Here is a 144,179-nt window from a genome sequence, read left to right as displayed (position 1 = left end):
AGTGGGACATCTCCACCAGCTTGCTTCCCTACCCAAATCCCTATGCTTCCTACCCCTTACTAGCAAATTACTGTCACAATCAATCAGGGCCTCCACAACTTGTGAGTGCTTCAACAATGGGATTTTTAACAGGAGACTGGACATTCTAATACAAATCTAATAAATAATAATAATAATACGAAGCAGTGGAAGTGATGTGCCGGTGCCTGGAGGCTGTTGGGGCCTGGATGGGTGTCAACAGACTCAAACTCAACCCGGATAAGATGGAGAGGCTGTGGGTTTTGCCTCCCAAGGACAATCCCATCTGTCCGTCCATTACCCTGGGGGGGGAATCATTGACCCCCTCGGAGAGGGTCCGCAACTTGGGCATCCTCCTCGATCCACAGCTCACATTAGAGAACCATCTTTCAGCTGTGGCGAGGGGGGCGTTTGCCCAGGTTCGCCTGGTGCACCAGTTGCGGCCCTATCTGGACCGGGACTCATTGCTCACAGTCACTCATGCCCTCATCACCTCGAGGTTCGACTACTGTAATGCTCTCTACATGGGGCTACCCTTGAAAAGTGTTCAGAAACTTCAGATCGTGCAGAATGCAGCTGCGAGAGCGGTCATGGGCTTACCTAGGTATGCCCATGTTTCACCATCACTCCGCAGTCTGCATTGGCTGCCGATCAATTTCCGGTCACAATTCAAAGTGTTGGTTATGACCTTTAAAGCCCTTCATGGCACTGGACCAGGATATCTCCGAGACCGCCTTCTGCCGCACGAATACCAGCGAACGATTAGGTCCCACAGAGTGGGCCTTCTCCGGGTCCTGTCAACTAAACAATATCGGTTGGCGGGCCCCAGGGGAAGAGCCTTCTCTGTGGCGGCCCCGACTCTCTGGAACCAACTCCCCCCAGAGATTAGAACTGCCCCTACTCTCCCTGCCTTCCGTAAACTCCTTAAAACTCACCTTTGTCGTCAGGCATGGGGGAACTGAAACACCTCCCCCGGGCATGTACAATTTATGCATGGTATGTTTGTGTGTGTGTTTGTTAGAAAAATGGGGTTCTTTTTTTAAATATTTTAAAGTTATTTGGATTTGTTATGAAGTGTTGTGTCTTGTTGTGAGCCGCCCCGAGTCTGTGGAGAGGGGCGGCATACAAATCTAAATAATAAAATAAAATAAATAAAAATTTATTATTATTATTATTATTATTATTATTATTATTATTATTATTATTATTATTATTATTATTATTATTATTATTCTTCTGTTTGTCCAAAATGGTATAGGGTCTCCTGCTTAGAAAGATGGTCCCTTCCACCTCCTATTCAGTAATTCTATTTGAACTTCATAAACTTTTAGGACTCCGCCCGCAGTGAAACTTCACAGATTAATTAAGTTTCACATTTCACTTGGCTCAGTTGCTAGGAGTCCAGAACGACTCGACAGCATGTAATCAGTGAAAACATCTTGCAGATGCTTTAGGCAGAGACAGGACAAGCCTGTTTTTTGACCTCCTTGGGTGAAATGGAGGTCAGATAGGCAGCATCTGTGATTAGAAAGCTTACAAGAGAAGAGTGGCATCTGTCGGAGCTAAAAGGAACTGAAACCATAGAGTATTGCAATGCTAGAAAGAATGGGAGGAGAGTAGAAGCGCAGATGAACTTCCTCTTCCGGATCACTCATGGGAGGAAGGTGGTGTTTGGAGTGTTATTTGTGCTCTTCCAAGGATCAAATCATCAGCTGGAAGGTAAGTTAATGACAGGTTAGAGGAAAGGCTGGAAGCAAGCTGGCTTTTGGGTGCTGCCAACCAGTTAATATTAATGATGATTGCAGCGTCCTCAAAAATACAGATTAACGAAGTTGGAGGGGACCTTCTAGATCAGGGGTAGGCGAAGTTGGCTCTTCTATGACTTGTGGACTTCAACTCCCAGAATTCCTAAGCCAATCGTGCTAGCTCAGGAATTCTGGGAGTTGAAGTCCACATGCTTTTGGGTAGTATTTTTTGTATAATCATTATGGAATTCCCACAGGTGGACTTTCCATCTTCTACCTTGGTGTCCTCCGAATTTTGAGCCCCAGAATACCCTAACCACCATACAAGTAGTTCTCTAGATACAATTGTAATTGTACAATTGTGGTTGCATGTTGCAATGCTTGTTAAGTGAGATTGCCTTGCTTAACAAACAACAATGTTATTTTCTTCAGAAAATTAATATATAGTACAAACTCTAAAAAAGGGGGGGGAATTCAAAACCAAAATAAGGATAAACAAAACATTTGAAAAGAAAAAAAAAATCAAAACAAAAACAGATTTACTTATATTACTCCCCACTTTAATATTCATAAATATATTGGAGCAATATTAGTTTACTCCCCTTTTGTAGCAGTCCTCAAATTTATAAACCTCGATTTGCAACAAATTTGCTGTTCATTTGTATACGATATGTAAAGGCAATGTAATTAACAGATGAACCAACTTGGCGAAAAGGAATCCTCAATCTGAGTATTGTATTGGCAGTTCTGTGTTAGCAAAAACTTCAGAAGAAAAGGATTTAGGGGTAGTGATTTCTGACAGTCTCAAAATGGGTGAAGAGTGCAGTAAGGCGGTAGGGAAAGCAAGTAGGATGCTTGGCTGCATAGCTAGAGGTATAACAAGCAGGAAGAGGGAGATTATGATCCCGCTATTTTAAAGTGCTGGTGAGACCATATTTGGAATACTGTGTTCAGTTGTTCTGGAGACCTCATCTACAAAAAGATATTGACAAAATTGAACGGGTCCAAAGACAGGCTTCAAGAATGGTGGAAGGTCTTAAGCATAAAACGTATCAGGAAAGACTTAATGAACTCAATCTGTATAGTCTGGAGAACAGAAGGAAAAGGGGGGGGGCATGATCGAAACATTTAAATATGTTAAAGTGTTAAATAAGATCCAGGGGGGAAGTGTTTTTAATAGGAAAGTGAACACAAGAAGAAGGGGACACAATCTGAAGTTAGTTGGGGGAAAGATCAAAAGCAACATGAGAAAATATTATTTTACTGAAAGAGTAGTAGATCCTTGGAACAAACTTCCAGCAGACGTTGGAGATAAATCCACAGTAACTGAATTTAAACATGCCTGGGATAAGCATATATCCATCCTAAGATAAAATACAGAAAATAGTATAAGGGCAGACTAGATGGACCATGAGGTCTTTTTCTGCCGTCAGACTTCTATGTTTCTATGAAAATCAAAAATCAAAGCACTCTGTTAACAATCTACTATTCCATTTAATTTGTATAAAGTTTAGAATGGCTTCTTATTTACCAAAAATCACCAGAATCATTGTCTCTGATTTGTCTGGGATGATTTGTTTCTTATTAATAAAATTTCTTCTTAAAATTTGAGTTGAAAACAATAAGACAACAATTGTGTCTTTTTCTCCCAAATCATAAAACCTCTTGGTCGATCCATTTTCCAAATTATTTTCCAGTTAGATATGGAAAGTTCATGCCCCAGTCTCATTTTGCATCCCGTCTATTAACTCCAAATCTGTAGAATTCACACCCCCTTCCATTTTATTAACATAAAATGAGTCTATTTAACATAGCAAAATTATAAATGCTTATTTAATTGTAACAAAATCATAAATGCTTATTTAATCATAATAAATTATTTAATGGTTGTTTAATTGTAAAAAAAAATTAAAAATAGTGTAATTATTACAAAATAATTGAAGTTTATTTGACAGTGGTTTGCTGATGTTGTTGGGACAGTCAGTCCCATATTCCAGAGCTGTAGCTGTAGTCCCTCCACTCCCTTCCTCTTTCTTTCCCTTCCGTTCCTTTCTTCTTTCTGGACTGGATTAATTGCTCTCGGCAATATATGGCCCGGGGCATAAGATTTCTCCACGAACCACCAAACGTTTCTTACAGACCACCAGCGGTCCACAGACCACAGGTTGGTGACCTATGGACTAGATGGCCTGCAAGGTCCCTTCCAACTCTAGTAATCTAATCCAATTTTTATATCCTTCTGGGTAATCTACCAGCTACAAATAACAACAGTTATTTCCCTCCCTGTGATGTTTCCAGCAAATGAGATCCACTGCAAATGGCTTTTTTACTCTGGGTGTAATAGAGGTACACCTCTGCCAAGGAATTATGCAACAAATTTCCAAATGAAGTCAGAGACACCGAGGCAATTTTGCAATTTAATATAAATAAATACATTTAACATATTATTATTATTATTATTATTATTATTATTATTATTATTATTTGGATTTGTATGCCGCCCCTCTCCAAAGACTCGGGGCGGCTCACAACAAGTGAAAAGCAATCCAATACATAATCCAATTAATTAAAATATTGAAAAATTTAAAAAACCCCATATACTAAGATACATACACACAAGCAAACAAGATGGTCAGGAACACAGGGACATTCTGAGGTAAATTTAAATAGAATAAAGACCACATTTGGAACACTGTGTTCAGTTCTGGAGACCTCACCTACAAAAAGATATTGACAAAATTGAACGGGTCCAAAGACGGGCTACAAGAATGGTGGAAGGTCTTAAGCATAAAACGTATCAGGAAAGACTTAATGAACTCAATCTGTATAGTCTGGAGGACAGAAGGAAAAGGGGGGACATGATCGAAACATTTAAATATGTCAAAGGGTTAAATAAGGTCCAGGAGGGAAGTGTTTTTAATAGGAAAGTGAACAAGGGGACACAATCTGAAGTTAGTTGGGGGAAAGATCAAAAGCAACATGAGAAAATATTATTTTACTGAAAGAGTAGTAGATCCTTGGAACAAACTTCCAGCAGACGTGGTTGGTAAATCCATAGTAACTGAATTTAAACAAGCCTGGGATAAACATATATCCATCCTAAGATAAAATACAGAAAATAGTATAAGGACAGACGAGATGGACCATGAGGTCTTTTTCTGCCGTCAGTCTTCTATGTTTCTATGTTTCTAAAGAGCTCACAGAAAAAAAAGCGAGGAAAATAGGAAACTCCCCCTTTGCATCTACAGCAACCAATTATACCATAGATTTATTTATTTATTTATTTATTTTATTTATTACTTAGATTTGTATGCCGCCCCTCTCCGAAGACTCGGGGCGTCTCACAACATGTAAAAAAACAAATCATAAGCAATCAGACAAATTTAAAATATTTAAATATTTAAAAAACCCCATATGCTAACAGTCACACACACAGACATACCATGCATAAATTAAACGTGCCCAGGGGGAGATGTTTCAGTTCCCCCATGCCTGACGGCAAAGGTGGGTTTTAAGGAGTTTACGGAAGGCAGGAAGAGTAGGGGCAGTTCTAATCTCCGGGGGGAGTTGGTTCCAGAGAGTCGGTGCCGCCACAGAGAAGGCTCTTCCCCTGGGGCCCGCCAACCGACATTGTTTAGTTGACGGGACCCGGAGAAGGCCCACTCTGTGGGACCTAATCGGTCGCTGGGATTTGTGCGGCAGGAGGCGGTCTCGGAGATATTCTGGTCCGATGCCATGAAGGGCTTTAAAGGTCATAACCAACACTTTGAATTGTGACCGGAAATTGATCGGCAACCAATGCAGACTGCGGAGTGATGGTGAAACATGGGCATACCTAGGTAGGCCCATGACTGCTCTCGCAGCTGCATTTTGCACGATCTGAAGTTTCCGAACACTTTTCAAAGGTAGCCCCATGTAGAGAGCAGTAGTCGAACCTCGAGGTGATGAGGGCATGAGTGACTGTGAGCAATGAGTCCCGGTCCAGATAGGGCCGCAACTGGTGCACCAGGCGAACCTGGGCAAACGCCCCCCTCGCCACAGCTGAAAGATGTTGTTCTAATGTGAGCTGTGGATCGAGGAGGACGCCCAAGTTGCGGACCCTCTCTGAGGGGGTCAATAATTCCCCCCCCAGGGTGATGGACGGACAGATGGGATTGTCCTTGGGAGGCAGAACCCACAGCCACTCCGTCTTATCCGGGTTGAGCTTGAGTCTGTTGACACCCATCCAGGCCCCAACAGCCTCCAGGCACCGGCACATCACTTCCACCGCTTCGTTGACTGGGCATGGGGTGGAGATGTAAAGCTGGGTATCATCCGCATATTGATGATACCTCACCCCATGTCCTTGGATGATCTCGCCCAGCGGTTTCATGTAGATGTTGAATAGCAGGGGGGAGAGGACCGACCCCTGAGGCACCCCACAAGGGAGAAACCTAGGAGTCGACCTCTGGCCCCCCACTAACACCGACTGCGACCGGCCAGAGAGGTAGGAGGAGAACCACTGAAGGACAGTGCCTCCCACTCCCAACCCCTCCAGCCGGTGCAGAAGGATACCATGGTCGATGGTATCGAAAGCCGCTGAGAGGTCAAGGAGCACCAGGACAGAGGATAAACCCCTGTCCCGGGCCCGCCAGAGATCATCCATCAACGCGACCAAAGCGGTTTCCGTGCTGTAACCGGCCCTGAAACCCGACTGCTGGGGACCTAGATAATCGGCTTCTTCCAAGGACCGCTGGAGCTGGAGTGCCACCACCTTCTCGACAACCTTCCCCATAAAGGGAAGGTTGGAGACTGGACGATAGTTGTTAAGTACGGCTGGGTCCAGGGAGGGCCTCTTGAGGAGGGGGCGCACAAGCGCTTCTTTATAGAGTGATGGAAAAACTCCCCTCCCCAAGGAAGCGTTGGTAATCTCCTGGGCCCAGCTCCGTGTCACCTCCCTGCTGGCCGAAACCAACCAGGAGGGACACGGATCCAGTAAACAGGTGGCGGAACTCACAGCTCCGATGGCCTTGTCCACTTCATCAGGTGTCACCAGATCAAACTCTTCCCAGACAGGTGGACAAGTACGTGCCCTAGTCACCTCGACTGACTCATTGTCAGTCGACTCTGTTATACAATTGGAGTCGAGATCGGCCCGGATCCGAGCGACTTTATCAGCGAAAAACGTGTTAAAATCCTCGGCACTACTCTGTAAGGGCTCCCCAACTCCCCCCTGGTTGAGAAGGGAGCGGGTCACCCTAAACAGAGCGGCCGGGCGGGATTCCGCTGATGCAATCAAGGCGGCATGGTACGCGCATCTTGCCACCTTGAGCGCCACTTTGTAAGTCTTAATAAAAGCTCTTACAAGTGTTCGATCGGATTCAGACCTACTCTTCCTCCATCGCTTCTCTAGACGTCTCTTTTGGCGTTTCAACTCCCGGAGCTCCTCGTTGAACCATGGGGCTCTACGGGGTCTAACGCCTCGGAGAGGTCGCAAAGGCGCAATCCGGTCAAGAGCCCCCGCTGCAGCCGTGTTCCAGGCCTCCGCGAGAGACTCCGCCGAACTGTAGACGAGTGCCTCTGGAATAACCCCAAGCGCCGTCTGAAAGCCCTCTGGGTCCATCAGGCGCCTGGGGCGGAACATCTTCATTGGTTCCGCCTCCCTGCGGGGGAGGATTGGAGCCAGGAAGTCAAGCCGTAGTAGAAAATGGTCTGACCATGACAAAGGCAACACTTCTAAGCCCCTTAGTCTCAGACCATTACTCAATTGCTCGGAAAGGAATACCATGTCAGGTGCGTGCCCTCCCTCGTGAGTCGGACCCTGAACTACTTGAGTCAGGTCCACGGCTGTCATGGTGGCCATGAACTCCTGTGCCAACCCAGAGGTTTCGCCGAGTGACGGCAGATTGAAGTCCCCCAAGACAATAAGTCTGGGGAACTCTACCGCCAACCCGGCTACCTCCTCGAGTAGCACAGGCAGGGCTTTTGACACGCAGCTGGGAGGCAGGTACGTGAGAAATAAGCCCACCTGAACTCCTAAGTCCAACTTCATCAAGAGAGACTCGCAACCCGCTATTTCCGGAGCAATGAGTCTACGCAGGCAAAGGCTCTCCCTGGCTACAATAGCCACTCCTCCCCCACTCCCCTGGGGTCGCGGTTGATGCCATATCTGAAACCCGGCTGGGCAAATTTCAGAGAGGAACACCTCCCTCCGGGCCCAGCCAGGTTTCAGTAATACATGCCAGGTCGGCCTCCTCATCCAGGATCAGATCCCGGATGAGGAGAGCTTTATTAACCACCGACCTGGCATTCAACAGCAGCAACCTGAGCCCAGGGCCAGAGTTACACTCATCACCAGTACCCAAGATTGGGCTCACAGAGCCAGAACAGGGGACCGTTATTAAGCAACGGTCCCTCGTTCCCCTGGAACGGCTAACTCTGTGGCCCCCGCCATATCTGCCTCTCCCCAGCAACACAGGGATATTCCGACCCCCTGCCACCCCAGAGATCGGTGCCCCTCCCTCTCCTGTCTCCCGGGCGTCAGGTGGGCCAGACATATCATTCACACTACTATCGATACACTCATCCAAGTATGTTTATCCCAGTCATCCATTACTTAAAGCCCCAATTTCGTTAAAAATCAATTAAATTAATAATAGTATAAAAAGACAGTTAACAGCAATTTAAACACTAAAAACATTAAAATATAAATATATAAAATATACGCTAAAATTATAAATTAATATAAAATTAATATCGATGGTAGTATAAACAGATCTTTAAAAACTCTTCAATCATCAGAAGTTAGTCAGTCCAGGCATGATGTTCTTCTGGTCTTCAACGGTCTTAGGTCTTAATCTAATTTAAGAAAGTCTTGGTCTTAATTTTCTCTCTTCCTGATGTCTTTTTAAAACAGTCCACAAGGGGGCGAAGTTCTTCAATTTATCCACAGTCCGGAAGGGGTATAGTCTTTTAGTAATACTATACATAGATCACAAATTAAGGATTAAGAGAGGAGGAAAAGGGGGGGGGGGGGAAGGGGGGGGAAGAGAGTTCATGGAATAATTTCCAGTTTTTAACTCCCCTTGGCCCCCAGTAGCTCTCACCCACTGGTGCCAACGGGAGGGGGCTAAGTTGATTGCTCTTAAGTGTCCTCGTTCATCTCTTGGCGTTACGGTTGACTTCCGCCACTGGGCTCCATTTCTTCCCCGCTGACTCTCTTCCCCATATTGCCTCTGCCGTTTCCACTCCCCACAGCCCCCCATAGCTCCTCTCAACACCTCTCCGCCGGCGCTGCGAGCCTCCGACCTCTGTCCGGTCCCGCCGCCATTTTCCGCGCTGGCCAGATGTTCCTCCGATGCCGCGCTCTCTATAAGCTCTCCCTCGGCATCCTCGACACCCCCTCGGCAGTGACTCGGCGTTCCTTCGTCCTCTCCTCTCTCCTCTCTCCAGCAAAGCTGCAACTCCCAGATGCTGTATTCTCTGTGGACTCCGCCAAACGCCGAACGCCACCGAACGCCGCCGCCATCTCCGCGTCTCAGCTGGCCACCTTTCATCGCCGTGGTCTTTCTCGGCGGCCCCCCCAGCAGGCGGGAAACCTTCCCAGCCCTCAGGATCATAAAAGTAGGGGGACAAAGTGGCCAGCGGACTCTGACCCATCTCCAACCGACTTGAGCCTGGATTGACCCATTTTTCCTGATGATTCCGTTGTTTCAGAGGAGCAGCGGACCCACCATGCTCCTCACTGCTCACCCGGAACCGTGTAGGAGGTCTTAATGTTTTTTTTCATGAGGTCAGCTAAATTGTTTTTATGGTGGACAATAAATTATGTATTACATTTTCTTTCACATTACATTATTTAAGTAAACACGCTTTAAGTAAACACGCTTAATAGAATAAAATAGAATAGAATTCTTTATTGGCCAGATGTGATTGGACACACAAGGAATTTGTCTTGGTGCATATGCTCTCAGTGTACATAAAATGAAATATAGATTTGTCAAGAATCATGTGGTACAACACTTAATGATTGTCATAGGGTCAAATAAGCAATGAAGAAACAATCAATATTAATAAAAATCTTAGGATACAAGCAACAAGTTACAGTCATCCAGTTCTAAGTGGGAGGAAAAGGATGATAGGAATGATGAGAAAAAAACTAGTAGAAATAGAAGTGTCAGATTTAGTATAAAGTTTGACAGTGTTGAGGGAATTATTTCTTTAGTAAAGTGATGGAGTTCGGGGAAAAACTGTTCTTGTCTAGTTGTCTTGGTGTGCAGTGCTCTATAGCGAAGTTTTCAGGATAGGACGTTTTGAAATAATTTATGTCCAGGATGCGAGGGGTCAGTAAATATGTTCACAACCCTCTTTTTGACTTGTGCAGTATACAGGTCCTCAATGGAAGGCAGATTGGCAGCAATTATGCCCTCACCTGTTGCCATTTGTTTACATGTTGTGTTATCTCCAAATACAGGTATAGCTCCTTTCACTTCAATATCCAAATCCTTTACTAACTATTTATTTATTTATTTATTTATTTATTACTTAGATTTGTATGCCGCCCCTCTCCGAAGACTCGGGGCGGCTCACAACATGTAAAAAACAAATCATAAGCAATCAGACAATTTAAAATATTTAAATATTTTAAAAACCCCATATGCTAACAGTCACACACACAGACATACCATGCATAAATTAAACGTGCCCAGGGGAGATGTTTCAGTTCCCCCATGCCTGACGGCAAAGGTGGGTTTTAAGGAGTTTACGGAAGGCAGGAAGAGTAGGGGCAGTTCTAATCTCCGGGGGGAGTTGGTTCCAGAGAGTCGGTGCCGCCACAGAGAAGGCTCTTCCCCTGGGGCCCGCCAACCGACATTGTTTAGTTGACGGGACCCGGAGAAGGCCCACTCTGTGGGACCTAATCGGTCGCTGGGATTCGTGCGGCAGGAGACGGTCTCGGAGATATTCTGGTCCGATGCCATGAAGGGCTTTAAAGGTCATAACCAACACTTTGAATTGTGACCGGAAATTGATCGGCAACCAATGCAGACTGCGGAGTGATGGTGAAACATGGGCATACCTGGGTAGGCCCATGACTGCTCTCGCAGCTGCATTTTGCACGATCTGAAGTTTCCGAACACTTTTCAAAGGTAGCCCCATGTAGAGAGCATTACAGTAGTCGAACCTCGAGGTGATGAGGGCATGAGTGACTGTGAGCAATGAGTCCCGGTCCAGATAGGGCCGCAACTGGTGCACCAGGCGAACCTGGGCAAACGCCCCCCTCGCCACAGCTGAAAGATGTTGTTCTAATGTGAGCTGTGGATCGAGGAGGACGCCCAAGTTGCGGACCCTCTCTGAGGGGGTCAATAATTCCCCCCCCAGGGTGATGGACGGACAGATGGGATTGTCCTTGGGAGGCAGAACCCACAGCCACTCCGTCTTATCCGGGTTGAGCCTGAGTCTGTTGACACCCATCCAGGCCCCAACAGCCTCCAGGCACCGGCACATCACTTCCACCGCTTCGTTGACTGGGCATGGGGTGGAGATGTAAAGCTGGGTATCATCCGCATATTGATGATACCTCACCCCATGTCCTTGGATGATCTCGCCCAGCGGTTTCATGTAGATGTTGAATAGCAGGGGGGAGAGGACCGACCCCTGAGGCACCCCACAAGGGAGAAACCTAGGAGTCGACCTCTGGCCCCCCACTAACACCGACTGCGACCGGCCAGAGAGGTAGGAGGAGAACCACTGAAGGACAGTGCCTCCCACTCCCAACCCCTCCAGCCGGTGCAGAAGGATACCATGGTCGATGGTATCGAAAGCCGCTGAGAGGTCAAGGAGCACCAGGACAGAGGATAAACCCCTGTCCCGGGCCCGCCAGAGATCATCCATCAACGCGACCAAAGCGGTTTCCGTGCTGTAACCGGCCCTGAAACCCGACTGCTGGGGACCTAGATAATCGGCTTCTTCCAAGGACCGCTGGAGCTGGAGTGCCACCACCTTCTCGACAACCTTCCCCATAAAGGGAAGGTTGGAGACTGGACGATAGTTGTTAAGTACGGCTGGGTCCAGGGAGGGCTTCTTGAGGAGGGGGCGCACAAGCGCTTCTTTATAGAGTGATGGAAAAACTCCCCTCCCCAAGGAAGCGTTGGTAATCTCCTGGGCCCAGCTCCGTGTCACCTCCCTGCTGGCCGAAACCAACCAGGAGGGACACGGATCCAGTAAACAGGTGGCGGAACTCACAGCTCCGATGGCCTTGTCCACTTCATCAGGTGTCACCAGATCAAACTCTTCCCAGACAGGTGGACAAGTACGTGCCCCAGTCACCTCGACTGACTCATTGTCAGTCGACTCTGTTATACAATTGGAGTCGAGATCGGCCCGGATCCGAGCGACTTTATCAGCGAAAAACGTGTTAAAATCCTCGGCACTACTCTGCAAGGGCTCCCCAACTCCCCCCTGGTTGAGAAGGGAGCGGGTCACCCTAAACAGAGCAGCCGGGCGGGATTCCGCTGATGCAATCAAGGCGGCATGGTACGCGCATCTTGCCGCCTTGAGCGCCACTTTGTAAGTCTTAATAAAAGCTCTTACAAGTGTTCGATCGGATTCAGACCTACTCTTCCTCCATCGCTTCTCTAGACGTCTCTTTTGGCGTTTCAACTCCCGGAGCTCCTCGTTGAACCATGGGGCTCTACGGGGTCTAACGCCTCGGAGAGGTCGCAAAGGCGCAATCCGGTCAAGAGCCCCCGCTGCATTCTGATTGTGCTGTAGCTGTGGAAATGGCAACTTAAGTCTGTTTTCTAGATTTCCAACTAGCTAGCATGTTTACTAACATTATAACAAATCATGACATTCACTTTGTCTCTCGTACATCATCAGCCCAAATACTGTATTGTATCCAATTCACTTGATGGTTGTCAGTGCCATCCTAAATCCATGGTTCCCTTTAAATAACATGTATTATTTTAATTCCTAACCAATTTTGTTGTATAGGTTGTTATATGTAGCAGGTTAAAATGTTGACTGAATTGGTAATATTTGGCCACAGTATGTGTGAAATACTGCATAACAGACTTCGTATGACTGCCTGATACAGTTCTGGATTACAAATTTGATATTTTTGATGGTTTGAATATCTGGCATCATGGGAGTTTGCACACTTTCACTACTTTCCATATATTTTTAATAATTGTTCTATTTTCTTCCCTTGACTTAGAACATACCCTTCTTCTTGTAATTTCTTTATTTCTATTCCTAAACAATTCGACCATGAACTATTGCAGGAACTGGATATGTCTAGTCTTAACACAGAGAAGGGCTGGGGTTACATCATAGCAGTCTTTCAATATTTGAGGGGCTGGCACACAAAAAAGGGGGTGGACCTATTATCCAATGCGCCTGAGAGGAAGACTACAAAGAGAGGGAGACTTATAAAAAAAAAATCAAACTTAGAATAAAAAATATATATTTTTAGTGAGAACAATCAGTGGAAATGTCCTGCTTCTAGAAGTTGTGGGTCAATGTGGTTGAATTGGGTCTTCGAGTGTTGGAACATTCACATACAATGCATTCAGAAAGTGTTTGGGGGCCCTTCACTTTTGTCAATTATGTTATGCAGCACTTCTGTTTTCATTTTGTCATTATGGTGTCATCATGATTTTTTTCTCATTAATGAGAAGGAAACCAAATTTTAAGAACTGTAGGATCAGGTTGTAGCATAACAAAATTGACAAAATGAAGGGCATCTGAATACTTTCTGAATGCACTGTAGATGACCAGCAGCAATTGCTTCTCAAAGATCCCCACTGACATCTTTCCTCTTTACCATTTTAACACAACCTCAGTACCAGAGACCAGCAAACTCCTAGAACTTCGGCTTTTATAGACACAGTCACACTTACTGATGATAATTCATCAAGAACACTTGATTAGCAGCACTGGGCTACTACTTACCCTTTTCAAAGCTATTGAAGAAAGAGGATGCAATTTGTTTTTCACATTATTGTATTTGATGATAACCCTCTGCAGAGCCAAGACTTTTTGACTGACACAAGTCAACAGGTGAATTTCACGATTGAACGGGTAATGGAACCTGGATCCCAATAGTCAAATGTGTCATAATTAATGTAAGAGATTATTCTAACATAGTGGCATGTTTGCTTTTTCATTGTAATTTTTTCCCCACATCTTTGCAGCAAACAATAAAAGTTACATTCTCTTTGAATTCTACAGGCAAAGGTGATGCCAATAAAGCCACACTGGACAACTGAGAATAACAAGCAACATTGAAAAGCAAAGCAAATTGAGGCAGAAATAAAAAATATTATCCAATTCCTACAGAAAACCCACGCAAAAGTGATTTCAAGCTTGAAAACGTAGAGCATGCGAAACTCAAACAAATATTACAGAAAAAGATCCTAGGAGATTGTTTTCCATTTCAGAAAATAGGGAAATATCTGGAAGTCAATGAGGAGGAATAGGTCAATTGGATAGGCACATAGGGCAGATAGTTAATGTAGGCTTTGCCCTGAGAAAAAGAAAAGTGCTTAAATCGAAGCACCAGAAAGAAAAAGATCACACATATTTTTCACCTTCTTAAGAATATCGGTGGCAGAAAAGCTCCATAGATATAACTATATTGAGACAAGGAGACTTCCAATGACAAGTGATTATGCAGGGGAGAATCCACTCTGGACAACAGCCATGCTAATTATCTGAGTGTGGTAAAAGCTCAGGTCAGAATTGCTCTTTTTTGGTTCATGGAAGGACCCACACAGGAGAGAGGCCCTGCAAGTAGTCCCAATGTGGTAAATGCTTTAATGAAAATAACAACTTAGTGATATACCAGTGGACTCACACCATGGAGAAGTCGTATGACTGTCCTGATTGTGGGAAGCATTTCAATGCAATTTCTGCCCTCATGAGACACCTTAAGACTCACACAGGAGAGAAACACTTTGAATGTCCTGATTGTGGGAAAAGTTTCAGTCAGAATTCTCAGCTGATGATACACCAGAGCAGGGGTCCCCAAACTTTTTACACAGGGGGCCAGTTCACTGTCCCTCAGACTGTTGGAGGGCCGGACTATTAAAAAAACGCGTGAACAAATCCCTATGCACACTGCACATACATTATTTAAAGTAAAAAACAAAATGGGAACAAATACAATATTTAATATTTATTCTTCCTTTCTCTCTCTCTCCCTTTCTCTCTGTCCTTCTGTCTTTCTAGTTCTCTCTCTTTCTCTCTGTCCTCTCTCTCTCTTTCTTTCTCTCTCTTCTCTCTTTCTCTCACTCACTCTTTATATCTCTCCCTCTTTCTCTCTCCCTCTCTCTCTCTCCCTTTCTCTCTCTCTCCCTTTCTATCTCTCCTCTTCCTTTCTCTCTCCCTCTCTATCTTTCCCTCTTTCTCTCCCCCCTCTTTCTTTCTCTCTCTCTTCTCTTTCTCTCACTCTTTCTCTCTACCTTTCTTTCTCTTTCTCTCTCTCCCTTTCTCTGTCCCTCTTTCTTTCTCTCTGTCCCTCTCTTTCTTTTTCTCTGTCCCTCTCTTTCTTTTTCTCTGTCCCTCTCTTTCTTTCTCTCTGTCCCTCTCTATCTTTCTCTCTGTCCCTCTCTCTTTCTCTCTGTCCCTCTCTTTCTTACTCTCTGTCCCTCTTTCTTTCTCTCTGTCCCTCTCTTTCTTTCTCTCTGTCCCTCTCTTTCTTTCTCTCTGTCCCTCTCTTTCTTTCTCTCTGTCCCTCTTTCTTTCTCTCTGTCCCTCTCTTTCTTACTCTCTGTCCCTCTCTTTCTTACTCTCTGTCCCTCTTTCTTTCTCTCTGTCCCTCTCTTTCTTTCTCTCTGTCCCTCTCTTTCTTTCTCTCTGTCCCTCTCTTTCTTTCTCTCTCTTATCTCTGTGTGGGGGGGGAGGCGGCTGCTTGAAAACCCCTGACCTCCATCGCCTCCCCCCCACGGCACAAGGCGAGCACACCTCGCCGCTGACACAGGCGGCGGGGACTGCCCTGTCCCCGTCCCCCTTGCGCAAAACTACGCAGCCCCAGATCGCTCGCTTCTCCAGCCAGCAAAGCCGACTGCCCGGCTTTGCTGGCTGATGCAGGAAAGGAAAGCCTCACATTTAAAAAGCACGCCACTTTCTGGGACTGCGGCGCCGTGGTGGCCTTCAAGCGCGGCCCTTCGCGGCGCCCCCCACCCGTTCCTGCAGGAAGAGATCGGGCACTTTACCGGGAGGTGGAGGCGGCGTGGGGCCGGACGCTGGGTGCCGGGGAGGGCGAAGGCGTGGACGCGCCTCTCAGCTGCAGAGCGGAACGGGGATGGAGATCCGCGGCGGAGTCCGGCGCTGGGGCCATGCGGGACCGCTCATCCAGGCGCGCGTGGACCGGCAAGCCTGGATGAACGGTCCCGCATGGCCCCAGGCTCCCAACGCCGGACTCCGCCGCGGATCTCCATCCCCGTTCCGCTCTGCAGCTGAGAGGCGCGTCCACTCCTTCGCCCTCCCCGGCACCCAGCGTCCGGCCCCACGCCGCCTCCACCTCCCGATAAAGTGCCCGATCTCTTCCTGCAGGAACGGGTGGGGGGCGCCGCGAAGGGCCGCGCTTGAAGGCCACCACGGCGCCGTAGTCCCAGAAAGTGGCGTGCTTTTTAAATGTGAGGCTTTCCTTTCCTGCATCAGCCAGCAAAGCCGGGCAATCGGCTTTGCTGGCTGGAGAAGCGAGCGATCTGGGGCTGCGTAGTTTTGCGCAGGGGGGACAGGGGGACAGGGCAGTCCCCGCCGCCTGTGTCAGCGGCGAGGTGTGCTCGCCTTGTGCCGTGGGGGGGAGGCGATGGAGGTCAGGGGTTTTCAAGCAGCCGCCTCCCCCCCACACACAAACTTAGCCATGGTGCACTTAGCTGTGACTTTCAGTGGACAGTTTTTCACTCACCGCGGAGGAGGAGGGGAGGAGGAGGTGGAGAGGCAAGGGGGCGGGGAGGAAAGCGGCCCTACAATTGGCCAATTTCTTTCTCGCCTTTAGGGAGAGGAACTGTTGCTGCTCTGCCATAGGGCAGCAACAGTTTCTCTCCCTAAAGGCGACAAAGGAAGGGGCCAATTGCAGGCCCGCTTTCCTCCCCGCCCCCTTGCCTCTCCACCTTCTCCTCGCTGAGCAGCCGACCGCAGTGAGTTGACAGGAGATTCGGGAGCTTATTTTATCGACCAGTAAAATCTCGTGAGCTTGCCACGGGCCGGTTAAAAGACCTCGTTGGGCCGCATCCGGCCCGCGGGCCGTAGTTTGGGGACCGCTGCACCAGAGGACTCACACAGGAGAGAAAATCTTTGAATGTTCTGATTGTGGGAAGAGTTTCAGTTTCAATTCCTACCTGGTGATACATCAGAGGACTCACACAGGAGAGAAACCCTTTGAATGCCATGATTGTGGGAAAAGTTTCAGTCGCAATTTCAACCTGGTGATGCACCGGAGGACTCACACAGGAGAGAAACTCTTTAAATGTTCTGATTGTGGCAAATGTTTCAGTCAGAATTCCAACCTGGTGATACACGAGAGGACACACACAGGAGAGAAACCCTTTGAATGTCCTGTTTGTGGGGAAAGTTTCAGTCAGAATTCTACCCTGATAACACATCAGAGAACTCACACAGGAGAGAAACCCTTTGAATGTCCTGTTTGTGGGGAAAATTTCAGTCAGATTTCCAACCTGATAACACATCAGAGAACTCACACAGGAGAGAAACCCTTTGAATGTCCTGAATGTGGGAAAAGTTTTATTCAAAATTCTGACCTGGTCAGCCATCAGAGGACTCACACAGGTGAAAGGCCCTTTGAATGTCTTGATTGTGGAAAAAGTTTCAGTTACAATTCCAGCCTGGTAAGACATCAGAAGTCTCACGCAGGAAAGAAACCATTTGAATGCACTGATTGTGGAAAAGGTTTCAATTGCAATTCCAGTCTGGTAAGACATCAGAGAGCTCACACAGGAAATAAACTCTTTCAATGTTCTGATTGTGGGAAAAGTTTCCTTCACAATACCAGCCTGATAAGACATCAGAGAACACACACAGGAAAAAAACCCTTTCAGTGTTTTGATTGTGGGAAAAGGTTCATTGAGAGTTCCTACCTGGTGATACACCAGAGGACTCACACAGGAGAGAAACCCTTTGAATGCCCTGTTTGTGGGGAAAGTTTCAGTTACAATTCCAACCTGGTAAGACATCAGAGGACTCACACTGGAGAGAAACACTTCGAATGTTCTGATTGTGGAAAAAGCTTCAGTGAAAATGCCCAATTGATAAGACACCAGAGGACTCACACAGGAGAGAAACCCTTTGAATGTTATAATTGTGGGAAAAGTTTCAGTGAGAATTCCCACCTGATAAGACACCAGAGGACTCACACAGGAGAGAAACCTTTTGTATGTCCTGATTGTGGGAAAAGTTTCAGTCTCAATTCCAACCTGAAGAATCATCAGAGAATTCACAAAGGAGAGAAGCCCTTTCAGTGTTTTGATTGTGGGAAAAGTTTCAGTCACAATTCCAAACTAGTGATACATCAGAAAACTCACACAGGATAGAAACCCCTGGAATGTTCTGATTGTTGGAATGGTTTCAGTAAGAATTCTCATATTGTGAATCATCTGAGGACTCATATAGGAGAGAAACCATTTGAATGTCCTGATTATGGGAATATTTTAGTCAGAATTCCCACCTAGTGAAACACCTGAGGACTCCCCCAAGACAGAAACAATATGTGTACCCCGAGTGTGGGAAATGTTTCATTTAAAAGTTTTACCTCATGAGACACCGGACAAGTCACACAATTGAAAAATCCTTCAAATGTCCTGTCTGTGGATGATCTTCAGATATAAATTGTCCCTTATTTCGTACTAGGAAATCCACATGAGGGAAAGGTTGATGAGTTTAGAGGTGGGATGAATTTTATTTCTCATCTCTCATTAGCAATGTAGGTGAGAAATTGACTATTTTAATTCTGGCCACATTCTTCTTATCCAAACATGTCTCAGGATTAGACTTGTAGATGAATAGAAAAGGAAAATGGAAAAGGACTAACTACCTGTTTCTGGTTATCATCAGCAGTCTCTGGATATTTCATTTTTGCAGAAGTAATGGAATTCTCAAAAATGCTTTTGGGTGGTGATTTTTTGTATAATTATGGAATTCCCACAGGTGGACTTTCCATCTTCTACCTTTATGTCCTCCAGATTTTGAGCCCCAGAATACCCTAGCCACCATACAAGTAGTCCTCTAGATACAATTGTAATGGGACCTGCTAATTGTGGTTGCATGTTGCAATGGTTGTTAAGTGAGATTGCCTTGCTTAACTATCCTTCTCTCTCTGATGAAGCTGTTAAACAGCTGTTCAATTCATTAAGCAGAATAGTGAGTACCTCAGGGTTATAGGAATCTACCGTCCACTACCCCAACTTTTGGGTGCCCATAGGCCTTTCTCTTCAAAGAGTGTTCCCACAGGCATTTTCCTATTCCCACTGAATCCCTGCAATGGTTAGGTTTGACTCCCACCCCACCAGGCATCAGTTTCTTCCTTCTCCACCATTTTGAAGTTCACCGAACCTCATGTTAGTGAAGGAGGGTAAGACATACATTTGCGGGTTGCATGACTGTGTTGTGAATGTGGCGGAGTTGTGGAAGCAGCCACCATTTTGCCATGTCTGCCTCTGTGTCAAAATGGTTGTTGCTTCTAGGTCACTGTCACATGGGACTGAGACAAAGTGTTCTGTTTTGTTACCTTAACACTTTGTAGGCTGTGTAGGAATTGTGGGTGTGCTGGAAATGGTGGCTGCCTGTAGGAGATCTCTAAAAGGACAGGGCATGTATCCTTGAGCCACATGAGAAATAGACATGTACCACTTTGGCCAATATTGTACTGAAGCTGTCAAAAAACCCAATGCAGTCCTAGGGTACATCAACAGAGGCATAGAGTTAAGTTAAGAAGAAGTGAGTAGCTTTATACTGTGCTGGTGACAACACATATGGAATAGTGCGTCCAATACTGGACACCACAATAGAACTAGCCCCATGATGCTATGAATTTAGAGGCAGTTTAGAAAATAAGGACATAGTAGTCCCACCAACATGCTTGTGGTAAAGGGACTTCAGAAAATTAATATATAGTGCAAACTCCAAAAAAAGAAAAGAAATTCAAAACCAAAATAAGGATAAACAAAACATTTAAAAATTAAAAAACAAATTTACTTATATTACTCTCCACATGAATATTCAAAAATATATTGGAGCATATTTATATGTTTATATATCACATTATGTTTACATATGCACATTTATATATCTCCCCCTTGTGTAGCAGGCCAAAATTTATAAACTTCTATTTACAACCAATACGCCATTCATCTGTATACAATATGTAAAGGCAATGTAATTAACAGATGTACCAACAATAAAGTTAAAAATCAAAGCACTTTGTTAACAATATACTGTTCCATTTAATTTGTGTAAAGTTTAGAATGGCTTCTTACTTAACAAAAATCGCCAGAATCATTGTCTCTGATTTGTCTGGGATGAAATATCTTTGTTTGATTCTTATTAATAAAACTTCTTCTTAAAATTTTAGTTGAAAACTATAAGACAACAATTGTGTCTTATTCTCCCAAATCATAAAATCTCTTGGTCAATCCATTTTCCAAATTATTTTCAAGTTAGATATGGAAAGTTCATGTCTCAGTCTTCTTAAGAAAGCCCAGTTCATTTTGCATCCAGTCTGTTAACCCCAAATCTGTAGAATTCACACCCCCTTCAGGTTTTTACCAACCATCCGGCAGTTTCCAAATCATAGTGAGGGGGCTTTTAAGAAGTGGTTGGGCTCCCCATGGGAGCTTCTTTGCAAGAGCTCAGACTCACAAAGGGATTTATTTGTGTGTGCTCATAATCCCAAACTCTTCCATCAGTGTCAGAGGAAGGGGACCTCCCTGAGCAGAAATGTTTTCTCACTGTGATCTATCAGAGGAACAGCTTGCCTGCAGAGGTTATGAGCGCTCCAACACTTAAGACTTTGAAGAGGAGATTGGACTATCATTTGTCTAAAATGGTGTAGCAACTCCTGCTTGAGCTTGGATACCTCAGGGACCATCAAGGTCATACAGTACTTTAAAATACTGTGGGCCACCAAACTCATAAATTAAATTCCTGCAGAGCACTAATATGATTGTTTTTAAAGATAAATACATTTGTCAAATAATGATCAGAGAGCTTCCATTTTATTAATATGAAATGCACCTATTTAACATAACAGAATTATAAATGCTTATTTGATCACAACAGAATCTTTAAAGGTTGTTTAATTAAAAATATTAATCATAAAAAAGTATTAAGGATAGTCTAATTATTATAAAATTATGGAAACTTATTTAACAGAGGTTTGCTGATCTTGTTGGGAAAGTGTTGGTTATGACCTATAAAGCCCTACATGGCATAGGACCAGATTATCTACGAAACCGCCTTCTGCCGCAGGAATCCCAGCGCCCGGTGAGGTCCCACAGTTGGCCTTCTCAGGGTCCCATCAACCAGACAATGTCGGCTGGCGGGGCCTAGGGGGGCCCCCAGCCCTCTGGAACCAGCTCCCCCCCAGAGATTCACCCCACCCCCACCTTCCTTGCTTTCCGAAAAAGTTTGAAGACTCATCTTTGCCGCCAGGCCTGGGGTCATTATCTCTTTCACCCCCCTGACCAACAAATGTCTTTAGAATAAATTATTGATTGAGTGAATGTTAATTGAATGTTTTAATTTTTATGATGTTTTTTAAGTCTTTTAATTATTATTAATTGGATCAAATTGTTTTATTATGTGTTCTTTGTCTGTTGTGAGCTGCCCCGAGTCCACAGAGTGGGGCGGCATACAAATCCAAGAAATAAAGAAATAAAGTCCCATATTCCTGAGCTGTAGCTGTAGTCTCTCTCCTCCTTCCCTTCCCTTTTATTTCCTTTCCTCTTATTTCTTTCCTTTTCTTTCTTCTTTCTGGACTGGATTAATTGCTCTCAGTGATATCTGGCCTGGGGGCTAAGATTTCTCCACGAACCACCAAAATTTTCTTACAGACCACCAGTGGTCCACAGACCACAGATTGTTGACCTATGGCCTACAAGGTCCCTTCCAACTCTAGTAACCTAATCCAATTTTTATATCCTTCTGGGTAATCCACCAGCTACAAATAACAATAGTTATTTCCCTCCCTGTGATGTTTCCAGCAAATGAGATCCACTTCAAATGGCTTTTTTCTCTGGGTGTAATAGAGGTAGTCCTCTGCCAGGGAATTATGCAACAAATTTCCAAATGAAGTCAGAGACACTGAGGCAAAGTTGTAGTTTAATATAAATACATTTAACATATTTACAGCAAACAAGATAGTCAAGAACACAGGGACATTCTGAGGTAAAAGAGCAGATAGAAGAAAAAAAGCAGGAAAAATAGGAAACTCCCCCTTTGCATGTGAAGCAACCAATTATAGCATAGATTGCCTCATGTAGGAGGTCTTAATATTTTTTCATGAGGTCATCTAAATTATTTTCTGGTGGACAATAAATTATGTATTACATTTTCTTTCACTGCTTCTCTGACATTACATTATTTTTATTTATTATTATTATTATTATTATTATTATTATTATTATTATTATTATTATTTATTGGATTTGTATGCCGCCCCTCTCCGCAGACTCGGGGCGGCTAACAACAGTAATAAAACAGCATATAATAATCCAATACTAAAACAGTTAAAAACCCATTATTATAAAAACCAATCATACATACAGACATACCATGCATAAAATTGTAAAGGCCTAGGGGGAAAGCGTATTTTACTTCTGATTTATACTCTCCTGTTAGCATTTGTTTACATGTGTTATCTCCAAATACTGGTATAGCTCCTTTCACCTCAATATCCAAATCCTTTACTAACTGTGTCATTTTTGAACAAATTCTGATAAGGCTATGAATTGTGCTGAAGCTATGGAAATGGCAACTGAAGTCTGTTTTCTAGATTTCCAACTGGCTAGCATGTTTGCTAATATAACAAATCGTGACATTCATTTTGTCTTTTGTACATCACCAGCCCAAATATTGTATACAAAGCATTTCAATTCCAATTCACTTGATGGTTGTCAGTGCCATCCTAAATCCATGGTTCCCTTTAAATAACATGCATTATTTTAATTCCTAACCAATTTTGTTATGTAGATGTTATATGTAACAGGTTAAAATGTTGACTGAATTGGTCATCTGTCCACAGTATTATAATAATAATAATAATAATAATAATAATAATAATAATAATAATAATAATAATTTATTAGATTTGTATGCCGCCCCTCTCTGAAGACTCGGGGCGGCTCACAACAGTAATAAACAGTGTAACAATGGGACAAATCTAATAATAAAAAATATATAAAAACCCCAACAATTAAAAACCATACAGCACATACATACCAAACATGAAATATAAAAAGCCTGGGGGAGATGTCTTAGTTCCCCCATGCCTGGCGATACAGGTGGGTCTTGAGTAACTTGCGAAAGACAAGGAGGGTAGGGGCCGTTCTAATCTCTGGGGGGAGTTGGTTCCAGAGGGCCGGGGCCGCCACAGAGAAGGCTCTTCTCCTGGGGCCCGCCAAATGACTGTTTGGTTGACGGGACCCGGAGAAGGCCAACTCTCTGGGACCTTATCGGGCGCTGGGATTCGTGCAGTAGAAGGCGGTTGCGGAGGTATTCTGGTCCAATGCCATGTAGGGCTTTAAAGGTCATTACCAACACTTTGAATTGTGACCGGAAACTGATCGGCAGCCAGTGCAGACCACGGAGTGTTGTAGAAACGTGGGCAAATCTGGGAAGCCCCACGATAGCTCTCACGGCCACATTCTGCACGATCTGAAGTTTTTGAACACTTTTCAAAGGTAGCCCCATGTAGAGAGCATTGCAGTAATCGAACCTCGAGGTGATGAGGGCATGAGTGACTGTGAGTAGTGAGTCCCGGTCCAAGTAGGGCCACAACTGGTGCACCAGGCGAACCTGGGCAAACGCCCTCCTCGCCAGAGCCGAAAGATGATGTTCCAATGTTAGCTGTGGATCGAGGAGGACGCCCAAGTTGCGAACCCTCTCTGAGGGGGTCAATAATCCCCCCCCCAGGGTAATGGACGGACAGATGGAATTGTCCTTGGGAGGCAAAACCCACAGCCACTCCGTCTTGTCTGGATTGAGTTTGAGCTTGTTGACACCCATCCAGACCCCAACAGCCTCCAGGCACCGGCACATCACTTCCACTGCTTCGTTGACGACATGGGGTGGAGTATATGTGAAATACTGCATAACAGACTTCATATGACTGCCTAATACAGTTCTGGATTACAAATTTTATATTTTTGATGGTTTGAATATCTGGCATCATTCGAGTTTGCACACTTTCACTACTTCCATGTATTTTTAATAATTGTTCTATTTTCTTCTCTTGACTTAGAACATACCCTTCTTCTTCTAATTCTTTATTTCTATGCCTAAACAATTCTACCATGAACTATTGCAGGAACTGGATATGTCTAGTCTTAACACATAGGAGGACTGCGGTTACATCATTTCAATATTTGAGGAGCTGCCACACAAAAAAGAGGGTGGACCTATTGCCCAGTGCACCTGAAATGGAAGACTACAAACAGAGGGAGACTTGTCAAAAAGAAATCAAACCTAGAATCAAGTAAAAATTTATTTTTAGTGAGAAAAATCAGTAGAAATGTCCCGCCTCCAGAAGTTGTGGGTCAATGGGGTTTTTAAAGAGGAGATTGAACATCATTTATCTGGAATGCTGTAGGCTCTCCTGCTTAGAGAGTTGGCCTTTTCCAACTCTATGTCATTATGTAGGAATTCATAAACATTTAGGGCTCAGCACATAGCTTAATTTCACAAGCTAAATGTCATATTTCACTTTCACATGGATCATATTTCATATTTCACTTTCACATGAGGTATAACAAGCAGGAAGAGGGAGATTGTGATCCCGCTATATAGAGCGCTGGTGGGACCAGATTTGGAATACTGTGTTCAGTTCTGGAGACCTCACCTACAAAAAGATATTGACAAAATTGAATAGGTCCAAAGACCGGCTACAAGAATGGTGGAAGGTCTTAAGCATAAAACATATCAGGAAAGACTTCATGAACTCAATCTGTATAGTCTGGAGGACAGAAGGAAAAGGGGGGACATGATCAAAACATTTAAATATGTCAAAGGGTTAAATAAGGTTCAGGGGGAAAATGTTTTTAATAGGAAAGTGAACACAAGAACAAGGGGACACAATCTGAAGTTAGTTGGGGGAAAGATCAAAAGCAACATGAGAAAATATTATTTTACCGAAAGAGTAGTAGATCCTTGGAACAAACTTCCAGCAGACGTGGTTGGTAAATCCACAGTAACTGAATTTAAACATGCCTGGGATAAACATCCTAAGATAAAATACAAAAAATAGTACAAGGGCAGACTAGATGGATCATGAGGTCTTTTTCTGCCGTCAGTCTTCTATGTTTCTATCACTTGGAAAGGTAGATTGCTAGGACTCATAACGTGATAGCATTTAATCAGTGAAAACCTCTTACGAGCATGTTAGATAAAGGCAGAACTCCACCTATCGGGAGATGGCAGTCACATATCAGTAACTAGAAAGCCCTTAACAGGCCTATGTGGTTGAGCTTAAAGGAGTTAAAACCATTGAGTACAGCATTGCTAGAAAGAATGAGAGGAGGAGAACTTCTTCCGGATCACTCATGGGAGGAAGGTTGTATGCAGAGTAGCCTTTCTGCTCTTCCCAGGGTGAAAACAGCATCTGGAAGGTGAGTTGATTGTTGAAGAGGCTGGGAGCAACTCGGGTTGTTCGGTTTCCTCCTGATGTGGAGGCTGAAGTATGTAAGCTGCTGCTACATGTTCCTTCCCTCCCCAAGTTTTGAATTCACTGGTGCCCCGTGTTTTAACATTGGTGACTGCAATTTTTTGCTGGTGAGAATATTTAAAAAGTCTCCTTCAAGTTAAGATGAATTCCTTGCATCTAGAAGATCTGTGTGCTAAAATTAAATCACTTAATAGAATAGAATGATTGGAGAAACAAGGAATTTGTCTTTGGTATATATAAATGCTCACAGTCTACATAAGATTCACGAGGAATAAAAAGATAAACACTTGGTGATAGTCAGGGTTACTATTAAGCTATCAAATCGTACTAGGAAACAAGGAAAAAACTATAAATTGGAAGATACAAGCACATGGTTATAGTAATAAGTGGGAAGATACTATTAAGGAAGAGAATAATAATAATAGAGGCTTAGTAAATTATTTGATAGTGTTGTGGGAATTAGTTATTAAGCAGGGTAATGGCAGTCTGTAGTTTGTTGCATCTATTTTTTCTTTGCTTTTTTGAAGATGGGAACTAGATCAGTCCTCTGGCAGCTCCCTGTGCTCCAGGATTTTTGAAAGAAATCTGTGTTAGCAAAAACTTCAGAGGAGAAGGATTTAGGGGTAGTGATTTCTGAAAGTCTCAAAATGGGTGAGCAGTGTGGTCGGGCGGTAGGAAAAGCAAGTAGGATGCTTGGCTGCATAGCTAGAGGTATAACAAGCAGGAAGAGGGAGATTGTGATCTCACTACATAGACCGCTGGTGAGACCACATTTGGAGTACAGTGATCCCTCGGTTAGCGCGGGGGTTACGTTCCAAGACCTCCCGCGCTAACCGATTTCCGCGTTATACTGGATGCGGAAGTAAAAACACCATCTGCGCATGTGCGCCCTTTGTTCCATGGCCGCACATGCGCAGAAGGTGGAGCGACGCAAGTTCGGAGGCTGGCAATGCAATGGTGATTTTTCCGGGCTCCTCGCCGCTACCCACAGGGCAGCGCTGGCGGCAATGGCAATGGCAACCCTCCCTCCTTCCCTCCTCTCCCTCCCTCCTTCCCTCCTTCCTTCCTCTCACCGGCTTTCTTGGGGCAGCGCTGGCGGCAATGGCAATGGCAACCCTCCCTCTTTCCCTTCTCTCCCTCCCTCCTTCCTTCCCTCCTTCCCTTCTCTCCCTCCCTCCTTCCCTCCTTCCTTCCTCTCACCGGCTTTCTTGGGGCAGCGCTGGCGGCAATGGCAATGGCAACCCTCCCTCCTTCCCTTCTCTCCCTCCCTCCTTCCTTCCCTCCTTCCCTTCTCTCCCTCCCTCCTTCCCTCCTTCCTTCCTCTCACCGGCTTTCTTGGGGCAGCGCTGGCGGCTATGGCAATGGCAACCCTCCCTCCTTCCCTTCTCTCCCTCCCTCCTTCCTTCCCTCCTTCCCTTCTCTCCCTCCCTCCTTCCCTCCTTCCTTCCTCCCTCCCTCCTTCCTTCCTTCCCTCCTTCCCTGCTCCTTCCTTAAAAAACACTTAAATACAGTATGTAATGACAGAATAAAAAACCCCAGCCCTTACCTGCGTTTCCCTCATCTGCATCGCCTCCTTCTGTGTCTTCAAGACGGTTGTACAATTGCTGGGCCTTGGTCCTTATAGTGTTGGTATCCAAAGCAATGCTCTTTTTGCGGCAGTCTTGTACCCACAGGGACAAAGCAGCTTCCATCTTCATAAGCCGTTTGTTTCTAGGCGTCACCATTCTTTTTGCAGCCTTGTTGAATGCCATCAGAGAACTTTGCCTTATCTTTTTCTCGTCGTCCCGAATGGTTCGCACACTCGATTCGTTGATCCCATACTGCCGACCAACATCTGCATAAGAGCGTCCCCCTTTCAGCATGTCCAAAATGTCAATTTTCTCTTTAATTGTGAGTATCCTCCTGGTCTTTTTAGCGTCGCCGCCTCCACTCCGTGTGCAACGTTTAGGAGGCATCTTCCAACAAGTCTGAACAAGTTCCAACAGTTGCAAAGCTTTTTTTTTGCGTTTGCAACGATTGGTCGAGATTTTGGCCAATCAGCAATCAGTATGATGTCATCGGGCGGGAAAAACCGTGGTGTAGGAAAAAAAACGCGGACTTATTTTTTAATTAATATTTTTTGAAAAACCGCGTTGCAGCGTTTCGCGCTAATCGAGAACGCGCAAATCGAGGGATCACTGTACTGTGTTCAGTTCTGGAGACCTCACCTACAAAAAGATATTGACAAAATTGAACGGGTCCAAAGGCGGGCTACAAGAATGGTGGAAGGTCTTAGGCATAAAACGTATCAGGAAAGACTTCATGAACTCAATCTGTATAGTCTGGAGGACAAAAGGAAAAGGGGGGACATGATCGAAACATTTAAATATGTTAAAGGGTTAAATAAGGTCCAGGAGGGAAGTGTTTTTAATAGGAAAGTGAACACAAAAACAAGGGGACACGATCTGAAGTTAGTTGGGGGAAAGATCAAAAGCAACGTGAGAAAATATTATTTCATTGAAAGAGTAGTAGATCCTTGGAACAAACTTCCAGCAGACGTGGTAGATCAATCCACAGTAACTGAATTTAAACATGCCTGGGATAAACATATATCCATCCTAACATAAAATACAGAAAATAGTATAAGGGCAGACTAGATGGACCAGGAGGTCTTTTTCTGCCGTCAGTCTTCTATGTTTCTATGTTTCTAAGATATAATTCAGTGGTTCTGAGTTCTTTATCTGCCACATTTAACACATGCAAAGTGTCAGTGCTTCAAATAACAATCCCAATGAAATCAAACTCTGAGGCTTGAATTTCTTCAAAGCTAATTTTTATTAGAGATATTTTATTAGAGATTAGAGATATTGCCACATCTGTGAAAACCCGAATCTGAGAGCTTCCAAGTTTTGCACTGCAATGTGCCCATCAAGGAATGGCCCAACTCACTCATCCCCCCCCCTTTGTTAATAGCTGGAGCAATCTATTCTACATATTGTTGTGGTTAGCTCTGGCCCAGCTCCTGCCCCAAGGACTGTGGATGTGGGGGAGACACCCACATGCTGCAGGCCTGTTTTCCCCCGGTGGAATCTGCTGATGAAGGCTCCTCTGACCAAGAAGACATGAGTGACAGGGAGGAGGAGAGTGGGGCAGACAGCTCAGAAGGAGATCAATTATCTAGCTCCTCCTTGGATTCAGAACAAGAGTTAATGATACAGCCACGCATGCGGAGAGCGATGTATAGGCAACAACAACTGAGAGATTATTATCAAAGAAAATGAGGCCACCTGTGGTTGGGTGGGGCTGTGGGAATTAGTGAGGCTGCCATAAATAGCAGCCTGTGGGTTTGGCCATTGAGGAGGATTATCTGATCGTTGTGTTTCGTGACTGCTTTACTGACTTTGACCTTTTGTGTGCTGATTTTTCCCCGCTTTGAAACTAAACCAGAGCTAAGTGTGTTTCACTTTGTGAAAGAAGAAGGACTGTGAATGGCCTCACAGCTGCAAGCTAAGTATCACAGAACTGATAAGGGACTTGTACAAATTACCAGTTTGTTTGGAGACAAGTGCTCTTTGCTATACCAAAAGAGGGCTTGGTTTAAGTGAATTTTCATTATAAAGAACATTGTTTTGAATTTTCAAATGTGTGTGTGTCTGAAATTTGTACCTGTGAATTTTTGGGAGGATTCTACCAGAGAGCCTGACAGAACACTGCCCAAGACCCACACGTCCATCACACAGTCCAATCAGGTACATCCAAAATTGAAGATGCCTCACAGTAACTTCCTTGCAGTTGCAGGGCAAATTGGCTTTGATTCTATGGAAAGAATGTTATTTAGACTAAAACATATCATCTACTCCATGGAATCCTCCCTGCCATTTTCCCACAGTAGAAATTCTGGCAGGCCAGAAGGCTCAAGATGGCTTCCAGGTCTAATAACAATGATAATGATAATAATAATAAAAGGCCTATGACTCCCTGCCACACAGCTGGGTCATCAAATTCTTAGAAACTATAGGCATCAGCAAAAATATTACACCATTCACTGAAAAAGCAATGAAACAATGGAAAACTGCGTTGGCAGTAAGAAATTAGAATTATGGAATGGGTAATATTAAGACAGGGATTTTTCAAGGGGATTCACTTTCACCCCTCCTCTTCATCATCGCAATGATCCTGCTATCAGAATTTTTTTTTAAAAATATAACTTGGATACCAAATAGCCAAAGATGCCCAAAAGAATTCGCATTTATTATATATGGATTATTTGAAACTATGGAAAGTCAGAAATAGAAATTCAATCATTGACCAATACAGTCCAAATATTCAGCACAGATATCTCAATGCAGTTTGGCATGGGAAAACGTGCCACTTTATCTCTAAAAAGGGGCAAAATCACTACATGTGACGGAATTGTGCCTGCCTGATGAGTTGACCAATAATAGGTCTGGCCATTGCTTCAAACCTGACCCTCCCCAACGCAGGAGAGAGCAATGGCAGAGAAATAGGGAGGCAGCAGGGGAAGGCATTGGTGGTGGGGAGGGCACTTTGGAGGAGGCTGACTGGTGTGGGAGGGGAATGCTGGCCCGGAAAGCTTCCACCGTGTGAAGGTTGCTAGGCAACAACAACTGAGAGATTATTATCAAAGAAAATGAGGCCACCTGTGGTTGGGTGGGGCTGTGGTAATTAGCGAGGCTGCTATAAATAGCAGCCTGTGGGTTTGGCCATTGTGAAGGATTATCTGATTGTTGTGTTTCATGACTGCTTTACTGACTTTGACCTTTTGTGTGCTGATTTTCCCCCGCTTTGAAACTAAACCAGAGCAAAGTGTGTTTCACTTTGTGAAAGAAGAAGGACTGTGAATTGCCTCACAGCTGCAAGCTAAGTATCACAGAACTGATAAGTGACTTGTATAAATTACCAGTTTGCTTGGAGACGAGTGCTCTTGGCTATACCAAAAGAGGGCTTAGGTTAAGTGAATCTTCATTATAAAGAACATTGTTTTGAATTTTCAAACGTGTGTGTGTCTGAAATTTGTACCTGTGAATTTTTGGGAGGATTCTACCAGAGAGCCCGACAGAACAGTAGTCAATTAATGTAAGAAATTATTCTAGCATTGTGGCATGTTTGCTTTTTCATTGTAATGTATACTTCTTTTTTCCACATCTTCTACAACCCTTTTACGAACAATTTCATTTGAATCTTACAGACAAAGAGGATGTCAATAAGAGCACGCTGGACAACTGAGGATAACAAGCAACATTGAAAAGCAAAGCAAAATGAGAGAGAAATAAAAATATTCTCCATTTCCTTCAGAAAACCACACATTTCCTCTCCTTCCACAATATGTGAAAGACAAAGGGTGTGTGTATTAAAAAGTGGTTTTGAACTGGAAAAAGTGGAGTATGGAGGACTCAAACATACATTACACAAAAATGTTCTAGAAGATTGTTTTCCATTTCAGAAAAAGAGGGAAATATCTGGAAGTCAGTGAGGAGGAAAAGGTCAATTGGATAAGCACATAGGGCAGACAGTAAGGTAGGCCTTGCCCTGAGAGGAAGAAAATTGCTTAAATCAAAGCACCACAAACAAGGGCTCACACATATTTTTCATCTTCTTAAGAATATCAATGGCAGAACCTCCATAGATGTGCTTATATTGAGAGAAGCAGACTTCAAATGACCAGTGATTATGAAGGGGAGAATCCACTCTGGACAATAGCCATACTAATTCTGAGTGTGGTAAAATCTCAGGTCACAATTGCTCCTTTTTGGTTCTGGAAGAACCCACACAGGAGAGATGTCCTACGAGTGCTCCCATTGTGGTAAATGCTTTAGCAAAAATGGCAACTTAATGATGCATCAGAGGACTCATACAGGAGAGAAACCCTTTGAATGTCCTGATTGTGGGAAAAGTTTCAGTTATAATTCCAGCCTGGTGAGACATCAGAGGACTCATACAGGAGAGAAACCTTTTGAATGTTCTTTTTGTGGGAAAAGTTTCAGTCACAATCCCAGCCTGATAAGACATCAGAGGATTCATACAGGAGAGAAACCCTTTGAATGTCCTGATTGTGGCAAAAGTTTCAGTGAAAATTCTGACCTGGTAAGACACCAGAGGACTCACACAGGAGAAAAACCCTTTGAATGTCCTGATTGTGCGAAAAGTTTCAGTCAGAATTCCTGTCTGGTGAAGCATCAGAGGACTCACACAGGAGAAAAACCCTTTGAATGTCCTATGTGTGGAGAGAGTTTCAGTCAGAATTCCTGCCTGGTGAAGCATCAGAGAACTCACACAGGAGAAAAACCCTTTGAATGTCCTGATTGTGGGAAACGTTTCAGTCAGAATTCCAACTTGAGGAATCATCAGAGGACTCACACAGGAGAAAAACCCTTTGAATGTCCGGTTTGTGGGGAAAGTTTCACTCAGAATTCCTGCTTGGTAAATCATCAGAGGATTCACACAGGAGAAAAACCGTTTGAATGTCCTGATTGTGAGAAAGGTTTCAGTCAGAATTCCAACCTGATAAGACATCAAAGGATTCACACAGGAGAGAAACCCTTTGAGTGTCCGGTTTGTGGGAAAATTTTCAGTCTCAATTTCAACCTGAAGAATCATCAGAGAACTCACACAGGAGAGAAACCCTTTGAATGTACTGATTGTGGAAAAAGTTTCAGTTACAATTCCAGTCTGGTAAGACATCAGAGAACTCATACCTGAGGTAACCCCTTTCAGTGTTTTGATTGTGGGAAAAGTTTCAGTGAGAATTCCCACCTGGTGATACACCAGAGGACTCACACAGGAGAGAAACCATCTGTGTGCCCAAGAGCATGGGGAAAGTTCCGTTTAAAATTTCCACCTCATGAGACACCGGATAAATCACAGAGGTGAGAGATCTTTCAAATGTCCTATCTGTAGATGATCTTCAGGTATAAATCGTCCCTTATTTCATACAAGGAAATCCCCCTGAAGGAAATGTTGATGAGTTTAGAGAAGGGTTGAATTAAATTTTATTTCTCATGTTCAAGTCATTTAGCAGAACAGCACACCTAGAATTGTGCATCCAATTCTGGTCACCTCAATAGAACCCTGAGTCACCTCAGCAGAAGTCAGCTGTGCTGAGTCTCTCAGGAGTGGGCAGCATATAAATCTAAATAAATAAACCTGCCCCATGATGCTATGATTCTATGAGGAAATTTAGAAAATAGGTACATAGTAGCCCCATAAACGTGCTTGCGATAGAGGGACCTTTTTTTAAAAAAAGGTTACTTTCTTCAGAAAATTAATATACAGTACAAAATCCAATAAAAGAAAACAAAATTCAAAAGCAAAACAAGGAGAGACAAAGCATTTTAAAAGAAAAATGTGCATTAAAAAAAACACAAAACCAGATTTACTTATACTACCCACCACCCCACTTGAATATTCATAAATATATTGGAGCAAAATTAGTTTCTTCCCCTTGTGAAGAAGGCCCAAAATTTACAAACTTCTACTTCTATTTACAACAAATTCAACACTCATCATTATTCAATATGGAGAGTTAATGTAATTAACAGATGAACCAAGTTCAAATTTAAACATCAAAGCATTTTGTTAACAATCTACTATTCCATTTAATTTGTATAAAGTTTAGAATGTTTTCTAACTTACTATCACCAGAATCATTGTCTCTGATTTGTCCGTGATGAAATTTCTTTGTTTGATTCTTATTAATAAAACTTTTTTTGAAAATTTAAGTTGAGAGTGATAAGAGAACAACTGTGTCTTATTCTCCCAAATCACAAAACCTCTTGATCGATCCATTTTCCAAATTGTTTTCCAGTTAGATATGGCAAGTCCATACCCCAGTTTTCTTAAGAAAGCCCAGTTCATCTCACATTGAGTCTGTTAACTCCAAATCATAGTTCCCTCTAAGCTGAGCAGTGAGCAATGGCTCACTTAAAAATCATCATCAACTCAGAGTTTTTCAAACCTGCCCAGAAGCCGAGAGGGAAAGAGTGAGAGGGAAAGAGTGCCGCCCAGTCCCGAAGGGACTGCCGCTCAGACATTATACTTTTCCGCCCACCTCCCAAAAAAATTAGAGGGAACACTGCTCCAAATCTGTAGAATCTACATCCCCTTCAGACTTTTCCCAGCCATCTGGGTAGGAAAAGCAAGTAGGATGCTTGGCTGCATAGCTAGAGGTATAACAAGCAGGAAGAGGGAGATTGTGATCCCCTTATATAGAGCACTGGTGAGACCACATTTGGAGTACTGTGTTCAGTTCTGGAGACCTCAACTACAAAAAGATATTGACAAAATTGAACGGGTCCAAAGACGGGCTACAAGAATGGTGGAAGGTCTTAAGCATAAAACCTATCAGGAAAGACTTAATAAACTCAATCTATATAGTCTGGAGGACAGAAGGGAAAGGGGGGACATGATCGAAACATTTAAATATGTTAAAGGGTTAAATAAGGTCCAGGAGGGAAGTGTTTTTAATAGGAAAGTGAACACAAGAACAAGGGGACACAATCTGAAGTTAGTTGGGGGAAAGATCAAAGGCAACATGAGAAAATATTATTTTACTGAAAGAGTAGTAGATCCTTGGAACAAACTTCCAGCAGACGTGGTAGATAAATCCACAGTAACTGAATTTAAACATGCCTGGGATAAACATATATCCATTGTAAGATAAAATACAGGAAATAGTATAAGGGCAGACTAGATGGACCATGAGGTCTTTTTCTGCCATCAGTCTTCTATGTTTCTATGTTTCTATCCTGCAGTTTCCAAACCATGGTGAGGGGGCTTTTAAGAAGTGGTTGTGCTCGCCACGGGAGCTTCTAGGGAAGAGCTCAGGCTCACAAAGGGATTTATTTGTGTGCTCTCATAATCACAAACTCCTCCATCAATGTGAGAGGAAGGGGATCTCCCAGAGCAGAAATGTTTTTTTCTCATCATGATTCTTTACATCCCTCTCGGTAATCCACCAGCTACAAATAACAACAGTTATTTCCCTCCCTGTGATGTTTCCAGCAAATGACATCCACTGCAAATGGCTTTTTTCTCTAGTAGTCCTCTATCAGGGAATTATACAGCATGTTTCCAAAGGAAGTCAGAAACACTGAGGCAAATTTCTAGTTTTTTATGAATAAATATACAGTGATACAAACCCCTCGTCATACAACTGATGGGACGGTGGGACAAGGTAAGACGATATATGACGAGCAGAATCCGAGACCAAGCTACAAGAAACAAATTGGAATCACTCTATAATATGTAAATAGATATATTGCTCTTGGGTCAAGTGGACTATACAAGAATACCCCCGATTTGGTGGTGGGGAATGTGTGTGTGGATGATGGGCACATTTCACTATGCACTGTTTTATGTTGTGTGTAATATAAATTTCTTAAAAATTAATTTAAAAAAAATTTAAAAAAAAGTCATACAAACTTTTCGAGATACAAACCTGGGGTTTAAGATTTTTTTGCCTTTTCTTCCAAACTATTTTCACCTTACAAACCCAAGCCACCGGCACTGGGATGCCCCGCCTCCGGACTTACGTTGCCAGCGAAGTGCCCGTTTTTGCCCTGCTGGGATTGCCCTGAGGCTCCCCTCCATGGGAAACACCACCTCTGGACTTCCGTGTTTTTGCGATGCTGCAGGGGAATCCCAGCAGCGGAAAAATGGGCATGTCGCTGGCAACGGAAGTCCAGAGGTGGGGTTTCCCAACGAGGGGAGCCTCAGCGAAACAGCAGCATCACAAAAACACGGAAGTCCGGAGGTGGGGTTTCAAGGATTTCCGTGTTTTTGCGATGCTGCAATTTCGCTGAGGCTCCCCTTGCTGGGAAACCCCACCTCCGGACTTCCGTTGCCAGCGAAGCACCCGTTTTTGCACTGCTGGGATTTCCCTGCTGGGATTCCCCTGCAGCATCACAAAGGTCCCAGTTCCCACCTTCCAAGTTGGGAGCTCCCAAAACTGGGTCAAGGTGCCGTCCTTGGCTCAGAGTGAAGCATTTAGGCGCTGGAGATTCACGAGTGATTGACTTTATGAGATGAGTACTCCACTTCTCTGCTCACACAATAGAATCCCTTACACTGCCAGGCTCAAACCTTTGGGCTTGGACAACATACATCTACACTACCTATGGTCTGACCTAACCATAGTACACAAAATTGAGTGCCTATTACCTATTAACAACTTCTTTAGCTTCAATCTCAGTAATACATGGGCAAACAATCTATTCAAACTCAATTGCAGAAAATACGACTTCAGCAACAGAATGGTCAACACCTGGAAAAACATTTAGGCAAGGAAAAAAACCCACTCTTAGTAGCCCTCACCTTTGTCAATGTGCCCATCAAGGAATGGCCCAACTCACTCATCCCCCCCTTTGTTAATAGCTGGAGCAATCTATTCTACATATTGTTGTGGTTAGCTCTGGCCCAGCTCCTGCCCCAAGGACTGTGGAGGTGGGGGAGACATCCACATGCTGCAGGCCTGTTTTGCCCCCGGTGGAATCTGCTGATGAAGGCTCCTCTGACCAAGAAGATATGAGTGAGGGAGGAGGAGAGTGTGGCAGACAGCTCAGAAGGAGATCAATTATCTAGCTCCTCCTTGGATTCAGAACAAGAGTTAATGATACAGCCACGCATGCGGAGAGCGATGCATAGGCAACAACAACTGAGAGATTATTATCAAAGAAAATGAGGCCACCTGTGGTTGGGTGGGGCTGTGGTAATTAGCGAGGCTGCTATAAATAGCAGCCTGTGGGTTTGGCCATTGTGGAGGATTATCTGATCGTTGTGTTTCGTGACTGCTTTACTGACTTTGACCTTTTGTGTGCTGATTTTTCCCCGCTTTGAAACTAAACCAGAGCAAAGTGTGTTTCACTTTGTGAAAGAAGAAGGACTGTGAATTGCCTCACAGCTGCAAGCTAAGTATCACAGAACTGATAAGGGGCTTGTACAAATTACCAGTTTGTTTGGAGACCAGTGCTCTTGGCTATACCAAAAGAGAGCTTAGTTTAAGTGAATTTTCATTATAAAGAACATTGTTTTGAATTTTCAAACATGTGTGTGTCTGAAATTTGTACCTGTGAATTTTTGGGAGGATTCTACCAGAGAGCCCGACAGAACACATATCAAAAGATTTACTTTTAATATAACTATATTAGGAATTGCCCAAAGCCCTTTCATTGGAACTGAACCCAGAGGATGATTGCTTCCAACAATTTGGCACCCAAGAGATGGGGCCCTAAGCAAACCTCTCCAAAGGGATATGGCTTAGGTAAGCTTCCTTTGCTAGCAACAGACCCATTGAAGTCTGTGGGTTTTTCTTGGACCTTGGCCATTTGAGAGGTAAAAATAGGAGGAGGGGGAAGGAAGGAAGGTGAAAGGAGGGAGAAGGAAGGTGAAATCAGGAGGTGGAAGGAAGGTGAAAGGGGGAATAGAAGGAAGGTAAAATCAGAGGAAGGAAAAGGAAGGAACATAAAAGGGGGAAGGAAGGAAGGAAGGTAAAATCAGGAAGGGGAAGGAAGGAAGGTAAAATCAGAGGAGGGGGAAGAAAGGAAGGAAGATAAAATCAGGAGGGAGGATGGGAGGAAGGAATAAGGATGTGGAGGTGGTTCGTGTGACTGGGTGCAAGTACATGATGTCAGGTTGGCCGTGCCCACCCAGGTTTTGTGGCTGATGCTCTGTGGGAAATGGGTTCTGTGGAAACGAGTGGTTACGGTTGCTGACTCCTGATCTAAACTAACAACAACAAAAGATTTAATGCGCTTCCTGCATCATTTTTATTACCTCCATGATATTAACCATTCAATTGTTAAGGTATTCAAGACTTCTAAATCCCTTGCTGGCATACTCCTTATAACAGAGGTAGCAGATCACATGAAGATACATATGAATAAAATCCATTTATATCCATCAGTAGGGCTTATATAGGGTATTAAGAAAGGGAAAGAGAGAGAGAAAGGAAAAGAGAAAAAGAAAAAGAGGAATGGGGGGGGAGAGAGACAAGAAAAAGAGAAAGACAGAAAAAAGAAAGAAAGAGGAAGGAAGAAGAGAGAGAGAGAGGAAGGAAGGAAGAGGAAGGAAGCATCAAATCCCTGCCACTAGACATGGCTTCAGAAGACACTTTGAAACAGCAGAGCTGGAAGATATCTGGAAGAGGTCATTTAGTCCAACCCCGTGCTAGAGCAGGAAACCTTACATTGTCTGGATTATTTTGGTGCCACTAACAGGTCCTATGGCTGCAAAAGAAGCCCAAATCATCTCCCCTCCATCCCTGTGCTTGAAGGTTGGTATGAAATGTTTGTGCTGAAATGCTGTGTTTGATTTTCATCAAACGTGGCACTGTGCATTATAGCCCAATGTCTCTCCTATGGTTTCATCTCTCCAAAGGACAGTGTTCAAGAGAAGAAAGTAGAACAGTTATTAAAATACATGGAAAGTAGTGAAAGTGTGCAAACTCTCTTGATACCAGATTTTCAAATCATCAAAAATATAAAATTTGTAATCCAGAACTGTACCAGGCAGTCATATGAAGTCTGTTATGCAGTATTTCACATATACTCCACCCCATGTCCAGTCAACGAAGCAGTGGAAGTGATGTGCCGGTGCCTGGAGGCTGTTGGGGTCTGGATGGGTGTCAAGAAGCTCAAACACAATCCAGACAAGACGGAGTGGCTGTGGGTTCTGCCTCCCAAGGACAATTCCATCTCTGCATCCATAACCCTGGGGGGGGAAATTATTGACCCCCGCAGAGAGGGTCCGCAAATTGGGCATCCTCCTTGATCCACAGCTCACATTAGAGAAACACCTTTCAGCTGTGGCAAGGGGGACGTTTGCCCAAGTTCGCCTTGTGCACCAGTTGCGGCCCTATCAGGACCGGGACTCACTACTCAGTCACTCATGCCCTCATCAACTTGAGATTCGATTACTGTAATGCTCTCTACATGGGGCTACCTTTGAAAAGTGTTCGGAAACTTCAGAAAGTGCAGAATGCAGCTGCGAGAGCAATCATGGGCTTCCCCAGGTATGCCAATGTTACACCAACACTCCACAGTCTGAATTGGTTGCCGATCAATTTCCAGTCACAATTCAAAGTGTTGGTTATGACCTATAAAGCCCTTCATGGCATCGGACCAGAATACCTCTGGGACCGCCTTCTGCTGCACGAATCCGTGACCAATTAGGTCCCAGAGTTGGCCTTTTCCGGGTCCCGTCGACTAAACCAGCGTTTCCCAACCGGTGTGCCGCGGCACACTAGTGTGCCGCGAGACATCGTCAGGTGTGCCGCGGCGAGAGGCGGCGGAGGAGAGTGGGCGGATCAGGCGGGCAATGGGGCAGGGCGGAGAAGCCAGGGGTGCGTTTGGCCGGAGGCACCTACTGCCGCACCTCCCTGCCCCTGCCTCCCCACGGTGCCTCCGGCCAAACGCGCCCCTGGCTTCTCCGCCCTGCCCCATTGCCCGCCGGATCCGCCCACTCTCCTCCGCCGCCGCCTCCTGCCTTGGGGCGAGCAATCCGGGAGTCCGGGACTGTGTGGCTTTGCGCCATGAAGAGAAAACAGCAGCAGGGAAAAGTCGGCCGTTTTCTCTTCATGGCGCAAAGCCACACAGTCCCGGACTCCCGGATCGCTCGCTTCTCCGGTCAGCAAAGCCATCTGCCCAGGAAAGCGCCGCGCTGGCCGGAGAAGCGAGCGATCCGGGAGTCCGGGACTGTGTGGCTTTCCGCCGGGCTAACGGGAGGCGGCGTGAGGCTGGGCGCTGGGGACGTCTGGGAGGGCGAGGAGGCTGATGGCTGCTGCGCACTCCACTCTCTCTCCGGCTCTCTCTCGCTCTTTCTTTTTCTCTCTGTTGCTGGCGTGGTGAACGAGAGAGAAAGAGAGAGAGAGAAAAAGGAGGGGAGAGAGAATGAGAGAAAGAAAGCAAGAGAAAGAGAGGGAAAGAAAGCAAGAGAGAGAGAGAAAGAAAGGGGGGAAGGAGGGAGAGAGAAAGAGAGCAAAAAAGAGGAAGAAAGAAAGAAAGAGGGATGGAGAGAAAGAAGGGAAGGAAGGAAGAGAGAGAAAGAGGGAGAAATAGAGTGAAATGGAGGAAGAGATTTTTTTTTTGTCCAAACTTTTCTTTAGCCCCCCCGCCCCCCCCTTCAGTGTTCCCCAGAATTTTGAAAACATGAATAATGTGCCGCGACTCAAAAAAGGTTGGGAAACACTGGACTAAACAATGTCATTTGGTGGGTCCCAGGAGAAGAGCCTTCTCTGTGGCAGCCCCGACTCTCTGGAACCAGCTTCCCCTGGAGATGAGAACTGCCCCCACCCTCCTTGCCTTTTGTAAACTCTTTAAAACCCACCTTTGCCGCCAGGCATGGGGGAATTGAGATATCTCCCCCGGGCCTATACAATTTATGTATGGTATGTTTGTGTGTAAATGTTTTTAAATTATTAGATTTGTCATGAATTGTTTTATTGCTGTTGTGAGCCGCCCCAAATCTACGGAGAGGGGCGGCATACAAATCTAATAATTTTTTTTTTTAATTTTTTAAATTAATTTTTAACAATTTTTATATCACACAACATAAAACAGTGCATAGTGAATTGTGCCCACCACCCAGACACACACACATTCCCCACCACCAAATCGGGGGTGTTTCTTGTATAGTCCACTTGACCCAAGAGCAATATATCTATTTACATATTATAAAGTGATTCCAATTTATTTCTTGTACCTTGGTCTCGGATTCTGCTCGTCATATAGCGTCTTACCTTGTCCCACCGTCCCATCAGTTGTCCCAACTCAGTTTCATTATCCGAATTTATTCTTTTATCCATAATTTCAAATTGAATATGGTTCACCATGTACCTATACCAATTTTGCATTGTCCATTTTGTCGTATCCTTCCAACCCAAGACTATTACTGCCTAAGCGCTTTCTATTGTTGCTTTTTTATTTCTCTAAATTCTCCCATCGCATTGCTTTTAACTAGTACTGCCATTTCCTTAGTGATTGTCCATTGTATATTTAGCATTCTATTGATATCCTCTTTCACTTTCTGCCAAAATTCCTGCACTATCGGGCATTCCCAAAACATATGCATAAACACTCCTTTGTCTTGACCCCCAACAAATCTAATAAATAAATAAAATAAATAAATAAACAACTGCAGAGACTGTGGCAAGAAAGGTGGTAAAATGAGGCAGAACTCAATAACCTTACTACTCAGGAGACAGAAACAGTGGCTTCCATTGGAGTCACAACAGAAGTCAAGGATTATCTGTCTGACCAGTGCACTCTTAGAATCAGATCAGGAGTCCATTTTGAAGCTCCACAGAAAACATCTAGGGGAGAAGGCAGGTTGTCCTCGACTTACAATCAGTGTTCCCTCTAATTTTTTTTTTGTGGGGGTGGGCGGAAAAGTATAGTGTCTGAGCGGCAGTCCCTTTGGGACTGGGCGGCACAGAAATAATAAATAAATAAATAAACAAACAAACAAAAAACCCACCCTGTTTTGCCTTAGAGAATTTCAAAATAAAATACTGTACTGTGTGTCTATAACAGTGAGCTCATAATAGGGCAACTCTATCAATATCAAAATGCCACTTAAATAGTTGAGCTAGTTTCAAATTAGATTTTGATTTTCTTTCTCTCTTCCTTACTCCCATTCTTTTTCTTTCTCTTTTCCTTCCTCTCTTTTTTCTATCTGTTTCTCTCTCTTCCTCTCTTCCTCTCTCTCTCCTTCCCTCTCACTCTTTCCCTCTCGGCTTCTGGGCAGGTTTGGAAAACTCTGAGTCGATGATGATTTTTAAGTGAGCGATTGCTCACTGCTCAGCTTAGAGGGAACTATGCTTACAATGGTTCATTTACTGACTGTTCAAAGTCGCAATGGCCCTGAAAAAAGTGACTTATGCCCTCTTTTCACACTTAGGACCTTTGCAGCAGCCCCATGATCGCGTGATCAAAACTTGGCCGCCGTTTCATATTTATAAACGTTGCTGTGTCTTGAGGTCACGTGACCCCCTTTTGCGACCATCTCACAAGCAAAGACAATGGGGGAATGGGGGGAGAAGCCAAATTCACTTAACGGCCAGGTTTCTAACCGATCCATCCCCAGGCATGAAAATGTGCCACTCAGACATTATACTTTTCTGCCCACACCGGAAAAAAATTAGAGGGAACATTGTCCCTAACCCTCCCCCCACCCGAACTGTAATCCAAAATCAGTTCTTCTTTGTATGTTTTTACGGCCTATAACAACAGCGGTTAGGTTATATTTATATATATAAGCATAATAAGGACAATTAAAGTTATAATCAACTCTATATCTTAATTTTATAAGAATTCTAAGATCTAGTAACATAATGTTCAATATTTACAGCTATTATTTCTCCTATTGTCAACCCATGTGTAGAATTGTTTCCAAATGAATGATTCATCTTTATTTTTAAGTTCTTATGTTAATTTATCCAGTTCTGCACAATCATATATTTTTTTGATCATGTCTCTCTCTGTCGGTATACAGTGTTCCCTCGATTTTCGCGGGGGTTACGTTCCAAGACCTCCCGCGAAAGTCGATTTTCCGCGAAGTAGCGGTGCGGAAGTAAAAACACCATCTGCGCATGCGCACCCTTTTTCCAAGGCCGTGCAAGGGCTTGAAGTTGGAGGCGGGGAGCGACGAAAGTGCGGAGGCTGTCAAAGATTGATTTTAATGTCGGCCACCCACCCAGCGCCTCCGACCTCCTCGACGCTACCCCCCGCCCGCCCAATTTGCTCCTCTTACCGGCTTTCTTGGGGCACGAGTCCTCCTGCAGCAGCGCTGGCGGCTATGGCTTCTCTGCCTCCTCATTTGGCCGCTAGCCGCTCTGAGTGCTTTGAGAATGCCCGCCCCACCCCTCTCGTAGTCCCTTGGCTGAGAGCGCTTTCGTCCCAGCTGTCAGCGAGGGGGGCTGCAGGAGGCGGGACAGGCGTTCTCACAGAGAGCAACAGACAGAGCGAGATGGAAAGGAGAGAGGGAGAGAGAGAGGGAGAAAGAGAGAGAAAGAGCAAGAGGGGGGGAGAATGGAAGGTAGAGAGATGATAGAAAAAAGGGGAGGAAAAAAGAGAAATGAAAAAATGATTGAAGCAGAGAATGACAGGAAAGAGAGAGAGAAGTGACTCTTGATTGAAAGCATACAGTATGGTAAAAGCACTTAAATAATGACAGAATAAAAAACCCCAGCCCTCACCTGTGTTTGAAAATGGTTCAAGAGTTCACACACAAACACACACACACACACACAGGTAGGGGGGATTTGCATACAGGTACAATATTCATTCATTCATTCACTCATTCATTCATTCTTCTATGTCACTCAGTCCCAACACTTTTAACCCATAAATTACCATTTCCCATCCCCTTAATTACCATTTCCCCTTCCCATTACTGTACAGTACTGTACTGTACCTCTACCTGTTACCTGTACTCACCATTGAATAAGACACTTAGTCATCCTGATAGTTATAAATGATAATTATTTATTTACATTTTGGGGGGGGGTTTATTTGCAAAAAATATTAGCATAACTAGGATAACTAGGGATCTTCTTCTATCACCATTTCATCGGGCACTTCTACAATGGACGCTGAAGGTGATGGTGTGACAGACCTCTTGGTTTTCGTGACAAACATAGTTATGGGTAGTTGTTGGCGCAGTTTCTTTTTCTGGGCTAACATGGCTCTGTATGGTGCAGTGATGTTGTCAAGGGAGGCCTTAAAGTGTATAGAACGAGTCATGTTGGGATCCCAAAGTTCCACAATCTGTTGGAGATGTGCAGCAGTTCTGTGCACTTCTGCAAGCCGCTCAAGCGTTAGGCCAACATCATCTTCTTCCTCAGCTTGTTCAGCTTCCTCTTCTTCACTCGCTGACCTGGTCAGCTCCTCCAGATCTTTGTCTGTCAGCGGTAGGCCATGCTCATCAAGCAAACCATTGACTTCATCTGGTGTCATGTCAATGAAGCCTTCTCCACCCAGTGCCTGTGCCAGCTTCACAGATTTCTGGACTGCAGCATGTTGAATTTCTTCGGGAGCAAATCCCTTGTAATCATGCACCACTTCTGGCCACAATTTCTTCCAGCAGGCATTCATTGTCTGTGACTTCATATCCATTAAGGCATTCTGAATGTTCTTCAGACACGATGCGATCGTGTACTGACGCCAGTAGTCCTTCAATGTGAAGTTTTCATCAGCGTCCATTGCTTCTACGAGACTTCCAAGGGAATTGCGTGTGTACAGTGCCTTAAATGCACGGATAACACCTTGATCCATCGGCTGGATAAGCGATGTGGTGTTTGGTGGCAAGAATTAGACTTGTACCCCAGCATGTTCATGTGCCAGGTCATCATGGCCTCCAGCATTGTCCATTAGGAGAAGCACTTTGAAATTGAGTCCTTTGCCAGCCAAATAATCCTTCACCTGTGGGATGAAGCACTGATAAAACCAGTCCCGCGTGAGGGCTTTTGTAATCCATGCTTTAGGACAAGGGTAGGGAACGTTGGCTCTTCTATGACATGTGGACTTCAACTCCCAGAATTCCTGAGCTGCATGATTGGCTCAGGAATTCTGGGAGTTGAAGTCCACATGTATAGAAGAGCCAACATTCCCTACCCCTGCTTTAGGATTATGCATCCAGTACACTGGCAATGCATTCTTATTTCTGTTCTTGAGGGCTCTTGGATTTCGTGACTTATAAATTAGCTCTGGCTTCATCATGAAGCCTGCTGCATTTCCACACATGATCAAAGTTACCCGATCTTTCTGGGCCTTAAAACCAGGGGCTTTGGCTTCATCTTGCATCAAGAAAGTCCGTGAAGGCATCCTCTTCCAGAACAGGCCTGTTTCGTCCATGTTGAACACCTGTTCTGGAAGGTAGGCCCCTTCTTCAATTAGGTCTTTAAACGTGCCATGGACGTACTGCTCGGCTGCACCTGTATCTGCTGAGGCAGCTTCTCCGTGCAATGACACACTCCTCAGGCCATAGCGCCGTTGAAATTTATCGAACCACCCTTTACTTGCTGTGAACGTGGATGGGGCCGAAGAAGCAGTAGATGTTGATGGCTGGGGGTCTTCTGAGTCATCAGCACCTTCATCAGCATCTTCTTTTCCCTCATCTGCATCGCCTCCTTCTGTGTTTGCAAGACGGGTGTAGAGTTGCTGTGCCTTTGTCCGTATGGTGTTGGTATCCAAAGCAATGCTCTTTTTACGGCAGTCTTGTACCCACACGGACAAAGCAGCTTCCATTTTCATAAGGCATTTGTTTCTAGGCTGCCTTGTTGAATGTTATCAGAGAAGTTTGCCTTATCTTCTTTTCGTCTTTCCGAATGTATCGCACACTCGATTCGTTGATCCCATAATGCCGACCAACATCTGCATAAGAGCGTCCCTCTTTTAGCATGTCCAAAAGTTCAATTTTCTCCTTAATTGTCAGCATCTTCCTGCTCTTTTTAGTGTCGCCGCCTCCACTCCGCGTGCAACGTTTAGGAGCCATCTTCCAACAAGTTGTAACAAGTTGTAAAAGTTCCAAAGCACGCTGGGATAACACCACTGATTGGCCGAGATTTCTGTCCATCAGCATTGTCGGGTGAAATTTTTGCAATGACAACGCTGATTGGCTGAGATTTCGGTGCATCAGCGTTGTCGGGCAAACTTTTTGCGATGGCAAAGCTGATTGGCTGAGATTTCGGCCAATCAGCAATGACAGATGTAATTTTGGTGATGACGTATGATGTCATCGGGCGGGAAAAACCGTGGTATAGAAAAAAAACCGTGGACTATTTTTAAATTAATATTTTTTTAAAAACCGTGGTATAGCCGTTTCGCGAAGTTTGAACCCGCGAAAATCGAGGGATCACTGTATCTTCTTTTTTCCAATTTTGTGCGATGCATATTCTAATTGCTGTGATTATATGTTGGATCAAATAGTAATATTCTTTTTTTATTCTTAGATCTATTATGCCCAATAGAAAGATCTCTGGTTTTAATTTAGTGATTTCGTAAACCCATAACTTAATTTTTTTCCAAATTTTCTTTATTTCAGGGCATGTCCACCACATGTGGAAAAAGGTTCAATTTTTATTTCTGCATCTCCAGCAGTCCAGTTTTAATTTGGGGTATATTTTTGCTAGTCTGGATGGTGATAAATGCCGCCTATAGAACATTTTAAAGATATTCTCTTTAAATGCAGTGGATTTAGTCATTTTATAGTTTTTAGACCATTTCGAATCCCATTGTTCTAAGTATATGTTGTGTCCCACATTTTTTGCCCAGCTAATCATATTTCCTTTAACTATTTCTATTTCCATTTTATATTCAATCAGGAAGTTATATATTCTTGTTATGAAGTTATTTTCTTCTCCTAATATTAATTTATCCAAATTTAAAAAATCCTTGAAGTTTAAATTCTTGCCCTTTGATTTTCAATCCTGTAATCTCTGGATTTATACTGATTTGGTTTAACATTGTTTCGATTTATAAGATATACAACAGTGGTAGGGGGCATTCCTGACGTACACCTTTCCAGATCTGAAATGATTCAGTTAGTTCTCCATTAACCATAATTCTTGCAGATTGGGTGTGATAGATGGTTTCTATCATTCTAACAAATTTAGAGCCAAATTTCATTTCTTTTATTAATTCATGCATGAATTCCCATCTCAAACTGTCAAATGCTTTTTGTGCATCTAAAACTTTAAGGCCATAGATTTCTCTGGGTGTGCTTCATAGAATTCTAGTATGTCCAACACTGTCCTTGTATTGTTTCTGATGTATCTACCTGGCAGGAATCTGTTTTGATCTGTGTGTATCCTGCTATTTAAAATTGGTTTTATTCTATTTGCCATGATGGTCATAAAAAATGTATAGTCTACATTGAGTAATGATATGGGCCTATAATTTTGTATTCTCTGTTTTTCTAAACTGCTTTTCAGTGCTTCTGTCCAGGATCTTGGTATTTCTAAGACCTCTAACTAGTAACTAGTAGTATTTTCTCTAAAGAGTCTTTTAGTTCTGTATAAAATTCACTTGGTATACCATCTGGTCCTGGTGCTTTACTGTTTCATTATTGCATTTTCTAGTTCAGTTGGGGTTATTTTTTTATTTAGTACTGATCTGTCTAATTCTGATATCTCTCCTAAGTTTGCTTTATTTATGTATGCTTTCAATTGTTCTTGTGCTATGTCTTCCTTTTAATATACAGTGTTCCCTCGATTTTCGCGGGTTCGAACTTCGCGAAAAGTCTATACCACGGTTTTTCAAAAATATTAATAAAAAAAATACTTCACAGTTTTTTCCCCCTATACCACGTTTTTTCCCGCCCGATGATGTCATATGTCATCGCCAAACTTTCATCCGCCTTTAATAAATATTTTTTAAAATAAACTTTAATAAATAAACATGATGAGTAATAATCTAAATGGTTGCTAAGGGAATGGGAAATTATAATTTAGGGGCTTAAATTGTTAAAGGAAGGATTGTGATCCTATTCATAGCCAAAAATAGTGTATTTACTTCCGCATTTCTACTTTGCGGAAATTCGACTTTTGCGGGCGGTCTTGGAATGCATCCCCTGCGAAAATCAAAGGAACACTGTAGTTCCTTAAAATATTTTACCACAATTTCTTTTTTTGCCTCTATTGTAAATTGTTTATTTCCCTTATCTAGGATTTGTATATATCATTCTTCTTCTTCTTCTAGAGTTTTTGTTTCTTTTTTATTTTTGGCTGTTTTGTAATCTTTTTGAATGTCATGAACTACATTGAAATTGCCAATGATGCATGTATTTCGTCTTCCTATATGTCTCACTCGTTCTTCTAATTTTTTATAGAATTCTCTTTGATTTGAATTTGTAGCATATATCACCATCTAGACTATCTCTTTATGTCATTCCAAGGATTTCTAGCCTGTGTGAATCCTCTGGTGTGGCACCAGTTGGGAATACCGACGGAAACATTAGCCACAATCAGGACATTTAAATGGTTTCCATCCAGTGTGAGTTCTCTGATGGGTTACAAGGTTGGAATTCGCACTGAAACTTTTTTCACAATCAGGAAATTCAAAGGGTTCCTCTCCTGTATGAGTCCTCTGGTGTTTTAGCTGACTGGAATTGTAACTGAAACTTTCCCTACAATCAGGACATTCAAAGGGTTTCTCTCCTGTGTGAGTTCTCTGATGGGTTATGTTCTGCTGGCGTGTCTCAACCACCCATAATTACAGGGTAATTAGTCCAGAAAGACACACACCACACTATAGAAGGAAAACCCAAAAGTCTTTATCAACAGAAAAAGCTCCCCTTTTAAATGTCAAAGGGATTTTCTGGTACACACAAGGCACAGGTTAAATGCAATCCAATTTCTCACCCAATAACTGGGAAATTGAGTCCAATTCTAAAGTCCAGAAAGTCCACACACAATCTTGAACAGCAAAAACCACGATCTTGACGAAACAATGAATCAGATAAACTGCTATGAGGCTAAAACACCAGGCTGTTCTTTTATCTCTAGCACTAATTACAGCAGCCCCACCCAAGCACAGGTGGCCTCATTTATCTCCTGTAATAATCCTTCAGTTGTTGTCTCCTATGCATCACTCTACGCATGCTTGGATGTGTCATAAATTCTTGTTCAGAATCCAGGGATGGTAAGGATAATTGATCTCCTCCTGGGCTGTCTGCCAAACTCCCCTCTTCCCTGTCACTCACGCTTCCTTGGTTAGAGGAGGCTTTGTCGGCAGATTCTATCGGGAGCAAAACAGGCCTGTGGCATGTGGATGTTTCCCCCACATCCACATCCACATTCCTTGGGGAAGGAGCTGGGCCAGAGCTAACCACAACAGGTTATAAGGTTGGAGTTCGCACTGAAGCTTTTCTCACAATCAGGACATTCAAAGGGTTTCTCTCCTTTGTGAGTCCTCTCATGTTTTAGCAAGCTGAAATTGTAACTGAAACTTGCCCCACAATCAGGACATTCAAAGGGTTTCTATCCTTTGTGAGTCCTCTCATGTTTTAGCAAGCTGAAATTGTAACTGAAACTTGCCCCACAATCAGGACATTCAAAGGGTTTCTATCCTGTGTGAATTCTCTGGTGTTTTACCAGGCTGGAATTGTAACTGAAACTTTTCCCACAATCAGGACATTCAAAAGGTTTCTCTCGTGTGTGAGTTCTCTGATGACTCCTCAGATGAGAATTCTGACTGAAATATTGGCTACAATCAGGACATTCAAAGGGTTTATCTCCTGTGTGAGTTCTCTGATGGTTTATCAGGGTGGAATTCTGACTGAAACCTTTCCCACAAATAGGACATTCAAAGGGTTTCTCTCCTGTGTGAGTTCTCTGATGGTTTATCAGGGTGGAATTCTGACTGAAACTTTTGCCACAAACAGGACATTCAAAGGGTTTCTCTACTGTGTGAGTTCTCTGATGATTCTTCAGATTGGACTTGAAACTGAAACTTTTCCCACAATCGGGACATTCAAAAGGTTTCTCTCCTGTGTGAGTTCTCTGATGACTCCTCAGATTGGAATTCTGACTGAAACATTGGCCACAATAGGAACATTTAAAGGGCTTCTCTACTGTGTGAGTTCTCTGATGATTCCTCAGATTAGACTTGAGAGTGAAACCTTTCCCACAATCAGGACATTCAAAAGGTTTCTCTCGTGTGTGAGTTCTCTGATGACTCCTCAGATGGGAATTCTGACTGAAATGTTGGCCACAATCAGGACATTCAAAGGGTTTATCTCCTGTGTGAGTTGTCTGATGGGTTATAAGGGTGGAATGCTGACTGAAACCTTTCCCACAAATAGGACATTCAAAGGGTTTATCCCCTGTGTGAGTTCTCTGATGGTTTATCAGGGTGGAATTCTGACTGAAACGTTTTCCACAAACAGGACATTCAAAGGGTTTCTCTACTGTGTGAGTTCTCTGATGATTCTTCAGATTGGACTTGAAACCGAAACGTTTCCCACAATCAGGACATTCAAAAGGTTTCTCTCCTGTGTGAGTTCTCTGATGACTCCTCAGATTGGAATTCTGACGGAAACACTGGCCACAATCAGAACATTTAAAGGGTTTCTCTACTGTGTGAGTTCTCTGATGATTCCTCAGATTAGACTTGTGACTGAAACTTTTCCCACAATCAGGACATTCAAAGGGTTTCTCTGCTGTGTGAGTTCTCTGATGGGTTATCAGGCTGGAATTCTGAGTGAAACTTTTCCCACAAAGAGGACATTCAAAGGGTTTCTCTCCTGTGTGAGTTCTCTGATGGTTTATCAGGGTGGAATTGTAACTGAAACTTTCCCCACAATCAGGACATTCAAAGGGTTTCTCTCCTGTGTGAGTCCTGTGATGACTTCTCATATGGGAATGCTGACTGAAACTTTTCCCACAATCATAACATTGAAAGGGTTTCTCTCCTGTGTGAGTCCTCTGGTGTATCATCAGGTGGGAGTTGAGACTGAAACTTTTCCCACAATCAGGACATTCAAAGGGTTTCTCTCCTGTGTGAGTCCTGTGATGACTCTTCATATGGGAATTCTGACTGAATCTTTTCCGACATTCAGGGTTTCTCTCCTGTGTGAGTTCTCTGGTATCTCATGAGGGCAGAATTTGCAGTGAAATTCTTCTCACAATCAGGATAGTCATACACCTTCTCCATGGTGTGAGTCCTCTGGTGTATTACTAAGTTGTCCTTTTCACTAAAGCATTTACCATATTGGGACCGCTTGTAGGGCCTGTCTCCTGTGTGGGTCCTTCCATGAACCAAAAAGGAAGAATTCTGACCCGAGCTTTTACCACACTCAGATAATTAGTATGGCTGTTGTCCAGAGTGGATTCTCCCCTGCATAATCACTTGTCATTTGATGTCTGCTTTTCTCAATATGGGCCCATCAATGGAGCTTTTCAGCCACTGATATTCTTAAGAAGGTCAAAAATATGTGTGAACGTTTCTTTGTGATGCTTTGATTTAAGCACTTTTCTTCCTCTCAGGGCAAGGCCTCCATTACTGTTTGTCCTATGTGCTTATCCAATTGACCTATTCCTCCTCATCAACTTCCAGATATTTCTCTCTTTTTCTGAAATGGAAAACAATCTCCAAGGATCTTTTTCTGTAATGTTTGTTTGAGTTCTGCATACTCTACTTTTTCCAGCTCGAAATTACTGTTGTGTGGGTTTTCTGAATGGAGAATATTTGCTTTGCTTTTCGATGTTGCTTGTTATTTTCAGTTGTTCAGTGTGGCTTTATTGGCATCATCTTTGTCTGTAGAATTTAAAGAAAATGTAACTTTTATTGTTTGTTGCAAAGATGTAAAACACTTTTATTGTTTGTTGCAAAGATGTAAAAAAAGAAGTATACATTACAATGAAAAAACAAACATGGCATTAAATTAGAATAATCTCTTACAGTAATTGTGACACATTTGACTATCGGGATCCAAGTTCCATTATCCGTGTAATCATTAAATTCACCTGTTGACTTGTGTCAGTTAGAAATTCCTGGCTCTGCAGAGGGTTATCATCAAATATAGTAATGTAAAAACAAATTACACACTATTTCTTTAATAGCTATGAAGAGACTAAGTAGTAGCCCAGTGCTGCTAATCAAGCATTCTTGATGAATTATCATCAGTAAGCATGACTGTGTTTATAAAAGCAGAATTTCTAGGAGTTTGCTGATCTCTGTCACTGAGGTTGTGTTAAATGGCAAAGAGGAAAGACGTCAGTGGGGACCTTAGGGAAACAATTGTTGCTGCTCATCTGCAGTGCATTCAGAAAGTATACAGACCCCCTTCATTTTGTCAATTTTGTTATACAGGAGCCAGATTCTACAGTTGTTAAAATTTGTTTTTTTTCTCATTAAGGAGAAAAAATCATAATGACACCTTAATGACAAAATGAAAACAGAAGTACTGCTTAACATAATTGACAAAAGTAAAGGGCCCCCCAATACTTTCTGAATGCATTGTATGTGAATGTTCCAACACTGGAAGATTTAAAGAAGAGATTGGACAACCATTTGTCTGAAATGGTATAGGTTTCCTACCTGAGCAAGGGTTTGGACTAGAACAGAGGTCCCCAACCTTTTTTGCACCAGGGACCGGCTTTAAGCTAGACCAGTTTTCCATGGCCCGGTGGGGGGGGGGAGCTAGCTGTCAGCGGCGCCGTAAAAGGGGCGATCAAGAGAGGAATGGGTGAATGAATGGACGGAGGGTGGGAAGGAAGGAAGGAAAGAGGGAAGGGACAGGAACAGAAGAAGGGTGCAAAGGAAGCAAGGAAAGGTGTGAAAGGGGAGAGTAAGAGAGGAAGGAGTGAAAGAAGGGAATGAGGGAGGAAAGAAGGGAGGAAGGAAAAGGAAAGCAAGAAATGGAGGGAGGAAAGGAAGGAAGGAAAGAAAGAAAGAAGGGGGGAAGGGACAGGAACAGAGGAAGGAAGCAAGGAAACTTATGAAAGGGGAGAGTAAGGGAAGAAGGTAGGAAGGAGAAAGAAAAGAAGAAATAGAGGAAGGGAAGGTAAAAGAGAGAAAGAAAAAGAGCAAGAAAGAAAGAAAGAAAGAAAGAAAGAAAGAAAGGCAACTTCAAAGAAAGGCTCACTGAGCATCTCTCACTCTCTCTCTCTTTCTATCCCTCTTTCTTTCTTTCTCTTCCTTTCTCTCTCTCCTCTTCCTTTATCTCCTCTCTCTCTCCCTCTCTCTTTCTCTCCCCCCTCTCTCCCCTTTCCCTCTCTCTTTCTCTCTCTCCCTCTCTTGCTATCTCCCCCCTTTCCCTCTCTCTCTCTCTCCCTCTCTTGCTATCTCTCCCCCCTCTCCCTCTCTCTTTCTCCCTCTCCCTCTCTTTCTCTCTCTCTCCCCCTCTTTCTCTCTCTTCTTGTCACTTTCTCTGTCTTGTTTTCTTTCTGTCTCTTTTGCTTTCTCTCTCTCTCACTCTTTCTTGTTTTCTTTCTCACGCTCTTTCTCTCTCTTGTTCTCTCTCTTGCTATCTCTTTCTCCCCCCCTTTCTCTCACTCTCTCTTTCTCACTTTCTCTCTATCTTGCTGTCTGTTGCTATCACTCACTCTCGTTCTCCGTTCTTCTCAGCGGTGACGCGCGCACGCCCTGCCCGCCTCACCTTTGCGAGAGCACTTTCGCCCCGGGCTCTCAGCAAGGGGGTTTGCAGGAGAGGTGGGGCCGGCGAAGGTGATATTCAATGTCGGGGGCGCACAGGCGGTTGCACGCGCTCCCTATCTCCCTGCTAGCCCACTCGGAATATTCAAAATAAGAAAAGCCTTCGCCGGCAAAGGTTTTTCTTATTTTGAATACTCCGAGTGGGCTAGCAGGGAGATAGGGAGCGCGTGCAACCGCCCGTGCGCCCCCGACATTGAAGACCTCCGCTGAGAAAAGCCTTTGCCGGCATTTCCTCTCGGCGTCAAGGAGGCGCAGCGGCGGGCGGAGAGAGGGAAGGAGGGGGCAGCGGCGTCCCTCCTGGCCTTGGCGGGCCGCCCGACCCTCCCCACCTCCTGCAAACGCGGCGGGCGGCGGGGGGAGAGCGAGGAGCCGGTTCCGGCGGGCGCGGGGCTTGGCTGGCTGGCGGGGGGAGCGCCGCTGGTGGTGCGGAAAGGCCGAGGGGGCCCTGGCGCCGCGGACCGGCTGAAAACCCCCAACGGCCCGGTGCCGGTCCGCGGACCGGCGGTTGGGGACCTCTGGACTAGAAGACTTCCAAGGTCCCCTTCAACTCTATTACAGTAGTCCCTCGCTATACCATGCTTCACCTACTGCGGCTTCACTTCATCGTGGGTTTCTGAGGAAGCCGATCGGCAGATTTAAACAACCCGCCGAACTCAATCGGCAGGGTTTTTTTAAAAAAAAGATATCTAAAATTGTAAATACTGTATTTAAATACTGTATCTAAAATAAATACTGTGTGGGAAGGGTTTATAAACACTTAAAACAATGAAAACTTACCAAACAATTACAATATAAATACTTAAATAAGTACTATCAGTTGATAAATTCCCCATCGCGGATTTCACCTATCGCGGCCGGGTCTGGAACGTAACACCAGCGATAGGTGAGGGACTACTGTATTCTGTTATCTGGGAAGGGTTATAAGACTATTTCAAAGCAATTAAACTCCATCATTGTACATTTCACATTCATAAATGGAAAAAATTCCAGATAATTGCCAATCTTCCCAGGAGTGGAAATTCCAGTAAATTCAGCCCAAGTTCAGAACATGTAACGCCCAGAGAAATTACAGTGATCCCCCGCTCGTTGCGAGGGTTCCGTTCCAGGACCCACCGCAACGAGCGGGTTTTTGTGAAGTAGCGCTGCGGAAGTAAAAACACCATCTGCGCATGTGCAGATGGTGTTTTTAACTTCCGCAGCGCTAGCGAGGAGCCGAAGATTGGGGGCGGCGCGGCTGTTTTAAAACGTCGCCGCCGGCATGGGGGGCTTCCTAGCAGCCCCCCAAACCCGGGTTGGGGGTCCGGGGGGTGCTGGCAAGCCCCCCATGCCGGTGGCGACGTTTTAAAACAGCCGCGCCGCCCCCCAATCTTCGGCTCCTCGCTAGCGGGCAGGCAGGCAGCGGACAAGCCATTCGCTGGCGCTCGCTCTCGCCGCTTTCGAGCTGAGTCCTGAAGCGAATTCGCTTCAGGACTCAGCTCGAAAGCGGCAAGAATGAACGGTGTGGGCGGGCGAAGGGCGGGCGGCAGCGAGGAGTTTGCGTGGGCGGTGGGGAAACTCCTTGCTGATGCCCGCTGCTCGCCCTCCCGCCAGCAAGGGGGGGAAGACCCAGGGAAGCCACCCAGCAGCTGATCTGCCGGGCGCCATCTACGCATGCGTGCCCATAGAAAAAAGGGCACGCATGCGCAGATGGTGTTTTGACTTCCGGGTTGAAAAATCGCAAATTACCCTGTTCGCAATGGTCGGGGACGCAATAACCGGGGGATCACTGTACAGCAAATCCAGGCATTACATCTCTGGTTTTACAGGCCTCAATTAGCTTGTTAAATGTTAACGTTAATGACAGTATAATTAGAAAAAGGTTGAACAAGTATGGTTTGTTTGGAAAGGTAGCCAGGACAAAGTCTCTTCTTCCTAAAATGACCTTACAGCAAGACTTCTGGAACACTGTCCTTTGGAGAGACAAAACCAAAGTGGAGATGACAAAGTGGTTCATGACAAACTACTTCTAAAACTGAAATCCTATGGCATCTCAGGATCCCTACATGGCTGGATAACTGCGTTCCTATCAAACAGACAACATGAGCCGGGGTGGCGCAGCAGGTAGAGTGCTGTACTGCAGGCCACTGAAGCTGACTGTAGATCTGTAGGTCAGCAGTTCAAATCTCATCACCGGTTCAAGGTCTTCAATCCTTCCGAAGTGGGTGAAATGGGGACCCGGATTGTGGGGGCAATGTGCTGGCTCTGTTAAAAAGTACTATTGCTTATATGTTGTAAGCTGCCCTGAGTCTAAGGAGAAGGGCGGCATAAAAATCAATCAATCAATCAAAGAAACAAACAAACAAATAATATTATATCTAGTATCGAATCCTATTCCAGTAAAAAGCGGCTTACCCCAAGGCAGCGCACTAGGGCCAATAATCTTCATAGTCTATATAAATGACTTTTGTGATCACATTACAGGCAACTGTGTTTTCTTTGCCGATGATGTAAAACTTTTCAATGCCACTGATAACACAGCTACTCTCCAAAAATATCTTGACTTTGTGTCTGAATGGTCAAACATCTGGCTACTCCAAATCTCAACCAAGTAATACTCTGGCAGAAAGAATCAGAACACCAAATACAAGCTGAATAAACAAGACCTTACAGACAACCCTCACTCTGTAAAAGGCCTTGGAATACTCATATCAAATGACCTAAGTGCCAAAGCCCACTGTGACAACATCACCAAAAAGGCTTCAAGAGTTGTTAACCTAATCCTACATATCTTCTTCTCCGGGTAATCTCACACTACTAATCAGAGCATCTGGTCACCTTACGTCAACTTAAACACGACCTATGCACAACCCATAAAATCATCTGCTACAATGTCCTTCTTGTCAACGACTTCTTTTTTAATTAATATTTTTATTGATTTTTATAATATAAAACACACACACAACATATAACATGTGCTCAGTGATCCCACCACCCAAAAATCAATCATACCCCTCCACCAGTTGGGAGTATTTCTTGTATAAATCATTTAAACCCAAGAGTGAAATATTTCTTTACATATTATAGAGTGTTTCTTATAGCTTGGTCTCTGATCCTACTCGCCATATATCGTCTTACCTTGTCCCATCGCCCCATTAGCTGTTGCAAATCAGTTTCATTCATCAAATTCATCCTTTTATCCATAATCTCGAATTGAATGTGGTCCACCATATACCTATACCAATTTTGCATTATCCATTTTATCGCGTCTTTCCACCCCAAGACTATTAACGCCTGAGCGCTATCGCTTCTTGTTTTATTTCTCTACATTCTCCTATCTCACTAGAAACATAGAAGACTAACGGCAGAAAAAGACCTCATGATCCATCTAGTCTGCCCTTATACTATTTTCTGTATTTTATCTTAGGATGGATATATGTTTATCCCAGGCATGTTTAAATTCAGTTACTCTGGATTTACCAACCACGTCTGCTGGAAGTTTGTTCCAAGGATCTATTACTCTTTCAGTAAAAATAATATTTTCTCATGTTGCTTTTGATCTTTCCCCCAAATAACTTCAGATTGTGTCTCCTTAGTTCTTGTGTTCACTTTCCTATTAAAAACACTTCCCTCCTGAACTTTATTTAACCCTTTGACATATTTAAATGTTTTGATCACGTCCCCCCTTTTCCTTCTGTCCTCCAGACTATACAGATTGAGTTCATGAAGTCTTTCCTGATTCTTGTAGCCCGTCTTCGGACCCGTTCAATTTTGTCAATATCTTTTTGTAGGTGAGGTCTCCAGTACTTTTTACTAATACTGCCATTTCCTTAGTAATTGTCCATCTTATATTTAATATCCTATTAATATCCTCTTGCACTTTTGGCCAAAAGTTCTGTACCACTGGGCATTCCCAGAGCGTGTGCATAAACACTCTTGTTTTATTTATTTATTTATTAAATTTGTATGCCGCCTCTCTCCATAGATTCGGGGCGGCTCACAACAGTAATAGACCAAACAATGTACAATACAAATCTAATAATTAAAATTAAAAACCCATAATTTAAGAAAACATACACACAACATACCATACATAAACAGTATAGGCCTGGGGAAGTTATCTCAGTTCCCCCATGCCTCTTGTCAACGACTACTTCAGCTTCAACCACAACAAAACATGAGCACACAACAGATACACACAGTAAACCACTCCAAACTCAACTGCAGGAAATACAACTTTAATAACTGAGTAATTAATGCCTGGGACTCACTACCTGACTCTGTAGTATTATCACGTAACCTCCAAAACTTTACCCTTAAACTATCCACTGTTGACCTCATCCGATTGCTAAGAGGTCAATAAGGGGCGTGCATAAGTGTATCAGCCTGTCTACTGGTCCCTGTCCTAATGTTTCTGTCAGTACCACGTATGCTACTATGTTGGGTTACAATCAGGGGGGGGGGGGGCTATTGCCCGGATGGGGGGGAAATGCAGTGGGTAGCGAAAATAGATAGAGTCTGCTTAATACAGGGATGGCACACCATCAAGAAATATTGTCCTTCTTGGCTAGACTTGGAAGTAGAGAGAGCAGATGCAGATCGGTCCAATATTGTTGCCAAGAAAATAGCAAGTCCATAAATAAGTAAAGAGAATAACAGGGACCTTGGAAGTTTTACAGTCTAATCCCTTGCTTAGGCAGGAGACTTTATATCATTCCTGATTAATTGCTGTCCAGTCTCTTATTTAAATCCTGTTCTAGCAGTCAGAACTTCTAGAGGCAAGTTGTTAAAGCTGGAGCACCAGTGGACTCAAATTTTGGGGAGGGAAGGAACATGTAGCAGCAGCTCACATGCTTCAGCCCAACTGCCTCTCTGCTTCCACATCATGGAGGAAACCAAACAGCCCGACTTGCTCCCAGCCTCTCCTACGATCTGCCCTCAACTCACCTTCCAGATGCTGTTTCCACCACGGGAAGAGCACAAAAGCCACTAAGCACGCAGCTTTCCTCCCCCCATGAGTGAGATGGAAGGAATTCCTCTCCTCCTAGCCTTTCTAGCAATGTTATACTCGATGGTTTTAACTCCTTTAAGCTCCACCCGTAGATGTATTAAGGGCTTTCTACTGGTTGGTACGTGACTGCCATCTCCTAATACAGTGATGGGCAACCTTTTGAGCTTGGTGTGTCAAAATTCGCCAAAAAACCGAGCATAACTTGGGTGGTGTGTCACCTTGAGAAAAAAAACATAATTTTGTGATATTTCTACCACAGTCAAAGCTTCACTTATTTACTGAATAGTTTCCTACTTTCAAAACCCCAAACAAGTGATCCACCAGGACACACACATGATTTACTGTGTCTGGCACACAAAGTAATATAATAATTAAGGGAACATGGGCAGGAAGTCATATATCCTATGGATGCCTCTATCTTAATTTATTGCAAGTAATGTTGATATTGAACCTAGATCCAAAATAATTAGGGTGCGAAAGGAAAAGAAATTCGAAGTCACGGAAACTTTTTCAGCTTTTTCAAGTTTTTGTTGCCTTCTAAATGTATTAGACTACAACTCATATGAACATATCATTTTGGGATTATAGGAAAAGTAGCCCGATATTTCAATAGTCCTCCGGGAGTTGTGTGGCATATTAAATTAAATTAAATTTAAAAATACAAAAAAAAACCCCTTTAGATAGAGATTCTTGTTCTATGTATCGTGTATTTGTACCAATTCCTCAGCTTTTAATTTTTGAACTCTTTGCATAGATCCTGCCCTATAAAGAGAGTCCAAATGTTAATATGTCAGTCCAATTTACTGGCCGTAGTAGCCATGCTATCCACACATTCTCTTCAGAGAACTTGAGAGGAATTTTGCTTTTGAAAAATTCTTCCATTTCTGGTCCATCTTGCCCAGTCACACTTTTTTGTTTTGGAGGGGGGGGGAGAAATATTACAAAACTGGCTTTAAAGCTCTGATATTTCAATGAAGGTGGGAGGGCCCCTTTTCTTCTGTTGCAGCAGCCCCCGCCCTCCTCATTCGGTGGGGGGGAGGGTGTCCCCGCAATCCCCCTGCTCTTCCACAAACCTGGCAAGGGAGACAGGACAGAAAAACAAACCCCACCGCGGGCTGGTGCCTCCCATCACCTTCCAAGGCAGAGCTGTCAGCCCCCAGCCGAGTAGGCGCCGGGGGGAGGAAGCCAAGGGATAGACCTGAGCGCGGCGTCTACCTTACCCCACTCCCCCCACCTCACAATGACAAAAGACATGAGGGAGGAAACCCCACCGGGGGGGGGGCTGAGAGAAGAGAGGAAGGAGCCCCCCTTCCAGGCTTCATCCCCTCAACGAGCCAAACTTACAATGGTCTCCGCCATAGTCTTGCCGCCGTTCCGACCCTCATCCTGCCCCGGCTCCGGCAGCTCCGCCCCTTATTACCCGCCCTCTTCACTGCTCATGCGCCGCCAATATTGCCGAGTCACCGTTCCCGCCCGGTAGTGCAGGAGAAGCAACAAGGTTCCGGGTAGAAAAGTTCCCGCCCCGAAGAAGACGCAGCTTTTGCCTGCCTCTCTCGCCTGTTCTCACTCTCGTTCTCTGGCTCCGTCTAGTCAGTTTTTCCGGCGGCCGCGTGTCACTGAAAATGGCTACGCGTTTCAGTGCTGACACGCGTGTCAGTGGTTCGCCATCACTGTCCTAATAGCTGGCAAAAGAACGTGCTTGTTCCGCCTCTATCTAACGCAGCGTTTCCCAAACGTTTTCAGTCCACCGCCCCCCGGGGGCTACAAACTCATCCTCAGTGCCGCCACCCCCTTCAGGTTGGTGAGGTTTGGTGGTCAAGTGACCTGGTGGGCGTGGCCAAAATTTAAAATGTGGCGAAACTCTTAACAACAAGCAATCAAAATTTTTGGATCAATTGTGATAAGTCTTTTTCTCTTTCTTTCTTTCCTTTCAGTCTTCCTTCCCTTATATCATCTATCTTTCTTTTGCCTTTCTTTTTTCTTTCTTTCTGTCTTCCTTTTTTACTCCCCACCATCTTTCTTTCTTTCTGTCTGTCTGTCTTTCTTTCTTTTTTCTTTCTATTACTTCCTTCCTTCCTTCCTCCCTCTACTTTAGAAAGCAACCTCCCCCAAGGCAAATATCTTGTGACAGGAACCAAGAGATTCTCCTAAAATTTCTCCAAATTACTCACCAACTCCCAAGACAGGGAAATATTGACATAGAGTTTATGGCTTATAAAACGGTTCCATGTGTAAAAGTATATCTGGATGAGACAAAGTGAGGGTGTCCCTGAATGTGTGAATGCACATGAGAAACACCCAGTTCCTACAACCGTTCCTCGTATGTTTTACCTCAGACGTTCCCAGAAGCGATTAGAACAAGTTACAGGGAGGAGATATTAGGAGGTGAGGAACTAGTTAATCAATTACCTCACATCTGGGTGTGAATGGAAGAAGAAGCTGAATTGAATTGAAAACACGGCATTAGATAGAGGCGGAACAAACACATTCTTTTGCCAGCTATCGGGAGATGGCAGTCACATACCAGCAAATAGAAAACCCTTAATACACCTATGGGTTGAGCTTAAAGGAGTTAAAACCATCGAGTACAGCATTGCTAGAAAGACTGGGAGGAGAGGAATTCCTTCCGGATCTCTCATGGGAGGAGGAAATCGGCGTGCTTAGTGGCTTCTGTGCTGTTCCCAGGGTGGAAACTGCATCTGGAAGGTGAGTTAGGGCAGATCGTAGGAGAGGCTGGGAGCAAGTCGGGCTGTTTGGTTTCCTGCATGATGTGGAAGCAGAGAGGCAGTTAGGCTGAAGCACGTGAGCTGCTGCTACATGTTCCTTCCTTCCCCCAAATTTGAGTCCACTGCTGCTCCAGCTTTAACACTGGTGGCTGCAATTTTCTGCTGGTGAGATTTAAAAAGTCTCCTTCAAGTGAATAAAGAGTGAGGGTTGTCTGTAAGATCTTGTTTATTCAGCTTGTATTTGGTGTTCTGTTTCTTTTCAGCAATGTGTAGGACAGAGCATTTCTTGGTTGAGATTTGGAGTTGCCAGATATTTGACCATTCAGACACAAAGTCAAGGTCTTTTTGGAGAGTAACTGTATTATCGGTGGCATTGAAAATTTTTACACTGTCAGCAACGCACTTGCTTGTAATATGATTGCAATGGTCATTTATGTACAGTACGAAGAGTGTGGGTCTAGTACACTGCCTTGCAGTACACCGCTGTTAACTAGAACAGGATTAGATATGGTTCTCTATCTAATTTTGACAACTTTTTGTCTGTTTGATAGAAATGCAATTATCCAGCCATGTAGGGATCCTGAGATGCCATAGGATTTCAGTTTTAGAAGTAGTTTGTCATGAACCACTTTGTCATCTCCACTTTGGTTTTCTCTCTCCAAAGCAGTGTTTCCCAACCTTTTTTGAGCCGCGGCACATTATTCATATTTTCAAAATCCTGGGGAACACTGAACGGGGGGGTGGGGGGGTGGCTAAAGGAAAGTTTTGACAAAAAAAAACTTCCTCCATTTCGCTCTATTTCTCCCTCACTCTTTCTCTCTCTTCCTTCCTTCCCTTCTTTCTCTCCATCCCTCTTTCTTTCTTCCTCTCTTTTTTGCTCTTTCTCTCTCCCTCCTTCCCACCCTATATGTCTTTCTCTCTCCCTTGCTCTCTCTGCCTCTCTTGCTATCTCTCTTTCATTCTCTTTCTTTCTTTCTTTCTTTCTCTCTGTCTCTCTTTCTCTGTCTCTCTTTCTCTCTCTCTTGCTAGCTCTCTTTCTCTCTCTTTCTCTTTCTCTGTCTCTCTCTCTCTGCCTCTCTTGCTATGTCTCTCTTGCTCTGTCTCTCTTTCTCTCTCTTCCTTTCTTCTCTGCGGAGGCCAGCGAAGGTTTTTCTTATTTTAAATGTTCCGGGTGGCAGGGGGATGCGGAGCCCGCACGCACACCCCCCCGACATTCCAAATTCTGCTTCAGCTGTGAGAAGAACGCCTGCCCCGCCTGTCCTGCAGCCCTTTCGCTGACAGCCTGGGACAAAAGCGCTCCGTGAAGGGACTGCAAAAGGGGCCGGGCGGGCATTAGCAGCCGGATGAGGAGGACGAGAAGCCGCTGCAGCCACCCCCAATCCCCCCCCCTTCCCTGGGTGCCTTCCAAAGGCCCCTGGAAAAAGGCAGGAGGTAGCAACAAGGCGCGAGGACAAGCAGGCAGCTTGGCGGAGGGGAAGCGCTGAGGGGCTCTCCTCCTTCCCCACCCCCGCGCTTCTCTCCCGCCCTGGCTTTTGCTTTGCCCGCAGATTTCCCCGCAGTTCAAAAGGAGGCAAGAGGTGGCCTGGATGAAATTGCGGGGAAATCATGGGGCGAAGCAAAAGCCAGGGCGGGAGAGAAGCGGGGGGGGTGGGGAAGGAGGAGAGCCCCTCAGCGCTTCCCCTCCGCCAAGCTGCCTGCTTGTCCTCGCGCCTCGTTGCTACCTCATGCTGCTCTCACCATGGCTGCGCGCGGTTCCGGTGCCCCTGGCTGAAGGTCGTCCTGTGGCTGGTCTGGGGCTTTACGGTTGCTTCCTGGTTCCCTCTCCTCCCTCCGCCTGTGTCTACCGCCAGCGCCTCATTCCTCGGAGCTGCCGCTTCCTTCCAGGCAGCCCAGCCACGCTGCCGTAGAAAGTGCAGAGATTATTGCCGCCGCCTCTGCCTCCACTCAGGGAGCCACCGTGGTTGAGCTGAGGGAGAGGAAAAGGCGCGGTGACCACGGTGGCTCCCTGAGTGGAGGCAGAAGCGGTGGCAATAACCTCTGTGCTTTCTACGGCAGCGTGGCTGAGCTGGACGGAGGGCAGCGGCAGCTCCCACTCGAGGAACCCACGGCAACGGGCGACGGCTTGGTGGGAGGCGACGGCGGGAGACACAGGCGGTGGGAGGAGAGGGAACCAGGAAGCGACTGTGAAGCCCAAGACCATCCACAGGACGACACTCAGGCAGGGGCGCCGGCAGCGCCCCGCCCAGCTTGAGCTTCTCGCGGCACACCTGGCCATGTCTCGCGGCACACTACTGTGCCGCGGCACACCGGTTGGGAAACGCTGCTCCAAAGGACAGTGTTCCAGAAGTCTTGCTATTTGCTCAGATGTAACTTTGCAAACCTCAGTTGTGCTGTAAGGTCATTTTAGAAAGAAGAGACTTTGTCTTGGGAACCTTTCCAAACAAACCATACTTGTTCAGCCTTTTTCCAATTATACTGTCATGAACGTTAACATTTAACAAGCTAATTGAGGCCTGTAAAACCTGAGATGAAATGCCTGGATTTATTGTAATTTCTCTGGGCATTACAGGTTCTGAACTTGGGGTGGATTTGCTGGAATTTCCACTCCTGGGAAGATTGGCGATTATTTATTTATTATTTATTTTATTATTTAGATTTGTATGCCGCCCCTCTCCGCAGATTATCTGGATTTTTTTCCATTTATGAATGTGGAATGTAGAATGATGGAGTTTAATTGCTTTGAAATAGTCTTATAACCCTTCCCAGATATCAGAATAACAGAGTAGAGGGGGACCTTGGAAGTCTTCTAGTCCAAACCCCTGCTCAGGTAGGAAACCTACACCATTTCAGACAAATGGTTGTCCAATCTCTTCTTTAAATCTTCCAGTGTTGGAACATTCACATACAATGCATTCAGAAAGTGTTTGGAGGCCCTTTACTTTTGTCAATTATGTTATGCAGTACTTCTGTTTTCATTTTGTCATTATGGTGTCATTATGATTTTTTCTCATTAATGAGAAAAAAAAACAAATTTTAACAACTGTAGAATCAGGCTGTAGCATAACGAAATTGACAAAATGAAGGAGGTCTGAATACTTTCTGAATGCACTGCAGATGAGCAGCAACAATTGTTTCCCTAAGGTCCCTACTGACATCTTTCCTCTTTGCCCTTTAACACAATCTCAGTGCCAGAGACAAGCAAACTCCTAGAAATTCGGCTTTTATAAACTCAGTCATGCTTAACTGATGATAATTCATCAAGAACAATTCATTATACCCAGGATTTAGACTTTGTCCTACTAACAACATTATACATCCTTTGAACTCACTTTTTTAGATCAGATGTTATCTATATGAACTTGGCTGAATTGATTAATTAACTGAACTGTTGAAATATTTCTTACCTATATTTTTAATAATTAATATATATTTTAATAATTAATATGAATTTTTAGCTTTATATTAATTTCTTTTAATTAATGCTTACTGATGATTATTCATCAAGAACACTTGATTAGCAGCTCAGGGCTGCTACGTAGCCTCTTCATAGTTATTGAAGAAAGAAGGTGTAATTTGTTTTTCTTACAACTGTATTTGTTGATAACCCTCTGAACAGCTAAGAATTTGTGACTGACATTTATGCATATGTTTTGGGAATGTCGGGTAGTGCAGAACTTTTGGAAATAAATGCAAGAGGTTACTAATAGGATGTTAAACATATGGTGGACAATTACAAAGGAATTAAAATTAGAATTACAAAAGAGTTAAAAGGAACGAGATGGGAGAATTTAGAGAAATAAAAAAAGCAGTGATAGAAAGCACTCAAGCAGTAATAGTCCTAGGCTGGAAGGATGCGACCAAGGATGGTATTGGTACATAGTGGATCACATTCAGTTTGAGATTATGGATAAGAGGATGAATTCGGCTTATGAAACCAATCTGAAGGAACTGATGGGACAAGGTAGGGTCAGTATAATTCGAGACCAAGCTATAAAGAAAAATTAGAATCACTTTATAATATGTAAATAGATATATTGCTCTCGAGTTAAAATGGTATCTGCAAAATATGCCCCCATGTGGGTGGAAGTGTATGAATGTTGTCTTGTGGCGGGCACTAAAACACTGAGCAAATTGTTATATGTTGTGTGTTGCGTGGATGTTCTATATTATAAAAATTAATAAAAATACTTTTATAAAAGGAATTTGTGACTGACAGAAGTCAACAGGTGAATTTCTTAATGGAACGGATAATGGAAGTTGGATCCTGATAGTCAAATGTGTCACAATTAATGTAAGAGATTATTCTAACATAATGCCATGTTTGCTTTTTCACTGTAATGTATACAGTGGTCCCCCGATTATCGCGAGGGTTCCATTCCAGGACCCCTCGCGACAATCGATTCTTCGCGAAGTAGCGGTATGGTGTTTTTACTTCCGCCGCAGCAGCGAGGAGCCGAAGATTGGGGTTTCCCCGCCGCCCACGCAAACTCCTCGCTGCTGCCGCGCCCGCCGCTTGTCTTGTCCGCCCGCCGCTTGTCCGCCGCCTGCCTGCCCGCGCGCGCGCGCCGCTCGCCCGTCCTTCGCCCGCCCACGCCGTTCGCTCGCGCCGCTTCCCAGCTGAGTCCTGAAGCCAGAAGGCAAAGGCGAACTTCCGCGTTTGGCTTCGGGACTCAGCTGGGAAGCGGCGCTGGGGTTTCCCCACCGCCCACGCAAACTCCTCGCTGCCGCTCGCCCGCCCTTTGCCCGCTCACGCCGTTCGCTCGCGCCGCTTCCCAGCTGAGTCCTGAAGCCAGACGGCAAAGGCGAATGTCCGCGTTTGGCTTCGGGACTCAGCTGGGAAGCGGCGCTGGGGTCTTACTGGCCGCCCACGCAAAGGGGAAACCCCGGCTCCTCGCTGATGCCCGCCGCTCGCCCTCCCGCCAGCAAGAGGGGGAAGACCCAGGGAAGCTGCCCAGCAGCTGATCTGCCCGGGGAACGCAAACTCCACCACCTACGCATGCGTGGCCCTAGAAAAAAGGGGCGCGCATGCGCAGATGGTGTTTTTACTTCCGGGTGGAAAAATCGCGATATAGCGATTAGCAATGTTCGAGAGCGCGAAACTCGGGGGATCACTGTACTTCATTTTTCACATCTTTGCAACAAACAATAAAAGTTACATTCTCTTTGAATTCTGCAGGCAAATATGATGCCAATAAAGCCACACTGGACAACTGAGAATAACAAGCAACATTGAAAAACAATGCAAATTGAGGCTGAAAGAAAAATATTCTCCATTTCCTTCAGAAAACCCACACAAAAGTGATTTTGAGCTTGAAAAAGTAGAGTACGAGATACTCAAATACTGTATACATTACACAAAAAGGTCTTAGGATAGGAAAGTCAATTGGATAGGCACATGGGGCAGACAGTTAAGGTAGGCCTTGCCCTGAGAGGAAGAAAAGTTCTTAAATCAAAGCAACACATAACAAAGGATCACACATATTTTTGACCTTCTTAAGAATATCAATGGAGGAAAGCTACACAGAAATGCCTATATTGAAAAAAGCAAACTTCAAATGGCAAGTGATTATGCAGGAGAGAATCCACTCCGGACAACAGCCATACTAATTATCTGAGTGTGGTAAAAGCTCAGGTCAGAATTGGTCCTTTCTGGTTCATGGAAGGATCCACCCAGGAGAGAGGCCCTACAAGTGGTCCCAATGTGGTAAATGCTTTAGTGAAAATGATTTAGTGATACAACAGTGGGCTCACACCATGGAGGAGGCGTATGACTGTCCTGATTGTGGGAAACATTTCATTGCAAATTCTGCCCTTGTGAGACACCAGAGGACTCACACAGGAGAGAAACCTTTTGAATGCTATAATTGTGGGAAAAGTTTCAGTCAGAATTCCCACCTGATAAGACACCAGAGGATTCACAAAGGAGAGAAACCCTTTGAATGTCCTGATAATGGGAAAGTTTTCAGTAAGAATTTCTGTCTGGTGAATCATCAGAGGACTCACACAGGAAAGAAACCCTTTGAATGTCCAGATTGTGGAAAAAGTTTCAGTCAGAATTCCCACCTTATAATACACCAGGATACTCACACGGGAGAGAAACCCTTTGAATGTCCTGATTGTGGGAAATGTTTCAGTAGGAAGTACACCTTAGTGCTTCACCAGAGTAGTCATACAGGAGAGAAACCCTTTGAATGTCCAGATTGTGGAAAAAGTTTCAGTCAGAATTCCCACCTTATAATACACCAGGATACTCACACGGGAGAGAAACCCTTTCAATGTCCCGATTGTGGAAAAAGTTTCAGTCAGAATTCCAACCTGGTGATACACCAGAGGACTCACACGGGAGAGAAACCTTTTGAATGTCCTGATTGTGGAAAAAGTTTCAGTCAGAATTCCAACATGGTGATACACCAGAGGACTCACACAGGAGAGAAACCCTTTGAATGTCCTGATTGTGGAAAAGGTTTCACTCAGAATTACCACCTGGTGATGCACCAGAGGACTCACACAGGAGAGAAACCCTTTCAATGTCCTGATTGTGGAAAAAGTTTCAGTAGGAAGTACACCTTAGTGCTTCACCACAGTACTCACACAGCGGAGAAACCTTTTCAATGTCCTGATTGTGGAAATCATTTCAATGAGAATACACACCTGGTGATACACCAGAGGACTCACACAAGAGAGAAACCATTTGAACATCCTGATTGTGAAAAAAGATTCAGTCAGAATTCCAATCTGAGGAGTCATCAGAGAACTCACAAAGGAGAAAAACCATTTGAATGTCCTGATTGTGGAAAAAGTTTCAGTTACAATTCCCACCTCATGATACACCAGAATACTCACACAGGAGAGAAACTCTTTGAATGTCCTGATTGTGGGAAAAGTTTCAGTAGGAAGTACACCTTAGTGCTTCACCAGAGTACTCACACAGGAGAGAAACCTTTTGAATGTCTTGATTGTGGGAAATGTTTCAGTCAGAATTTTCACCTCATAAGACACCAAAAGTCTCACACAGGGGAGAAACCTTTTGAATGTCCTATTTGTGGAAAACGTTTCAGTCAGAATTCCCATTTGAGGAGTCATCAGAGAACTCACACAGGAGAGAAACCTTTTGAATGTCCTGATTGTAGGGAAAGTTTCAGTCTCAATTCCCACCTGGTGATACACCAGAGGACTCACACAGGAGAGAAACCCTTTGAATGTCCCGATTGTGGAAAAAGGTTCAGTCAGAATTCCAACCTGGTGATACACCAGAGGACTCACACAGGAGAGAAATCCTTTGAATGTTATGAATGTGGGAAAAGTTTCAGTCAGAATTCCCATCTGAGGAGTCATCGGAGAACTCACACAGGAGAGAAACCCTTTGAATGTCCGGATTGTGGGAAAAATTTCAGTCAGAATTCCTATCTGGTGAAACACCAGAGGACTCACACAGGAGAGAAACCCTTTGAATGTCCTGATTGTGGGAAAAGTTTCACTCAGAATTCCAACCTGGTGATACACCAGAGGACTCACACAGGAGAGAAACCCTTTGAATGTTATGAATGTGGGAAAAGTTTCAGTCAGAATTTCCACCTCATAAGACACCAAAAGACTCACACAGGGGATAAACCTTTCGAATGTCCTGATTGTGGAGAAAGTTTCAGTCAGAATTCCCATCTGAGGAGTCATCAGAAAACTCACACAGGAGAGAAACCCTTTGAATGTCCTGATTGTGGGAAAAATTTCAGACAGAATTCCTGTCTGGTGAAACACCAGAGGACTCACACAGGAGAGAAACCCTTTGAATGTCCTGATTGTGGAAAAAGTTTCACTCAGAATTCCCACCTGGTGATACACCAGATGACTCACACAGGAGAGAAACCCTTTAAATGTTATGAATGTGGGAAAAGTTTCAGTCAGAATTTCCACCTCATAAGACACCAAAAGACTCACACGGGGGATAAAAGTTTTGAATGTCCTGATTGTGGAAAAGGTTTCACTCAGAATTCCCACCTGGTGATACACCAGAGGAGTCACACAGGATAGAAACCCTTGGAATGTCCTGATTGTGGGAATTTTGCCTGAGCAGTGCAGTGGAGTTGTGGAGGCAGCCACCATTTTGCCATGTCTGCCTCTGTGTCAAAATGGTGGCTGCTTCTGGGTCACTGTCATGTGAGACTGGGACGAAGTGTTCTGTGGACTTTGTAAACTGTGTTAAGGAATTGTGGGTTTGCTGGAAATAGTGGTTGTCTCTGGGAGAGCTCCAAAAGGGCAGGGCATGTATCCTTGGGCCACCTCAGAAATAGACAAGGTCTACTTCTGCCAATATTGTGCTGCAACTGCCAAAAACGCTAATGCAGTCCTAGGGTGCATCAACAGAGGCATAGAGTCTAGATAAGAAGAAGTGATAGAGTTGCTTTACATTTTGCTGGTGATAGAACATCTAGGGAAAAAAGTGCCTTCCAGCTCTAGCCGCATGATGCTATGCTGCTATAGATTTAGAGATAGTTTGGAAAATAGGTACATAGTAGCCCCATGAATGTTCTTGTGGGAAAGTCACTTTTTTTAAAAAAAAGCTTATTTTCTTCACAAAATTGATGTTTAGTATAAACTAAAAAAAAAAATCAAAATCAAAATAAGGATCGACAAAACATTTAAAAAGGAAAAAATATTGGATTAATTAGCTTAATGGAGAAATGAAAGTTTGAATTAAGATTTGCATAAAAGAGAGTTCAACACTGTTTATACTGATGCATCGTAATCTTTTAGAGTAAGCTGGGGAAAAATATTGTTATTTAAAGGTTTATGAATTGATAATGGGGTATAAGTTCTATAGAATGTTTTTTAAGGGAAGAGCCTCCATTGAATGATTAACAGAAAATTTTTTATATATATGTTTTATTATAAGCATGGTTTTAGTGTTTGTAATTAAGTATTGTTTTTATTTTATGTTGGAGAAAAATAAAATATATATACCGGATTTAGAGGCAATTTAGAAATTAGGTACTTAGTAGCCCCATCAATGTGCTTGTGGGAAGGGGACTTTTTTTTATAAAAAAAAGGTTATTTTCTTCAGAAAATTAATATATAGTGCAAAACTCCAAAAAAAAGAAAAAAATTCTAATCCAAAATAAGGATAGACAAAACATTTAAAAAGGGATAATGTGCATTAAAAAAGACAAAAACAGATTTACTTATGTTATTCATATTACTCCACACTTGAATATTCAAAAATATATTGGAGCAAAATTTATCAACTACTGTTTGCACTGGTCCCTTGACTTTCGCGGGTGTGACTTTTGCCGAAGGGCTATACCACGAGTTTAAAAAAAATATTAATAAAAAAAATACTCCACAGTTCTTTTGAACACCATGGGTTTTCCTAAGAAAGAAAGATTGGAAAATGCATGGATGTTTCTCATGTGCATTCACACATTCAGGGACACCCTCACTTTGTCTCATCCAGATATACCTGCACACATGGAACCATTTTATAAGCCATAAACTCTATGTCAGTATTTCCCTGTCTTGGGAATTAGTAAGTTGGAGTAATTTTAGGAGCATCTCATACCTGCTGTCACCGGATATTTCCCTTGGGGGAGGTTGCTTTCTTCTGCAGGAGAAGGGAGGGAGTAAGGAAGAGAGAGAGGAAGGAAGGAAGGGAGAAAGATGGTAGGAAGGAAGACAGAAAGAAAAAAGAAAGCAGGAAGAAAGATAGATGGTATGAATAATAATAATAATAATAATAATAATAATAATAATAATAATAATTTATTAGATTTGTATACTGCCCCTCTTCGAAGACTCTGAGGGAGAAGGAGGGAAGATAGGAGGGAAGACAGAAAGAAAAGCAAGAAGGAGGAAGGTAGGGAAGGAAAGATGGAAGAAAAAGAAAGAGGCTCATCTTTATTTATTTATTTTATTATTTATTTATTTATTTTGTCCAATACACAATGAGGATTTTGGTGGGTATATATATATATATACACACACACACACACAGTAAAATACATGATGAAGGTTGTAGAGAAGATACTCATAGTAAAATATATCAAAGAAAGAATAAAAAAGAATATATAATAGAAAATATCAGTGAAAGAACAGAAGAGATATAGGAATAACTTTGATTGCTTAAGCAAGAGCGTTATTAAGTGAGTTTCAACACATTTTAAAAGTTGGCCACGCCCACCCGGTCATTTGACCACCAAAGCTCACCCACCTGAAGGGGGTGGGGACACTGAGGATGAATTTGTAGCACCAAGGGGGCGGTGGGCTGAAAAAGGTTGGGAAACACTACGTTAGATAGAGGAAGAATAAGCACGTTCTTTCGCCGGCTATGGAGAGAGGGCAGTCACATACCAGCAAGTAGAAAACCGTTAACAAACCTATGGGTGGAGCTTAAAGGAGTTAAAACCATCGAGTACAGCCTTGCTAGAAAGGCTAGGAGGAGAGGAACTTCTTCCGGATCACTAGTGGGAGGAAAGCGGCGTGCTTAGTGGCTTTTGTGTTCTTCCCAGGGTCGAAACAGCATCTGGAAGGTGAGTTGAGGGTAAAGGTCGTAGGAGAGGCTGGGAGCAAGTCGGGCTGTTTGGTTTCCTCCATGATGTGGAAGCAGAGAGGCAGTTGGGCTGAAGCACGTGAGCTGCTGCTACATGTTTCTTCCCTCCCCAAAATTTGAATCCACTGGTGCTCCACGCTTTAACACTGGTGGCTGCAATTTTCTGCTGGTGAGAAGATTTAAAAAGGCTCCTTCAAGCGAATTCCTTGGAAACAACTTTCCACTGGAGGTTCTGGGTGCTAGAATACTTAAGGTTTTAAATAAGAGACTGGACAGCAATTAATCAGGAATGATATAAAGTGTCCTGCCTGAGCAAGGGATTAGACTGCAAGACTTCCAAGGTCCCTGTTATTCTCTTTATTTATTTAGGGACTTGCAGTTTTCTTGGCAACAATATTGGACTGATCTGCATCTGCTCTCTCTGCTTCCAAGTCTAGCCAAGAAGGACAATATTTCCTAATGGTGCTCCATCCCTGTATTAAGCAGGTTCAACTGTACTTAAGCCCATACTTTGGGGGGGGGGGGAAAGCTATTGAGGACCTATTGGGATGTTCATTTGTATATGTAGTCCTCACCACTTGTTTCCTGAGCCTTCAAAGTTACAATGGAATGAGTCCAAGGAATAGGGTGGCATAGAAATCTGATTAATAAATAAATGGCACTTTAAAAGCAGGCATTAATCTTTTATACAAATTTGTGGTGGTTATAGCACATTCAGTGACCGCACTTCAGAAGTTCCTCTGGAGATGAAGATGCAGAAAAAGGAATTGAGGATGGTTGCAGCATCCCACACTCATGGTCCCCATTAGTGACTTTCACAGCTAGCTTCCTGACAAGGAAAATCAATGGGAATACTGGTAGGAAGTTGCAAGTTATGTGTAATTGTAGTGATTTGTTTAATGGGCAAAAGTGGTGCTTCAAATCTTGTAGAGGATTGATCTCTCTCTCTCTTTTTATTTGACTTCTATGCCGCCCAATCCTATAGGATTCAGGGCGGCTTACAACAATATAAAACACAATAAAATACAATAATAAAAGAAGTCAATATAAATACTAAAAACGTAATACCCCACAGCAATGTAATCAACCAAGCATTACATACTTATCTAATCAACATAATTCTGCCGTGACAGATAGTATTATTCATAGCCCCCAGGCCTGCTGGCACAACCAGGTCTTCACTGCCTCTTTCAGAAGACCAGTAGGGTGGGAGCAGTGTGAATATTGGGGGGGGGGGGGAATTGATTCCATAGATCCGGGGCAGCCACAGAGAAGGCTCTCCCTCGCAGCCCCGCCAACCTGCATTGCTTAGTCTCCAGGACCTGGAGAAGGCCAACTCTGTCGGATCTTATTGGTCTCTGGGAGGTATGTGGCAGGAGACAGTCCCGTAGATAGTCTGGTCCTAAGCCCTATAGGGCTTTATAGGTAATAACCAACACCTTGAATTGTGACTGAAGTCTAATTGGTAGCTAATGAAGCTCGCATGGCTGCGCTATGGACTATTTGCAGTCTCCGAAAACTCTTCAAGTGTAGCTCCATGTAGAGCACATTGCAATAATCAAGACGGGAGGTGATATGGCCGCAACTGGTATACCAGGCAAACCTGGGCAAAGGACCCCCTGGCCACAGCTGAGAGATGGTGATCGAGGTTCAGCTGTGAATCCGGGAAGACACCCAAGTTGCGGACCTTGTCTGAAGGTGTCAGCATTTCCCCACTCCCCAGAACAATGGACAGAGAGACGGAATAGTCCTTTGGCGGGAATGCCCAAATCCACTCGGTGTTTAGTGGGTTGCACTTGAGCCTGTTGGCTCCCATCCAGACCATTACTGATTCCAGGAACCAGCACATCACATCAACTGCTTCCCTGAATTGGCATGGGGTGGAGATGTATAACTGGGTATCATCAGCATAATGATGACACCTCACCCCATGTTGTCAGATGATCTCATCGAGCGGCTATATGTAAATGTTAAATAGAAGGGGGGAGAGGACTGACCTCTGGGCCACACCACAAAGTAGGGACCGAGTGGTAGACCTCAGCCCCCCCCAACACCAACTGCAAGCAACCTGAGACGGAGAAGGAGACCCACCATAAAATGGTGCCTCCCACTCCCAACCCCTCAAGCCGCTGTAGAAGGATATCATGGTCAATGGTATTGAAGGCCACTGAGAGGTCAAGAAGCACCAGGATAGAGGAATAATCCCTATTCCGGACCCACCAGAGATCATCTATCAGCGTGATCAAAGCGGTTTCTGTGCTGTGACTGGTCCTAAAGCATTCTCAACAACCTTACCCAAGAAGGGCAAGTTGTAGACTGGCCTAAAGTTCTTCAACTTGGCTGGATCCAGAGATGGTTTCTTGAGGAGGGGTCACACAGCTGATGAACAATAACGCTGGGCATATCATGTCACCATTTATTCGACAAAAGAAAGCTAAAATAGAAAATCTTGGGTGAAAAAATAACATCTTGTAGAGCCACCTTTAGCAGCAATAACTGGAAGTAATTTTTTTCTGTATGACTTTTACCGGTCTGCAACATCTCTGTGGAGGAATATTGGCCCACTCTTCTTTACAACACTCTTTTGGTTCATTGAGGTTTGTAGGCATTTGTTTATGCCCAGCTCCCTTGAGGTCCCACCACAGCATTTCAATCGGATTGAGATCTGGACTTTAACTGCAGTTGCAACATCGTGATGCTTTAGTTTTCAGCCATTCTGTTGTAGATTTGCTGGTGAGCTTGGGATCATGCTCCTGATACATAATCCGATGTTGGGCAAACTTTACCTGTTGGAGAGATGGCCTGACATTTGACTGTAGAATACAGTAGTACCTCTAGATATGAGCTGTTCCACATGCGAGTATTCCAAGTTACGAGCCACGACGGGAGCGAAATTTCTTTTTGACACCTGAGCTCAAATTCGGGATACGAGCCGAGCTTCCACTAGGTGGCGCAAGAATCCTTGCTTCTGGTTATCTCGGAGGGGAAAAACAAAGTCTAAAGTCATTTGTTCCAGATACAAGTTGTTCGACATACAAGCTCCATTCTGGAGCGAATTAAACTCGTATTGAGAGGTACTACTGTACTTTGATATAGAGAGGAGGTCAAAGGAGACTCAAAGAGTGCACAAGGTGTCCAGGTCCTGTGGTATCAAAAGAAACCCAAATCATCACCCCTCTATCACCCTGATTGATGGTTGGTATGAGTTTTTTGTGCTGAAATGCTGTGTTTGTTTTTCATCAAATATGGTGCTGTGCATTACAGCCAAAAATTATATATTTTTTATTTAATTTTATTCATTTTTTCATTTAATTTGTCAAGTACGTATTGGTAGTATACAAAGATATAACAATGTTTATTAGTATGTTTACTAGTAAGAGAGAAACATTAGGACAGGGGACAATAGGCACGCTGGTGCACTTATGCACGCCCCTTACTGACGTCTTAGGAATCTGGTGAGGTCAACAGTGGATAGTCTTAGGGCAAAGTGGATAGTCTAAGGGGGTTAATCTAAGGGGGTTAGGTGATGATACTACAGAGTCAGGTAGTGAGTTCCATGCATTAACTACTTGGTTACTAAAGTTGTATTTCCTGCAGTCGAGTTTGGAGTGGTTTATTTAAGTCTTTATCTGTTGTGTGCTCGTGTGTTGTTGTGGTTGAACTGAACTAGTCATTGACAGAAAGGACGTTGTAGTAGATGATTTTATAAGCTATGCTTAGGTCATGTTTAAAGCGACGTAGTTCTAAGCTTTCTAAATTTAGGATTGTAAGCAGTGTTCCCTCTAATTTTTTTGCGGGGTGGGCGGAAAAGTATAGTGTCTGAGCGGCAGTCCCTTCGGGACTGGGCGGCACAGAAATAATAAATAAACAAACAAACAAATAAAAAACCCACCCTGTTTTGCCTCAGAGAATTTCAAAATAAAATACTGTATTGTGTGTCTATAACCGTGAGCTCATAATAGGGCAACTCTATCAATATCAAAATGCCCCGATTGTGGAAAAAGTTTTAGTCACAATTCCAGCCTGGTGATACACCAGAGGACTCACACGGGAGAGAAACCCTTTGAATGTCCCGATTGTGGAAAAAGTTTTAGTCACAATTCCAGCCTGGTGATACACCAGAGGACTCACATGGGAGAGAAACCCTTTGAATGTCCCGATTGTGGAAAAAGTTTTAGTCACAATTCCAGCCTGGTGATACACCAGAGGACTCACACGGGAGAGAAACCCTTTGAATGTCCCGATTGTGGAAAAAGTTTCAGTCAGAATTCCCACCTGGTAAGACACCAGAGGGTTCACACAGGAGAGAAGTGCTTTCAATGTCCTGATTTTTGGAAAAGTTTCAATCAGAATTCCCACCTGGTGACACACCAGAGAACTCACACAAGAGAGAAACCCTTTGAATGTCCTGATTGTGGAAAAGGTTTCACTCAGAATTCCCACCTGGTGATACACCAAAAGACTCACACAGGAGAGAAACCCTTTGAATGTTCTGATTGCGGAAAAAGTTTCAGTCTCAAATCCAATCTGAGGAATCATCAGAGAACTCACATAGGAAAGAAACAGTTTGAAACAGTTTGAATCTCATCTAGTGCTACACCAGAGGATTCACACAGGATAGAATTATTATGAGAAGAATTTTGAATTTATATTAGAATTAGTTTTAAATATGAAAAGTTTTAAATATGAAAAATTATAATGAGAAGTTTAACAAATTATTTCTTAACATTTACAATAATGAATTGTAGTTAAATATGTATTCTTTTTTCTGTATTCAAATTTATACTTTTGAGATAAGCGGGGAAAATACAACCCCACTTTTATGTTAAATGTATGTCTGTCTGTTCGTCTATTTTGTGAAAATTAATAAAAATAATGAAAAAAAAAATAGAAATCCTTGGAATGTCCTGATTGTGGAAATATTTTAGTCAGAATTCCCACCTGGTGAAACACCAGAGGACTCACCCAGGACAGAAACCGGATTGATTGATTGATTGATTGATTGATTGATTGTTAGAGTTGAAAGGGACCATGAAGGCCATCGAGTTCAACCCCTGCCCAAGCAGGAACCCTATAGTACATCAGTCAAGTGGCAGTTCAATCTTCTCTTAAAAATGTCCAGAGTGTTGGAGTTCACAACGTCCGCTGGTAGGTTGTTCCATTGGTTGATCGCTCTGACCGTCAGGAAATTCCTCCTCCTTATCTCCATGTTGAATCTCTCCTTGGTCAGCTTCCAGCCGTTGTTCCTCGTCCGGCCCTCTGGTGCCCTGAAGAATAAAGTGATTGCTAGCAGGCATACACTCCTTAAATTTCATTTAAAATTTCCACCTCAGTTAAACACTGGACGACTCAGACATGTGAAAAATCCTTCAAATGTCCTGTCTGTGGATGATCTTCAGGTTTACATTGTAACTTATTTCATCTTCACTTTGGTTTTGTCTCTCCAAAGGACGGTGTTCCAGAAGTCTTGCTATTTGTTCAGATGTAACTTTGTAAAACTCAGCTGTGCCGTAAGGTCATTTTAGAAAGAAGAGGCTTTCTCCTGGTAACCTTTCCAAATGGACAATACTTGTTCAGTCTTTTTATAATTGTACCGGAATGAACTTTAACATTTAACAAGATAAATGAGGCCTGTAAAACCTGAAATGGAATTCCTGGATTTATTGTAATTTCTCTGGGCGTTACAAGTTCCGAACTTGGGGTGAATTTGCTGGTATTTCCATTCCTGGGAAGATTGGCAATTGTCTGGAAGGTTTCCCATTTATGAATATGGAATCTAGAATGATGGAGTTTAATTGTTTTGAAATAGTCGTATAACCCTTCCCAGATAACAGAATAACAGAGTAGAGGGGGACCTTGGAAGTCCTCTAGTCCAAACCCCTGTTCAGGTAGGAAACCTAGACCATTTCAGACAAATGGTTATCCAATCTCTTCTTTAAATCTTCCAGTGTTGGAACATTCACATACAATGCATTCAGAAAGTGTTTGGGGGCCCTTCACTTTTGCCAATTATGTTATGCAGTACTTCTGTTTTCATTTTGTCATTAAGGTGTCATTATTATTTTTTCTTATTAATGAGAGAAAAAAAAATTAACAACTGTAGAATCAGGCTGTAGCATAAATAAATTGACAAAATGAACGGTACCTGAATACTTTCTGAATGCACTACAGATGAGCAGCAACAACTGTTTCCCTAAGGTCCCCACTGACATCTTTCCTCTTTACCATTTAACACAACCTCAGTGCCAGAGACCAGCAAACTCCTAGAACTTCAGCTTTTATAGACGCAGTCATGCTTTATTGATTGATTGATTGGTTGATTGATTGGATTTGTATGCTGCCCCTCTCCGGGGACTCGGGGCGGGTAACAACAGTGACAAAAACAGAATGTAAAAATCCAATACTAAAACAGCTAAAAACCCTTGTTATTAAACCAATCATACATACAACATAGAAACATAGAAGTCTGACGGCAGAAAAAGACCTCATGGTCCATCTAGTCTGCCCTTATACTATTTTCTGTATTTTATCTTAGGATGGATATATGTTTATCCCAGGCATGTTTAAATTCAGTTACTGTGGATTTATCTACCACATCTGCTGGAAGTTTGTTCCAAGGATCTACTACTCTTTCAGTAAAATAATATTTTCTCATGTTGCTTTTGATCTTTCCCCCAACTAACTTCAGATTGTGTCCCCTTGTTCTTGTGTTCACTTTCCTATTAAAAACACTTCCCTCCTGGACCTTATTTAACCCTTTAATATATTTAAATGTTTCGATCATGTCCCCCCTTTTCCTTCTGTCCTCCAGACTATACAGATTGAGTTCATTAAGTCTTTCCTGATACGTTTTATGCTTAAGACCTTCCACCATTCTTGTAGCCCGTCTTTGGACCCGTTCAATTTTGTCAATATCTTTTTGTAGGTGAGGTCTCCAGAACTGAACACAGTATTCCAAATGTGGTCTCACCAGCATTCTATATAGTGGGATCATAATCTCCCTCTTCCTGCTTGTTATACCTCTAGCTATGCAGCCAAGCATCCTACTTGCTTTCCCTACCGCCTGACTGCACTGTTCACCCATTTTGAGACTGTCAGAAATCACTACCCCTAAATCCTTTTCTTTTGAAGTATTTGCCAACACTGAACTGCCAATACAATACTCAGATTGAGGATTCCTTTTCCCCAAGTGCATTATTTTACATTTGGAAACATTAAACTGCAGTTTCCATTGCTTAGACCATTTATCTAGTAAAGCTAAATCATTTACCATATTACAGACGCCTCCAGGAATATCAACCCTATTGCACACTTTAGAGTCATCGGCAAATAGGCAAACCTTCCCTACCAAACCTTCCCCTATGTCACTCACAAATATATTAAAAAGAATAGGACCCAGAACAGATCCTTGTGGCACACCGCTTGTAACCTGACTCTGCTCAGAATACTCGCCATTAACAATAACTCTCTGATGTCTACGCTTCAGCCAGCTGCAAATCCATTGAACTATCCAGAGATTAAGTCCAATCTTCACTAATTTATCTATCAGCTCTTTATGTGGAACCGTATCAAAGGCTTTGCTGAAGTCCAGGTAGGCAATATCCACGGCACCACCTTCATCCAACACCTTTGTGACATAGTCAAAGAAATCAATGAGATTAGTCTGACATGATTTGCCTTCAGTAAAGCCATGCTGATTTGGGTCTAATAAGTTATTGTTTTTTAGGTGCTGATTTATCCTCTTTTTGAGTAGAGTCTCCATCATTTTAACTACAACTGATGTCAAGCTAACTGGCCTGTAGTTACCAGCTTCTTCTCTACTGCCCTTCTTGTGAATAGGCACAACACTGGCCATTCTCCAATCCTCAGGAACTTTTCCTGTTAACAAGGATTGGTTAAACAAATCAGTCAGGGGGGTAGCAATGACAGATCTGAGTTCTTTAAGAACTCTGGGGTGGATGCCATCTGGACCCATTGCCTTATTTATCTTTAATCGTTCAAGTTCTTCTAAGACATCGGCTTCTAAGATCACTGGAGCTGAATCCGTACAGCTGGAAGCAATGCTATATCCCTCTATAGTATTATTTTGTAAGGTGTCTTTTGAGAAAACTGAACAGAAGTAGCTATTGAAATGGTCAGCGATCTCCTTATTCCCATTAATGCATGTATTATTCCCGGTACTAAGCTTCGTGATGCCGCAGTTTTTCTTCTTCTTATCACTAATATATCTGAAGAAGGTTTTATCCCCCTTCTTTAGAGATTTGGCAATTTCTTCCTCTTTTGAGGCTTTAGCAGCATATATTATCTGTTTCGCCTCCTTCTGTCTCATTTTATATACCTCCCTATCAGCTATACTTCCAGACTCTTTATACCTCCTATAGGCAGCCTTTTTTTCATTGACTATATCCCTTACATCATTGCTAAACCATAGCGGTTTCTTCTTCCTTTTACCTTTAGTTATTTGTCTTACATACAGTCCAGTGGCTTTTAAGATGGCCTTTTTTAATACAGTCCACTGGATGCTCGCTCCTGCCATTTTATCCCTCCCCTTTAATTCATTATCTAAATATTCTCCCATTGCATTAAAATTTGTTTTTCTGAAATCCAATACTTTGGTTGCATTATAGGATTGCTCACAATGAGTTTTTACATCAAACCACAAACATAGATGGTCACTGCAACCTAAATTTTCTCCCACCTTGACATCTGAAACCCAATTCCCATTCGTAAAAACTAAATCTAGAATATTCTCCCCTCTAGTTGGTGTCTTAACCAGCTGTGCCAGAGCTGCTCCTGTAAAGGCCTCTACTATATTCTTACTTTTGCATGTAAGGGCACTGGGGATATTCCAGTCAACATCAGGCATGTTGAAATCACCCATAACCACAATATCTCCCTTTACTGCCATTTGGGTAATTTCATCCACCATCTTGTTGTCATATTCCTCGGATTGCCCTGGAGGCCTATAGATCACCCCAATTCTAATGACAGAACCTTCTTTATTTTGCATGCAAATCCAGAGAGTCTCTAGATCTTGACACGTATTTTGAATTACTGTTGTTTTTAGACTTTCTTTAATATAAATGGCTACTCCACCTCCCCTTCTCTCTATTCTATCCTTCCTATACAGTGTATATCCTGGTATGGATATTTCCCATTCATTAGAATCCTTAAACCATGTCTCAGTTATGGCAACCAGGTCCAAATTATCTCTAGATATTATGGCCATTAATTCACAGAGCTTGTTGCTCAAGCTTCGAGCATTTGTGCACATTACCCGAAGAACATTATTTTCGTTATTAGTTTGCCCCTTATCATCAACAGCTACATCTATATTATTTGCAGCTCCCTTTTCATAAGCTTCCAAAAACTGCTTTATCCTCATTGGTCGGGGACAGAAATCACCCACATCAGTTACATCTCTGTCCCCTTTACCTAGTTTAAATGCCTGTCCAAAAAAGTTCTGAATTCCTCACCGAGCACCTGGGTACCTCTGTATGATGGATGCAAACCATCCCTCTTAAACAACTCCCTATTAGACCACCTACTGACATCATGACTTACATAGCCAAAACCTTCAGCTTTACACCACTGCCTTAACCACACATTAAACTCTCTGATACACGTTGTTTTATCCTCTTGGCCACAAACCGGTAACACCTCTGAGAAAGTCACTGAATCAGTTATTTTACCCAGCTCCACACTTAGACTTTGAAAATCTCTTTTTACTACATTAACATTTCTCTGGGACAAATCATTTGTGCCAAGATGCACCACCACATCAACGTTATTACCTTTACTCACAGTCTTAACAATGTTTGTAATCCGCCTCCTGTCCCTGCTGGCAGTGGCCCCTGGGAGACACCTCAGCACCTTAACCACATCCTTGCTCTGTCCCAAATCAACACCTCTAACGGTCGAATCACCCACAAGAAAATGTGTCCTCTTTTTATTTCTACTAACTGTACTTGATGGTTTGGTGACATTTACGACAACTTCCCCTTTGAACATCCCCTCATTCTCTGCCTGAGGGACCTTGCTAATATCTCCAACATCCTTACTATTTAAATCCGCAAGAACACTATAGGAATTCGATACAGAGAGACCAAAATTGCTATGTTTTTGCTCAACTGCACGCAATCTTCCTGAACCGACAGTTGTCCACACAGGCCTCCTCCTCGGGGGGCGCTGTGGAAGTGGAGGCTGGACACATGGCTGCATTACAGCACGTGGCTGGGACAATCTTTCCACTTCTGACTGCAAGCTACAAACTAAGGACTGCAATCTAGAGATCTCGCCATCTAACCTAGATGTCCTTATGCAAAGAGGGCAGTACCCCAAGTTCCACAAGGTGCTACGGAAGACAACAGCCAAACAAGTGTTACACTGCACCAAACCAGTCATCTTAACAATGTATTGAAATACAAGTACTTAGCAGGAAAATCAACAACCCCTATTGCTACCAAACTTTGCTGATTTTGGTTTATAGTTATATGATTCGCGCGCCATTAGGCGCGCGGGCCACTACCTTCCTCTCCTTCTCTGTGATCTGAATTGCAAATTAAAATGGCTTTTTCCTGCCTTTTATACTTCCCAGTCTAATCCTGCCCCAGCCTAATCTGATTGGTCTGTGTTTGAAAACAAACTGCTAATAAAATTGTCTGTAACAGCCAGTTATAAATGCCCCTTCTCCTTGAATTCAAAAAATGCAAATGCAAAAAGTAAACAGCACTACCTTCCTCTCCTTCTCTGTGATCTGAAGTGCAAATTAAAATGGCTTTTTCCTGCCTTTTATACTTCCCAGTCTAATCCTGCCCCAGCCTAATCTGATTGGTCTGTGTTTGAAAACAAACTGCTAATAAAATTGTCTGTAACAGCCAGTTATAAATGCCCCTTCTCCTTGAATTCATAAAATGCAAATGCAAAAAGTAAACAGCACTACCTTCCTCTCCTTCTCTGTGATCTGATTCCATGCATAAAATTGTAAAGGCCTAGGGGGAAAGAGTGTCTCAATTCCCCCATGCCTGACGGCAGAGGTGGGTTTTGAGGAGCTTACAAAAGGCAAGGAGGGTGGGGGCTATTCTAATCTCTGGGGGGAGTTGGTTCCAGAGGGCCAGGGCCACCACAGGGAAGGCTCTTCCCCTGGGCCCCGCCAACCGACATTGTTTAGTTGACGGGACCTGGAGAAGATCCACTCTGTGGGACCTAACTGGTCGCTGGGATTCGTGCGGCAGAAGGCGGTCCCTGAGATAATCTGGCCCGGTGCCATGAAACTGATCGGCAGCCACCAATGCAGACTGTGGTGTGTTGGTGTGACATGGGCATATTTAGGGAAGCCCATGATTGCTCTCGCAGCTGCATTCTGCATGATGATAATTCATCAAGAACAATTCATTATACCCAGGATTTAGACTTTGTCCTACTAACAACATTATACATCCTTTGAACTCTTTCGGATCAGACGTTATCGATATGAACTTGGCTGAATTGATTAATTAACTGAACAGTTGAAACATTTCTTACCTATATTTTTAATAATTAATATATATTTTAATAATTAATATGAATTTTTAGCTTTATATTAATTTCTTTTAATAAAATTATTGTGGGGACTTTTAAAGATGGATGAATGGCAAGGGTGGAATGGTGGGAATGATATATGTGAATTGAACGAGGGGGGAGGGCCAAGGTTGGAAAATTGGGGTGGGAGGGCTGATTTGTATGAAATTAATGAGTGGGGTGGATGGGATGATATGTATAGTGTGAATGCTGAACTTAGCCTACCTAGCGATGGAGAGACAGGAGGGAGGGGGGCATCTATCTCTGGGGTGGCGGAGGGCCAGAATATTCCAGTTTTGCTGGGGAGAGGTAGATATGGCGGAAATAACAGGGCTAGTTCTGGAGGAAGAAGGGATCGCTGCTTAAAAGCGATCCCCTGTTTTATTTATTTATTTATTTATTTATTTATTTATTTATTTATTTATTTATTTATTTATTGTTAGAATTGGAAGGGACCATGCGGGTCATCAAGTCCAACCCCTTGCCTAAGCAGGAACCCTATAGCATCCCAGCCAAATGGCAGTCCAATTTCCTCTTAAAAATGTCCAGAGTATTGGAGTTCACAACGTCCGCTGGTAGGTTGTTCCACTGGTTGATCGTTCTGACCGTCAGGAAGTTCTTCCTTATTTCCAGGTTGAATCTCTCCTTTGTCAGCTTCCAGCCGTTGTTCCTCGTTCGGTCCTCCGGTGCCCTGGAGAATAAAGTGATCCCCTCCTCTCTGTGGCAACCCCTCGTATACCTGTAGACTGCTATTATGTCTGCTCTGGCCCTCCTTTTCTCTAGGCTATCCATGCCCAGTTCCCGCAGTCTCTCTTCGTAAGTCTTGGTTTCTAGACCCCTGATCATTTTGGTTGCTCTTTTCTGCACCTTCTCCAGAGTTTCAATGTCTTTTTTGAAGTGTGATGACCAGAACTGAACACAGTACTCCAGGTGTGGTCTAACCAGGGCATAGTAGAGTGGTATTAAGACTTCCCTGGTCTTGGAGTACATTCCCCTGTTGATGCAGCTTAGGATTGTATTGGCTTTTTTGGCTGCTGCTGCACATTGTTGGCTCACGTTTAGTTGATTATCCACCAAGACTCCGAGATCTCTTTCGCCGTCGCTACTGCTGAGAGGGGTTTCTCCCAGGCTGTATGTGTGTCCAGGTTTTTTTTTACCTAGGTGAAGGACTTTGCTTTTGTCGATGTTGAACATCATTTTGTTGGTGTGGGCCCACTGTGTTAGTCTGTCCAGGTCTTTCTGTAATTTGAGCCTGTCTTCAAGGGTGTTGGCTACCCCTGCCAGCTTGGTGTCATCTGCGAATTTGATTAGTTGCCCTTCTATTCCCTCATCCAGGTCATTGATGAAAATGTTGAAGAGCAAAGGGCCCAGGACAGAACCCTGTGGTACCTCGCTGCCTACTTTCTTCCATGTGGATTTGGAACCATTGAGGACAACTCGTTGGGTGCGGTCGGTCAGCCAATTATTAATCCATCTGCATGTGTTGTAATCTACCCCGCTTTTTTCTAATTTGTTGATTAGGAGATTGTGGTCAACTTTATCGAAAGCTTTGCTGAAGTCTAAGTATATGAGGTCCACTATGTTGCGCTGGTCTACTGATTTGGTTATGGTGTTGAAAAAGGATATGAGATTGGTTTGACATGATTTGTTTCTGACAAACCGGTGTTGGCTGTTGGATATTATCCTGTTTGTTTCCAGGTAGTGGCAAAGCTGTTTTTATTATTTTCTCCAGTATTTTTCCAGGTATTGAAGTCAGACTAATAGGTCTGTAGTTGTCTGGATCCGTCTTTTTACCTTTTTTGTGGATGGGAACTACATCAGCTCGTTTCCAGTCATCTGGTAGGTCTTCAGTGGCCCAAGATTTTTGGTAGATGAGGAGAAGAGGTTCCGCTATGGTGCTTGCCAGTTCTTTTAGGACTCTGGGGTGAAGCCCGTCAGGTCCCGGTGATTTGTACTCATTCAGCTCCCACAAGTAGTCCCTAATAGTAGCTTTATCTGCGTTGAGTTCGATTCTGGGGCTGTTTATTGCAGTTAAGTTGTAGCTTGCTTGGTTGGTTCCTTTATGTGTGAAGACTGATGTAAAGTAGACATTGAGCAGCTGTGCTTTATCTCTGTTGTCTGTGATTTCATTACCATCTTTATTTTTTAGTATAGTGACTGTTTCCTTGACTTTCTTCTTCTTGTTTATGTGATGGAAGAAACTTTTTTTGTTGTCATTAACTTTCATTGCGAGGTATTGTTCATGTTGAGCTCCTTCTTTCCATTTATTGTATTTGGTTTTTTCCCCTTTTACGTTTTATTTATTTATTTATTATTTAGATTTGTATGCCGCCCCTCTCCGAAGACTCGGGGCGGCTCACAACATGTAGAAACAAATCATAAGCAATCATAAGCAATCAGACAAATTTAAAATATTTAAATATTTAAAAACCGCATATGCTAACAGACACACACACAGACATACCATGCATAAATTAAACGTGCCCAGGGGGAGATGTTTCAGTTCCCCCATGCCTGACGGCAGAGGTGGGTTTTAAGGAGTTTACGGAAGGCAGGAAGAGTAGGGGCAGTTCTAATCTCCGGGGGGAGTTGGTTCCAGAGGGCCGGTGCCGCCACAGAGAAGGCTCTTCCCCTGGGGCCCGCCAACCGACATTGTTTAGTTGACGGGACCCGGAGAAGGCCCACTCTGTGGGACCTAATCGGTCGCTGGGATTCGTGCGGCAGGAGGCGGTCTCGGAGATATTCTGGTCTGATGCCATGAAGGGCTTTAAAGGTCATAACCAACACTTTGAATTGTGTCTATGAGGTCCTTGTTTAGCCATGCTAAAGTTTTTCTGCTTTCCTTTTTCATGGGGATTGAATCGTTTTGGGCCTCAATGATAGTGTTTTTTAGGGCTTCCCAGGCTTCCTGTGTGGATTTACTCTTTAGAAGTTCCTTCCAGGGTTTATTTTTCAGGTTCGCTCTGAGCTTGTAAAAGTCCGCTTTTCTGAAGTCTGGGACTATAATGGAGTTGGGTGTTGTAGTTAGTGATTGCACAATGTTGAATTTTAGGATGATGTGGTCACTCTCTCCTAGCGTCCCTTCTCCTTCTATTCCCTCTATCATTTCTTCCCTGTTTGTTATAATTAGGTCTAGTATTGCAGTCCCTCTGGTTGCTGTTTCCACTTTTTGAGTTAGAAAGTTATCGGCGAGACTGGTGAGAAATTTGTCAGACTTTCCACTTGGTGCTGAGTTTGTTTTCCAGTTAATGTCGGGGTAGTTAAAGTCCCCCATTATTGTTGTGCTGTGCTTGTTGCATATTGCTGATAGTTGGGTTGTAAAGAGGTTATCCATTGTATCTGTTTGGTTTGGTGACCTGTAGTATACTCCAATTGTAACATTGCCCTTTTTTTCTTTTATGTTAACCCATATGATTTCTAGGGGGTTATCTTCTTTGGATTGATATAGCTCAGTGGCGGTGTAGTGATCTTTTACGTATAGTGCAACTCCACCTCCTTTTTTGTTTGACCTGTTTTTCTTGAAGAGATTGTAGCCTTTTATCTGTGTGTTGCAGTCGTGTGATTCATCCCACCATGTTTCTGTAATACCAATTAGATCGTATTGGCCCTCATGTATTAGTAATTCTAGTTCGTCTTGTTTGTTCCCCAGGCTTTGTGCATTAGTGTACAGGCATTTTAGGTGTTTGTGTCCAATTCTGGGTGGACATTTTTTATCCTCTGGTTTATTTGTGGGCTTAACCTGTACCCCTTTCTTGTTTTGTTCATTATTCAGTCTCTTACTTTGGTCACCCACCCCTCTCAGTTCTAGTTTAAAGCCCTCCTGATAAGTTGGGCTAGTCGATTTCCAAGGAGGTTCTTTCCAGCTCTGGTAAGGTGTAGCCCGTCTCTTGCTAGGAGCCCTTCTTGAAGGTATTGTAGACCGTGGTCAAGGAATCCAAAGTTATTTTGGCGACACCATCTCTTTAGCCAGAGGTTTATTTGTGGGATTTTGCGTTCTCCGTACTGAAGGAGCGGGTCCAGCAGTCACATGGGTTGCTCATGTCCAATCCGGTGGAACTGAGCCTAGTGTTAAAAAAGCTTGCTGGATCCGCCCCTTCCCCAGAATTCGCTCAGTTCGCATATCCTGCGGTTGTATTGTGATAGCTCGTTCAACATTCTAACACCTTCCCTTCGATCTTTCCTTCAAAAGTAGTAAGAATTGTTTATCCTTATTTGTTTACTTGCACTAATAGCGCCAGCCGTTTGTGGCTCGGCTTTTTTCCTTTGGGAGAAGTTGCGGTTTCGTTTTCCCCCGGCTGTTTTGCCGTTTACGATCCCCGCTGCCGCTTGTGGATTCCTTTAATCCTTTGGCCTGGAGGTCTTGGTGCAAGTATTGCTTCATTGATTGATTATAGTATTATTGTTAAAGGGCTTAAGAAATACCTCCTGCGGAGTGAGACGCTTGTTTTAGTCTCCTGGACTTAGTCGATCGCTTCCCCTTTAAGAAGTCTATTACGGAGCGATTTTTCGGCGCGAAGGCCTTCGCGCCCTTTTTAAATTTAGGCCTCTCGTGTTGGCCTTCTGCCAGCCGCGTAGGCCTCAGTCCACCGCTTGGATCCCGGAGTGGGCTTTGGGACGCTCAGGCTTAATTCTCCACCGGCTAAGCCTCCAACCAGAGTGCCTTGGTTACTTTAATTAAAGTTTAGGGAGGCTGGCCACGCTGTATTTGGGGACACGAACTCTGGGTTTGCCCAGATTGCCCTCAAGTCTCAGCAGCTCCGAGGCCTCGGAGCAGGATCCATTCCTCTTGGGAAGTTTTTGAAATTCTTCTCCCTAATTATTCAGTTATTGGCTCAGCCTTGTCTTCTGTTAATTGTCAGACTATGGCTACTTTTCCCAAGAGAGGCACCACTCAAGGTCCCAGAGAGGCCAGGCCTACAGGCGATGAGATTACCAGTATCCCCCAGGCCTCGACCTCCTCTTCTCCAGGGGCCCGCCCCTCGACCAAAGTCACCAGGGCTGAGAAGAGAAGGGACCAAGCCCTACAAAAAATTCATGACAAATCAGCAAAGCGTTTGAAAGTACAGGCCCAAGTACTCAGTAGTCATGACCCCCCAGAGGCTTCCTATCTGCCTCCTTCTGGGGTCCCTGTGTTATCTCTGGATGAGCCAAACCTAGACAGACCCCAACCTAACCTATGGGGAGTAGGTCCAGAGGAACCAGATATTATTGAAGATTCCTCCCAGCCAGGATCCTCCCAGGCCTTCAGGGATTCTTCTGCCATTCCTGCTGATATTTCCAGTTTACCTCCTGAATTCCAATCTATTTTTTCTGTGTTATCCAAGGCCATTGATGCTAAACTCTCTACCATCAATGCGCTTCCCTTACCTCCTCCTTCTCCTCGTCCCTCCCGCCCCTTGGGTTCTTCCCCAACGGTTAGAGCTCCTATTCAGGATGAATCAGATTCCTCTCAGGACGAATATGAGGATATGGAGGAGGATGAGGATCCCTTTCAAGGCCTCTCAGATGATGAGGAATCCCAAATAAAGGTTCCTTCTCCAATTACTATTTTTCCCTCTCAATTGTTCAAATCTCTCCTCCTCAAAGCTAGAATTTCTACGGGATTGGCGGCCCAGGAGAAACAGGCCTCCACATCCACTGATCCCCCGGAGGAGAATTTACCTTACTTCACAGAGGAACAGGAGGATAATGAGGTAATTCCTATGCCTAAATTGTTTAAAGATGCCTTACTTAAGCAGTGGGATTTCCCAGCCTCGGGGCTCAATCCCACAACCAAGGACAAAAAGTTGTACAAACTCTCCTCTTCCTATGAGGAGCTCCTTTCCTTTCCTAAACCGGATGAACCTGTCAAGATCCTTCACTCGGCGGCGGCTGTGCCAGGCGAAGCAGAGGAAGTCCTCCGCCCAGAGGACAAGCGGATTGAACAGATGCTCAAAAGAGGATTCACCGCAGATTCCTGGGCCATTAAAAGTTCTGCAGCGGCTTCCTTTTTCTCCAGAGCCATGCTTCTGTGGCTTCGCCAACTTCAACAGCATATTCCTCCCGATGACTTGAGAGGTCAACAAGACTTCAACAAGGTCTTTGCAGCTGCTCAGTACGTGGCTGATGCCACTTTACAATCTACTAGATTTTCTGCTAAGTCTATTGCAGCTTCTACAACGGCAAGAAGACTCCTATGGCTTCGCCCTTGGCAAGCAGGAGTACGTCAGAAGTGGCAGTTATCTCTGGGTCCCTTAAAGCGCGACCTTCTTTTCGGGGATCTTCTGGATCCACTCCTCACGGAAACCACGGACAAGAAGAAAGTATTGGGTCCAATCACCAAAAAGGCTACCAAAACGCAGTCCTTTCGTCGCCCAGGGCGTCAGCAAGATCAAGCGGCTTCCTATCAGAGATCTCCAGGTCAGTATTCCCCCCGCTTTCGTTCCCAAGGTAGGAACTCCAGGGGCAGAGGTTTTCGCTTCCAAAGGGGAGCGTCCTCTAACAGGGCTTCAAAAAAACCTAGATGATAGTTTTTCCTCGATTCCCATAGGTGGCCGTCTAGCCCATTTCGCCTCTAATTGGCGTCTCACCTCCAAGGACCCCTGGGTCATTGACACTGTTCAAACAGGCCTTCTTTTAGAATTTACTTCTCCCCCCCCGAAACGTTTTATTTCCTGCCCTTCTCCCAGGTCCTCCTCAGATTGTAACCGTATGGAGGAGGCCATTTCCCACTTATTGTCCATCAGAGCCATTCAACCGGTTCCCCCCGGTCAGAAGGGTCTAGGTTTTTATTCCATCCTATTTATGGTTCCAAAATCCTCCGGAGGTTGGAGAGCTATTTTGGATTTAAAGAAGCTGAACCTATTCATCAAATATAGGAAGTTTAAGATGCACTCCTTATCATCCATTTTGGCCGCCTTCCACCCGGGAGATTTCATGGTCTCTTTAGACCTCACTGAGGCCTACCTCCATATCCCTATAGCCAAATGCCACAGAAAATTTCTACGTTTCTCCTTTCAGGGCAGGCATTTCCAGTATAGGGCGATGCCATTTGGCCTTTCCTCGGCCCCTCGGGTCTTTACAAAGCTCTTGGGGTCTCTGGCGGCCTATATCCGGGCGTCTCCCATCCACATTTTATGTTACCTTGATGATATTTTGATTCATGGGAACTCCCTAGAGAAAGTGAAAACAGACCTTTCTGTCACCATGTCAGTTCTACAGGACCATGGTTTTTCCATCAACTTTGACAAAAGTCATCTCCAACCTTCCACATCCATTTTACACCTGGGATCCGTTATTAATTCAGAATCCTCCCAGGTCTTTCTCTCTCCTGAGAGAAAAATCAGTATAGGGGAGTTAATTTCATGCATTTTATCTCAACCTTCAGTTGCCATAGTATCCCTGTCTTCCCTTTTGGGTAAGATGGTGTCATGCATAGGCATCATTCCCTGGGCTCGCCTTCATGCTAGGGAACTACAGTGGCTCCTATTACCCTTTCAGAGATCGGGGCACAGCAACTCAAGCCGTCGCATTGTCATTCCACCAATTGTTCGCAGATCCTTCAAGTGGTGGAAATCTCCGGCCATGGACAAAGGATCCCCTTTCAGGTGCCCGGATCAATTTGTCATCACCACAGACGCCAGTCTATCGGGATGGGGCGCCCACGCCCAGGGGATGATAGCCCAGGGCACGTGGTCCCCGGAGGAAGCTTCCAAGCCAATCAATTGGCTAGAGTTAAGAGCCGTCTCCCTGGCTCTGAAGCAATTCTCTCCTCGCATCCCCAACCGGCATGTTTTCATTCTCACCGACAACATCGCCACGAAAAGTCATATCTGCAGACAGGGGGGCACGAGATCCAAGGCCCTCATGAGGGAGGCCCTCAAGTTAGGCCTTTGGGCGGAAAAACATCTTCGGTCGCTCCTAGCCGACCACATCTCGGGGAGCCTCAACGTCCAGGCGGATTGGCTATCTCGAGCAACGATAGACCCCGGAGAGTGGAATCTCCATCAGGACCTGTTCCATCAAATCAGCCTCAGATTCGGCCTACCAGTTCTGGATCTCTTCGCGACCAATGCGAACGCCCAACTCCCTCGCTTTTTTTCCAGATTTCCATCCCCGGGAGCGGAAGCAATCAATGCCCTCCGGAGCCCATGGCCTCCAGGCCTACTGTACGCATTCCCTCCAATTCCAATTCTCCCGGACGTGATTCACAAGGTCCTCACCGAGAGGGCCCGAGTAATCCTAATCGCCCCTCATTGGCCCCGCCGGCCCTGGTTCGCGGATCTCCAACAGTTGTCCATCCAGGACCCTTGGCGACTCCCCGTTTCGGGGGATATGCTGCGGCAGGGGGCCTCATTCCATCCAGACCCGGAGTGGTTCCACCTCACCGCCTGGCTGTTATCAGGAGAGACCTAGAACTGCGTGGACACGACCCCGATACAGTGGAGGTCATCTTAAAGGCCAGAAGGGGTTCGACCAATCGAATCTACGACCATACGTGGTCCAAGTTTCACCAGTGGTGTCTACAGGAGGGTCTCTCTCCCCTGTGCATCCCCATACACAGGATCATTTCCTTCCTTATGCAAGGTTTCCATAAAGGACTTTCCACCAGCACCCTCCGGCGTCATCTGGCGGCCATTTCCTCTGTCCTAGCGGGGCCCCGCAGACAGCCTCTCCGTTCCTTTCCAGAAGTTCAGGAATTCCTCAAGGGTATAGCCAACCTCAGACCTTCCAAGGTCCACAGGTATCCATCCTGGGATTTGCCACGGGTTCTCCATTCCCTCACGCAGGCACCATACGAACCCTTAAAATCGGCGTCCCTCAGGTACCTATCCTTTAAGGTGGCATTCCTGGTGGCTATTACCTCTGCCCGACGCATTTCGGAGTTGGCTGCCCTCTCAATCAGGCAGGACCTCTGCCAATTTCATCAGGACAAGGTAGTCTTGCGACTGGACCCCACCTTCTTACCCAAGGTCAGTTCCATGTTCCACAGGACCCAGGATATTGTCTTACCTTCCTTCTGTCTCCAACGGGACCATCCCTTGGCAATTAGATGGCACACCCTGGATCTCATTAGAGCGCTGAGGATCTATATCCAACGCACAGGACCCTTTCGGAGGTCGGAAGCACTTTTTATAGCCTATCATCCCAGAGTCATGGGGGCCAAAGTGTCTTCTACAGTGATAGGCCGTTGGATCAGAGGGACTATATCTAAGGCCTACGAATCGGCCGCCCTCTCAGTTCCAAGGAACATCACAGCGCATTCCACCAGGAGCGCAGCCACTTCGGCTGTTTGGGCGACTCAAGCCCCGTTGGAGGAGGTCTGCAAAGCAGCCACTTGGGCCTCGCCAAATTCCTTCATCAGGCACTACAAAATTGATTCTTACGCCTCAGCGGACGCTGCCTTCGGCAGAAGGGTACTCCAATCCGTTATCTCTCACGATAGCAATCTAATCCCACCCTAGGGACCATCTATTGGGTATGTCCCATGTGACTGCTGGACCCGCTCCTTCAGTACGGAGAATAGGCGTTGATTGCTTACCTGAACGCCTCTTCTCGTACGGTGAGCGGGTACAGCAGTCACTTCCCGCCCTTGTATGTGTCTTCTTTACCTTCCTATAACCTTTCTTCCTCTAACAATGAGAGTTGAACACTACAGAGCTTCACAGCTGAGCCTAGTCTATGGATTCGCGAATTCTGGGGAAGGGGCGGATCCAGCAAGCTTTTTTAACACTAGGCTCAGTTCCACCGGATTGGACATGAGCAACCCATGTGACTGCTGTACCCGCTCACCGTACGAGAAGAGGCGTTCAGGTAAGCAATCAACGCCTATTCTCTGACAGGATGTTGTCCTCTTGTGGGTAGAATAGAGGAGAAGACAACCTGTGCCCCTATCTTTTTGACTGTATTGCCCAAGTGGTCATAGTCTTTCGTAATTTGATTCATGTCTTTCCTTGTGTTGTTTGTTCCTGCATGGATCACCAGTAGGGGGTAGTAGTCAGTGGGCTTTAGGATTTTTGTGAGGTTTAGCGCTTTGTCAGAGATTTTGGCTCCAGGGAGGCAGCTCACCTCTTTGGATTGATTGTCCGGTCTGCAGATGGCAGGTTCAGTTCCCCTGAGAATTGAGTCACCAATTACCACCACTCTACTTTTCTTTTTGGTTGGGTTGGGGAGAGGGGGGCTAGCCTTTGTTATGACTGTGTTTGATGGTGTTGTATTGTTGTGCTTGGTTCTTGATGGCTCCTTGTCAGGTGTTTGTTGATTTTCTTGTGCCAGGAGTACTGCATATTTGTTACTTGTAGGCACTGGGGTTGGAAGGAGGTGGGTTGGAGTTGGTGGGAGTTTGAGGATGGTTTGTTTTTTTCTTCTTTAGGTGATGTGTGTCCAGTCATTTTCAACCTCGGGGGGGGGGGGGGTTGGTTCCGATGTGCTCTTCTGTGGTGTTGGATGTGTTGGGAGTATATTGGTCTTTCTTGTTTTGATGTTGGTGCTGCAGGGTTTTGAGGTTTCTCTCTAGGTTTTCTATTTTTTCCTCAAGTAATTGGATTACATTTGTTGCAAGTGAAGTTTTGGAAGTTTGAGGATAGGAGTGTATCCATGGAGCACTGTGTGCAACTCACTAGGAAGTCAGCTTTGTCATCTTTGTGTGTGGTGGGTTTGTCTTCCATGTGAGTAGTAGGAGTGTCTTCTCTCTGAATGCGTGGTTTGTTCTGCATGGTAGGAGGCTGGTAGTGGAGTAGTTGATGAGTGCTGCCGATGAGTGCTGTTTTTGTATTTAGTTGTGTTTTGGTTGGTCTTATTTTTGCTGATTTATTAGCTGGGGAGGCTCCCGCATCAGTAGAGTGCCAGGTGTGATGCCGGGGGGCTCAAGGAGGGCTCCAAAAATCTTGCCCCAAATCTCTCCAAAAATCACTCCCCACAAAGCTTCCTATCTAGCCCCAAATCTCTCCAAAAAGCGCTCCCCCCAAAGCTTCCTATCTAGTCCCAAATCTCTCCAAAAAATCGCTGCCCCAAAAGCTTCCTATCTAGTCCCAAATCTCTCCAAAAATCGCTCCCCCCAAAGCTTCCTATCTAGTCCCAAATCTCTCCAAAAATCACTGCTCCAAAAGCTTCCTTTCTAGCCCCAAATCACTCCAAAAATCGCTGCCCCAAAAGCTTCCTATCTAGTCCCAAATCTCTCCAAAAATCGCTGCCCCAAAAGCTTCCTTTCTAGCCCCAAATCTCTCCAAAAATCGCTGCCCCAAAAGCTTCCTTTCTAGCCCCAAATCTCTCCAAAAATCGATGTTCCGGTCCCGTGAGCTCATCCTGGGGTACTGGTGACGAGTGTAATCCAGGCCCTGGCTCAAGCTGCTGCTACTCAATGCCAGATCGGTCGTAAACAAAGTTCTCCTCATCCGGGATCTGATCCTGGATGAGGAGGCCGATCTGGCATGTGTGACTGACAGAGGAGTCCCTGTCTCGGAAATATGCCCAGCTGGGTTTCAGGTATGGCATCAGCCTCGACCCCAGGGAAGGGGGGGAGGAGTGGCTATTGTAGCCAAGGAGAACCTTCGTCTGCGTAGATTCGTTGCCCCTGAGATTGCGGGTTGTGAGTCCCTCCTTGTGAAGCTGGACTTAGGGGTTCAGATGGGCTTGTCACTCATGTACCTGCCTCCCAGCTGCGTGTCAACAGACCTGCCTGTGCTGCTCAAGGAGGTGGCCAGGTTGGTGGTGGAGTTGCCCGGACTTATTGTCCTGGGGGGACTTCAATCTGCCGTCGCTCGGCAGTTCCTCTGGACTAGCACAGGAGTTCATGGCCACCATGACAACCATGGTCCTGACCCAAGGGGGGCTCACAAGGGGGACACACACACGACATGGTATTCCTCTCGGAGCAATTGAGTAATGATCTGAGACTAAGGGGCTTAGAGACATTGCCTTTGTCATGGTCAGATCATTTTCTACTGCGGCTTGATTTCCTGCCTCCAATCCTCCCCCGCAGGGTGGTGGAACCAATTAGGAGGTTCCGCCCCAGACGCCTAATGGACCCTGAGGGCTTTCACAGGGTGCTTGGGGTTTTTACCTGATTCACTTGTCCACAGCTCAGCAGAGTCTCCTGCTGAGGCCTGGAACAAGGCTGCAGCAGAGGCTCTTGACCGAATTGCGCCATTGTGACCTCTCTGTGGCACTAGACCCCGTAGAGCTCCACGGTTCAATGAGGAGCTCCGGGAGTTGAAACACCAGAAGAGACGTCTAGAGAAGCGATGGAAAAAGAGTAAGTCTGAATCCGATCAAACACTTGTAAGAGCTTTTATTAAGACCTACACAGTACCGCTCAAGGTGACAAGATACGCGTACCATGCCACCTTGATTGCATCAGTGGAATCCCGCCCGGCCGCTCTGTTTAGGATGACTCGCTCCCTTCTAAATCAGGGGGGAGTTGGGGAGCCCTTACAGGGCAGTGCCGAGGAATTTAACTCGTTTTTCGCTGATAAATTCGCTCAGATCAGGGCGGACTTCAACTCCAATTGTCTAGCAATATCGGCTGACAACGAGTCAGTCGAGGTGACTGGGGCTAAACGTCTTTGTGCATCTGTCTGGGAGGAGTTTGACTTGGTAACAACTGATGAAGTGGACAAGGCCATTGGAGCTGTGATTTCTGCCACCTCTTTACTGGATCCGTGTCCCTCTTGGTTGGTTTCGGCCAGCCAAGAGGTGACACGGAGCTGGGTCCAGGAGATTGTCAACGCTTCCTTGGGTAGGGGGTCCTTTCCAGCTCCTTATATGGAGGCACTTGTGCGCACCCTCCTCAATAAGCCCTCCCTGGACCCAGCCATGCTTAATAACTACCGCCCAGTCTCCAACCTTCCCTTTATGGGGAAGGTTGTTGAGAAGGTGGTGGCGGTCCAACTCCAGCGGTCCTTGGAAGAAGCCAATTATCTAGGTCCTCAGCAGTGAGGATTCAGGCCCGGCTACAGCACGGAAACTGCTTTGGTCGTGTTGATGGATGATCTCTGGCGGGCCTGGGACATGGGCTTGTCTTCTGTCCTGGTGCTTCTTGACCTCTCAGCGGCTTTCAATACCATCGACCATGGTATCCTTCTGTGCCTGCTGGAGGGGTTGGGAGTGGGAGGCACTGTTCTTCAGGGGTTCTCCTCCTACCTCTCCGGTCGGTCGCAATCGGTGTTAGTGGGGGGTCAGAGGTCGACCTCTAGTTTGCTCCCTTGTGGGGTGCCTCAGGGGTCAGTCCTCTCCCCCCTGCTATTTAATATCTACATGAAACCGCTGGGTGAGATCACCCAAGGGCATGGGGTGAGGTATCATCAATATGCCGATGATATCCAGTTATACATCTCCACCCCATGTCCAATCAACGAAGCAGTGGAAGTGATGTGCCAGTGCCTGGTGGCTGTTTGGGTCTGGATGGGTGTCAACAAGCTCAAACTCAACCCAGACAAGATGGAGTGGCTGTGGGTCCTGCCTCCCAAGGACAATTCCATCTGTCCATCCATTACCCGGGGAGGGAATTATTGACCCCCCTCAGAGAGGGTTCACAACTTGGGCGTCCTCCTCGATCCACAGCTAACATTGGAACACCATCTTTCCGCTGTGGCAAGGAGGGCATTTGCTCAGGTTCGCCTGGTGCACCAGTTGTGGCCCTACCTGGACCGGGAGTCACTGCTCACAGTCACTCATCACCTCGAGGTTTGATTACTGCAACGCTCTTTACATGGGGCTACCCTTGAAAAGTGTTCGGAAACTTCAGATCATGCAGAATGCGGCCGTGAGAGCCATCATGGGGCTCTCTAGATTCGCCCACGTTTCTGCAACACTCCGTGGCATTGGCTGCCAATCAGTTTCCGGTCACAGTTCAAAGTGTTGGTAATTACCTTTAAAGCCCTACATGGCATTGGACCAGAATACCTCTGGATCCACCTTCTACCGCAGGAATCCCAGTGGCCGAGAAGGTCCCACAGATTTGGCCTTCTCCGGGTCCCGTCGAGCAAACAATGTCGTTTGGCGGGCCCCAGGGGAAGAGCCTTCTCTGTGGGGGCCCTGGCCCTCTGAAATCAACTCGCCCCAGAGATTAGAACGGCCCCCACCCTCCTTGTCTTTCGCAAATTACTCAAGACCCACCTTTATCGCCAGGCATGGGGGAACTGAGACATCCTCCCCCAGACTTTTATATTTTATGTTTGGTATGTATGTGTGGATATGGTTTTAATTGCTGGGGTTTTATATATGTTTTATTTTTAATATTAGATTTGTTTCACTGTTATATTGTTTCTATTATTGTTATGAGCCACCCCAAGTCTTTGGAGAGGGGCGGCATACAAATCTAATAAATAATAAGAATAATTAGCAGCACTCGGCTACTACTTACCCTCTTCATAGCTATTGAAGAAAGAGGATGTAATTTGTTTTTCACATTACTGTATTTGATGATAATCCTCTGTAGAGCCATGAATTTGTGACTGACACAAATCAACAGGTGAATTTCATGATTGAACGGATAATGGGACTTGGATCCCGATAGTCAAATGTGTCACAATTAATGTGACAGATTATTTTAACATAATACCATGTTTGCTTTTTCATTGTAATGTTTAATTCTTTTTCCACATCTTTGCAGCAAACAATAAAAGTTACATTCTCTTTGAATTCTACAGGCAAAGATGATGCCAATAAGACCACACTGGACAACTGAGAATAACAAGCAACATTGAAAAGCAAAGCAAATTGAGGCAGAAATATAAATATTCTCCATTTCCATCAGAAAACCCACACAAAAGTGATTTCGAACTTGAAAACGTAGAGTATATGGAACTCATATATACATTACAGAAAAATATCCTAGCAGATTGTTTTCCATTTCAGAAAAAGAGGGAAATATCTGGAGGTCGATGAGGAGGAATAGGTCAGTTGCATAAACACATGGGGCAGACAGTTAATGTAGGCCTTGCCCTGAGAAGAAGAATAGTGCGTAAATCAAAGCACCACAAAATAAAGGATCACACATATTTTTCACCTTCTTAAGAACATCAGTGGCAGAAAAGCTCCATAGATATAACTATATTGAGAAAAGCAGACTTCAAATGACAAGTGATTATGCAGGGGAGAATCCACTCTGGACAACAGCTATGCTAATTATCTGAGTGTGGTAAAAGCTCAGGTCAGAATTGCTACTACAAGTAGTCCCTATGTGGTAAATGCTTTAGTGAAAATGACAGCTTAGTGATATACCAGTGGACTCGCACCATGGAGAAATCGTATGACTGTCCTGATTGTGGGAGGCATTTCACTGCAAATTCTTCCCTCATGAGACACCAGAGGATTCACACAAGAGAGAAACACTTTGAATGTCCTGATTGTGGGAAAAGTTTCAATCAGAATTGCACCCTGATAATCCATCAGAGAACTCACACTGGAGAGAAAACCTTTGAATGTGCTGATTGTGGGAAAGGTTTCAGTCGCAATTCCCACTTGGTAACACACCAGAGGACTCACACAGGAGAGAAACCCTTTGAATGTCCTGATTGTGGGAAATATTTCAGTGATAATTCCAGCCTGGTGAAACACCAGAGGACTCACACAGGAGAGAAACCATTTGAATGTGCTGATTGTGGGAAAGGTTTCAGTCGCAATTCCCACTTGGTAACACACCAGAGGACTCACACAGGAGAGAAACCCTTTGAATGTCCTGATTGTGGGAAATATTTCAGTGATAATTCCAGCCTGGTGAAACACCAGAGGACTCACACAGGAGAGAAACCATTTGAATGTGCTGATTGTGGGAAAGGTTTCAGTCGCAATTCCCACTTGGTAACACACCAGAGGACTCACACAGGAGAGAAACCCTTTGAATGTCCTGTTTGTGGAAAAAGTTTCAGTCAGAGTTCCAGCCTGGTGAAACACCAGAGGACTCACACAGGAGAGAAACCCTTTGAATGTGCTGATTGTGGGAAAGGTTTCAGTCAGAATCCCCATCTGTTGAAACACCAGAGGACTCACACAGAAGAGAAACCCTTTAAATGTCCTGATTGTGGAAAATGTTTCAGTCAGAGTTCCTCCCTGATAATCCACCAGAGAACTCACACTGAAGAGAAAACCTTTGAATGTCCTGATTGTGGGAAAAGTTTCAATCAGAATTGCACCCTGATAATCCATCAGAGAACTCACACTGGAGAGAAAACCTTTGAATGTCCTGATTGTGGGAAAGGTTTCAGTCGCAATTCCCACTTGGTAACACACCAGAGGACTCACACAGGAGAGAAACCCTTTGAATGTCCTGTTTGTGGAAAAAGTTTCAGTCAGAGTTCCTCCCTGATAATCCATCAGAGAACCCACACAGGAGAGAAACCCTTTGAATGTCCTGTTTGTGGAAAATGTTTCAGTGAGAATTCCACCCTGATAATCCATCAGAGAACCCACACAGGAGAGAAACCCTTTGAATGTCCTGATTGTGGAAAATGTTTCAGTTGCAATTCCAGCCTGGTGAAACACCAGAGGACTCACACAGGAGAGAAACCCTTTGAATGTCCTGTTTGTGGAAAACGTTTCAGTGACAGTTCCTCCCTGATAATCCATCAGAGAACCCACACAGGAGAGAAACCCTTTGAATGTCCTGATTGTGGAAAATGTTTCAGTTGCAATTCCACCCTGATAAACCATCAGAGGACTCACACTGGTGAGAAACCCTTTGAGTGTCCTGATTGTGGGGAAAGTTTCAGTCGCAATTCCACCCTGATAATCCATCAGAGGACTCACACTGGAGAGAAACCCTTTGAGTGTCCTGATTGTGGGGAAAGTTTCAATTGCAGTTCCCGCCTGCTAAACCATCAAAGAAGTCACCCAGGAGAGAAACCCTTTGAGTGTCCTGATTGTGGGAAAAGTTTCGCTAACAATTCCAACATGATAAAACATCAGAGAACTCACACTGGAGAGAAACCCTTTGAATGTCCTGATTGTGGGAAAAGTTTCAGTCAGAATTCCTCCCTGATAATCCACCAGAGAACTCACACAGGAGAGAAAACCTTTGAATGTGCTGATTGTGGGAAAGGTTTCAATCAGAATTGCAACTTGGTGGCACACCAGAGGACTCACACAGGAGAGAAACCCTTTGAATGTCCTGTTTGTGGAAAAAGTTTCAGTCAGAATTCCTCCCTGATAATCCACCAGAGAACTCACACTGGAGAGAAACCCTTTGAATGTGCTGATTGTGGAAAAAGTTTCAGTGTGAATTCCAGCCTGGTGAAACACCAGAGGATTCACACAGGAGAGAAACCATTTGAATGTGCTGATTGTGGGAAAGGTTTCAGTCGCAATTCCCACTTGGTAACACACCAGAGGACTCACACAGGAGAGAAACCCTTTGAATGTCCTGTTTGTGGAAAAAGTTTCAGTGTGAATTCCAGCCTGGTGAAACACCAGAGGACTCACACAGGAGAGAAACCCTTTAAATGATCTGATTTTGTCCAAAGTTTCAGTCAGAATTCCCACCTGGTGATATACCAAAGGGTTCACACAGGATAGAAATCCTTCGAATGTCCTGATTCTGTGAATATTTTAGTCAGAATTCCCACCTGGTGAAACACCAGAGGACTCACCCAGGACAGAATCTGTATGCCCAGAGTTTGGCATGCATACATTCTTTAACTTTCATTTAAAATTTCCACCTCAATTAGATATTGGATGACTAACACAGGTGAGAAATCCTTCAAATGTCCTGTCTGTGGATGATCTTCAGGTGTATATCATCTCTTATTTCCTTCAAGGAAATCCACATGACTTTAGGGAAGGGTTGAATTTCATTTTTCATCTCTCATTAGGAATGTAGGTGAGAAATTGACAATTTTAATTCTTTTTCTTTTTAACTTCTTTAATTTTACTTAATTCTCATTCTTTTTACTTGGACAGGTCTCAGGATTAGACTTGTAGGAAAATAGAAAAGGAAAATGGAAAAGGGCTTAACCACCTGTTTCTGGTTATTAGCTGCAGGTTCTGCATATTTCATTTTTACAGAAGTAATTGAATTTCTGAAAAAGACTTTGGGGTAGTGTTTTTGTATATTGATTATGAAATTCACAGAGGTGGGCTTTCCATCTTCTACCTTGGTGTTCTCCAGATTTTGAGCCCCAGAATACCCTAGCCACTCTACAAGTAGTCCTCTAGATATAATTGTAATGGAATCTGCCAATTAGAATAGAATAGTCAAATGACAGTCTCAAAATGGGTGAACAGTGCAGTCAGGCGGTAGGGAAAGCAAGTAGGATACTTGGCTGCATAGCTAGAGGTATAACAAGCAGGAAGAGGGAGATTGTGATCCCGCTATATAGAATGCTGGTGAGGCCACATTTGGAATACTGTGTTCAGTTCTGGAGACCTCACCTACAAACAGATATTGACAAAATTGAACGGGTCCAAAGACGGGCTACAAGAATGGTGGAAGGTCTTAAGCATAAAACGTATCAGGAAAGACTTAATGAACTCAATCTGTGTATTCTGGAGGAGAGAAGGAAAAGGGGGGACATGATCGAAACATTTGTATGTTAAAGGGTTAAATAAGGTCCAGGAGGGAAGTGTTTTTAATAGGAAAGTGAATCCAAGAACAAGGGGACACAATCTGAAGTTAGTTGGGGGAAAGATCAAATGCAACATGAGAAAATATTATTTTACTGAAAGAGTAGTAGATCCTTGGAACAAACTTCCAGCAGACGTGGTAGATAAATCCACAGTAACTGAATTTAAACATGCCTGGGATAAACATATATCCATCCTAAGATAAAATACAGAAAATAGTATAAGGACAGACTAGATGGACCATGAGGTCTTTTTCTGCCGTCAGACTCCTATGTTTCTATGTTTCTAAATGGATTATTCAGGTAAAAAGAAAGATAAGAAAAAGGAAACAATCTTACCAACAACATTCTGGAAAATGAGTTCAGAACTATTATGGCAAGACATTTGGCGTGAACGTCATCCATCAAATAAACAATATACCTTTTATTCAAATCCTCATAAAATTTGGACCAGAATAGATATGGCATGGGCCCCAGCACATACTTCAGAATATATCTCGAATATTGAAATAGAAACAAACAATTGGGCAGACCACAATCCATTAGTAATTTTATGGAAAGGGAATAAAAAACCTAGCAATTGGCGAATGAATAGAAATATTTTACGAGATCCCCAATATATAGAATGGATAGAAAAAGAATTAGATCTTCCGGATGGCAGCCGAGCCGCACTGGGAGCCTGGAGATGGAGCTCCGTCCCCGGACCTCTGTTTTGCCCTGGCGGTCACACCCGCAGCGATTCAATCAGACCCGGAGAGTCCCCATCCAGAAAAGGGGGCTTCTGAGCATCCGGGGGGTACCCGCCGATATCCCAAAGGTGTAAGATTGCCCTGCAGCGCCAGTGATAAAGATCTGGGCTCCGAATGCTCGGCGCCCGGCCATAGCAGCAACTCCGTCAAAAGAGGAAGTAAGAAAAGACAAAGAAGTCCGACAGAGCGTTTAGACCAATAAAGAAGAAGAAGAAGGTAAAGAGACTATTATATACACAAATAATTAAAAACAGGACATTTTACATGACTAATTAAGGCGAAGAAGAAAGCTAAAACAATTTGCCGGAACAACACTCACTTTCATAATTACCATGACTACATCAGAGCGTTTTATAAACTTTTTCTTGTGACTTTATTCCTGGAAAGTTCAACTAAATTTAGTAGAACTGAGGGGATAAAGACTGGATAAAACCCTACTTGGAAATTGAAGATTAAAATTGTAGCTTTCCTCCTTCTTGTGTGGATTCATGTACCAATAGTAGTTACAGTAACAACAGGAAAATTACTATAGAAGATGGAGACTTAGCCTTCTAAGAAGACAAAGGATTAAAGGTTTAAGGGCAGACAAAGCACTAGATACACTTCAGCATAATTAGATCTATACCTGGATTTACTTGGATTTACCTTGATTTAACATAAGATTCCCCCCCCCCCTTTTCCTTTTCTGTTTATGGATATATTAAACTATAGGGAATAAAATATTTTAAGTTTATTTTAAGGTATTTGCAGTTTGAACTGAAGAAACAATTCCTTACTTTTTACTAGTCTGACATTTTTGATACACAATTTGGATTACAATTTGAATATAATTGTATTATATATGAACAAATAAGGACAGCTAATTATAATAAAATTAGTTTTTGCTTTTTTTAAAAGAAATCATATAGACTTCTGACACTGACTTAAGCTTGGATTCTTAGTACAAAACTGAAGATTGGATTTAAGTTTTTCTTTTATCCTTTTTTTCTACAATTTTTCCGGTGAAAATTTTTCTTATATAAAAATATACAGAGCAAAAATGAACTGTTAACTTGTTTCCCCCCCCCCCCTTTCTTGGTAAACCCCTGTCCTCTTCTTCCAGACCCAGTTTGATATTAATTCTTTTCTTTTTCTGTTTCCTTACAGTATAAATAAGTGGTTGGCGAAAACAGACTTATAAATGATTGTATGAATTTAATTAGTTTCCCTTTTTATCTTTAAATGAGTTGAGTTAATGTTTAAACATTGATTTTTTAAAATTATTTTTATTACTATATTGCTTAATTATCTGATATACAGTAATACCTCGTCTTACGAACCTAATTGGTTCCAGGGGGAGGTTCATAAGACGAAAAGTTCGTAAGGCGAAACACTGTTTCCCATAGGAAACAATGTAAAATCAATTAATCCGTGCAACAAAAAAAACAACGCAAAAAATCGCCGCCGCCCAGCTGTCACCTTTTAAAACAGCCGGGGGTGCTTCCCAGCGTCCTCCTGAATCCAAACGCCAAACCTGAACTTCCAGGTTTGGTGTTCGGGAGGCTGCCGAGAAGCCCCCCGGACTGTTTTAAAAGGTGACAGCCAGGCGGCGGGGCTTTCCAGCGGCCTCCCGAATGCTGAACCCGGATGTTCGGCAAAAGTTTGGGTTCAGGAGGCCGCTGGGAAGCCCTGCCGCCCGGCTGTCACCTTTTAAAACAGCCGGGGGGCTTCCCAGCATCCTGAACCCGAACACCAAACCCGAACTTCTGGGTTCAGCGTTCGGGAGGCTGCCAAGAAGCCCCCCGGCTGTTTTAAAAGGTGACAGCTGGGCGGCGGGGCTTCCCAGCGGCCTCCCGAATGCCAAACCCAGAAGTTTGGCCAATTTAGAATTACAATGAGCCTCACATGGGTTGAGGTTCCAAAATGTAAATGAAGAAAAAGATGAAAACTTGGGTTCAAAAATGGCGGAGATAATAGGTGAGATTTTTCAGATGGACCCACAGGAATTAATAAAATAAATTGAGGAAATTTACAGAGTCCAAACTAGCTACGCCAGAAAACACAACCTACCAAGAGAGGTGCACATCAGATTCATTAGGAAGACTATAAGAGATGATATTTTAAAATGGTCAAGAAATGAAAATGTAAACTACAAAGGAAAAGACATCATAATATTAAAACAAGTGCCAAGAAGAGTACGGGAAAGCCGGAGGGAATTTTACTTCTTAACAAGAATCTTAATTAAAGAAAAAATAATCTTTCGTTGGCTGATTCCAGAAGGCGTTTCTTTTTATTGGCAAGGATCTAGAATAAAATTAGAGACCATCGACGAAGCTAGAGCTTTTTATGAACAATCTCACCTGTTTAGGCGTGACCAACCTTACAGAGAAACTAGAGAAAGAGAAGAAGAACAGGGGGCAACCTCCAAGGGTGGGGGGAGGCACAAGATGCTAAGAAAAAAGAACCCACAAGTACAACAAGAATTGGTGTTAAGCACTAGACTTTGAGAACCCAGAGAAACAAAAAAAAATACTATAAATAGAAATGTACTCAGATGTCAAATTTTTTTCTGTAAATGTAAATGGATTGAATCACCCAAGAAAAAGAAAACAGATATTTTATTTATTTATTTATTTATTTAGTCCAATACACAATGAGGGTTTTAGTGGGTATATATCTATATACACATAGTAAAATACATGATGAAGGTTAAAATATATCTATGAAATAATAGAAAAGAAGATATAGTAATAGAACGAATCAATGAAAGAATAGAAGAAGAGATATAGGAATAGAAGAAAGGTATAGGAGATACAGGAGAGCAATAGGACAGGGGACGGAAGCCACTCTAGTGCACTTGTACTCGCCCCTTTTCTAAACTTAAAAAGCAAAGAGCGCAAATTACTATCTTACAAGAAGTTCATATTAAAAATTCAAATAGAACTTTATTATACAATTCAAAATTAGGTAATTTGTTTACTAGTTTAGCCGGAAAAAAAAGAAGAGGTATAGCAGTTTACATTGATGAAACTTTATAGTGACAAAGAAGGTAGAATTTTAATTTTGCATGTAAACTTAGAAACAGGACCTCTCGTCATTATATCGATCTATGCGCCAAATGAAAACCAAAAAATATTTTATAAAGAATTACACGGAAAAATAACTGAGTTATCTATTGAAAATGTGGTTATAATTGGAGATTTCAATGCAATAGCTAATAGTCAAATGGATTGCTCAGGTAAAAAGAAAGATAAAAAAAAGAAAACAATTTTACCAACAACATTTTGGAAAATGACTTCAGAGTTATTATTGCAAGATACATGGCGTGATCGCCACCCAACAAATAAACAATATACTTTTTATTTAAATCCTTCCAAAATTTGGACTAGAATAGATATGGAATGGATTTCAACTCAGATTTCTGAATATGTTTCGAGCATTGAAATTGAAACAAATAATTGGGCAGTCCACAATCCACTAACAATTACTTGGAAAGGAAACAAAAAACAGAGCTATTGGCGAATGAATAGAAATATTTTGCGAGACCCTCTATACAAAGATTGGCTAGAAAAAGAATTGGAAATGTTTTTCAACTTAAACAACAATACAGATACTTCACCGCAAAATTTACGGGATACAACCAAAGCATATATACGTGGCCTGACAATATCTTATACTGCAAAAAAGAATAAAGAGAAAAAGCACCAACTTCAACAATTAGAGACAGAATTAAAAGCTTTAGAAATAGCATCACAAAGTACCCAGGCAGATGATATGAATAAAAAGAAAAGGGAGCTAGTTAAACACAAAATAAACTTAATAGAACAAGAACAACTAGCAGAAAAAATAAAAAGCACCAAACAGGAATATTTTGAACGTGCAAATAAACCGGGACGTTGGTTAGCATATAAATTAAGGAACCATAGAGAATCTAAAATAATAAAGAAATTAGAAGATAGTAAAGGCATAATTAGATATAGAACAGATGAAAAAAAGGAGATAGTGTTGGAATTTTATAAAAAATTATACCAAAAAGAAGATATAGCAGAAGACAAGGCCTTTGAATTTTTAAGTTCAATAGCTTTACCAATAGTAACAAAAGAACAACAACAAAAGCTTAATGCACCATTTACAATGGTCAAATTACAACAAGTACTTAAGAACCAGAAAAATTATAAAGCTACCGGACCCGATGCTATACCAGTGGAATTTTATAAGTTAAATAGTAATATACTTACTACAGATATGTTAGAGATTTTTAATAACATAATTGCTGATGGCAAAATACCAAAATCCTGGTCAGAAGCCTTAATAACTTTAATACACAAACCTGGAACAGAGAAGGAAAAAATTCAAAATTATAGGCCAATTTCCTTATTAAATGTAGACTATAAAATTTTTGTCTCTGTAGATGCCTCCAGACCTAAAAATATTATGAATGGAATAATACATGAAGACCAAAATGGATTTTTACTGGGTAGACAGATTAAAAATAATTTGAGGACAATTATAAACATGCTAGAATACTATGAACAACATCCAGAAAAACATGGCATTAGTATTCTTATTCTTAAAAAGCATTTGATAATGTTGATTGGTCCTTCATGAAACTGCTATTGAACAAAATGAATTTCAGCACCATTTTTTTAAATATAATCAATGCTATATATTCAAATCAAACAGCTAAAATTATTTTGAATAACGATCAAACAGAAAAGTTTGAAATACAAAGAGGAGTTAGACAGGGTTGCCCCATTTCACCATTGTTATTTGTCTTAACTTTAGAAACTTTATTGATAAAAGTAAGAACAAATAATAATATTAAAGGTCTAGAGATTAAAAAAGAATCTTATAAAGCACAGGCATTTTGCGGATGATGTTGCTTTTATAATAGAAGATCCGTTAACTTCAATATCAAAATTAATAGATTTAATAGAAGAATATGGGACTGTAGCAGATTTGAAAATTAATAAAAATAAGACACAATTATTAACTAAAAACATCACATATTTTCAGATAAAACAATTAGAAAAAATGACAAAAATGAAGATAACGAAGAAAGTAAAATATTTAGGTGTTTGGATTTCAGCCAAATCTATGTCATTAAAAAATGATAACTATATGTTGTGGTTAGCTCTGGTCCAACTCCTGCCCCAAGGAATGTGCAGGTGGATGTGGGGGAAACATCCACATGCCGCAGGCCTGTTTTGCTCTCGATGGAATCTGCCGATGAAGCCTCCTGCCACCAGAAGTTGTGAATGCTCCAAAACTGGAAGTTTTTAAGAAGATGTTAAGATGTTTAAAAAGATACCCATTTGTCTGAAGTAGTACAGTGGTACCTCGAGATATGAGTTTAATTCGTTCCGGACCTGGGCTCTTAAGTCGAGCAGCTCTTATCTCGAACGACTTTTCCCCATAGGAATTAATGTAAATAATTTTAATTGGTTCCAGCCCTCAAAAAACTCACAAAGTTAGTCTAAATTATGCAGAAAGACATGTTTTTAATGAAGAAATGTACATGTATATATAAATGAATAATGAAGTTTCTTTCACTTAACTTGTAAACTTTCTTAAACTTTTAAATTTACATATGTTCAACTTCTCTGCCACCCAATCCTGTAGGACAGAGGTCCCCAACCCTTTTTGCACCAGGGACCAGCTTTAAGCGATCAAGAGAGGAATGGGTGAATGAACGGACGGAGGGTGGGAAGGAAGGAAGGAAAGAGGGAAGGGACAGGAACAGAGGAAGGAAGCAAGTAAACTTATGAAAGGGGAGAGTAAGAGAGGAATGAGTGAAGGGAGGGAGGGAAGAAGGTGGGAAGGAGAAAGAAAAGAAGAAATAGAGGAAGGGAAGGTAAAAGAGAGAAAGAAAAAGAGCAAGCAAGAAAGAAAGAAAGGGGGAAGGGACAGGAACAGAGGAAGGAAGCAAGGAAACTTATGAAAGTGGAGAGTAAGAGAGGAATGAGTGAAGGGAGGGAGGGAGGGAAGAAGGTGGGAATGAGAAAGAAAAGAAGAAATAAGAGGAAGGGAAGGTAAAAGAGAGAAAGAAAAAGAGCAAGAAAGAAAGAAAGAAAGGGGGAAGGGACAGGAGCAGAGGAAGGAAGCAAGGAAACTTATGAAAGGGGAGAGTAAGAGAGGAAGGACTGAAGGGAGGGAGGGAAGAAGGTGGGAATGAGAAAGAAAAGAAATAGAGGAAGGGAAGGTAAAAGAGAGAAAGAAAAAGAAAGAAAGAAAGAAAGAAAGAAAGGGGGAAGGGACAGGAACAGAGGAAGGAAGCAAGGAAACTTATGAAAGGGGAGAGTAAGAGGAATGAGTGAAGGGAGGGAGGGAAGAAGGTGGGAAGGAGAAAGAAAAGAAGAAATAGAGGAAGGGAAGGTAAAAGAGAAAGAAAAAGAGCAAGAAAGAAAGAAAAAGAGCAAGAAAGAAAGAAAGAAAGGCAACTTCAAAGAAAGGCTCTCTGAGCATCTCTCCCTCTCTCTCTCTTTCTATCCCTCTCTTTCTCTCTCTCCCCCCTCTCTCTTTCTCTTTCTCTCCCCCTCTTTCTCTCACTCTCTCTTTCTAACTTTCTCTCTATCTCAGTGTTTCCCAACCTTTTTTGAGCCGCGGCCGTTAGCCCGGCTGATTTTTCCCTGCTGCCGTTTTCGTGCAAAACTGTCCTGGACTCCCGGATAGCTCGCTTCTCCGGCATCGCGTCTTTTCAATGCCGTCAGAGGGGCGCGTCAGCGGCTTCCGGAGCACAGGGAATGGTTTAAGCCGTCACCTTTTCCATTCCCCGTGGGAGCGCCAGACCTCTTGTCTGCCCGGCCCGAGGCACGAAACCGCTGTTTATGCGGGGCGGCTCGCCTGGAACACAAGCAATGCCGCCTGGCATAAGCAGCGATTTCGTGCCTCGGGCCGGGCAGACAAGAGGTCTGGAGGAAGGCGAATGCGGCTTGGAAGCTGGGAGGGGGGCGGAACGTCTTTGGCCACTTAGCTCTTCCGCCCCCCTCCCAGCTTCCAAGCCGCATTCGCCTTCCTCCGCCGCGGCAGAAGGCGAGAGATGCCTCTTCGTGCGCTCGATCTCGGGGGTTGGGGGCGAGCTTGCCACCAGGCTCGGCTGGGGGGGGCTTGGCTTCTACGTGGGGGGGGGGGCGGCGGCCAGGTCCGGCTCCCGCCGCTGACATGCCCCTCTGATGGCGTTCGGCGGCTTCCAAAGCACAGGGAACGGCTTAAGCCGCCGTGTTTTCCCTTCCCCGTGGGAGCGCCAGACCTCTTGTCTGCCCAGCCCGAGGCACGAAACCGCTGTTTATGCCGGGCGGCTCGCCTGGAATGCCAGCAATGCCGCCCGGCCGATTGCCGGGCGGGGCGCGGGAGGAGGCAGCGCCCCCCCCGGACCCCTCAGGCCGCTCCGCCCGGGATGGGGCTCGACCCGGGTGGAGCGGCCTGAAGGGTCCGGTGCGGCGCTGCCTCCTCCCGCCCCCACTCGGCTATCGGCCGGGCAGCATTGCTGGCGTTCCAGGCGAGCCGCCCGGCATAAACAGCGGTTTCGTGCCTCGGGCCGGGCAGACAAGAGGTCTGGCGCTCCCACGGGGAAGGGAAAACACGGCGGCTTAAGCCGTTCCCTGTGCTTTGGAAGCCGCCGAACGCCGTCAGAGGGGCGCGTCAGCGGCGGGAGCCGGACCCGGCCGCCGCCCCCCCCCCACGTAGAAGCCAAGCCCCCCCCAGCCGAGCCTGGTGGCAAGCTCGCCCCCAACCCCCGAGATCGAGCGCACGAAGAGGCATCTCTCGCCTTCTGCCGCGGCGGAGGAAGGCGAATGCGGCTTGGAAGCTGGGAGGGGGGTGGAAGAGCTAAGTGGCCAAAGACGTTCCGCCCCCCTCCCAGCTTCCAAGCCGCATTCGCCTTCCTTCGCCGCCGCCAGCCGCGGTTCCCAGTTGGGGGGTGGGTGCTGGCAAGCCCCCCAGGTCGGCTGCAGTCTTTTAAAACAGCCCCGCCGCTTCTCAGCTGACTCCTGAAGCGCAGAAGTTCGCCTTTGGCTTTTGGCTTCAGGAGTCAGCGGAGAAGCGGCGGGGCTGTTTTAAAAGACTGCAGCCGACCTGGGGGGCTTGCCAGCACCCACCCCCCAACTCGGAACCGCGGCTGGCGGGGGCGGGAGGAGGCAGCGCCGCACCGGACCCTTCAGGCCGCTCCACCCGGGTCGAGCCCCATTTCGGGCGGAGCGGCCTGAGGGGTCCGGGGGGACGCTGCCTCCTCCCGCGCCCCGCCCCCGCTCGGCAATCGGCCCGGTGGCATTGCTGGCGTTCCAGGCGAGCTGCCCCGCATAAACAGCGGTTTCGTGCCTCGGGCTGGGCAGACAAGAGGTCTGGTGCTCCCACGGGGAAGGGAAAAGGCGGCGGCTTAAGCCCTTCCCTGTGCTTCGGAAGCCGCCGAACACCATCAGAGGGGCGCGTCAGCGGCGGGAGCCGGACCCGGCCGCCGCCCCCCCCCCACGTAGAAGCCAAGCCCCCCCCAGCCGAGCCTGGTGGCAAGCTCGCCCCCAACCCCCGAGATCGAGCGCACGAAGAGGCATCTCTCGCCTTCTGCTGCTTGCCGCCCGCTCTCTTTCGCCCAGCGCTGCTTTGGAAGGCGCGACGGGAAGAAGGAAAGCGGCACGGCGGGCGGCCAGCGGCAGAAGGCGAGAGGTGCCTCTTCGATGTGCGCGGACCCCCCCACCCCCAGCAGAAGCCAAGGAGCCCCAGAGTGGGGCGGCAGGGGAGGCGACCGCCTCTCCACTCACCAAGTGCCGGGATACGAGCCGAGAAGAGACGGGCTGGTTTACTTTCCTTCCTTTCCGGAGTGAGCCACTCGAACAAAGCGTCACGCCCCCCTGACGCTTTTGGCGGCAAAAGAGCCCAGCGTCGCTTCGGAAGCCGCCAAAAGCGTCAGAGGGGCGCGGCGCTTTGTTCGAGTGGCTCTGCATCAGCGCGGGAAGGAAGGAAAGTAAGCCAGCCCGGCTCTTCTCGGCTCGTATCGCGAATTTGAGCTCGGGAGACGAACAGAAATGTCTCTCCTCTCCCAGCTCTTATCTCGAGTAGCTCGTAAGTAGAGCTGCTCGTATGTCGAGGTTCCACTGTATAGGGTTTCTTGCCTAGGCAGGGGGTTGGACTAGAAGATCTCTAAGGTCCCTTGCAACTCTGTTATTATTATTATGTAACTTTTCCTTCCAAAATGGTTTTTATTTCTTGCACCTTTCTATTTTGGCACCTCCTATTTCCTCCCCCTTCCTAAATCTCTTACTAAATCTTTTTTTTTAATTCCTTCTTTTATCATAAGCAAATTTGTGAAAAAAATAAGGTTCTACATTTAGGCAAGAAATGTATGTTGTACATTGCTCAACAGTAGCAACTGTGAGAGGGATCAATATTATTATTATTATTTATTAGATTTGTATGCCGCCCCTCTCCGAAGACTCGGGGCGGCTCACAACAGTAATAAGAAACAGTGTAGCAATGGGACAAATCTAATAATAAAAATATATAAAAACCCCTACAATTAAAAACCATACAACACATGCATACCAAACATGAAAGCCTGGTGGAGATGTCTTAGGGTGGGGGCTGTTCTGATCTCTGAGGGGAGTTGGTTCCAGAGGGCTGGGGCCGCCACAGAGAAGGCTCTTCCCCTGGGCCCCGCAAAACGACATTGTTTGGTCGACGGAACCCGGAGAAGGCCAACTCTTTGGGACCTTATCGGCCACTGGGACATCTGTCTGATTTAGTGTAGTTTCCTGCCTAAGCAGAGGGTTGGACTAGAAGACCTCTATTTATTTATTTATTTATTTATTTATTTAGGAAGGAAGGAAGGAAGACAGAAAAAAGAAAGGAGGAAGAAAGATAGATGGTATGAAGGAAGGAAGGTAGTTAGAATAAAAAGAAAGGAGGAAGGGAATGCAGAAAGAAAAGAAGAAAGAAAGAGACCTATGATCATAATTGAGTCCCAAATTTTGGTTGCTAAGCAAGAGTGTTGTAAAGTGAGTTTCAAAACATTTTTAAAGCTGGCCACACACATCCGGTCATTTAACCACCAAATCTCACCCTCCTGAAAGGGGTGGGGGCCCTTCAGCTTGTAGCACCAAGGGGTCCAAGGACTGAAAAATTTTGGGAACCACTGGTAGAGGCAGAACAAACATGTTCTCTCTCCAGCTATTGGTAGATGGCAGTCACATTCCAGCAAGTAGAAAGCCCTTAACACACCTTCAAAGACTCTGAGGGAGAAGGAGGGAAGATAGGGAAGACAGAAAGAAAAGAAAGGAGGAGGAAGGTAGGGAAGGAAAGATGGAAGAGAAAGAAAGATGCTCATCATAATTTATTTTATTATTTATTTATTTTGTCCAATACACAATGAGGGTTTTGGTGGGTGTGTGTATATATATATATATATATTTGTTTTCGTAAATTTTCACGGGTATATGTATGTAGATTGTTCTGAGTTCGGGTTTTGCCCTGTGTAATGTTTTGCATGTCTATGCGACGTTTCGGTAAAATCACATTTACCATCATCAGGCTGGAGTTTCAATCTCTGTGTTTTTGCAAATGAATATTAGCAACTGACATTCCTTCTTAGCATGTAGTGTGGGGGTGGAGATTTGCTTTGAATGTATTTATGTAATCTATTTGCTACATTCAAAGCAAATCTCCACCCCCACACTACATGCTAAGAAGGAATGTCAGTTGCTAATATTCATTTGCAAAAACACAGAGATTGAAACTCCAGCCTGATGATGGTAAATGTGATTTTACCGAAACGTCGCATAGACATGCAAAACATTACACAGGGCAAAACCCGAACTCAGAACAATCTACATATATATATATATATATATATATATATATATATATATATATATATGTGTTAAATGTTATAGCTGGAATTTTAAAATTAAGGGAGACCAGGATAGATCTATTTCGGCCTTAGATTCGACATAAGAAAATATATATATATATATATATATATATATATATATATATATATATATATATATATATATATATATATATATATATATATATATATATATATATACACATACATACATACACACACACACACACACACACACACACACACACACACACACACACACACAGAGTAAAATACATGATGAAGGTTATAGAGGAGATACTCAGTAAAATATATCTAAGAAAGAATAGAAAAGAAGATATAGGAATAGAAAATATCAATGAAAGAATAGAAGAAGAGATATAGGAATAATTTTGATTGCTTAAGCAAGAACGTTATTAACGTTATTCAACACATTTTAAAAGTTGGCCACGCCCACCCGGTCATTTGACCACCAAAGCTCGCCCACCTGAAGGGGGTGGGGACACTGAGGATGAATTTGTAGCACCAAGGGGGCGGTGGACTGAAAAAGGTTGGGAAACACTACGTTAGATAGAGGAAGAATAAGCACGTTCTTTCGCCGGCTATGGAGAGAGGGCAGTCACATACCAGCAAGTAAAAAACCGTTAATAAACCTATGGGTGGAGCTTAAAGGAGTTAAAACCATCGAGTACAGCATTACTAGAAAGGCTATGAGGAGAGGAACTTCTTCCGGATCACTCATGGGAGGAAAGCGGCGTGCTTAGTGGCTTCTGTGCTGTTCCCAGGGTCGAAACAGCATCTGGAAGGTGAGTTGAGGGTAAAGGTCGTAGCAGAGGCTGGGAGCAAGTCGGGTTGTTTGGTTTCCTCCATAATGTGGAAGCAGAGACGCAGTTAGGCTGAAGCACGTGAGCTGCTGCTACATGTTCCTTCCCTCCCCAAAATTTGAATCCACTGGTGCTCCAGCTTTAACACTGGTGGCTGCAATTATCTGCTGGTGAGACGATTTAAAAAGTCTCCTTCCAGTTAATTCCTTGGAAACAACTTTCCTCTGGAGGTTCTGGATGCTGGAACACTTAAGGTTTTAAATAAGAGACTGGACAGCAATTAATCAGGAACGATATAAAGTCTCCTGCCTGAGCGAGGGATTAGACTGCAAGACTCTCAAGGTCCCTGTTATTCTCTTTATTTATTTAGGGACTTGCAGTTTTCTTGGTAACAATATTGGACTGATCTGCCTCTGCTCTCTCTGCTTCCAAGTCTGGCCAGCAAGGACAAGATTTCCTAATGGTGCCCCATCCCTGTATTAAGCAGGTTCAACTGTGCTTAAGCCCACACTTTGAAAAAAAAAGCTATTGAGGACCTATTGTTTTATTTTATTTATTGGATTTGTATGCCACCCCTCTCTGCAGACTCGGGGCGGCTAAAAACAATGATAAAAACAGCATGTAGAAATCCAATTAATAAAACAACTAAAAACCCTTTTAATAAAACCAAACATACCATGCATAACTTGTAATGGCCTAGGGGGAAGGAATAACTTAACTCCCCCATGCCTGGCTACATAAGTGAGTCTTGAGTAGTTTACAAAAGACAGGGAGGTGGGGGCAGTTCTGATCTCCGGGGGGGGGGGTTGGTTCCAGAGGGCCATTTATTTATTTATTTATTCATTCATTTGTCCAATACACAATACATATGGAAGAGAATAGACATGTAGTAATATATATAAAGATAATATGTAAAAATAGAGGAGATATATGAAAGGAAGAAAATATATATGATATATGAGATAAAGGAAAGACAATTGGACAGGTGACGAAAGGCACACTAGTGCACTTATGCACGCCCCTTACTGACCTCTTAGGAACCTGGAGAGGTCAATCGTGGATAGTCTAAGGGAGAAATGTTGGGGGTTAGGGGTTGACACTATTGAGTCTGGTAATGAGTTCCACGCTTCGACAACTCGATTGTTAAAGTCATATTTTTTACAGTCAAGTTTGGAGCAGTTAAGTTTGAATCCTTTCCGTGCTCTTGTGTTGTTGAGGTTGAAGCTGAAGTAGTCATTGACCGGTAGGACGTTGCAGCATATGATCTTGTGGGATGTTATTGGGATGTTCATTTGTATATGTAGTCCTTACCACTTGTTTCCTGAGCCTTCAAAGTTACAATGGAATGAGTCCAAGGAATAGGGTGGCATAGAAATCTGATTAATAAATAAATGGCACTTTAAAAGGAGGCATTAATCTTTTACACAAATTTGTGGCCATTATAGCACATTCAGTGACCGCACTTCAGAAGTTCCTCTGGATATGAAGATGCAGAAAAAGGAATTGAGGATGGTTGCAGCATCCCACACTCATGGCCCCCATTGGTGACTTTCACAGCTAGCTTTCTGACAAGGAAAATCAATGGGAATACTGGTAGGAAGTTGCAAGCTATGTGTAATTGTAGTGATTTGTTTAATGGGCAAAAGTGGTGCTATCTATCTATCTATCTATCCATCCATCTACAGGGCATGGACCAAAAAATGGAAACACTTGACTTTTTGGCATAATAATGTTTGAACATGTTCAAATCAATCAAAACTTGACATATTTTAATGTTTTTTTAAAAAATTCTGTTATTTGATATGGTTTTTGAACTACCTTTTCTTTTACAGAAATTTAAAGAAATGGCACACCTCTCAGACTTTCAAAGAGGCCAAATTGTGAATGGCAGGCACTAATGTAACAGAAAGTGCCCAAATGTTTGGCGTTTCAAGAGGTAATATCTCAAAAGTAATGACTGCTTTTGAAAGAGAAGGGAAAACATCCTCAGCCAAGCACAGGTCTGGTCGAACATGGAAGTTGTCTGAGAGAGACCGTCAGACTCTAAAGCGAATTGTTAGAGCGGATCGCAAGACCACAGCTCCCAAAATCACTGCAGAACTCAATAGACACGTAGAGAACTCAGTTTCCACAAAAACTGTTCGAAGGGAGCGTCACAAATCTGGATTCCACGGAAGAGCTGCAAGGTATTTTCATTTTTTTGTCCACCCCCTGTATTTGACTTCCATGCCGCCCAATCTCATAGGATTCAGGGCGGCTTACAACAATATAAAACACAATAAAATACAATAATAAAAAAAGACGACAATATTAATGCTAAAAACATAATACCCCGCAGCAATGTAAGCAACCAAACATACATACCTATCCAATCAACACAATTCAGCCGTGACAGATGGTAGTGTTCACAGCCCAAAGACCTGCCACACAGCCGGATCTTCACTACCTTTCAGAAGACCAGTAGGGTGGGAGCAGTATGAACATCGGGGGGAGGAGGGGAGTTGATTCCATAGAGCCGGGGCAGCCACAGAGAAGGCCTTCCCCCGCGACCCCGCCAACCTGTATTGCTTAGTCGACGGGACTTGAAAGAGGCCAACTCTGCGAGATCTAATTGGTTCCTCCTCCCTGCAGGGGATTGGCCCATCAAAGTCCAGCCTCAGCACTGATCTGACCATGACAAGGGTGTGTTGACTACACCTGTTGAAACCAGATCATTTTCCCACCAAGTCGAATGTATTGCCACCACTAGGAGTCGGACCCTGAATTACTTGGGTCAGGTCCATGGTTTCCATGGAAGCCATGACCTCCTGCACCGCATCTGAGGTTTCACCCAGGTTTATGGGTGGCTACCTTTAGCAGCAATAACCGGAAGTGATTTTTTTCTGTATGACTTTTTATGTCTGCAACATCTCTGTGGAGGAATATTGGCCCACTCTTCTTTACAACATTGTTTTGGTTCATTGAGGTTTGCATTTCAATCAGAGTGAGATCTGGACTTTAACAGCAGATGCAACATCTTGATGTTTTCAGCCATTCTGTTGTAGTTTTACTGGTGAACTTGGGATCAATCTCCTGTTACATAATCTGATGTTGGCAAAGCTTTAGCTGCTGGAGCGATGGCCTGACATTTGACTCTAGAATACTTTAATGTAGAGAGGAGGTCGAAGGTCAAACAATGCAAGGTGTCCAGATCCTGTGACTCCAAAAGAAACCCAAATCATCACCCCTCCGTCACCCTGCTTGATGGTTGGTATGAGATGTTGGTATTGAAATGCTGTGTTTGTTTTTCATCAAATGTGGCATTGTCCATTACACCCAAACATTTTGCTTCATTATGTTTATTTTATTTTATTTATTTTATCAAGCACGTATCGGTAGTATACAAAGATAAAACAATGTTTATATCCATGATACTAGTAAGAGAGAAACATTAGGGCAGGGGACACTTTTGCACGCCCCTTACTGACGTCTTAGGAATCGGGTGAGGTCAACAGTGGATAATCTAAGGGTAAAGTTTTGGGGCTTAGGTGATGATACTACAGAGTCAGGTAGTGAGTCCCAGGCATTAACTACTCAGTTACTAAAATCGTAGGTTTGTATGTGTTGTGTGCTCGTGTGTTGCTGTGGTTGAAGCTGAAGTAGTTGGTGAGAGGAAGGACCTGGTAGTGGATGATTTTATGGGCTGTGCTTAGGTTGTGTTTAGGTTAACAATCTTGAAGCATTTTTGATGATGTTGTTGCAGTGGGCTTTGGCACTTAGGTCATTTGATAAGAGTATTCCAAGGCCTTTTACCGAGTAAGGGTTGTCTGGCAGGTCTTGTTTATTCAGCTTGTACTTGGTGTCCTGATTCTTTGGTCAATGTGTGGGACAGAGCATTTTTTGGTTGAGATTTGGAGTTGCCAGATGTTTGACCATTCAGATACAAAGTCAAGGTCTTTTTGGAGAGTAGCTGTGTTATCGGTGGTGTTGAAAGGTTTTATATCGTCGGCGAAAAGAACGCAATTGCTTGTAATGTGATCGCAAAGGTCATTTATATAGAGTATGAAGAGTGTTGGTCCTAGTAGGCTGCCTTGGTGTATGCCGCTGTTAACCAGAACAGGATTAGGTATGGTTCTCTATCTAATTTTGACAACTTGTGGCCTGTTTGATGGGAACGCAGTTATCCAGCCATGTAGGGATCCTGAGATGCCGTAGGACTTCAGTTTTAGAAATAGTTTGCCATGAACCACTTTTTCATCTCCACTTTGGTTTTGTCTCTCCAAAGGACAGTGTTCCAGAAGTCTTGCTATTTGTTCAGATGTAACAAGCAGGAAGAGGGAGATTGTGATACCGCTGTATGGAGCGCTGGGGAGACCACATTTGCAATACTGTGTTCAGTTCTGGAGACCTCACCTACAAAGAGATATTGATAAAATTGAACGGGTCCAAAGACGGGCTACAAAAATGTGGAAGGTCTTAAGCATAAAACATCTCAGGAAAGACTTAATGAACTCGATCTGTATAGGTTGGAGGACAGAAGGAAAAGGGGGGATATGATCGAAACATTTAAATATGTTAAAGGGTTAAATAAGGTTCAGGAGGGAAGTGTTTTAATAGGAAAGTAAACATAAGAACAAGGGGGCACTTTGTTGCTGTTATGTCATTTTAGAAAGAAGAGACTTTGTCTTGGGAAGCTTTCCAAATAAACCATACTTGTTCAGTCTTTTTCTAATTATACTCTCATGAACTTTAACATTGAACAAACTAAAGGAGGTCTGTAAAACCTGAGATGTAACCTGGATTTATTGTAATTTCTCTGGGCATTCCATGTTCTGAACATGGGGTGAATTTGCTGGTATTTCCATTCCTGGGAAGATTGACAATTGTCTGGAATGTTTTCCATTTATGAATATGGAATCTTGAATGATAGAGTTTTATTGTTTTGAAATAGTCTTATAACCCTTCCCGGATAACGGTTATAATGGGGAAGGCTGTTTTAGGGGAAGAAGGGATCGCTGCCTGAAAGCGATCCCTGGTTCTGGCCCCATGAGCTCAATCCGGGGACGAGTGAAATCTGGGCCCTGGGCTCAAGCTGCTGCTACTCAGTGCCAGGTCGGTGGTAAATAAAACTCTGATCCTGGAGCAGGAGGCCGACCTGGTATATGTGACTGAAACCTGGTTCGGCCCGGAGGGAGGAGTTCCTCTCTCCAAAATTTGCCCAACCCGGTTTCAGGTATGGCATCAGCCACAATCCCAGGGAAGGGGGGGGCAGAGTGGCTACTATAGCCAAGAAGACTTTTCGCCTGTGCAGATTCGTTGCTCCTGAAATTGCAGGTTGTGAGTCCCTCTTGGTGAAGTTGGACTTAGGAGTTCAGGTCAATGTTACCTCTAAGGTGCGCAGCCACGCGCCCCAAAACAACTTCCCGCGTAGCCTTTTCTAAGGCCGCGCAATAGGAGGTGCCACCCACCCCTGCCCGCCGAGGATGTGCCGGTGCTGGTGCTGAGCCTCCCTGCCCCCCGCCCCAGGCACCTACAAACCCCTCCCGCCCCTGGCCTCCCGCCACTGCCCGCCCAATCCTCCCCTCCGGCTTTCTGCTCCTCTACCCCCCGCCTTGGGGTGTAGCTCCTGCAGCGGTGGTGGCTGCGGCTTCTCCTCCTCCTCATCTGGCTGCTAGCGAAGGGGCTGTGAGAGGGGTAGGACAGGTGTTCCCGAAGCGTTCCCAGGGTATAAGAGGATTTTCTCCGACCACTCCGGGAGCACCCACCCCGCCCCTCTTGAGTCGCAGCCCCTTTGCTCGGAGCACTTTCCCCAAGCACTTCCCGCACGCCTCAAAATAAGATTAACCTTCCACGGCCTCCGAAGAAGAAAGGAAGAGAGAAAGAGAGAACAAGACAGAGAGAGAGAAAGCAACAGACAGAGCGAGGTAGAAAGAAAGAGACAGGGAGAGAGAAAGAGAGAAAAAGAGAGAGAGAAAGAGAGAAAAAGAGGGAGAAAGAGAGATAGGAACAGAGAGAGAAAGAGAGAGAATGCAAGAGAGAGGGAAAGAGAGAGAGAATGAGAGAGAGAAAGCAAGAGAGAGGGAAAGAGAGGGAGACAGCAACAAACAGAGGAAGAAAGAAAGAGGGAGAAAGTGAGAAAAAGAGATAGCAAGAGGGGGAGAGAAAGAGAGAGAGAGATGAAAGAAGAGAGAGAGAGAAAGAGAGAGAGAGATGGTTTTCTTTTATTATTAATGTCTAATAAAAAAGAAGGGAATTTTTTTCCTATTTTATTTATTTATTCATTTATTCATTTATTTATACTTGTATGCTGCTCAGTCCCGAAGGGACTGCCACTCAGACGCTATACTTTTCCGCCCACACTGAAAAAAATTAGAGGAAACATTGGTTCAGGTGGGCTTGTTGCTCATGTACCTGCCTCCCAGCTGCGTGTCAACAGCTCTGCCTGTGCTGCTCGAGGAGGTGGCCAGGTTGGCGGTGGAGTCCTGGAGACTTATTGTCCTAGGGCAGTGTTTCCCAACCTTTTTTGAGCCGGGGCACATTATTAATATTTTCAAAATTCTGGGGAACACTGAAGGGGGGGCGGGGGGGGCTAAAGAAAAGTTTGGACCAAAAAAAAATCTCTTCCTCCATTTCACTCTATTTCTCCCTCCCTCTTTCTCTCTCTTCCTTCCCTTCTTTCTCTCCATCCCTCTTTCTTTCTTCCTCTTTTTTGCTCTTTCTCTCTCCCTCCTTCTCTCCCTCCATGTCTTTCCCTCTCCCTCCTTCCCCCCTCTCTTTCTCTCTCTTGCTTTCTTTCCATCTCTTTCTCTTGCTTTCTTTCTCTCTCATTCTCTCTCCCCTCCTTTCTCTCTCTCTCTCTTTCTCTCTCGTTCACCATGCCGGCAACAGAGAGAAAAAGAAAGAGAGAGAGAGAGCTGGAGAGAGAATGGAGGGCGCCGTTGTCTTCGCCTCCGCCCGCCGGCTCTGCAGCTAAGAGGCAACAGCAGCCATCAGCCTCCTCGCCCTCCCAGACGTTCCCAGCGCCCGGCCACGCGCCGCCTCCCGTTAGCCCGGCTGACCTTTCCCTGCTGCCATTTTCTCTTCATGGCGCAAAGCCACACAGTCCCGGACTCCCAGATCGCTCGCTTTTCCGGCCAGCAAGCGCGGCGCGGCGCTTTCCTGGGCAGATGGCTTTGCTGACCGGAGAAGCGAGCGATCCGGGAGTCCAGGACTGTGTGGCTTTGCGCCATGAAGAGAAAACGGCAGCAGGGAAAGGTCGGCTGGGCTAACGGGAGGCGGCGCGTGGCCGGGCGCTGGGGACGTCTGGGAGGGCGAGGGGAGCCAGCGGGCGGAGGCGAAGACAACGGCGCCTTCCATTCTCTCTCCGGCAGCGAAGGAGAGGGGGCGGATCACGCCCCAAGACAGGAGGCGGCGGCGGAGGAGGAGGAGAGTGGGCGGATCGGGCGGGCAATGGGGCAGGGCAGAGAAGCCAGGGGCGCGTTTGGCCAGAGGCACTGTGGGGAGGCAGGGGCGGCCGCGGCTCCCTTTACTCCTACTGCCGGACCTCCCCGCCCCTGCCTCCTTTTGCTGCGAGTGGAAGCTCCAGGTCGGAGGCGCTGGCGGTCCGGCACTGGCAGTGCCCCGCCCACCTGGAGCTTCCTGCGGCACACCTGACCGTGTCTCGCGGCACACTACTGTGCCGCGGCACACCGGTTGGGAAACGCTGTCCTAGGGGACTTCAACTTGCCGTCACTCAGTGCCTCCTCCGGGTTAGCCATGGGCCTGACTCAAGTAGTTTAGGGTCTGACTCACAAGGGGGGGGCACACACCTGACATGATATTTCTCTCAGAGCAACTAAGTAATGGTCTGAGACTAAGGGGTTTAGATGTCGTGCCTTTGTCATGGTCAGACCATTTTCTGCTGCGGCTTGAATTCTTGGCTCCAATCTTTCCCTGCATGGAGGTGGAACCAACTAGGTGGTTCCGCCCCAGACGTCTACTGGATCCAGAAGGTTTTCAGAGGGCGCTTGGGGTTCTATCAGATTCGCTTGTTCACTGCTGGGCAGAGTCTCTTGCCATGGCCTGGAACAAGGCTGCGTCGGAGGCTCTTGACCAAATTGCGCCGTTGTGACATTTTTCGAGGAAATGCCAAAGGAGACATCTAGAGAAGCGGTGGAGGAAAATTAAGTCCAAATCCGGTTGAACACTTGTAAGAGCTCATATTAAGACTTACAAATTGGCACTCAAGGCGGCAAGATGTGCGTATCATGCTGCCTTGATTGCATCAGCGGAATCTCACCCGGCCGCTCTGCCTAGGGTGACCCACTCTCTTCTTAACCAGGGGGAAGTTGGGGAGCCCTTGCAGAGTGGTGCCGAGGATTTTAATTCATTTTTTCGCTGATAAAATTGCTCAGATCCGTGCGGATCTTGACTCCAATTGGATAGCAGAGTCGTCTGACAACGAGTCAGTCAAGGTGACTGGAGCCTGTCTTTGTCCATCTGTCTGGCGGGAGTTTGACTTGGTGACACCTGATGAAGTGGACAAGGCCATTGGAGCTGTGAGTTCCACCACCTGTTTACTGGATCCGTGTCCCTCTTGGCTGGTTTCGCCAGTAGAGAGGTGACACGGAGCTGGGTCCAGGAGATTGTCAATGCTTCTTTGGGGAAGGGGTCCTTCCAGGCTCCCTACAAGAAGGCACTTGTGTGTCCCCTCCTCAAGAAGCCTTCCCTGGACCCAGGCGTACTATCCAGTCTCTAGAGGTCCTTGGAAGAAGCCGATTATCTAGGCCCTCAACGGTCTGGTTTCAGGCCCGGCTACAGCACGGAAACTGCTTTGGTCGCGTTGATGAATGATCTCTGGCGGGCCCGGGACAGGGGCTTGTCCTCTGTCCTGTTGCTTCTTGACCTTTCAGCGCCTTTCAATACCATTGACCATGATATCCTTCTGCACCGGCTGGAGGGGTTGGGAGTAGGGGGCACTGTTTTCCCGTGGTTTTATTTTATATTATTTTATTTATTGTTAGAGTTGAAAGGGACCTTGCAGGTCATCAAGTCCAACCCCCTGCCTGAGCAGGAATCCTAAAGCACCCCAGCCAAATGGCAGTCCAATCTCTTCTTGAAAGTGTCCAGAGTTGGGGAGTTCACAACCTCCGCAGGTAGGTTGTTCCACTGGTTGATCGCTCTGACCGTCAGGGAGTTCTTCCTTACTTCTAGGTTGAATCTCTCCTTGGTCAGCTTCCAACCGTTGTTCCTCGTCCGGCCCTCTGGTGCTCTGGAGCAGTGATTTTCAACCTTTTTTGAGCTGCGGCACATTTTTTACATATACAAAATCATGGGGCACATTGAGCGGGGGGTAGTGGGTGGGGGCTAAAAAAAATTTGGACAAAAAAATTCTCTTTTCCTCCCTTTCGCTCTATTTCTCTCCCTCTTTCTCTCTCTTCCTTCCTTCCTCTCTCTCCATCCCTTTCTTTCTCTCTTCCTTCCTTCCTCTCTTTTTTGCTCTTTCTATCTCTCCCTCCTTCCCTGCCTCTCTTTCTCTCTCTCTCTCTCTCTTGCTTTCTTTCTCTTTCTCTCTCTCTTTCTCTCTCTTGCTTTCTTTCTCTCTCTCTCTCTTGCTGAGCTTCGCGGCACACCTAACCATGTCTCGCGGCACACTAGTGTGCCGTGGCACACTGGTTGAAAAACACTGCTCTGGAGAATAGAGTGGCCCCCTCCCCTCTATGGCAATCCCTCATATACCTACATATAGCTATCATGTCCCCTCTGGCCCTCCTTTTCTCTAGGCTATCCATGCCCAGTTCCCGCAATCTCTCTTCGTAAGTCTTCGTTTCAAGTCCCCTAATCATTTTGCTTGCTCTTTTCTGCACCTTCTCCAGAGTTTCAATGTCTCTTTTGAAGTGTGGTGACCAGAATTGGATGCAGTACTCCAGATGTGGTCTGACCAGGGCGTAGTAGAGTGTTATTAATACTTCCCTGGTCTTGGAGTGTATCCCTCTGTTGATGCAGCTTAGGATAGTGTTGACCTTTTTGGCTGCTGCTGCACATTGCTGGCTCATGTTTAGTTGATTATCCACCAAGACTCCAAGATCTCTTTCGCAGTCACTACTGCTAAGCGGGGTTTCTCCCAGGCTGTATGTGTGTCTAGGTTTTTTTTTACCAAGGTGAAGGACTTTGCTCTTGTCGACGTTGAACATCATGTTGTTATTGTGGGCCCATAGTGTTAATCTGTCTAGATATTTCTGTATTTTGAGCCTGTCCTCTAGGGTGTTGGCTACCCCTGCCAGCTTGGTGTCATCTGTGAATTTGATTACTTCCCCTTTTACTGCCTCGTACAGGTCATTGATGAAAATATTTAAGAGTACAGGGCCCAGGACGGAACCCTGTGGTACCACACTGCCTACCTTCTTCCATGTGGATTTGGATACGTTGAGGACAACTCGTTGCGTGCTGTTGGACATCCAACTGTTTATCCATCTGCATGTGTTGTAACCTACTCCGTTTTTTTCTAATTTGTGGATTAGGAGGTTGTGGTCAACTTCATCAAAAGCTTTGCTGAAGTCCAAATATATGAGGTCTACTGCGTTGTGTTGGTCCACTGATTTGGTTATGGTGTTGAAAAATGATATGAGGTTAGTTTGGCATGATTTGTTTCTGACAAACCCATACTGACTGTTGGATATAATGTTGTTTGTTTCTAGGTAGTGGCAAAGTTTTTTTTAAATTATTTTCTCCAGTATTTTTCCAGGTATAGAAGTCAGACTGATTGGTCTATAGTTGCCTGGGTCAGTCTGTTTACCTTTCTTGTGGATGGGGACTACGTCAGCTCGCTTCCAGTCTTCCGGAAGGTCTCCAGTGGTCCAGGATTTTTGGTAGATGAGGAAAAGTGGTTCCGCAATGGTGTCTGCCAGTTCTTTTAGGATTCTGGGGTGAAGTCCGCCTGGCCCTGGTGATTTGTACTCATTGAGCTCCCACAAGTAGTCCCTTACTGTGTTTTTGTCTATGTTGAGTTCAGTTCCGGGGTTATTTGTTGCAGACTTGCAGTTTGGTTGGTAGGTGGTTCCATTTTGTGTGAAGACTGATGCAAAGTAGGTGTTGAGCAGCTGTGCTTTGTCTCTGTTGTCTCTGATTTCATTTCCGTCTTCGTTTTTTAGTGTAGTGACTGTTTCCTTAATTTTCTTCTTGTTGTTTATGTGCAGGAAGAAACTTTTTTTGTTGTCTTTGACTTTTGTTGCAAGGTATTGTTCGTGTTGGGCCTTTGCTGTTTTTATTTTTTGTTTGCAGGTTTTGGCTGTTTGCTGATATTCCACTTTGGTTATGAGTCCTTGTTTCCATTTTTTGTATTTGGCTTTTTTTTTCTTTTATGTTGTCTGCGAGTTCTTTGTTTAGCCAAGCTGGTTTCAATTTGGTTTTCCTGTTTTTCTTTTTCATGGGGATTGTATTGTTTTGGGCATCTATGATACTGTTTTTAAGGGCCTCCCAGGCTTCCTGTGTGGTTTTACCCTTAACAAATTCCTTCCAGGTTTTTTTTTTCCAGGTTTGCTCTGAGCTTGTCAAAGTCTGCTTTTCTGAAGTCTGGGACTCTAGTGGTGTTGGGTACAGCAGTTGGTGATTGTAATCATTTAAATATGTTAAAGGGTTAAATAAGGTTCAGGAGGGAAGTGTTTTTAATAGGAAAGTGAACACAAGAACAAGGGGACACAATCTGAAGTTAGTTGGGGGAAAGATCAAAAGCAACATGACGAAATATTATTTCACTGAAAGAGTAGTAGATCCTTGGAACAAACTTCCAGCAGACGTGGTTGGTAAATCCACAGTAACTGAATTTAAACATGCTTGGGATAAACATATATCCATCCTAAGATAAAACACAGGAAATAGTATAAGGGCAGACTAGATGGACCATGAGGTCTTTTTCTGCCGTCAGTCTTCTATGTTTCTATGTAATATGTTGAATTTGAGGATGATATGGTCACTCTCACCTAGTGTCCCTCCTTCTTCAATTCCCTCTATCATTTCCTCCCTGTTTGTTAATATTAGGTCAAGTATTGCAGGTTCTCCTACTACCTCTCCGGTCGGTCACAGTCAGTGTTGGTGGGGAGGTCAGAGGTCGACCCCGAGGGTTCTCTCTTGTGGGGTGCCTCGGGGGTCGGTCCTCTCTCCCCACTACTATTCAATATATACATGAAACTGCTGGGTGAGATCATCCAAGGACATGGGGTGGGGTATCATCAATATGCTGATGATACCCAGTTGTACACCTCCACCCCTTGTCCAGTCTGTGAAGCGGTGGAAGTGATGTGTCGGTGCCTGAAGGTTGTTAGGGTCTTGATGGGTGCCAACAAGATCAAACTCAACCTGCACAAGACGGAGTGGCTATGAGTTTTGCGTCCCAAGGACAATTCCATCTGTCCATTACCCTGAGGGGAATTATTGCCCCCCCCTTGGAGAGGGTCCGCAACTTGGACATCCTCCTCAATCCAATGTTAACATTAGAACACCACCTTTCGGCTGTGTCAAGGAGGATGTTTGCCCAGGTCCGCCTGGTGCACCAGTTGCAGCCCTATCTGGACAGGGAGTCATTGCTCACAGTCACTCATGTCTCAAGATTCGACTACTGCAAAGTTCTCTACATGGGGCTACCTCTGAAAAGTGTTCGGAAACTTCAGATCATGCAAAATGTGGCCGTGAGAGCTATCGTGGAGCTTCCCAGATTCGCCCACGTCTCGGCAACACTCCGCAGCCTGCACTGGTTGCCGATCAGTTTCCGGTCACAATTCAAAGTGCTGGTAATGACCTGTAAAGCCCTACATGGCATTGGGCCAGAATACCTTCGGGACTGTCTTCTGCCGCACGAATCCCAGCGACCGATAAGGTCCCACAGAGTCGGCCTTCTCCAGGTCCCGTCGACTAAACAATGTCGTCTGGCAGGACCCAGGGTAAGATTTCTCTGTAGTGGCCCTGGACAACTGGAATCAACTCCCCCTGGAAATTATTTCATTTCATTTCATTTCATTTCATTGGATTTGTATGCCGCCCCTCTCCGTAGACTCGGGGCGGCTAACAACAGTAGTAAAAACAATATGCAACAATCCAATACTAAAGAAACTAAAAACCCTTATTTTAAAAACCAATCATACATACAAATGTACCATACATAAATTGTGGAAGCCTAGGGGGAAGGAATATCTTAATTCCCCCATGCCTGACGACAGAGGTGGGTTTTAAGAAGCTTGCAAAAGGCAAGAAGGGTGGGGGCTATTCTAATCTCTGGGGGGAGTTGGTTCCAGAGGACCGGGGCCGCCACAGAGAAGGCTCTTCCCCTGGGTCCCGCCAAATGACATTGTTTTGTTGACGGGACCCGGAGAAGGCCAACTCTGTGGGACCTAATTGGTCGCTGGGATTCGTGTGGCAGAACGCGGTCCTGGAGATAACCTGGCCCGGTGCCATGAAGGGCTTTATAGGTCATAACCAAGACTTTGAATTGTGACCGGAAACTGATCGGCAACCAATGCAGACTGCGGAGTGTTGGTGTGACATGGGCATATTTAGGGAAGCCCATGATTGCACTCACAGCTACATTCTGCACGATCTGAAGTTTCCGAACACTTTTCAATGGTAGCCCCATGTAGAGAGCGTTACAATAGTCAAGCCTCGAGGTGATGAGGGCATGAGTGACTGTGAGCAGTGACTCCCGATCCAAATAGGACCGCAACTGGTGCACCAGGCGAACCTGGGCAAACGCCCGCCTCGCCACAGCTGAAAGATGTTTCTCTAATGTGAGCTGTGGATCGAGGAGGACGCCCAAATTGCAGACCCTCTCTGACGGGGTTAGTAATTCCCCCCCCCCCAGTGTAATGGATGGACAGATGGAATTGTCCTTGGGAGGCAAGACCCATAGCCACTCCATCTTATCAGGGTTGAGTTTGAGTCTGCTGACACCCATCCTGACCCCAACAGCCTCCAGACACCGGCACATCACTTCCACTGCTTCACTGACTGGACAAGGGGTGGAGATGTAAAGCTGGGTATCATCTGCATATTGATGATACCTCACCCCATGCCCTTGGATGATCTCACCCAGTGGTTTCATGTAGATATTAAATAGCAGGGGGGAGAGGACCGACCCCTGAGGCACCCCACAAGGGAGCAACCTAGAGGTCGACCTCTGACCCCCCACTAACACTGACTGCGACCGACCAGAGAGGTAGGAGGAGAACCACTGGAGAACAGTGCCTCCCAACCCCTCCAGCCAGCACAGAAGGATACCATGGTCGATGGTATTGAAAGCCGCTGAGAGGTCAAGAAGCACCAGGACAGAGGATAAACCCCTGTCCCGGGCCTGCCAGAAATCATCCATCAGAGCGACCAAAGCAGTTTCCGTGCTGTAGCCGGGCCTGAAACCCGACTGCTGGGGACCTAGATAATCAGCTTCTTCCAACCCCACCCTCCACAGTTCACTAGCAGCACTGGGCTGCTACTTAGCCTCTTCATAGCTATTGCAAAAAGAGGATGTAATTTGTTTTTCACATTACTGTACAGTGATACCTTGTCTTACGAACTCCTCTTCATACGAACTTTTCATGATACAACCCAGTGTTTAAGATTTTTGTGCCTCTTATTCTGAACTATTTTCACCTTAGGAACCCGAGCAGCTGCTGGGATTTCCCTGAGGCTCCTCGATTCCCTTCATTTTTCCAGCGCTCCTTTCAATCCCAGCAACAAACTCCCCCTTTCCAAACTGCATGGGGAAAAGACTCATGGAGCTCAAGAGAGGAGAAAGGTGTGGGAGAAATCAGCAGAATGGGGTGGGCAAAAACGGGAGGGAAAGATTCATGGAGCTCAAGAGAGGAGAAAGGTGTGGGAGAAATGAGCAGAATGGGGTGGGCAAAAATGGGAGGGAAAGACCCATGGAGCTCAAGAGAGGAGAAAGGTGTGGGGAAAATGAGCAGAATGGGGTGGGCAAAAACGGGAGGGAAAGACTCATGGAGCTCAAGAGAGGAGAAAGGTGTGGGGAAAATGAGCAGGACAGGGTGGGCAAAAACGGGAGGGAAAGACTCATGGAGCTCAAGAGAGGAGAAAGGTGTGAGAGAAATGAGCAGGACGGGGTGGGCAAAAACGGGAGGGAAAGACCCATGGAGCTCAAAAGAGGAGAAAGGTGTGGGGAAAATGAGCAGAATGGGGTGGGCAAAAACGGGAGGGAAAGACTCATGGAGCTCAAGAGAGGAGAAAGGTGTGGGGAAAATGAGCAGAATGGGGTGGGCAAAAACGGGAGGGAAAGACTCATGGAGCTCAAGAGAGAAAGGTGTGGGGAAAATGAGCAGGATAGGGTGGGCAAAAACGGGAGGGAAAGACTCATGGAGCTCAAGAGAGGAGAAAGGTGTGAGAGAAATGAGCAGGACGGGGTGGGCAAAAACGGGAGGGAAAGACTCATGGAGCTCAAGAGAGGAGAAAGGTGTAGGGAAAATGAGCAGGATAGGGTGGGCAAAAACGGGAGGGAAAGACTCATGGAGCTCAAGAGAGGAGAAAGGTGTGAGAGAAATGAGCAGGACGGGGTGGGCAAAAACGGGAGGGAAAAACTCATGGAGCTCAAGAGAGGAGAAAGGTATGGGGAAAATGAGCAGAATGGGGTGGGCAAAAACGGGAGGGAAAGACTCATGGAGCTCAAGAGAGGAGAAAGGTGTGACAGAAATGAGCAGGACGGGGTGGGCAAAAACGGGAGGGAAAGACCCATGGAGCTCAAGAGAGGAGAAAGGTGTGGGGAAAATGAGCAGAATGGGGTGGGCAAAAACGGGAGGGAAAGACTCATGGAGCTCAAGAGAGGAGAAAGGTGTGGGGAAAATGAGCAGAATGGGGTGGGCAAAAACGGGAGGGAAAGACTCATGGAGCTCAAGAGAGGAAAAAGGTGTGGGGAAAATGAGCAGGATAGGGTGGGCAAAAACGGGAGGGAAAGACTCATGGAGCTCAAGAGAGGAGAAAGGTGTGAGAGAAATGAGCAGGACGGGGTGGGCAAAAACGGGAGGGAAAGACTCATGGAGCTCAAGAGAGGAGAAAGGTATGGGGAAAATGAGCAGAACGGGGTGGGCAAAAACGGGAGGGAAAGACTCATGGAGCTCAAGAGAGGAGAAAGGTGTGGGGAAAATGAGCAGGACGGGGTGGGCAAAAACAGGAGGGAAAGACCCATGGAGCTCAAGAGAGGAGAAAGGTGTGGGGAAAATGAGCAGGACGGGGTGGGCAAAAACGGGAGGGAAAGACTCATGGAGCTCAAGAGAGGAGAAAGGTATGGGGAAAATGAGCAGAACGGGGTGGGCCAAAACGGGAGGGAAAGACTCATGGAGCTCAAGAGAGGAGAAAGGTATGGGGAAAATGAGCAGAACGGGGTGGGCAAAAACGGGAGGGAAAGACTCATGGAGCTCAAGAGAGGAGAAAGGTGTGGGGAAAATGAGCAGGACGGGGTGGGCAAAAACGGGAGGGAAAGACCCATGGAGCTCAAGAGAGGAGAAAGGTGTGGGGAAAATGAGCAGAATGGGGTGGGCAAAAACGGGAGGGAAAGACTCATGGAGCTCAAGAGAGGAGAAAGGTGTGGGGAAAATGAGCAGGACGGGGTGGGCAAAAACGGGAGGGAAAGACTCATGGAGCTCAAGAGAGGAGAAAGGTATGGGGAAAATGAGCAGAACGGGGTGGGCAAAAATGGGAGGGAAAGACTCATGGAGCTCAAGAGAGGAGAAAGGTATGGGGGAAATGAGCAGGACGGGGTGGGCAAAAACGGGAGGGAAAGACTCATGGAGCTCAAGAGAGGAGAAAGGTATGGGGAAAATGAGCAGAACGGGGTGGGCAAAAACAGGAGGGAAAGACCCATGGAGCTCAAGAGAGGCTCTTTTCACCTTGCTTGGGACTGCCACCTCTCGCTGTCCCTCCCCCCACTCCGTTCGCCTCAGCTTCCTCTGCCCGCCGCTTTTTTTTTTAAAGCCTTAATATTTTGGATTTTCCTAATGGGCTTGCAGGCATTATTGGCTTTTCCATTGATTCCTATGGGAAACATTGTTTCATCTTACGAACTTTTCACCTTACGAACCTCCTCCCGGAACCAATTAAGTTCGTAAGAAGAGGTATTACTGTATTTGATTATAACCCTCCGTAGAGCCATGAATTTGTGACTGACACAAGTCAGCAGGTGAATTTCATGATTGAATGGATAATGTAAGTTGGATCCTAATAGTCAAATGCGTCACAATTAATGTAAGCAATCATTCTAACATAATGCCATGTTTGCTTTTTCATTGTAATGTATAATTCTTTTTCCACATCTTTGCAGCAAAAAATAAAAGTTACATTCTCTTTGAATTCTACAGGCAAAGATGATGCCAATAAGACCACACTGGACAACTGAGAATAACAAGCAACATTGAAAAGCAAAGCGAATTGAGGCAGAAATAAAAATATTCTCCATTTCCTTCAGAAAACCCACGCAAAAGTGATTTCAAGCTTGAAAAAGTACAGTGTCTGGAACTCATCTATACATTACAGAAAAATGCCCTAGGAGATTGTTTTCCAATTCAGAAAAAAGAGGAAAATATCTGGAAGTCGGTGAGGAGGAATAGGTCAATTGGATAGGCACATGGGGCAGACAGTTAATGTAGGCCTTGCCCTGAGAAGAAGAAAAGTGCGTAAATCAAAGCACTACAAAATAAAGGATCACACATATTTTTCACCTTCTTAAGAATATCAGTGGCAGAAAAGCTCCATAGATATAACTATATTGAGAAAAGCAGACTTCAAATGACAAGTGATTATGCAGGGGAGAATCCACTCTGGACAACAGCCATGCTAATTATCTGAGTGTGGTAAAAGCTCAGGTCAGTATTGTTCCTTTTTGGTTCATGGAAGGACCCATACAAGAAGGAAGCCCTACAAGTAGTCCCTATGTGGTAAATGCTTTAGTGAACATGACAGCTTAGTGATAAACCAGTGGACTCACACCATGGAGAAGTCGTATGACTGTCCTGATTGTGGGAAGCATTTCACTGCAAATTCTTCCCTCATGAGACACCTTAAGACTCACACAGGAGAGAAACCCTTTGAATGTCCTCTTTGTAGGAAAAGTTTCAGTCAGAATTCCACCCTGGTGATACACGAGAGGACTCACAAAGGAGAGAAACCCTTTGAATGTCCTGATTTTGAGAAAGGTTTCAGTCAAAGTTCCCACCTGATTAAACATAAGAAGAGTCACACAGGAGATAAACCATTTGAGTGTCCCAATTGTGGGAAATGTTTTATTCAGAATTATGACCTTATGAGACACCAGAGGATTCACACAGGAGAGAAACCCTTTGAATGTCCCGTTTGTGGAGAACGTTTCAGTCGCAATTCCACCCTGATAATCCATCAGAGAACTCACACTGGAGAGAAACCCTTTGAATGTCCTGATTGTGGAAAATGTTTCAGTGTGAATTCCAGCCTAGTAAAACACCAGAGAATTCACACAGGAGAGAAACTCTTTGAATGTCCTGATTTTGAGAAAGGTTTCAGTCAAAATTCCCACCTGATTAAACACAAGAAGAGTCATACAGGAGATAAACCATTTGAATGTCCTGTTTGTGGAAAAAGTTTCAGTCGCAATTCCACCCTGATAATCCATGAGAGAACTCACACAGGAGAGAAACCCTTTGAATGTCCTGATTGTGGAAAATGTTTCAGTCAGAATTCCACCCTGATAATCCATGAGAGAACTCACACAGGAGAGAAACCCTTTGAATGTCCTGTTTGTGGAAAAAGTTTCACTCGCAATTCCACCCTGATAATCCATCAGAGAACTCACACTGGAGAGAAACCCTTTGAATGTCCTGATTGTGGAAAATGTTTCAGTGTGAATTCCAGCCTGGTAAAACACCAGAGAATTCACACAGGAGAGAAACCCTTTGAATGTCCTGATTGTGGGAAATGTTTCAGAGTGAATTCCCACCTGATAAAACACCAGACAACTCACACTGGAGAGAAACCCTTTGAATGTCCTGATTTTGAGAAAGGTTTCAGTCAAAGTTCCCATCTGATTAAACAGAAGAAGAGTCATACAGGAGATAAACCATTTGAATGTCCTGTTTGTGGAAAAAGTTTCAGTCGCAATTCCACCCTGATAAGACACCAGAGAATTCACACAGGAGAGAAACCCTTTGAATGTCCTGATTGTGGGAAATGTTTCAGTCAGAATTCCACCCTGATAATCCATGAGAGAACTCACACAGGAGAGAAACCCTTTGAATGTCCTGATTGTGGGAAATGTTTCAGTCGCAATTCCACCCTGATAATTCATGAGAGAACTCACACAGGAGAGAAACCCTTTGAATGTCCTGATTGTGGGAAATGTTTCAGTGTGAATTCCCACCTGATAAGACACCAGAGAATTCACACAGGAGAGAAACCCTTTGAATGTCCTGATTGTGGAGAAAGTTTCAGTCATAATTCCACCCTGATAATCCATCAGAGAACTCACACTGGTGAGAAACCCTATGAATGTCCTGATTGTGGAGAAAGTTTCAATTGCAGTTCCCGCCTGCTAAACCATCAGAGAAGTCACTCAGGAGAGAAATCCTTTGAATGTCCTGATTGTGACAAAAGTTTCAGTCGCAAATCCACCCTGATAATCCATCAGAGAATTCACACAGGAGAGAAACCCTTTGAATGTCCTGATTGTGGAGAAAGTTTCAGTCAGAATTCCCACCTGATAAGACACCAGAGAATTCATACAGGAGAGAAACCCTTTGAATGTCCTGATTGTGACAAAAGTTTCAGTCGCAAATCTACCCTGATAATCCATCAGAGAACTCACACAGGAGAGAAACCCTTTGAATGTCCTGATTGTGGGAAATGTTTCTGTGTGAATTCCAACCTGATAAGACACCAGAGAACTCACACAGGAGAGAAACCCTTTGAATGTCCTGATTGTGGAGAAAGTTTCAGTCAGAATTCCACCCTGATAAACCATCAGAGAACTCACACAGGAGAGAAACCCTTTGAATGTCCTGATTGTGGGAAATGTTTCAGTGTGAATTCCCACCTGATAAGACACCAGAAAATTCACACAGGAGAGAAATCCTTAGAATGTCCTGATTGTGGGAATTAATTCAATAAGATTTCTCTCCTGTTGAACCATCAGAGGACTCATATAGGAAAGAAATTTTCTGAATGTCCTGATTGTGTGAATATTTTAGTCAGAATTCCCACCTGGTGAAAAACCAGAGGACTCACCCTGGACAGAATCTGTATGCGTGTCCAGAGTGTGGTATTATTTATTATTATTATTATTTATTACATTTGTATGCCATCCCTTTCCGCAGACTTGGGGTGGCTCACAGCAACGATAAAAACAACATAAAGTAACAAATCTAATATTAAAGTTTAAAATAACAATTTTACATTAAAAACCCTAAAAACTCCAGTATATAAAAAAAGCATATACACAAACATATCATACATACAGCTACATAGGCAAGGGGGGATGTCTCAGTTCCCCCATGCCTGACGGCAGAGGTGGGTTTTAAGAAGTTTATGAAAGGCAAGGAGGTTGGGGACATTCCTGATCTCTGGAGGGAGCTGATTCCAGAGGGTCAGGGCCACCACAGAGAAGGCTCTTCCCCTGGCTCCTGCCAGACAACATTGTTTAGTTGACGGGACCCAGAGAAAGCCAACTCTGGGACCTAGCCGGCCACTGGAATTCTTGTGGTAGAAGGCAGTCTCACACATATCCTGGTCTGGTGCCATGAAGGGCTTTATAGGTCATAACCAACACTTTGACTTGTGACCGGAAACTGATCGGCAACCAATGTAGACTGCGGAGTGTTGGAGTAACATGGGCATACTTAGGGAAGCCCATGACTGCTCTCGCAGCTGCATTCTGCACGATCTGAAGTTTTCAACACTTTTCAAAGGTAGCCCCATGTAGAGAGCATTACAGTAGTTGAACCTTGAGGTGATGAGGGCATGAGTGACTGTGAGCAGTGACTCCCGGTCCAAATAGGGCCACAACTGATGCACCAGGCGAACCTGGGCAAACGCCCCCCTCGCCACAGCTGAAAGATGTTTCTCTAATGTGAGCTGTGAATCATGAAGGACGCCCAAGTTGCGGACCCTCTCTGAGGGAGTCAGTAATGTCACGCTGTGTATTGCCAGCCCCTGAGACATTCAGAGACATTCAGTAATTAATTAGTTAACTGTGTGTGTTAGTTAGCTTCACCCATTAAGATGTAAAATCCTGCCTTTCATACATGCATCATTTCCTTTCTTCTCCGAAGAATCCATCTTCCTTCTCTAGTCTTCAAAGATGTAACAAGCATAGAAATTGCCTCTGAAAGGCATTAGCTAATTTTGTTATTTTTCTTAATAAAAGTAACTTCGTTTGAAAGCTGTTTCTGTACCTTCATCCATCGCCTCCAGATTTGATTTATTATAGCTCATGCGGGCTGTAATTTATCTCATAATCTGACATGGTAGCGAGAGTTTGGCTGATTTTAAGTAAGAGCTACCGTCCTTTTCCTAATGCCGGCCAAAAGGAAGAAAAGACTTTTTTCTCAGTCTTTTATTGACCAGATATCAAATGAGCAATTTGCCGACTTGATGGATCTTATTCACACTTCTAAAGAGAAACAAAACCTCATCATGGAAGAGCAGAGATCTCTTCAAACAACGGAGCAGACAGGCTCTCAAGAAATCGTAAGTGCTCAAGCTTTCTTATTACAACAGGGGGAACAAATGATTTATGATCAACCAGCCATAAAAACCTCAGAGCCTGCCGACCATAGTTCCCTGTAAGCTGAGCAGTGAGCAATTGCTCACTTAAAAATCACTATCAACTCAGAGTTTTCCAAACCTGCCCAGAAGCCGAGAGGGAAAGAGTGAGAGGGAAGGAAAGAGAGAAGAAGAGAGGAAGAGAGAGAAACAGATAGAAAAAAGAGAGGAAGGAAAAGAGAAAGAAAAAGAATGGGAGTAAGGAAGAGAGAAAGAAAATCAAAATCTAGTTTGAAACTAGCTCAACTATTTAAGTGGCATTTGGATATTGATAGAGTTGCCCTATTATGAGCTCACTGTTATAGACACACAGGACAGTCTTTTATTTTGAAATTCTCTGAGGCAAAACAGGGTGGGTTTTTTGTTTGTTTGTTTATTTATTTATTTATTTATTATTTCTGTGCCGCCCAGTCCCAAAGGGACTGCCGCTCAGACACTATACTTTTCCGCCCACCCCCCAAAAAAATTAGAGGGAACACTGCTGCCGACCATAAAATTTATGAGGAAAGTAATTTAGAAGAAGTCACGCTGGTTCCCTCTGAATCTCCTAGCATGGGTTTTTCTCAAAGCACACAGTATCTCCCGCCCCCCCCCCGCCCCCGTAAAGGCTAAAGCCAAAACAAAGCACTGTGATAGCAAACAGTCAGTCAGAAGCTCTGCCGGCAGCCTTGAATCACTTTCTGATTCAGACAGAGTGAGTGCTAACATCTCTCATCTCGAACAAACAATTCAAGATGCCCAGGCATACTGCTCACATTTAGATGACCTTGGAGGTTCTCTAACTGTAAAACAGAAACAGCTGCATGATAAATGCATAGATCATCTTTTTTTATATAAAGTGAGCAGTGTGGTCAGGCAGTAGGAAAAGCAAGTAGGATGCTTGGCTGCATAACTAGAGGTATAACAAGCAGGAAGAGGGAGATTGTGATCCCCTTATATAGAGCGCTGGTGAGACCACATTTGGAATACTGTGTTCAGTTCTGGAGACCTCACCTACAAAAAGATATTGACAAAATTGAACGGGTCCAAAGACGGGCTACAAGAATGGTGGAAGGTCTTAAGCATAAAACGTATCAGGAAAGACTTAATGAACTCAATCTGTATAGTCTGGAGGACAGAAGGAAAAGGGGGGATATGATAGAAACATTTAAATATGTTAAAGGGTTAAATGAGGTTCAGGAGGGAAGTGTTTTTAATAGGAAAGTGAACACAAGAACAAGGGGACACAATCTGAAGTTAGTTGGGGGAAAGATCAAAAGCAACGTGAGGAAATATTATTTCACTGAAAGAGTAGTAGATCCTTGGAACAAACTTCCAGCAGACGTGGTTGGTAAATCCACAGTAACTGAATTTAAACATGCCTGGGATAAACATATATCCATCCTAAGATAAAACACACAAAATAGTATAAGGGCAGACTAGGTGGACCATGAGGTCTTTTTCTGCTGTCAGTCTTCTATGTTTCTATAAAGAACAATTAAAAGAGCTCAGAGAAATTCAAATGAATATTTTAAGAAGTGAGTTCGCACATTTTTCTATAAAACAAACCTCATGTCCAGGATAACGAAACTTATGGGAACAAAGAGAAGGCAGTGGAAAATTACCAGAGTGTATCTGATAACATAGGCATTCCTCAAATACCTCAGGCCATGTCTGCTAGCCAGGCCGTGGAAATTTCCAAAGGAATGTTTGTGTCTGCTGATAAGAGCATTGAAGAAGAGGCCCACGGGGCAGATCTACACAGAGCTACAGAAGTTCTCAAAAGTTATCCTGCAGCGACCTCTAGTGGATTGCATGATTTTATATTTAAGTCAATGTGGTTTTAAGGATTTTTCTCAGAAATTTCAGGATGAAAAGAAATGCATACAAAGGATTATGCTTAATCAACCTGCTGTCAAACTACAAGCATCGCAGGCAAGCCAAGCTGCACAGATGCAACAGGACCAGCGCTCACAAGTTCCAGTTTGTCCTGCACAGCAACCAGTCCAACCACCATTGCCAGTCCAGGCACCTCAACCGGTCCAAGGGCCACCAGTCCCAGGACCCCAGGTACTGCAACCAGCAGCCATGCCAGCTGCATCTACAAGGCAAGCAATCACCTTAGCAACGTTGAAAGGTGAGTCAAGATTAAAAAGTAATGGACAAAATTATAAAACCTGGCTACATGAAATAAGATTGATTTTAATTGCTCAACAAGTGGATCATATGGCTTTTGATCCTCCAATTAGACAATGGACTGAGGAAGAAAGGGAATCCAATATTCGTGCTACTCTACTTATTCTTATGTCATTGGACTCCAATTTGTCAGTCAGATTCCCACATGATATTACTGCATATGAATTATTAGAGTTCTTAGATGAATTGTATAGACCAGTTTCAGAAGAGGGAACATACTTGTTATTCTCTGATCTTTTCTCTGCAAAATTAAAGCCTGGAGCCAAAATTGCTCCACATTTATCCAAGATGCTAGAAATGCAAAAAGATTTAACAGAGAGTGGCTATAACATTGATCCAATGCAGCTAAATGCTGCTATAATAAATTCCCTCAATCATGAATGGAAAGAAGCTGTCTTTAAATACAATAGTATGCCGTTAGCCCAACGCACTACCCCGAGACTCTGTAAACTGTTAACTGAAGAAGAAGGGCTCATGCACACTAGACTCAGAGCTACACCGTATGCATACAAACCTACATCAGGTAGAAGCTATCAACAAAAGGGCTACACTTCGAGATATTCACGCCAGAACCAGCCTAAGAGAGATGACTTTCAATGTTCTCAATCCAATGATCCCCAAAGCTTTCAATCTGGCAATTCTCAATCTCCTTCATATCCTACTCCACCTAGAGGAACACGTTCAAGAGGCTCCAGGGGCCGAGGCTCCAGCAATTCCAGATCAGCACAACGAGATTCAAAAGGTGAGAGACGTGTTTATGTCAACTCTTTCCTACTTAACAGTGTTCCAGAAAAGAGTCCACAGTACGACATTCAACACTTATGGACATTAGACAACGGAGCAGCCGTCCACATTGCCTACCAGAAAGAACTTTTCACAGAGTTTCGTAAGACTGACATCAAAGAAGTGCATGCTGTATCCGACCACTTGTGCAAAGTTGAAGGAGAAGGAACTGTCTACATAAAAGAATTGGATAAATTCATCTCACGTGTTTTATATGTTCCAAGTGCTACAAGCAACATACTTAGCGTATACCGCCTGAATGAAGAATTAGAGTCTGAAGTGACTCATAAACTAACAAAAGCTTACAGAAGTTAAACATGGCAAAGTCCTTGCTACCGGTGTCCCTATTAGGGGTATTTACTACTTAAAGCCAAATCCTCCTGCAAAGGTTGATGTAAGTATAAAAGTTCCAAAGAGCCAAGGCACAGGTCCAGAGAGAAAACCTGTTGCCACTATAGATACAAAGGCTCCTAAAGCCAATGAGGTTCATGAGGTTCCTATTGATGTTTCAAATGTTTAACAAATCTTTTCATTCCAGGTGTGTTCACAGATGGCACTGTCGTTTAGGCCACGCATCTTACCCAGTTTTAGCCAAGATGCCTGAATATATAAATGGTTTTAAAGTTGATAGGGATTGCAAAATTCATTTAGATTGTAAGATTTGTCACTCTGCGAAGTCAAAGGCAACTCCTATTGCCAAACATGCCGTACATTTGTGTACACGCATTTTTGATTTGGTCCACACAAACATTGTCGGTCCATTTCGGCCTACTAAAGGTAACTGTAAGCATTTCTTGACTATTGCTGATAGTTATTCTAGATACGGTTTTGTGTTCCTAATGAAACAAAAATCTGAGGCTTTTCAGATCTTTAAAGACTTTGCTGCAGAAATACTTACGCAATATGATGTTCGCATCAGAAGAACACAAAGTGACCATGGTGGAGAATTTATGTCCCAGCAATTCCAAGGATGGATGAAAAGAAATGGAATCCATCATCAGAAGTCAACCCCAAACCACCACCGACTTGCAGAAGGTCACCAAGGAACCTTATACGCTATGCTCCGTTCACTTCTAGAGGATGCTGACATAGACAATTTATATTAGGGCGAAGCACTCAGGTATGCCAATTTCATTGTTAACCGTTCATGGAGCAGTGTGATACAACAGATTCCTTACTACTTGCTTCATACAAAGAAGCCTGATGTTCAAAACCTCCACATTTTTGGCTCGTATACCATGGTTAACATTCCACTAGCTCAAAGAAGAAAAGGAGGTCCAGTGTCAGAGAGACTGAGATTTATAGGTTTTGATGAAAGTTCTAAGTACTAAAATTTGCTGACACTTATCACAGAGCTGTTGTTTCTAATTCAGCTAAATTTGAGGAAGATACAAATTGGTCCAGAATACACAGTAATGATACTTCAGTTTATTTTCCTAAAGACAATGTTCAAGGTTCAGCGCAACCTGACCCTCAGGTAGCTGTTCCAGATGTTCCAGATGATGGACAGTCTTCAACAGTCGCAGAGATGTTCCTAGCGGTGCAATTGGAGACGGAGATGACCAAGATGAAAGATGGACCATGGTTCCAAGGCGTTCGCAGAGAACCACAAAAGGAATCCCTCCAAAGAGATACGAACAGCAAGTATTACACAAACCTTTTCCTTTCTTATGTAACAATGTTATACTTCCTCCTGAGAACTTTTCTCAAATAAGACATTTGCCTGAATCTGAGCAAGAGAAATGGTATGAGGCTATGGAAAATCAACTGGACAGTTTAAAGAAACTTAATGTGTTTCAACAAGGTGAGCCTCCAACGAACAAGAAGATTATTGGCACACGATGGGTGTACAAGGTTAAACAAAAACCAAATGATGAGAAAATATACAAAGCAAGACTAGTAGCACAGGGGTACTCACAAGTGTATCCTGAAGACTACACAGATACATTTTCACCCACAGTTAAAAATGAAAGTGTCAAAATTGCCCTAACCACAGCTATTGCTTTGAATTTAGAAGTTTTCCAGTTTGATGTTGAAACCGCCTATTTGAATGCTGATCTACATGAAGAAATCTACGTGAAGAGTGCACCCGGGTTCCAGGATCGAGAAGGGGATGTCTGGTACCTGCAGAAAAGCCTTTATGGGTAAAAACAGTCTGCTCTCGTGTGGCATCGATGCCTCATAGAGAAATTAAATTCAATGGGCTTTATTAAGTCTGACTCTGATGAATGCGTGTTTACAAAAGGGCAAGGTAATGTTTATGAAATTTTTCTTGTTTATGTTGATGATATTGTTTACATTGGTCCTAACAAACGTATGAGTGAAATTTTTGCAAAAGGTCTAGAAAGACATTTTACTTTAAAAAGCTTAGGGTATATTCATGATTATCTAGGAGTTCAGATTGAAAAAACTGAGAAGGAATTTAGCCTCTCACAAGAGAGCAAGGTTGACCAACTTATACATAATTGTAACATGTCTGATGCACATCCATGTCGTTCTCCTATGCAAACTGATTTTTACAGGTTGACTCAACAAGAGTACCCTCAATTTGAAGACCAAACGCTTTATCGGTCACTAATTGGGTCACTATTATATATCAGCAGTTGGACAAGAGCCGACATTTCACTGAGTGTGAATCTTTTGTCACGGTATGTTGGCAAAGCAACTAGGTTCCATTACACATGCATGAAGAGACTGCTGAGATACATGAAGTATACTGAGGAAGCTGGGCTATGCCTTGATATCTGTATTTTCATTTTATACTGCAATTCTTGCCAGAATTATGCTCTTTTGATATATGACCTTTGTCCTACATATATCTGCTGTAAGCTTTTCCGTTTTCACACTTGTGTTTCCTCTATGCCCGGTTAAGGTAAATCTGTAGCGCTAACTGTGTAACCACGAGATGTGCTCAGGAAACAAAGCAAAGCTTTGAGGGTGCAGAGATAGATCTGACACCTGCTCTCAAGGCACATAGCTCCATGCAGGAACCCACATACTAACCACAAGTTCATCTTTGCTGTACATTCTGTATCTTTTACATTGTATAACTTTCTGTATAAGGAAACGTTGACAACTAGTATCTGATTGGCTGATACTGTGTGTTTTTTGTATTCCTTTGGAAATGTATAAAGAGCCCTGAAAAGCAATCCACGTTGTTCAGACATTGCTTTTATATCTTCTGAACCTGATGCATGCACCAAATAAACCTGGCAATCTCAATCTTCTCGTGGTCTCTGCTCCCTTATTGGCAACAAGTTGTTCTTGTTCTGCTACAATACAAAGGACATGAAGTTGTTCCTAGAGCCGAAACATGATAAGTATCCTGAATTGATTTGTTATGCAGATGCTGACTGGGCAGGTGATGTAGAAACACAAAAAAGTACTTCTGGTTATATAATGTTTTTGAATGGTTGTCCAATTTATTGGAAAGTTAGAAAACAGAAGTTTATTTCTTGCTCTTCCACTGAAGCTGAACATGCATGTGTTTCTGATTGTTGTAATGCTTTAACCAATGTTTCTACTCTTGTTGATAGTATTTGGGGAAATCCCATGAAACCATTTGTTATTATGAAGGACAATATTTCAGTCACGTTCATAGCTGAAACTGAATATGTTGGAGCTCGTTCACGGCACATCGACATAAGATATAAAAATACAAGAGAATGCGTAAAAGAAGGATTCGTGAAAATACAATATGTGCCCACAAGTGAACAGATCGCTGACTTGCTGAATAAACCATTACCAGCTGATCAACACGAATACCTGTGTGTATGTTAGTTAGCTCTACCCATTATGATGTAAAATCCTGCCTGTCATACATGCAGCATTTCCTTTCTTCTCCGAAGAATCCATCTTCTCTAGTCTTCAAAGATGTAACAAGCATAGAAATTGCCTCTGAAAGGCATTAGCTAATTTTGTTATTTTTCTTAATAAAAGTAACTTTGTTTGAAAGCTGTTTCTGTACCTTCATCCATCGCCTCCAGATTTGATTTATTATAGCTCACGCTGGGGGGGGGGGGATTACTTGTCAGATTAGAAGCTGCTGAGCCAAATGTACAATTTCTTATATTTTTAAAAGATTATTCACCGTAGTCCGGCAGAGCAGCAAATCCTCCCTCCCTCTGCCTCCGCCGGAACCGGAACAGGAAAAATAGGGCATCGTGCAGGATACAATTTAAATTAAAAAATGTAATTTTCACCTTGAAATGAACAAATGATTACAATTTCTCTACAAATTAAGGCATTCACTCTTTTTTTAAATAGTTCCACCCATCCGTGAAATACGATATAATTTCCATGAAATATATTTTCATATATTTTGGTTTGTGTGTGCTGGGGTCTGCGCCTCTCCTGAAAAAGTGTCTTGATAAAGTATTGTTGTAATTGTCCAAAACATTCCAGCTGCTGTTCTGTTTTTCCCCCAGGGATCCATTCCTTGCAGACAAATCTCTGCTATATGTTTGCATTTCCTGGCCCAGGGGGCTCCTCAGCTGAAGCTCAGTCCTGGGAGGGCCCAAGGCCACAAGGCCTGGGAGTCTCTAGGCCTAATTGGGACCCCCAATCATGCCTACATTCTTTAACTTTCATTTAAAATTTCCACCTCAATTAGATATTGGATGACTAACACAGGTGAGAACTCCTTCAAATGTCCTATTTGTGGATGATCTTCAGGTGTAGATCATCTCTTCTTTCCTTCAAGGAAATCCACATGACTTTAGGGAAGGGTTGAATTTCATTTTTCATCTCTCATTAGGAATGCAGGTGAGAAATTGACAATTTTAATTCTTTTTCTTTTTAACTTCTTTAATTTTATTTAATTCTCATTCTTTTTACTTGAACAGGTCTCAGGATTCCCCCCCCCCCATGGTAATGGATGGACAGATGAAATTGTCCTTGGGAGGCAAAACCCACAGCCACTTTGTCTTGTCTGGATTGAGTTTGAGCTTGTTGACACCCATCCAGACCCCAACAGCCTCCAGGCACCGGCACATCACTTCCACTGCTTTGTTGACTGGACATGGGGTGGAGATGTATAATTGGGTATCATCAGCATATTGATGATACCTCACCCCATGTCCTTGGATGATCTCACCCAGCGGTTTCATGTAGATATTAAATAGCAGGGGGGAGAGGACCGACCCCTGAGGCACCCCACAAGGGAGAGACCTAGAGGTCGACCTCTGACCCCCCACTAACACAGACTGCGACTGACCGGAGAGGTAGGAGGAGAACCACTGAAGAACAGTGCCTCCCACTCCCAACCCCTCCAGCTGGCGCAGAAGGATACCATGGTCAATGGTATCAAAAGTTGCTGAGAGGTCAAGAAGCACCAGGACAGAGGATAAACCCCTGTCCCGGGCCCGCCAGAGATCATCCATCAATGCGACCAAAGCAGTTTCCATGCTGTAGCCGGGCCTGAAACCAGACCGCTGAGGGCCTAGATAATCGGCTTCTTCCAAGGACCGCTGGAGTTGGAGCGCCACCACCTTCTCAACAACCTTCCCCGTAAAGGGAAGGTTGGAGACTGGATGGTAGTTGTTGAGCACGGCTGGGTCCAGGGAAGGCTTCTTGATGAGGGGGTGCACAAGTGCCTCCTTATAAGGAGCCGGGAAGAACTTCCTCCCCAAGGAGGCGTTGACAATCTCCTAGACCCAGCTCCGTGTCACCTCTCTGCTGGCCGAAACCAACTAAGAGGAACACGGATCCAGTAAACAGGTGGCGGAGCGCACAGCTGCAATGGCCTTGTCCACTTCATCAGGTGTCATCAAGTCAAATTCCTCCCAGACGGATGGACAAAGCTGTTTAGCCTCCTCTCAGACGGATGGACAAAGACGTTATCTTAGAGTCCTAGTGGATAACCATTTAAATATGAGACAGCCGTGTGCAGCAGCTGCCAAAAAAGCCAACATAGTTCTAGGCTACATTAACAGAGGGAGAGAATCAAGATCACATGAAGTGT

At 44.3% G+C, this 144,179-nt stretch overlaps 3 protein-coding genes, 1 long non-coding RNA gene and 1 pseudogene across 5 annotated transcripts; 4 read left to right on the top strand and 1 right to left on the bottom strand.

Annotated features, from left to right (window-relative positions):
* Positions 1–14,601: 14,601 nt before the first annotated feature.
* On the top strand, positions 14,602–20,159 carry LOC139163217 (zinc finger protein 84-like). The gene is made up of 2 exons (XM_070744176.1): positions 14,602–14,764; positions 16,944–20,159. The coding sequence occupies exons 1-2, from the start codon at positions 14,602–14,604 to the stop codon at positions 18,296–18,298; spliced, it is 1,518 nt and encodes a 505-aa protein (XP_070600277.1). The 3' UTR covers positions 18,299–20,159.
* Positions 20,160–25,515: 5,356 nt separating this feature from the next.
* Positions 25,516–33,359, top strand: LOC139159950 (zinc finger protein ZFP2-like). The gene is made up of 2 exons (XM_070737441.1): positions 25,516–25,585; positions 30,830–33,359. Exon 2 carries the CDS (start codon positions 31,420–31,422, stop codon positions 32,338–32,340), a length of 921 nt encoding a protein of 306 aa, XP_070593542.1. The 5' UTR covers positions 25,516–25,585; positions 30,830–31,419; the 3' UTR covers positions 32,341–33,359.
* A 14,525-nt stretch (positions 33,360–47,884) lies between these two features.
* LOC139159918 (zinc finger protein 84-like) lies at positions 47,885–59,146 on the bottom strand. Of its 2 annotated transcripts, none has more exons than XM_070737376.1 (2): positions 59,119–59,146; positions 47,885–50,888 (listed from the first exon to the last, which is right to left on the bottom strand). In XM_070737376.1, the coding sequence occupies exon 2, from the start codon at positions 50,153–50,155 to the stop codon at positions 48,695–48,697; it is 1,461 nt and encodes a 486-aa protein (XP_070593477.1). In that variant the 5' UTR covers positions 50,156–50,888; positions 59,119–59,146; the 3' UTR covers positions 47,885–48,694. The 2 variants fall into 2 exon arrangements, with proteins under 2 accessions (XP_070593477.1, XP_070593476.1); XM_070737375.1 differs by lacking the exon at positions 59,119–59,146 and adding an exon at positions 57,711–57,794.
* A 1,266-nt stretch (positions 59,147–60,412) lies between these two features.
* On the top strand, positions 60,413–134,876 carry LOC139159966 (zinc finger protein 208-like; annotated as a pseudogene).
* On the top strand, positions 113,424–115,374 carry LOC139159980 (uncharacterized). The gene is made up of 3 exons (XR_011557866.1): positions 113,424–113,506; positions 114,970–115,068; positions 115,357–115,374. It is a non-coding gene; the product is annotated as an uncharacterized lncRNA (long non-coding RNA).
* Positions 134,877–144,179: the final 9,303 nt, after the last annotated feature.

Source organism: Erythrolamprus reginae, chromosome 2, assembly GCF_031021105.1.
Source record: "Erythrolamprus reginae isolate rEryReg1 chromosome 2, rEryReg1.hap1, whole genome shotgun sequence".
Lineage (NCBI taxonomy): Eukaryota > Metazoa > Chordata > Lepidosauria > Squamata > Dipsadidae > Erythrolamprus > Erythrolamprus reginae.
Note: the sequence above shows the minus strand (reverse complement) of the source record. Positions and strands in the feature narration are given on the sequence as shown.

Bases quoted from the DNA above. Each gene is read 5' to 3' on its own strand.
- LOC139163217 (XM_070744176.1), top strand. From the start codon at position 14,602: ATGGAGAAGTCGTATGACTGTCCTGATTGTGGGAAGCATTTCAATGCA. The intron at 14,765-16,943 runs GTCCCCAAACTT...AAATCTCGTGAG, and splicing joins GATGATACACCAGAGCAGGG to CTTGCCACGGGCCGGTTAAA.
- LOC139159918 (XM_070737376.1), bottom strand. From the start codon at position 50,155: ATGAAGAGTCATCACAGGACTCACACAGGAGAGAAACCCTTTGAATGT.
- LOC139159950 (XM_070737441.1), top strand. From the start codon at position 31,420: ATGTCCTACGAGTGCTCCCATTGTGGTAAATGCTTTAGCAAAAATGGC.